The 137,559-nt window shown below is 44.4% G+C and overlaps 2 protein-coding genes and 1 long non-coding RNA gene across 5 annotated transcripts; 2 read left to right on the forward strand and 1 right to left on the reverse strand.

Moving 5' to 3' along the window:
- Nucleotides 1–33,316: 33,316 nt before the first annotated feature.
- LOC127015224 (D-beta-hydroxybutyrate dehydrogenase, mitochondrial-like) lies at nt 33,317–48,524 on the forward strand. Its single transcript, XM_050895024.1, has 4 exons — nt 33,317–33,647; nt 42,221–42,373; nt 45,177–45,307; nt 48,152–48,524. The coding sequence occupies exons 1-4, from the start codon at nt 33,317–33,319 to the stop codon at nt 48,497–48,499; spliced, it is 963 nt and encodes a 320-aa protein (XP_050750981.1). The 3' UTR covers nt 48,500–48,524.
- Nucleotides 48,525–63,248: 14,724 nt separating this feature from the next.
- ANKEF1 (ankyrin repeat and EF-hand domain containing 1) lies at nt 63,249–75,539 on the forward strand. The gene is made up of 9 exons (XM_050894796.1): nt 63,249–63,594; nt 64,049–64,248; nt 65,742–65,891; nt 66,644–66,767; nt 67,662–68,484; nt 71,332–71,558; nt 72,845–73,026; nt 74,222–74,365; nt 75,414–75,539. Exons 1-9 carry the CDS (start codon nt 63,249–63,251, stop codon nt 75,537–75,539), a joined length of 2,322 nt encoding a protein of 773 aa, XP_050750753.1.
- Nucleotides 75,540–82,639: 7,100 nt separating this feature from the next.
- Nucleotides 82,640–121,638, reverse strand: LOC127014761 (uncharacterized). Of its 3 annotated transcripts, XR_007766218.1 has the most exons (5): nt 121,467–121,638; nt 121,281–121,312; nt 92,023–92,125; nt 83,937–84,024; nt 82,640–83,419 (listed from the first exon to the last, which is right to left on the reverse strand). It is a non-coding gene; the product is annotated as an uncharacterized LOC127014761 (long non-coding RNA). The 3 variants fall into 3 exon arrangements; XR_007766220.1 differs by lacking the exons at nt 82,640–83,419; nt 83,937–84,024 and adding an exon at nt 88,609–88,850; XR_007766219.1 differs by lacking the exons at nt 82,640–83,419; nt 83,937–84,024 and adding an exon at nt 89,722–91,611.
- Nucleotides 121,639–137,559: the final 15,921 nt, after the last annotated feature.

Consider the following 137,559-nt stretch of genomic DNA (forward strand, 5'->3'; position numbering starts at 1 on the left):
TTTTGAAAAATGACCCCAGAGCAGAGGTGAAACGCAGCACGTTTTGCCTAGCTCTAAAGCTAATCCTCGCCATCTGTGACAGTTGTGCTTTGAGACCGTCAATCTTCCTTGCACCCAAACACAGAACTGCGCTTCCCCAAATTAATCAGTCTTGAAGTGCAGTAAGGAAATCCTCGAACGGGCATCACTGACATGTGAATGTTAAAATACCTGAGGGCCAGCAAAGGACGATTAAAGCCTGTCTCCCCAGCGGCACAGAGCTCCTCTGTCCTGCCTTTTAGGCTGACCTTAAGACTCCCATATTTAGAGGAGCGTGGAGGCTTTTCATGCTCAGTCAGTACACCTAGCAAGGAGGGGGTGCAAACTCATCTCTTGCAGAGCAAATGTTTTGGGTTGTTCCCTTTTTTGGCAGCAAAAGGACCATAGACTTTTTCTGGCCAAGACCGCAAGGATAGAGGAGGCTCAGGCTGCCAACTCGAAGCCTGGCAGGCATCACCCCACCAAGTTGCAGACAGAGGCTGGCCCTGCTCACGCCTCAAGCTGGTGAGACGCACACCAGCCTGGCCAGGGCCACCTGCTCCTGCTAACCAACTGGTGTCAAGGGCCAGTGCCTGCTCTCCGGCACGGCACGGCACGGCACCCAGACTGCGGCACCCATGCGTGCCCACAGCTACTCTCGCCCGAGCAGGCAGCCACCCAGCTTCGCCACGCGCTCTCCCTGCCAAGCCCACAGCAGGGCCAGGGCTGTGCCGCCCTCACCGACGGGGAGGGACCTCGTGTGCTTTCCTGGCTCAGAATACGCCTCCTACCCGGTCGGCACCAAGCATAGGCATTTGCAGTCACGGCTCTTGTGCCAGGAATAGCGATGGCACCCGCTTTCTGCTAAATAAGCTGTGCAGGTAATCCTCTTCTACCACAGACTGTCTGCAGGCCATGTCCTGGCCCGGTCTTCTGGCATGAAGGGCTTGAAGATTTTTAAAAGCACTTTGTGAGTAAGGTGAGCCCCCCAGTATGCACAGCCCCGCTGCCTCTCACTGCTTATGAACCACTTAAAGGCAAACTGGATGCTTGCATCCCTTTGTCCACTTCAAATAAAGCTCTGCATGTTTATACACATGCTGCGTGGGGTGCACAGGGAGGTGTGGGGTGCAGCTAGCAGCAACTCCATCCCAAAAGTGCCCAGAGCTGGATTGCTGTGATAGCACAGTGCTACCGATCCATGAGATGGGACCTGCACATTAGCACGGAGGACAAACAAGAAGGACCAGTAAAACGTGTGTGGGTCGTGCTGACAGCCTGTCTCATGCTCCCAGTACCTTTCCAGTTAAGAGTGGGGAATAAGCACAACACCTACCTGCAACACAACACACCCGGCAGCACACACCTTCTTGGGGGGACCCTTTACATTGATCCACATTAAAAATAAAAAGGAAAAAAAAGGAAGATACTATTTAAAGAGCAGGTTCTGACATTGAGGTTTTAGTGGTGATCAGCAGCACCTCAACCCTGACCAAGAAGGGAAAGGTCTTGCCTCCAACCTCAGTGGCTGCTTCAGAGAAAGCAGTAAGAGAGCTGGCAGCCGGGAAGCTGCAAGCTTATGTGGGAGCTTCCCTCCTGACCCACTGCTGGAGGTTAGCTGAGCCTTGACGCTGCAGCATTTACCTTTGCCAGTCTCATTCCTAAGTCTACCGGGCTCTTCCCAATTCTGCAGAGGCTACAGCTGTAGCATGGAGCCCTGCTGTGCTCTGCATGCAAAGGGCATTGCTGCAGTCAGGGATAAATACACCCCTTGCTGTGGCACTGCTCTGCCTGCCACTCTGCCGGCCTCAGAAATAGTGGGACCCTCCCTAAAATCTCTGTCCTCAATCAAAAAAGCTCTCTCTCTCGCACCCAGCTCATTTTCTCGTCTCTGACACGAATTAATTCCTCCTGGACTGACGCAGTCCTTACAGCCAGGCAGCACAATGCTCCTGGCGTGGCATGTTTTACAGCAGAACAAGAGCTGGTTGCACGGGGCAGGGTTCCCAGTTCTGTGCCCGCTTGGGTCCTTTCCCAGACTTACTGAGACTGCCTGCTTTACAGCAGTACCGAGAGTGGTAAATTTAAGAGTCGTAGCATGCCAAGCAGATACGGGGATTATTTCCACTCCGTGGCTTCCCAATGCCACGCACACACTACTTTGAGAAATCTCTTAAAAATGGCTGCTTCAAAATAGCCTGTATACATCACTGGCCCTAAGGATGACACATGATGAAATGCCTTTACAAAACGAATCCTTACATTTCAGCCTAGCGGAGCATCCAAGTGCACAGCAAAGCCAAGACAAACACAGCACTGCTCTCTCTTGAAAATGTACGTGGTTTGAAAATCTCCGTTGTTGCTCTATCCCAGAAAATGATTCATCCTCCCCGCGGGGTTTTGACTTGCCTCCACACGTTTCGCAACGCTGCCTGGCTTTATAACAGTGTGGTTGCACGCGGTGACTCCTAGCAGATTTCTCTGCTTGCTTGCGAGCGAGGAGGCGTCGGCGGCTAATCCTTCTAACGATGATTTTCCTCTTGCAGTATTTCTTCTTGCTGGCCATAGACTTACTACTCGCGATGACCCTTTCCTGCCTCTTTTATGTCTTTGTATGCATTTCCATTGCATTTTTGACCTGCTTCGTTATCATCTTCTCCTTTGGCATTGTGGAGAGGAACATTGATGTGAAAGGGAGAGCAATTGTAATTCTTGTGTCCAACAGCTCCATTGGGAGGATGTTTGCAAGGAACTTGGATAAAGCAGGTTTCAGGGTGTCTGCTGCGCACTGGCCTCCTCGAGAGGACGGGACAGCTACGGAAGAAGAGTGCTCTTCAAGCATGGAGGTAGCCCAGCTCCACATGACTGAAGATGAGTATCAGAAGACAATGAAAACCTTCATAGAAAGCCACTTATCCCTGAAAGGTAATTTTTAGGGCAAACTTGTGGATTGTGCCTACAGTAGAAATCAAAATGCACAAGATTGTGAGATTGTTGTAGTTCATCAGCAAATGAGGGAGGCAAGAATGCTTTAGGAAATGGGTTATAACACTCTAACTGCATTGTATTTTGTTGTGCAAAACAAAAATTTTGCTTTTTCCAGGGGAAAGAGCCTGCTCTGGTGGCTGTGAAAGGCCCCAGTAGACCCCAGTCCCTGGAGGAAGGCAAGGTAGGCCAAGGAATGAGGGGGAGAAGGTCCCACCAAGGCACAGAGGGCTGGACTCACCCTGGGGAGAAAACACAGGGATGAACAAGGGGGAGCAGAGACTCGGACAGTGACCTGAGATGAAGGAATGTGTCTGATTTTTAACCTCTTCTGGATTAAAAAAACTGAGGTCCCTCTTCGCTTCTTGCCTGCTGTGGGATTCATAAGAAACAGTCAGGTCAGAGCTTTGGCTGGCAGGTTGGGACTGTCTCTCTGAACCACACTGCCGTCATTTCTGCAGGGATATGGTACTGAAAGCAACCTGCAGAGCTCACCTGGGACAGCATGAGGCAAGTCTCCTACCGAGGGGATGGCTGTAAGCACTTCTGCTGGGCAATCTCCGTGGTTCTTTCTAGGTGCGAGATGAAGGGTGCCAATGGGCAGGCTGGCTAAGGCCCCGGCTGAATTAGCTCTGCTATCCAGGAGTCTCTGTCCTCGCAGCCATAGTTTTACACCTTTTGGGAGTGACAGAAAATTCAGCCTCAGCCATCAGGGCTGTAACCTCACTGCCCGCAGGGCTACGAGGTTACAAGAGAAGAGGCCAACCCTCTCCTCCACTGTGAACCTCCCTAAGGCACGTCTGAGCAGCAAAGCTCTCTCACTGCTTCCCCATACTGCCTCCTTCCTTCTCCAGCTTCTCCATCCGTCTCCTCCTTGCTCTTCTCCCTGTGGTCTCTCTGAGGCTTCCTTTGAGGTCTCCCCAGGGCAGCCTCTCTGCTTGCTCACACTGAGCTGAGATCTCAGAGAGCATCCACATCTCACCAGGACAAATAATGAGACCCTTTGCATTGCTGCCCAGCACTGAAAGTTTTCTTTGTACTCCCAGGCTCTGGAGAGGAAGGACATTTTGGAAGTCAGAGCATGCACCACAAAGCCTCCCCTACTGCAGACACCCTTCAGAGAGGCGGTAGGGAACCCTAGCCAATACCTGCTGCTAGCTGCAGCTATTCAGGACCCAATGGCACAGGTTATCTCACATTGCTTTTCTCCTCAGAAGCATCCAGCAGACCAGAAGTGCCTGCGGTCAGATCCTGTGCGACTCGGCATGGCCCAGGATACATCCTCCCACTCACTAGCAGCCTGCAGGCTCCAGGAATGGGTGCCATGCACGCCAGTGGAGGGTTTCAGACCAAACGCTCAGCTGCCTGCATAAGCATTTAGGCTAATTTACACTAGTAAAATTATTGTGGTAAAACTTGCCTGCGTGGACAAGGCCTAAAAGCTCACAAAGCTGAGTATCAGCATACTCCTGCTTTGGAAATGAACAATGGAGACTTTCTTAACCAGTAATACTCCGTGGGAGCTGGTGATTTCCGTGGGCCTGTGCTGTTTTAATTAAATGAGGATCTGGCCCAGTGATATCTGTCTTTTTTGCTTTTGAATACTTTCAACACTGTGCTAGTTAAGGGCTGTTGCAGGTCTTTTTTTTTTTTCTTTTTTTGACAGGGTACTCTACTGTAGGATCCATGAGGTTTTACATTTAGGATCTCCTGCATAGTATTCACATCACAGATGGGGATGTTAAAATGTATTTGCGAAGCGCCGACCCAATTGCATGGCAGATCAAAGCACTGGGGGCAGGGGGGAGGGAAGAAACCTGACCGTTTTCTTGGATTTCTTTGTTAACAGTTTCGAGTGAGTGCTGGTATTTATTCTGCAAGATTTGCTGTAATATTTTTGGCATGGGTTGGGTGAACATGAACACCCACCACCAGCTGACTGATAATAAAACCATTTAAACCAAATCAAAAGACTACATTGGTAGGTCCCCACATGCAACATGCAGTTTGGTCAGCAGGATCTGGACAAGGAGAGGAGAAGAGAGTTTGTGCTGTAGGGACAAGACATGGCAGAACCATTATACAACTTTCTCCATTTAAAAATTTCTCTTACACACTTTATGTGTATGCAATTTTTGGTTTCCAAAGAAAGGAACTTCTGTGCTAGTTTTTATGAATTTTCTTTAATAACTTGACCCCATAGGAAATTTTTACCATTATATCTTTGCTAGTGTAAGTAGAGAGACACTTGTTTGATATAAACACAGCTGTTGAAATGCATCCTAAATGCCTTTCAAAGTAACACAATGGAGACAGAACCCCGCAGTCACAGTTCCTTCTAGAAATAAAAGACTTATGACAACTAAAATCATCTGGATTTTATTCTAGTACAGGCCCAGAGACCCAAATTTTCAGGTAGGCTAACACCTTTATTCTGTAGTGGCAGTACAAATGAACAAGGTGCCATTAGGTCTAAAGAGATTGTAACACAAAGATAGAGAGAAATACAAGTCAGCCCCCTTCCAAACTCATAATATGTTTTGTGATAGCTTAAGTTCATTCATAAAAAGTCTTGGGTTGTTCTGGCTTTTAGCTTTTGGTGCCTTGAGATCAGATGTTTAAACTTGCTCTGTGACCAGGAGGTCAAAGAGATAGGGGGAAAAAGGGGAGAGAAGGAGTCTTAATTGCTCACCTCCAGTAGCTGAGCTTGTACTATCAAATACTGCAAGAGCTTTTGGCATCGTGTCCAAGTGCTCTGGGATCGAGCTGCTTGAGAAATTGCTGCACCGTGTTGCTCTTTGGGCACATTGCCTGGAAATGTTGGCAATTGCTTCATGATTTTCAGGATTGACTGCGGGGAGGGTGGGGCAGGGCAAGGAGGAAAAAATGTGGAGATGGGCAAGACCCAACAGACAGCAACCTGACCCAACTCAAGAAGAGTTCAGACCACCAGAGCGCTGGTCTGATCAATTGCTGTAGCCTCTGTTGCCACTGTACCTTGGGGTTCACCTAATCACACAGACAACAGGCACGGGGCTAAGTGAAATCAGTACCTACTGCGCCATGCCCAAAGACTGGCTGCCTCTGGCTTTGCCAAGAAGAGCAAGCCCCACAAAGCTGTCAAGTGACCTTGCCCTGCCAGCCTGCACAGAGTTCAGCTCCCTGAATTAAACTGCCAGGACAAGACAGAACGGAGAAACCACTGTTTCACATCTAGTCTCAGCCTTTCTCATGATTTAGAGATTATTCAAACTGTGTTTTTTCTTTAGCTGCACCCAAAACACTTCCAGTGTCTTGAGAGATCGTGTCTTCTCCTTTTGGTGTCTTTAATGTCCCTCAGGTCTTTCTGCACTCCAGGCTGAGCTCTGCTAAACTTTATAACATCTGTGGGTCTGTAGATCACCACTGAAGTGCATAGAGCAGCCATGATGGCAGAGCACTTGGGGGAACCTGCCACCCTTCCTTCCTACCCTCAGTCCAGGGACCAAAGTTGGTTTCCCACTACCCTGTCACACTTTTCTCCACTCTCTCCCACTCCTTGAAGTATTTAATACTGTGCTACCAACCATCACTCATCCCAGTTGTTTCCACCTACTTTCTCTTTCCTTGTTTTTCTTCCATTCCTCTGTAATGCCTCAGGTTTCTGCAGGGAAGATAATACTTGATGTGAGCAATGCCTCTGGCTGCACACCACAGCCTCCCCCTGTTCATTCAGATCTCTGCTGTGCTGAAGTTGCTTGCAAGAGTCCCGCTGATTTTCATAGGGTCAGGATTTCATTTCTTGTACCTGAATCTCAGCTAAGACATGACCACTGCTGGATTCTTTGGCACTTTATCAGCTTCCCTCTGTCCCTATCTGTTAAATAGGAAGGACAATACCTTTTTCACAAGCAGAGAGATAACTGATGCAAATTGATAACATTAGTTCCTAAATAATCTTAGGTCCCATATCTGAAAGACTCTTTCTCACCCTGCACTTCACCATGGTGTTTCAGACCAGTGGGAAGTGCTTGTTTCCAAACCTTGTTCTGAGGACTCCAAAGGGCCTGGAGAAAGCTCCCCGTACAGACAGCTCAACCAGTGGGAGATAATGGACTGTCATCCTCGACCATCTGTTCTCATCCTCATGATGCTGCTGGCAGAGTGGGTCTCATAACTTCTTCCTAAGTTAGTCCAGGCAAGATCACCTGGATCATTTGATCAATTTTAAACAGGTAGGTTTAGTTAATCCAGCTGGTTACTTTCTTCTGTACATCATGGGACACTCATGCAATCTCTTTTTTGAGCAGAGCTGTGAGGGCAGTAACACCAGCAGTGGCAAGTATAGCTAATCCTGGGCAAGGAAGGGTGTCCACAGCTGCAGTCGCTTGCTCAAGGCTGTGTACTGAGATGCTGGCAGAACTATACAGAGAACTGAAGTATCAAGGCTTCTAGCAGCCCCATGGCTTCTTGGACGGTCTCCACCTCTTCTAAAGGTCAAGCTGTTTTTGCAGTTCTGTTCTGCAGTAGGTAGCAGTGGTAGATGCTCTGCTGCTTTCACTTGCCTTGCACTTCTTCAGCATCCACCTACTTTGGGTAGTCATACAGTTTAGTCCATGGAGGCACTCTTGTGACAGAGATCCAGAAAGCGAGACCCTATGGTGCGCCTGAACAGGAGACAGAGAGACATGTGAACCGCTCCCTTGTGCGGTGGATGCACTGTAGAAATTCTTTTGCTTCCTAAGGATGTCAATGCGGTCGATCAAATTATTAGTGCGTGGCATAAGCAAGGAAGAGTCACAACAACCTGCCATTCCCACTCACTTCAGAGATGGATTGAACAGATGCGATAATCATTGAGTGCAATAAACTACAAGGAATTATGAATGAATAAAGCAAACGAAATCATATACTCATGCAATTTTAAAGAGTACTGCATTATTTAACTTCACTCAGCTACAACAGCTGCAGGCCACCTTGGATAAATCAGGCCATTTTCCAGGCTGCAAATGACCATGCTTGGAGTTATGAGTCAAATGATTAATTTTTGTAGCTATGCTTTTGTGCCTTTCATATGGGTTATCTAGAAGTCTTTGATAAACTGGCTTGCAACTATATTGCCTTCCTATCTCGTGGGGATTTATCAAAACTAGAGAAGCACTTTGATACAGCAGCCATCAGGGCTATGAAACAACCCAGACAGAGAAAACCGATCTCGTTCTGAAACTACAGGTTGGGAGTAGTTATTTATTTTAGGATGAAGGGAAGCTTCCTGTTCAAAGCTTCTTTTTTAAAATAAGAATCTATGCATCATCTATAGTTGATGTGCTTTTTTCTTTTTCCAGAAGAAGCTATGCATCAACACCTCTGGACATTTTATGGGAGGCCAGTTTTCACTTCCCTGAGTGCTTTTGTAATTCTCTTGTTTCAACAGACAACTTCCCTGCCAAGAGCCAAGCACCCTGGATGTACAGATAAAAACACATAATTAAAGAGTTACACAATACAGAAAAGCTGCAGCAACACTTCTTCTCCTTTGTCCCCGTTCCTTGCTCATCACCAGCGGGCAGAGCCCGTTCGGGTTCGAAACCTCCGTCCCCCACATCACATTGCTGCTGCCGACACTCTTGCCTGCTGCTGCTGGACTGAGGGGGAAGGCTGTGTGCTGGAAGGGGCTGGCACTTCAGATCCTGTGCAGAGTCCTCAGGACTCTGCATGATCAGGGTTTTTAATCCTGGCAGGGATCAGTCCGGTCAGCTAGCCTGACCTGTATTTTATAGGCCAGGGAACTTCATCAAGATTTCAAAAGAACAAACCAGGCAGCCACCCATGCGGAAATATGTGGGCAGGGAAGGTGGGAGCTGAGCTGTGAACAAGCGAGTTCGGTTTGTTGTAAAATGCAGCAGGTACCTGTAAGCCCCGCTGTGCACATCAGCACTTTGTTTATCTGTTTGTTGCTGGCTGGAGGATTTCTGTTTGCAAACCAAGATCTTTAAGCAATAATTAAAAATGCATATTGGTCTGCTGTATATTAAAAAGTGGGTTATTTTATTTGGATGCATTCAGAACATGTTGCCATGCTTACCACTAATACCAGCCGTGCGTATAATATTATGGAAAGAGGAGGTGAAAGAGCCATATGCTGCCACGACCTTTTTTAGCTTTCTTCCAAATCTTATGTTTGCAGACAACATGAACAGAAATGGATCGTTTCTCAAAAGGAAACCAAACAAAGCCCAGATAGTTGGATACTTATGTTATACTGGCTCCTAAATTCTGCCAGAAGCCTTCTTTAGCATCCTAAAGCAATACCCTCCTCACACTGCCCCCACTTAGCTCATATGCATTTTACTCCCATGGTGTAAGTTTCTCTTACAACAAACCCCAGACAAGAGTTTCATTTCCAAGCTTCATCAGTTGTTAAACCACACAACACTGAGGAGTATTTTTAGAGATCACCAGAAAGATATCTATATTTATGACATGTCATTCTTGAAACAATCAATCAACACATTTTCATGCAATTGCAGTGGTAGGATTAGAGATGCAAGGTAAAATAAAAACAAAAGTATCTGGGAAACTATTTATTTATCACTCATGCATGATGCTAAACTAATCTCTGATTCTGTAAGTCATTGAAAATATTCACAGAGGTAGCATAACCTTTACACTAATTTAAAAGTGTCCCAAACAAGAGCTTAACTTTGTACCAATTTAGAATTGTCTTTCATTAACCAGAGTTGGACAGCTTCCGACCAGACAAATATTTTTGAAAAATACCAGGATTAGAGCTCGAAGTGTTCTACAGATCTATTTCTCCCTTCGAAATAATGCAGTTTGTCAGAAAAAGTATTTGCAGCATGTGTGCACCTGTATTTTTTTACTCCACCCCTCACCTCAAGCCTTCAGGAAAATTTTCCAGAGGGCAGTTTTGACAGGGAAAGGGAACCAAGGGAAAGAAAAAATTTCTGCAACTCTGGCTTCCAATGTTACAGTGTTTGGAGACAGAAACCTTCTGAACAGTTCTAAGACATATGCTTAGAGACTTAATCTAAATTATGTAGTAAGACTGAACATGCATAAAATTTGAATACTTCTGTATATGATAATTAAATACTTCCTTGATACGTATAAATAAATTATCTATTTTATTACAGAACTTCTCAGTAGATTATTTACTTATTTTAAATCTACTCTCTTGAAATTTCCCATCCAACTGACAATAGCCCAGAAAGTTTTGATTTTTCTAGCCCCTGCAAATCTGTTGGTATTTGAACTGCCCTTTTACTGTAAAAGCCCAAGTGCCTGTCCTCCATTAGAGCCTTGTTTTCCTCACTCCCATTTTAAGCGGTCATCATTAAATTAATTGAGATGTCATCAATATAAAGCTAAAACTCCTTTCAGGTTACTTGCCTTCCACTCCTTCCCTCTGGCCACCTTTGCAGTTTCATATTTACATATATTAAAAATGCATTTTCTCTTTTTTCTTGCTACCCGAGACTCGCACAGAATCGGGAAAGCTTTTAGTCCTCTTCAGAGATTCAAATTTCCATCCTGCTTTCAATTTATGGAGACCACATTTTCCAATGAGTAAACACACCGATGGAAAATTCCCGAGCAGTTCCAATAACCATACATACAGTGTTGACTAATTTATCAGGTAGCAAACTGTAAAGAGAGGGACTGTGCCCTTCTTATCCATACATTCAAGAACAGCATACTTCAGTGTTATTTATGTAAGGTCCAGAAAATAAAAATACAGGCAGAAATATGAGAATAAATTACAGCCTTTAAAAAAAAAGTCTATAATACAACAGAAGCAAAGTCTGCAAATGTTTGGATGCCAGAAAGAGACGTGGCAAGAGGAAAGCTACTGTCATCCATCTGCTCTCTGCATCTCTCTTTAGACCTCTCTAGCAGATTTTTTTATTGATGCCACCAGCTCCAGGGCACAGGTCATGTCTGTCTGTGTCACTCATGTGGATTCACGCTGTGTGATGCAAAACAGGGCGATGCATTGACTCTGCAACTAAAACATGGGAGCAAGTAAAAGAAGACTTTAAGTCTTATTGTCATTTCTTAGAAGCAGAGAGGCAAAGTGCTAAAGCAGAGAGGACTGGAGACAAGGCGAGTCTTTCTGCCCACTCCCAGAGGGACGTGCCACAGACCATGGTTAGCCCAAGCGTAGTTACAATACATCTGGCACTGCACTTTATTAATCAGATATGACAAATGAGATATATGATAAATATCTGATATATGAGAATGACATAAGGAGTTAAGCCATGTGACAGACAGTTGGGTCCAGGATAGATGTGAATCAGAGGTTCAGTCCAAGTCACTTTTCTCTGGGACAGCATTACAGGTGTGAACAGACAGATAACAGGAGCCGAGCACCACCCACAGTGCCTTTGGTTACAGCTTTCAGATATCTTTACAGCTCTCGGCAAACATGGCACAGAGAAGGATGATTCTTGGCCAGAAAAATTCATCCAGAGCTTTCCTTGGGCTCTCCCTAGGGCAGTAAGGAGATACTTTCCTTAATACCCTATTCCAGCACTTTCCCTAAAGCAAGGCAGGTCTCTTCTTTCCTCGAGCAGGAAGTCACCGTCTCCTCAACCAGCAGCCACCCTTTCCCCTCTCCCTCACATGCACTGTCCGGAGACAACTTGGAGCAGCCACCAGGTTTAAAGGAAATATGGTCCCTTAAGTAGACACTGCATTTTTATGGGTCACAGCCCTTTGGCACCCTGTTTTGAAGCTAGGTAAGCAAAGAGATAAAAATCCCCTCTCTAAGATTATTCACTACACCACAGACAAACAGGCCCCAGTTCTGATTCATTTGCCCTACAGAGTAGAAAACTTTTAAACCTGAATTTGTCCCTGTATGATGTTTGGGTGCAATGGCTTACCATTACAAAGGAAATAAGTGCCTTAAAGAGAACAAGTCCCAGCCAGTGATTGTTTCTAATAAATGCCATTTGATTTTTCCTCAAGAGTATTTCTTGGAAAATACTTTGCTTGCTTTGCTTCTAAGAAAAGTAATTTGCTAATGTTTGCCTGATCATAAAATTGATTTGACCTTCTGCAAATAATCTGACATCACGGCGTGTTGCTGTGCCTTTTGAAGTGCACCAGGTTGTTGATACAGCAGGGCTTTCTCCTATTCGTTCTGTACAGCCTCTTTGTATAACTGATGGAAACGTTTCCAAAGGTTTCATAAAAATAACTTCAAGCAACTGATTAAAAAAAAAATTTTTTGAAATTCCAGTGGAATATGTAATAAGAAATTTCAATGGGCGCAGGGAGGAATAACAGTCTTTCAACCAGCTCTACTTCTAATGCTGTAAGTCTTGCCAACTATGGCCTCCCTCCTCCCCAGTGTGGATAGCTGCTATAGAGCTCGTTACATTCAGGTTTTTAGTTAGAATTAGTTGCAAGTGGCAATATTTCATCTGTACCTGTTATGTCTTCGGAGAAACATCATGATGTAATCCAAGAATGAGCTGTACGAGCTAACTTAGCTCATACCCTGTTAATTTGGCAGGCATGTATGGGCTGATGAAGAAGCCATCAATCCTGATGTGGGAAGAAGAGGAACCAGACACACGCAGGTTACCTGAGAGAAAAGCCTCTTATAAATGGAAGAAGGTTTTCAAGGCTCCAGGTAGGAACCACTTGTAGCAGTCAAGTACAATTGAATATATAGCATTTCTATGACAAGGTCTAGATGAGGGGGAAAAAGTCTTTAAAATGTTTTAGTCAGTAAGTTTTTTTCCTTAACATGGTTTTATAAACTTCAAAAACAAAGTTCTTGTTCGTGGCCACTCCTCACCAGAGTTGGTCATCGACAGCTTAAAACCTGTGTTCAAAGGTGTTAGCTAATATTCTGGAAAACTCTTGCTTTCCTAGGCTGAGCTTGTAATTAAGACTACCGGGGTAGTACAGAGCCAACATGTGCAGAATCAGCTCTGCAAAGCCCCCACTGTCCCAGGGACCACCTGAGGTCCCTCCTCCTGGCATGGAAAAAAATAAAACCCCACAGCTCCCATCAACAAAATACAATTCAGTAGCTGGCAGCACCGAGCCTTTATCAGACGGCAGAAATTCTCCTCCTGGTTAGCTCTTCACACAGATGCAACTGCTGCCTTAGCATTCACTGAAGGAGGTTTGTTGTCAGGGCTAGCTGTTTATAGGAAGGAAGACTTCCTGATTAGAAATAACCTGATAATTAAAGCGTGACTTTATTTATTTACATGTCATGTTCATTTATAGTTACTTATTTACATTATAAATTTGTTTGCCTTACAAGCAATATTATTTAGTTGCATGCTAAGTCTCCTCTGCAAGACTTGTCACCATTTGAAGGTGTTCCTCAGGCTTGTAAGAGCCTTGACACAGGAAGCAAACTCTGGCCTCGGGGAGGTGATGACTCTGGCTTCAGAGTCCCAGTATACTTTCCTTTCTTAGTAGAGAGAAGAATGACAAAAAAAGCTGTAAAAACAGGCAGCTAAGCTCTCCTTCATGAAATAGCAGAAAAAGTAGGTATCTTCTCCTCCTTTCCCACGTGATATGTATTAGATGTGGAGTATATCACAAAAGTAGATGGGTAAATAACCAAGAAATCTGCCACCTAACTCCCTGAATCACCAGCTCTACCTTTGCTCTCCACAAGCCCCTGCTCCAGATCCCAGACAGCTAGCACTGGGGGGATCCAGCGTTTGTGGCCACCCTGCTAACCACCCGCTGCTGGCTACCATTACTTAGTTTGCATTTGAGGGGTACAGTGCTCACTTGCACAGTGTGGAGGGAACTCAGCTTGTGAGCAGGCCCCTTCCCTACCCAAGCCCTCCTCCTGCTGTCCCCACAGTCCCTATGCAACGGGTGCTAGAGTAGGAGTGGGATGGGGGAGCAGTGCCTCTGGGTTGTTTGCTCTGGGAATCCAAAGCCCATAAAGGCTCTGCTGAAGATGCGCTTTTTTTTTTTTTTTGACAGATTAATCTTTTACATTGAATTAGTGGTTGAAACAGAGGCACTTTTCTGTTTGCAGCCCTCTGTGTTGCGGTCCTCTTTTGCCCACTGAACTGTGCCCTGACTTTCCTGAAGAAGAGAAGCCTGCAGCTCCTTGTGCCTCTGCTAAAGTCCAAAAACTGAGAGGTGAGACAGCATGCTCACGGCTCAGTTACGTGCACCTGACAGAGCTAACCAGCATCTCCTGCAACAGCAGCTCTTACCTCTGCTGGGACAAGGAAGGGTGACCCAGCCGGTAGGAAGAGGGCTGGGGAGGGCCAGGAAAGCAGCCCAGGAGCAGCCTCCTGCCCCCTCCAGCACTCTGCCACCTGAAGGACGCTGCCTTTCTGCACCAATGTGGCCCTGAGGAGTCCAGCCTCGGGCACAGCCACATGCAACCAGCTGCCTGAGGGGCGAAGACAAACCAAATTTGGCTTGTGTTCCCTTAACTGGTAAATGCTGTCGTATACTATCCTAAACAGCTGTAAAACCACAGCTGTCAACGCTGGTGCATGTTCACTTATATAGAAGTCTCATGTCATATCAAGTGATGTGACCCAAATGTGCATTAAATAACACAAATACTGACACAAAACCTTTTGCAGGGTCTGTCATTGGCTTCAGTGGTGGTCGTTTACCCAGACCTCAGTTCTGGGTGGCAAGCACTGCCACCAAAATCACTGGGAGAGCAAAGGGATGGGCTCTCCCAGCAAGAGGGCACAGGCAGTGCTTTACAGCCTGCTGCTATGCGAGCAAATCTTCCTCTGAGCTCTGCAGCCAGAGCTGCACTAGATTTAGATCGGTAGGAAACACAAGATCAGCCAGCTCAGTCTCCAACACTGAGGCAGAGCGTTAGCTGCTCTCCGGCATCTCGCTGGAATTTAAGAGGCATGGTAGTTGCTTTTAAAGGGCAAAACCAAAAATATCCTGTAGCTTGTTCGTTGCTGGATCATCTCTCCCCCATTGCTGCATTCTCACTGCTGCAGGCTGTGATGGCTCTTGAATTACATTTACTCGAGCACATGGCTAGGAGAACAACTGAAATGGCATATTCCCCAACAACCCTGTTCGAGACAAAGCACTCAGAGCCTGCTGTGATTCATTGATCCAGGCTTTAGGACAGGGGGAAAAAAAAAAAAAGGAGTGAGACAGCAAATGAGACGGATCTCCATGTGTCCCCCCTGGTTGGTCTAATCTTTTCTTGCTAAAGGGGAGAGGGTCCCTGGCTCTCCATCTAACACTACCTTCAGGTGTCTAGTTCTCATTAGCATCTTTGCTTTGACCTTTCTGAGTTTTGGATCAGGGCCATAAAGCATGCTGTAGATGCTATGTTGAACGTATAGGTGGATATAGTCTGTTCTCCCCACTGCAATGTGTTCACCAGCGGCTGCTGTAGCAGCAGTGATACAGTGCAGATATGATGAGGGAGGGAATCCAGTAAAATGGCAGTATGAATGAAGTCAGTTGAAATGACTGAACAGCACTGAAGAGATAAAATGCTCCTGATGTCTTTTGGCCAGGAGGGAAACCCACGGAGTGCTACACGTTAATACTGTTGTGCCACACAATGAAAAGATGCTACAGGAAGGAGCATAGCTGGGATCGAAAGTGACAAACTCCTGGCAGGGGAGGATTGAGTGGTGACTTCAATCACAAGATGATGAAAAACCGCAGATGAAGACAGAAACCACCTCCTGAACCATGAGACAGGTCTCCAACTCCCTTGCAAGTCCTATCTGTAAGGAAGAGAACACCAAGACACTGGAATTTTGGGTTGTACAGTACAATGCTGTACTGTACACACCGGGATATGCACAGAGAAAAAAAAACATCTGAGGTGAAAGGACATAAAGGAAGAACTCTGCTGGGAAGAAAAATGCTAGGGCTTGGTTTTCATTATCTAAAGCCACAACTCAGAACTGTCCGACTGATGATAAGAGATGTCACCCACCCAGGAAGCTCGATCCAGAGAGGAAAAGGAAAGCTTTCAAAACAGCTTCTATAAGACATTAAAGCAGCTTAATATCAAGCCAGACTGACAACAAATATTTTGTTTCCAGAACATCAAAGCATTGGGAGAGAACATGCTAAAGCAGAAAATTCCTGAATGAAAAGCTTGGGGTTTTAGTCTTTACATATTTGGCAAGTAACCCGTTACATGAATAATGCCAAACCCATATATTCTGCAGAATGTTCCAGGAAAGGTTTCCTTTAGCCAGAACCCCATTTTGAGCCAGAGTTGTCAACTCCCTCAGTGCATAATCCCATTCTGTGCACATAACCTTGTGCAATTTCAGCTGATAACCATTATTTTCTCCTCCAAACTATGGCATGGGACGTGTGTGGGCTGCTACATGGCTATTGCTTTTCCCTCCAAAGTGACCTTCCCTCAAAGGATGATGCCTGCTTGTATACACAGTAGTATTCATGGTCTGAAATTAGACACATTATGAGAGCAAAGCTCCTGAAGACTGCAGTGGAAGTTTTGCTTGCCCGAGGACTTGGGGATGGCCTACATTTGTTTATAAAGCTTTCCAGTCCATTGGGATACAGAGAACTACTGCATACGAGCATAAAATTATGACTGTGAGGCAATACCACCATGAGATAAATTATAACTGCACTTAAAAGTGTGTTTAACACAAATTAGCTATATCAAACTAACACTGAAGTTATAGACTGCCGAAGCTGACTAAGGGATCTGAATGCCCAGTTGCTTTTAATTTGAGTGGGAACGAGGGATTTGAATTCCTTAAACAGTCTTGAATGTTTCATCACTAATGTATAACCAAAAAAAAATTAAAGTAACTTGCTCTTAAAGCCTACAAACCTAGCCAAAACATTTTGCCAACATCTTTTGGGACACATCCCCCCAACCATACTGCCATTAAAATTAGAGAATTTCAGAAATCCCTGAAAATATTCCAAGTTTTGATGAAAATTTTCAGAAAAAACAATTCCAACAAATGTTCTTCAATAGATCACTTTGATCCATTTAATAAATATGTAATTGGGCTCTAAGTCTATTTAAAGAAAACAAACTTTAGCACCAAACTCTCTGTCCTACAACTCAGAACAGAAACAACCGATCACCCAAGACCTGTTCTTTCTCCCCGACCCCAACTGCAATACTTCCATTTTTTTAACCTTTTTAAGAAAGCACAGAATTGGACTTCAAATATAACAGTTGTGCCTGGGCAACACTGTAAAATTATTTCCTGACAGAACCAAAATGTTAGTGGCGATGGAGAAACAGAAGGAAGCTGGTTACATGAACACATCCTTTCACCATTTGAAAATATGTTAATAACGAATCTACGATCCAATACTATTCCTTCCTGGATGTCTGTATGCCTATCAAAAGATAGTAAGACAGCATCCCCCTGGGTTAAATACTCTTCAGCATTGTCATTCTCTTACTAGCAGTCTCTCTCCATTTTTGGGGGCACTTTTCTCTAGACTTTCCTCTCCTCAGGAGAGCTTAGCCACACAGACAGCTCCACTGCAGCCAGAACCCAGCGTGCAGGTACGATTCACCTCCACAGTGAATGCTGGGAGGTGTTTCAGACAGCCAGGGCCCCTGAGGTGAGAAATTTCCCTATATGTGTTTATTGTATTCTAGGAAAAACATTCAGGGGAGGAGAAAGAGGGAGGAGAGGGCAGGAAAGCAATATAATAATGATTAGTGTAATGGGATTTGCTATTCTTGTTAATAGTTTAATCAATATAAACATTTACTGAACCCTCTTATGTGCTTGCCACGATCAAGTCACTTTATATTTAGCTTAACACTCGTAACCCATGGTTAGCATCGTCTGCATCTCTACTACCCACTTACTTCTGCAAGAAAAAAAGCCAGGACTGGGATTTCCCATGCCTAAAAACCCAGCCATGCACAAGTGACCTCCTCAGCCACATGCTATGGTGTGTGTCCTGGTTGTGCTGGATACACCAGACACACGATATGGAGATGATGGGTCTCAGGATATGTGGGACTTGCTCTATATGAGCAAGTTAATTGCATAGGTGCCATGCTCCAAGGCACCACTTGCATCAGACTTACAAATGGAGCCACATATGCTTCTCATCTGCACTGGAGACGGCCCAACACTTCTAAAGCTTTGCAGATCACACACAGTTGAATCCTGCACTTCTCACACAGTCTTTCCTTGAAGGAATGACTTATTAGCAGCCCCTGCTTTGAGAGTTCATTAATTAGATATTGAAGATATGTAAAAGATATAAAAGCATACATATACGGAGGGACAAGGCACAACTGGTGGCAGGGTGGGACAGCACTAGTCCCACAGAGGTCACCATGGTGAGCTTGGTGGTGCCACAGTGGCTTTGCTGGGTTTTGCCCTGGAGCAGCTGTATTTGCTATTTCATACCATGGCATTTATGATATATTATTGGTATCATACCACAGGACATAGCATATGTTCTAAGGAGCCACAGGCCTTTCTTACAATCCTTATTCTTTAGCTTGATTTTAGGCAGAGAGAGAGAAAGATTGCTTTCATCTCTCTAAATAGATAGTGCTAAAAGCATGTAAAAACATCCTATTGGTGTATCAGTATAAAGCTAACTTAAAACTGGCTTTGAAATAAGCTGAGAGAATCTCCAAATTGACAACTACAAGGGCAGGGAAAAAAAAATCTACTAAAGGCAGATTTCCCTGCGGAACGGCCCTCCCCATTGCGGAGCTCGAAGGGAGGGGGGGCACTTTCCCCCATCCAAAAGCCTGTCCCCACGACCTCGCGACAGGGGAAGTTGTGCCATTTATAGATGCTAGTCTGTGAGCAGACATGCGTCGCTGTAACAGTGAATGCCACAGGCAGCATCTGTCCAAGGAGCCCAGATACCATGTTCCAGAACACAGGAACTCTGAAACGCGTAGTCGCAAGATTAGTTTGCTATAACGTGTCTAATTTATTCTGGCATTTCCTAGGGACAAAAAAAAAATAGCAAAAAACAGCTATGGGCAATGCTGTTGTGTCAGCTCTGAGAAGCATGAAAAGTACAACTGCAAGAAACATGTCTTTTGGGTGGGTGGGGTTTTTTTGCCCCCCTTTTTTTTTCTTAAGAAGAAATAACACACAACTTTCCATTGTGCCACTTGGATGCACTTTGCACTGCACGGTATCGCAGGTCAACTCACGCCCAAGGCAAAGCCTGAAATACCATTTCCCATTGGAGCTTCCAGATTGTCACCACACAAACATATTCAAACAGATGCAAATACTGATAACTCAGCAATACAGAAAAAGTTATATGCTTCTAATTGAATAAGAACAATCCTATCCTGCCTAGGGCCACACCAGAGCAACAAACCTCAAACACTGATCAAAACCTTAAATACCCACTGCTATGGCTGAATCTTGATATCTATCTATATCTATATATCTATCTTATATCATATCTATGATAGATAAATAAAGGAATGAAGCAAGAAGTAGCTGACTTAAAATGTCCTGGTAGATTTTAAAATCTCTTTTCTTAAAAATAAACAAGTGACTAGATGAAGAGAATTCCCGATTCCTGCAGGTAACAGGAATGGAGCTTTCAAAGAGAACACAATCACAATGATTACAGTATCACATGTGAAGTGAAACATCACGTACCGGTTTCCTACTTGCACATTTAATGGAGCTGTTATGTGCAGACAGCTGTAAGGAAGAAATTACCTTTGAGTAAAAATAAAAAGGGAGCTTGAGAATCCAGAAATTAACTACAGGGAGGGATAAAAAAAAAAAGCAAAACATTAAGCAGACTCTATGAAGAGGTGTAGATAAAAGGAAGAAGAGCCCAAATGCTAGCAACACTAATAGCATTCGGTGGACCATTAAATGCTGAAAATATCTGTATAGTCAACTTGTCTGCTGTATATAAGGCTGTCATCTTCTGCTGTTTGGAGAGCTGTAAGAAGCCTGCTCTGTATTACTCCCCTCTATCAGCCTCTGAAACCACCAGCATTTAGGGGCAGAGGCAAAGTGGGATGAAATCAACAACCTTTAGCTAACACACTAACAAGTGAGTTTCAAGTTATATATTGTGATTTATTAGTTGCTTTGTGCACTCTCCTACCCTGCTCTTCTCTGTGCTTACACATTTAATACTTCTCAGTGCCAAAGTGGAAAACCTCTGGATATCTATAGCTGTATTGCTGAGAAGACAAGATTCCCTTTCCATCAATAGCAGATTATTGGCACTGACTTAGTTAAATTAACCTGGATTTATGCTGGTAGATTAGTGTAAATTAACCCTAGCAGAACCAGAGGTCTAGAAGGGATTTCCAGAGGTCATTTAGTACATCCACCTGTGTAAGGGAGGACTTGCACAGGTCATTCCTGACACGCAGAGGTCTAGCTTATTTTCAGAGTGTCCGAGACCCACCTCTCCCAGGGAATCTGCTCCAGTCCTTCACACTCCCTTAGTATCAGATTAATTACTAAAAATAAAGTGCCCTAATTATCCCTTGAAGTAGTTTAGCCCACAGCTTCTTGTCTTAACTGCCAGGCTGAGGAAGACCAAATCATTCCCCTGGTCCTTTGCAGCTGCTGACAACGTTTTGGAAGAGATTTAGTCTCCCCCTCAGTCTCCCTCTCCTGAGCATGAAACCCCCTCAATCTTCCCTGGCAGATCAAGTCTTCTAGACCTTTGATCAGTCTTACTGCTTTCCTTTTCATACTCAACCGTTGTCCAGCTCAGTCTTGAAGTCTGCTGGCCAAAAGCAAACGCTGTGCTCCTGCTTGCTGGCACAGAGCTGACTGCAAGGATTATGGCACTTGCCATAGTGGCTACAGTCCTGCTCATACATTTGATGTGCCTTTTCTGCAACAGCATGGCATTGTTTATTCACGATCAGCTTGTGAGCCATCAAAATCTTTCATCCTTATTGATAAATCAACTACACACGTAGTTGTTGTTCCCCAACCTGTTATAACTACATAATAACCTATATTAAGAGTTTATTGCAATACATAAATCTATATTCAGCAGAGGGACGATGCACTGTCCCAGCTGAATGGCATGCTGGTTTTGTTTTTTTACCGCATCTCTACCTTGCAAAGATCATACTGAATTCTAATCCTGCCCAGTGTGCTCACAGCCTTTTCCAACGTGGTGTCAGCCGCAAATTTAAACTGCATACTCTGTCTTCCATCAGCCAGATCACATATGGAAACAAAAGACATGCACACAAAACAGCCCCCTCAGAACCTCCCGCAAAAACATCCTTCTATCAGTTTTCCAACCAGTTTTGCACCCAGGTATTTTCATCCATGCCATCCTTATAACAGTGCATGTGAAATAGCTCCAAAATTCAAACCAGTCTCAGGGTGTTGCCCTATTTTAGTGGGAAATTAGATTGGTTTGAATCTCTTGCATCTCAAAAAAAATCTACGCTGCCTGTTACTCATCTCCTCGTTTTCTTCTAGGTGCTCACAAATAGTTTGTTTGGTTATTTGTTCCAGTGTTTTTCCAGGAATCGAAGCTAAGCTGACAGGTCTATAATTCTAGACCTGCTTGTTAGCACCACTTTTGTACCGATGAGCTCAAACCTGCACACAGTACTCCTGGGCTCTGCTCCAACAGACCACTTTAGCACATATTTAATTGAAAGAGTGAGAGACATCTGTGGCTGTAGAGGGGATGAGTCACATGCTTAATGTTACGCATGTGCTTGGATGTTTTTCTAGTTCCTAAGAATGGCTACACTAAAAAAAAAAACCACCACACCAAAACCAAGCAAAACAAAGATGTGTTTTTATACAATGCTTATGACTTTAAGAATGCAAATGCCAACAAATATTAAACATTGATCTCCATGGATGAGTGAAAAGCAGGACTCATTCTCTGTTACCCTGTGATCATCTCCACTATGATGACTTCTTTTGCTATTGTGCTGCTTTATTACCTAGTTTTGTTAGACCTTTCTCAAATCTCCCTTATCTTAATACCTGTTACATTATGCCTCCAGCAAGTTTTTCAGCCTTATTAGTCCTTTCTTCTAGAGAGCTAATGAATTTATTAGATGTCACTTAGTCTGTCATGAACTGCTATTGACACCTCTCATACCAGCTTTCTGTGCGTTTCAAGTGTATCTGTATGCTTCTGAAGGACAGAGTACTGACAGCTCTGGAGAGCTAGACTAATCTCACTCCTAAGTTGACTCTGCCTAGATCAGTTCAAACCAACAAAGCTATTAAACACCACACTTCATCTCCCAACTTTAGGATTACCTGTAGCAATATCCCAGGACGAAGCAGCATATTGAAAATGGTCAAACATACGATGGGGTCAGCACACAACGGTGGGGCTCAACAGGAGTCCTCTGCTGCTCTCCATCCTCTCCTCCAACTTCAGGAAGCCTTTACTGATCTCCAAGTCAGGCATTTAGCTTAAACACAGCCCTGGATCTGACTGATGCTGCTTTATCAAATGAACGGTTTACACCTATTGAGTTGCCTGTGGGCTTGACTCTCCACACTGATAGTCACTCAACCCTACTCCATGGGACTGCCAGTCCAATGGCTAATTGCCATCTGAACAGATGAGCCCCAGCACCTAACTCCCCTCTATGCTTTGCTCTGCTCAGTTTCCCCTGTTTCTGTCACTGCTTGTTGCTTGCTTCTGAGCCCAGGATGGACGTGGCCAGTCAGGCTTTCTTCCATACCTCTTCTAGCTAATTCCTTCATTCTCTCCACACAAACCATTTCCCCAGACCAGTGAAGAGACCTCAAAGCACACTGCTTATCCCAGTCTAAATTTATCTTATGCGTACAGAATTGGGGAGGAATTCCAGCTACCAGAACTCTCTTGCAAGCTAATTATTCTTCAAAGAAGTTTTAGGCAGTCCCAGGGAGCATCTAACTATTGATTTTCTACTCTGTATAATTTCCCTGCAAAATGTAATCATTCTCCTCCTGTCTTGCACTGTCACTTGTCTCTCAGAACAACCTGGGAACAATAAAAGAATGGAATAGAGGGCATCAAGAAGGGCACTGCAAAAAAAAAAAAAAATCTCTGTACAAACACAGTCTGTAAAAGCAAACCCAAGAAATGTATGTAGACCTTGTTTAATATTCATCAGCCGGTGTACTGTATAACTGAAACCCAAATGTAACTGTTATAAAAATTCAGGCTAGAAGGAAATCAAATGGAGGCAGCATTCTAAGGACTCTGGCATTTCAGAGTTTCTCATTTCTGGATTTCTACCATAAATGTACCACAGAGGGAAATGTTATTGAATATATTGGTTGCTTACAAATGGCTACATTTGTATATAAATTCACCTCTTAAAAAAAAGAAAAAAGAAGTTGGCAGTAAGAGACTCCAAGGAACTGGCCTAGTATAAACCTTATTGCTAACACATGATTTTGTGGAACAACAAAATAAAAGTGGAATTGAGACCAGCAAATCTAAAAACCCTGTTGTGCAATATTAAATTGTTTTTTTTTTCTTTGGCTCCCTGCGCAACAAAGCGCTTGACGCATGATTAACTTCATGAACATTAAGAATGCCTTTTGACTTCAAAAAGTTAGCACCTTTAAATTTACCTGCATTCTGAATACTGAGTATTTAAGCAGATGCTGACTTCTATGGTGGTGCTTAATTCCTCTGTGTTTGCTATAAAATCCAACCTACTTAAGGACACCATCGAATAATTCTTTGACTCTGCCTAGTGAATATGCCTGGTGAGGGACAGGCAGTCTCTAGAGGGGCCAGAACCACTTTTATTACAATCACATGACACAGCGAGGAAGATAAGAGCTTGTTAGGAGAGAACAGAGAGAGCAGGTTGGGCATAGAGCGGTACCGCTTTGCCCACGTCCGTGCTGACAAAACTCTGTGGTGTAACTTAAAGCTGCTCCCTGAGTGTTTTTAATCAGGAGAGGGCTGCACAAAGCCAGTTCAAGAAGCTGCATTTGAGTTTCTGTTGACCTCTGCCAAGTCTCTGCTCTTCCCTTGTAGTATGGGCACAACAGAGTAAAGAACTGATTTTGATTTCTTCCATGTCTAGGATTAAAACCCTGCAGGACTAGGGACAAATGTTGGTTTTGAGGCTGTACTGCCCAAACTTGAGCCTGGTTTAATCAGGTTTTGCCAGCCCCTTTCCTTTAGATGTCAAATGACAGTTCAGGAGGGGAAATGAAATGCTTCGGAAAGTAGAACACACAATTACAGTTCATGGTAGGGTTTTTTTCTCATTGTCTTCAGAAATGTTCAAGTCCTTCCTATTTCCCTTAGGAAAATAAATGCTTATCAGAAGCTATTTAATGAAAGAAAGAACAAAGCTACTATCGACTTAAAGAAAAAGAGTAGCTGAGCAAATTTAGGTAAACTGTGTCCCCCTGCTGCTGCCAGGCAGAGAAGTTGGTGCTCAGAAGACAGCTTCTTTTGTATGTCAACACTTAGCTATGCATCCTGGCATTCATTATTTAACAGCCTCCATGTGACATATAGCTTTCAGAAACACGATATTCTTTAGCAACCCAGATAAGAACTCAGCTTCGAAACGTTCCCATTGCTAACTGAGCAATGGCTTCGATTCTCACTGATCTGAAACGCGACTGTGTGGACATCCCCATGCACTGTCAGAGCAACGCCAGTGGGCTCTGCTAGAAAAGAAGCTGGTTTCAGACGTAGAAACATCATCACAGAACTGAGATGTTCGGTGGCACATTGTCTGAATTCGAGTCAAATTCCTGTTCCCTGTTCTTGTGGCACCCTTGGAAATCTGCCAAAAATAAAAAACAAATGCCAGAGGAAGGGAGTGGCCAAAATCCACATGCAAAGTTTATCATGAAAACTTTAAATCCGAACTTTCAAATCCAAGTGCTCCCATGAGGAGCATTAAAAATGACCCAGTTTAGAGTGGCTCTGAGCAGCTGGAGTCCTGTCAGTAGGCCTTGAACATTCACTGCACTGCTCCAAAGCATCTCCCTTTCATTTGCGGGCCCATTCAAAAAGTGGGCATTTGCATGACGGCAAGAACAAAGCAGAAGGACCTAAGCAGAAGCCAGCATTTTAGGATTTAAAATACATCTATTTTCACTTTCCCAGCATTAAGAGCACTTTATTCTACACCTCTGGGCACCTGCATGCCAAGAGATGAGGGCAAGATGCACAGATGCTGCAAGCCAAAGGAGAAGATAAGCTGGGAAGAATCCAAGCTTCACCCAGGAGCAGAATGACATTTCAGTACATTATGCTTGCGAGGGTGCCAGTCCAAATGATCTCCTACACACTGCCTAGGCTGGAAAAATGAGCCCCCATATTTCTGTAATAGTGCAGTTACAAATTCTTATCAGTGATGCAACCGTTAGGAGGCAAAGATCCTGAGTCAGGAAAACCTCTCAGCTAAGGGGTATGGATAAACGCACAGCTTCTGAAAAATGGGTCCTGTATTTTCTCATAAAAGTAGGACTATATGAGGAGGCAGGGAAAAGGGGTTAGAAACTGCCCTGAAGAATAATATTTACATCCTGTTATCTACAAAGACCTGGTCCTGCCAACCACGTACTCCCCCTCTGAGCTCAGAAACTGGCCTTAAGTGCTGTCTCACTTACTGAAGGGCCAAGAAGGTAACCCCGTGCAGTTGCTCACAGATGGCATGCTTGACAGCACTGCTGGCAGCTGGAGACTGAACTATATCAGAGAAGCGAAGCCTTTTTTTCTGTGGGCTTTTACATTCGAGGAGGAAACCAGACCTATTGATTAATTCCTTCTGCATAATGTAAGTGAGGTTTTGGACCAGGTGCAGGTGGGTGCGTAGTAGCTGCTCTCTCTTGAATCATTCTCTGCGGGGCTCAAATTGCATCAGTGGGCTTAGCAGCAAATTTCAGTATCTCTGTTTCTTTTATTAAAAGCCCCTCCACTGTCTACAATACCCCTCCTTCTCTTGCATCCCTCCAACTCTACCATGGAGTTGACGTTTGACTTCTATTTTAAAAAATGCAAACCTTCCCATATTTCCAACCTCTGGGCTTTTCCTTTTTTTTTGGGGGGGGAAGGTATTAAGCTTGTCCTGCACATGGGGCAACTCAGACTTGTAAGTAAGGAAACCAGGCTTCTCTGTCACACTCTGTCTCTGATGTGCTCTGTGCCCTTAGGACACTTCTCCACTTCCTTACTCATCCTGGTGCCCTCACCACCAGCTGGCACACTGCTAAGGAGAGGCAAATGATGCTCAGTACAAAATTGGAAAGTAATTTCCATGGAGCTGTTTCTAGTAGAAATTGGTGTCTAGCATCCTCCAGCTCAGACCAGCTGGCAAATTATGTGCCACATTCCGGGTTGTCCTTGAACAATCGAGCACAAGGACAATAGGACCTTAAACCACCAGCCCTCTGATTTATGCCCTTAGCTAGCGAAGGATGACAGTAAAATTATCCACACCTTCACCTGTACCAGCATTGAGTCCTTAGGACACCATTTTGCAGGCTGACAGACCTAGGTGCTTATCCAGCAGACTGATGGCTGTGGCTGGTCATCACCTAAAAGCACAATCTGCCCTTCATGTGAATGTTACTTTAGAAAGGTGTAGCCATCTGGGGTTATTCAGTTGCTAGCCTCACCTCGGTCTTTCTCCAGGATGAACGAACACATGTCCTTCTGAAGCCTGTAAGTTGACGGCACCAAGGAGCAGAGAAGAGAGATACTGTTTTATGCTAAGTCAGAGAAAGAGCAGCACCCTCCTGTGCTCATGTGTATTTATTGCACTGCAAACTCAGAGCCCTTTTGCCGCTAATCAGCACAAAGTATTTTTTGGCCATCTGCCTCCTAGGTCTCTTTTGTTGCATCCCCCCTCCAGACTCTGTGTTTTCAGGGATGTAACGTTCCTGCTATACCTCTAAAACATCCTAGCTTGTCTGGTTTCTCTGTGGCATTTCCATGCTTCTCAGCATGTCTCACCTGCTTCCCACCCATCAGATCCTGCGGTGCAGGTGAGAGCTGGCACATCTGCACAGCATTATCCGAACGCTTAAATCTTGTGCAGAGTGTGCTGGCTGGGGCTGCGGAGCAGAGGCCACTTTTGCCTGCAGAGGGAAGGTGGCACATGCACAGGGTAATCCTCTTTTCCTGCAGGTATAAACAGGGCCCATTTTTCTACTGCACAGGCTGCCATCTCGTGGGCATCGTCTGGCACATGCATTTTTCTGGAAATGACAACTCCCAAGTGCAAATAACACAGTACTGTCAATATCCTGCTCTGCTGATCTAAGCAAACCGCAACTTTTCAGTTCCCTAGCTTTGGAAGATCATAGAGGAGCAGAGATGATGGACTTGTTCAGCTTGTAACATGATTGGTGGGATAGATTATCCATAAAAATAAGAGCTTTAACAGGCAAATCTATAGATGCCAGTGTGGAATACTAAGGTCAGAAACAGCAAGCTCAGCATAGTTCTTACACAAAAGCCAAAACCCCGCTGCCTGCGTCACCATATGAGCTCCAGGCTACTGCTGTTCTGTCATTCCATCAATACAGTGCAATCAGGCATCCAGAAGTAACACAAATCTTTGTATTGACTTCAGAAAGTTTTGGCTCCAGTTCAGATGTGAGACAATCAGAGCTAGCTTAAAAATTGCTAATAGACCCTGGTGCTTTCATAAGCGCCTTGTCCTTACAGGGGTAAGCTACGCCCTCAGAAAGGAGGGAAGGTCCTGATATTTTCTTACCGGCCTTTTAGGCTATAGCAACGTGAGTCAGATTTCACGTTTCTACCTCTTGCGTTGTAGGAAGTTGCAGTCAAATCAATGTAAATGTGTCCTCTGCTTCTTCAGGCACTTATTATACAATATTAATCAAAATTACTGAAAGTTAATTCTGGGCAGATTTGGAGTGGGATATTTAGGGCTTGGGTAAAATTCTTTTAAAATTCGCTAATGCTTATGCTGGATCAGTTTATCAACATTGAACTGATTTTGTATCTACTCTGACACCACTGGAATTTCCCAACAGTCTGACAGTGTAAGGGCTTTTCATCATATGGAGATGGTCAGGAAGAGCCACTGTGTTCAAACACACACTCTTTCTCAAACTGAATTAACTTTTAACCAGAGAGAAATCCTAATCTCATAATGTTGTGCCTCTTTTTCAGTAACCCTCAGGTTCAAAGCAGTTTACCTGATGAATCTAACTATGTCTGCACTGCGTGGCTAAGGTGAAAATATGTACTGGAGGAAACCACTGTGATTTCAGCACTTTCTAGCTCTGGTGACCAGGAAGAGAAAGAAACTTGATCTCCCCTCATCCTTATCCTCTACCTCCACTTGAAGCTCTCAATTTGCTACACTGTGGTAATCCTTCTGTGATAGAAATGGGTATTAGTCTGTGTGGAGAAGCAGTCTAAGCATTTTTACTCCCTTTGGGTCATTTTGCAGTAGCATTTTCAAGTCAGAATCATCCAACATTTGTCTTGCAAGTTAGAAATGAGACAAAATGGTGTTTAATTTTTTGTTTGTTTCTGGAATATAATAATTGGAAGGTATAGGGTGTCTTTTGACTTTCCACACTGCCCATGCACAAGGATACACCAGCTGAACCATGACATATCTGTCCCTGAGCCAGGGGTGTTCCAGTTTAAAAGGATCAGTCACTTCAGGTTAGAGGAGAAGGCGGATTTTCCTGCTTCTAAGAGAATTTCCCTCTTGTCTCCCTTTCTTTGTTTGCTACTACTCCAATACTGCCAGAAAGGACTTAATCTTAGGGACTTAATAAAATAACTTCTGACAAATGGAAGATTTCATCTCTGGAATAAACTGGACATTGTACACAGTGACAAGTATTTGAAAATATTTCACAGGTAGAGATAGATATTCCTGCCTTTCCCTTTAAAAGGAAGCCATCTCCCTTTTATGACACACTGAGCAATACACGTGGCATCCTAAATCTGTTTTGTCAACTGAGTCCAGGGTTTTTAAAAATATGCAATAAGATTTTAATACAGCTCATCACATTATACAGAACCAGACATCCCGCTTAGTCTTCAAAGACTTGATATTCCCCATGCACAGCCCACATGCAACTGCTCCTATCTAATTACATGCAATGATAACCTTCAATTGGCTCCCTTCCTTTGACACCACGGCAGAGTGTTCACTGGCTGAGTCCTGAACTAGGACGCACAGCTTGCCAGCTCTAAAAACTGCAAGCATTTCTGTTCAGAATGTCTTTGGCTGTCTAACTGCATCAAAAATACACTATTTTAATTTTCTTCCTGGAAAGCTAGTTTTCCCAGTCCTGAAATGCTTGCCTGCAGAAGCAGGTTCGATTTCAGCTTTTTGGATAGTTGCAGCAAGTAGTGTCAGCATTAGAAGGCAGGAATGTATTTTGCTAAACTCCTATCCAGATGGGCTGGTCAAGATGAGTTTCATGTTTCTTTCTGTTAGATAAGCATCAGTTTCACTGTACCAGTATCAAAAAGTCCCAGCTAAGGTCAGCAGCATGCTATGCTATTCACTGTACAATAGCAAGAGGCAAGCTAAATGGTCTGGGGTCTGAACCAACAAGACACAACGGATGGCAAAGAGAAGAGTTGCATTCATGGTGAATTGTGTGTAACGCAGCCAGCTCCTACGGGTCAGAAATCCTGATCCTGCACCCCAGAAATCGTGAAACTGGCTTCAAAAGGGTAAGAATGTTAAACAAAAGAGGGGTCTATGTTTATCATTTCCTAGGTTTGTTTGGTTATTTGGAGCTTTTAGGAGGCATTCTGTCACATTCTCAGCATTTTTCTGAAGCTTTGACAAAGAGACGCTTTGTACCAAAAGTGACTCCTGTGAAACCAAGGATGTCTCTGCAGTTACCTGAAGAGACATGAGAGTTTTATCGTTGCTTCAGAAAATAAAAATAATGACTTCCACACGTCCACACATCCACACGACGCTGAAGAGTTGAGGCTGTAAGAAAGACATCAAATATCGTTACTCCTCCTACCCACTACTGAGAGTGGGTACCACTGAGCATGACAGATGGAAAATTTTGAGACAGCTCCAATTTGCAATAAGACTGCCAGGAGGGGTAGCGGTATGAGGGGCTGACGGAACAGGAACAAGAGAATGGGTAAAAGAAACAGAGGTGAGTCGACACAAGAAGAGGCAAAAAGATAAGAAGGAGATTAAGGGCAGAGAAAAGCTACACTGCCCCCTCTCCTCCCTTGTATCTTGATTTCTACCAGAGCTATGCTGGACAAAGATCTGTGCATATTATTTAAATGTCCCATAGCAAGCTCTGCTCCCCACAGCTACTGACCCTCTGCTCAGGAGCTAGGTAAAAAGCAGATCTTTCTCCCCTGAAGTCAAGCTGGAAGTCCTGGGGCGTGCTGGAGGAGCACAGCCCATCCCAGCTCTCCTTTATCGTGGTCCTTTCCAGCCATTGCCTGAGAACAAACTGACAGTCCTTTAGAAATGCACTCTGTTTTGAGGGTAGGGACAACATGGCAACACTTCCCTGCTAAACAAAAAGGTGATAGCATCATTTTTTTGCATCTAATTTGCTTTGGAGCAATAACTAATAGAGTTAGTAAGATCTGAGCAGTACTTTTTTCCAAGACAAGCCTGATCTTAAATACCTTAAATCCATAGTTTGGCACTTTGGAAATGGCCTGATTTTCCAAGGTGTGGAAGAACTGCAGCCACTGTGGTCCTCGGGAATGCAGCACTTTTGAATATCTGCTTATCTAATGACCTAAGAAGAGATTGTGATGCCTCTGGAAAGCTTGTTCTTCAGTTTTTAACTGTAACAACTTGTTATTTCACACTGTGAAACATACTGGGTGACCTAGAGGAAAGGTTTAAATGTAAGTTTCACAGGTTGCTGTTCCCAGAAAGGCTCTGAGGAAGAGTGGAAGATCCCTGGGCATGTTTTAGGTGCAGACTTGTTCAGATCCTCATCAGTACCAGCCTCTAAGCATCTTCCATTTCCTGATCTACTTCCTCAAAATCCAGACCTTTGCTTAAACTTGCTACAGGTAAACCATAACTGATTTGAATTACATAAGAGGTAGAACAGATTAAGATAGAGATAAAAACTTAAGAGTTTTTAATTAAAATGAGTTCTAAGGATGAAAAAGGGATTTCAGAAACTAGAGAAAACATAGAGTCATAAACTCAATATGAATATTAACAAGCATGCATGTGTATGTGTGTGTGTACACATATATGTATGTATTTGAGTTAGGAACAGAATAATATAAACCAGACGAAAATCATTCCAACAAATAGAGAAATTCTACTGCAAATACTCTGCACTGTAGACCTAAGTGGCCTCATTTACTGGACTAGGTAGTCATGAAGTTGTTTCTAACTGTGAAGGATACAGTTCTAATCCATAATTTTCAGCCTAAATTATTCTGTTGCTCTGACAACATACTGCTCCTGTTCTCAGATGGGAGCGTGCCACATTTGCGCACCACATTTTTAATATCTTTTGAAGTTTATTTGGAATAGAGACAGCATAAGATTCAGAGGTTAGTGGGGTCACCTTTTATTCTTCAGGAGAATGGTTTTGTCACTGCCTGTGATCTTCGTGTTATTAATGGGACATGAAAGCTGAGAGAGTAGAGACTGGCAGACACAGAGGAGAGGTGGGTAGGAGGCATGGAGGAGGTGAATCTGGAATGCCTCCCTATCTTTTTATGCCAGAGGGAACCAGACAGGGAAGCTGGCTGGAGGACAGGCTGTTATCAACTCTCATGATTTTGAGGATTGCATAATATTTTTTAAATGTAAAGACAAAGCTTTGTGACTCATGTAGTTGCAGAAGACTGAGTGATCTTTTGAAGGCTAAAAAAGGGCAGCATCTCCTATGTGATGCAGCATGATCAAATAAATCCTACTGAGGACAAGTATCTGGATATCTTCTTTTGGGTTTAACCATTCCACTTCCTGCTTTGTCTCCCAGCAGCAAAGCATAACCTCCTTTTCCAAGCCACTTGAGGCTTTAAGTCCTATTATGCAATGCCTACAGGAGACCTGAGCAGTGCGGAAGAGAGAGCACCGAACAATTTAAAGCTAAAGTAAATCTAGACAGATGGGCAGCTGACAAGAGTAAAGACACATGAATGCCTCAGCCCATGGAAAAGAGATGTAAACAATAATTATTCCCTTTCTCCTTAGAATGTCATTCAAAACACTCTATATCAGTGCAAAGGGATCCCCACACAAACATGAAACACAGCTGATTGCAGGGACCAGTGCCATTTCTGGAGACTCATGGACAGCAGGGCACCACCAGTTCTGAAACCCCTCTGCCACAACCAGATACAGGGAGTATTTAAGACAAACTACTAAATGTGAACAGGGCTGACTGTGGACCTACAGTGATGCAGATTAGGCAAATATTTAAGACCATCCCTGTGCCTGTTAAGTCCTGCTGCTTCCTCTGCTGCTGTGTATATGTCAATGAATGACTCTGGCCCCTTTGTATTTTTCACAAGCCAACTTTAAATCGCAATTAATAAAGGCATCTGGTTCTTTCAACCATTTCATTTTACTCAGAGGAGGCAGATATGACATACTATCCCTTCCAATAGCTGCTTGGAGCTTCTCAGATGAAAGAAAGGGCAGAGAAAACACTGCCTAATCAAATTTCTCCTGTAATCTTAGCTGTCAGGGATCTTTGTTCAGCAATGTATAACTGTCATTTTAGCCTACAAGAAACAGACATTTTTGTCCACCATGGAATGTCTATAGGCACCCTTGATATAACATAGACCTGGGCCATAAAAAAACCACATCAATTTAATACTATAACATAGCATATAACAACTATAACATAATAATGCAGCTGTATTAGAAATCCCCATCTCACGGATCTAGAAATACTCATGATGCTTTCATTTCATGCCCCATGGCTAGTCTGTAGTGACAGGACCGTACGAAACCCAGTTAAGCAGAGAGGCTGAACTGTCCATGGTAACTTCAGCACTGGATTTCGGCACAACCCAGCTCCCTTTTGACCACACAGATCCATCTGACAGGCCATCGCACGATGCTTACAGCCTGCGCTATTCTTTTCGAAACAAACCACGAGAAGCATGGGGGGAAAGAGGTGTGTGTCCCCCCCCGGTGGGGAGAGACCCCTACCAAGCCCGGGGCTTCACCAGGATGCCCGCCTTCCTCCCCACCGCCGCCCGGAGGGGCCGGGGACCGGTCGGAGCCCGGCCCCAGGCCCCCCACAAGCCCGCGGGGGACCGCGGAGCGAGGGCGGTGCCTGCGGGCCGCCGCTGCTCCGGGGGAGGGGATGGCGAGCGGGCGGGCAGGGCGCTCCCCGCGGCCTCCCTCCCGCCCACACGGCGCGGCCGCGGCGCGGACAGCATGTGGGCCGCGGCCCCTCTCCTCCTCCTCCTGCTCCTGCTGCCGCTGCTGGCGCGGCTGTGGCGGCGCGGGGCGGCGCCGCTGGAGCCGGCCGGCCGGGCCGTGCTCATCACCGGCTGCGACAGCGGCTTCGGGCACCTGCTGGCGCTCCGCCTCCACCGCCTCGGCTTCACCGTCTTCGCCGGCTGCCTCTGCCCCGGCGGCGAGGGGGCGCGGCGGCTGCAGCGGGAGGCCGGCGCCGGCCGCCTGCGCGTCCTGCGGCTTGATGTCACCCGCGCCCGCGACGTGCTGGCCGCCAAGGAGCTGGTGCTCAGCCACCTGCCCGAGCGAGGTGAGGCGAGCGGGGCGGGGCGGCCGTTAGGACCGGCGGCGGCCGCGGGGGTGGCGGCGGCGATGCGAGCCCCGCTCTCGGCTACCGGCGGTTAGCGGCCCCCGCCAGCCGGAGCCCCGGGGAGCGCCCGCCCGCTCTCCCCGGCCCCATCCGCCGCCGCAGCTGCCGCGCGGCCTGGGCGAGGCGGCTGACGGGCAGGGTGAGGGGCGGGCAAGGGGCGGCGGGACCGGCGGGACACGGAGCCCCGAAAACGGCCCCTCGGTTCGCCCGGGGTTTGGAGGGGCTGCTGACAGGGAGCTGCCTGAGAGGGTCAGCTGGACTGTCACGGCTTGTGGCGAGGGAGCGCTGTCACTACTGGTGCCAACTGCAATTACCGCTATCAGTAATAACGACAATATTTTATATTAAGAATGCGTTGGTGCTTAGCTAAGCAGTACACAAACTGGGGCCTATCCACAGATGCCGACAGTGGAAAGTGGGTGCGCTTTTCAGTGCGCCATGGGTGAGAGTCACCTTGCTACCAGAAGAGGAAATCCCCGGGTGCGGGGGTCCCCAGGATCCCTCCCCTGGTATCCGACAGGAGGAAACGGCAGGGAAAGTGGAGAAGAACAGCTGTGCGCGCATTGGAGGCGGTGGGAAGGTGATGTATTTCTGGGCATGATTTGTGAAAGGGTGAATAAATAAGGGAAGTGCAGAGAGGGCAGCTGACGTGCCGAACCAGCTGCTTCTCGGTACCACTTGAGATTTGTCAAGCTAGTCCCTGGAAGGGTTGCTTAAAAGGAAACCTGTCAATTATGCACCCTACAGGGAGCATACACCCAGGGGAATGGACAGATCTTAGCTTGCAGCATAACTGCAGACAACCTAAATCCTGGGTTATCCCCGCAGAACACGTGACACAGCGCAGGTAATAGCACCACAGTTACCTCCTTTCCCACTTAGGCTGCAGGGCAAGAGTCACCCAGTGTAATACTGGGGGATACACTTGGCTCAGAGCAGGCTTACTCAGGCTCAGAAGTAAGATTCCCTCAGAATTACAAACAGTTCCTGCTCACACAGGGAATATAAGCGGAGAATAAAGCATGCAGAATGATAATGAAATGCAAGGCCTCTGCCTGCCTGGTTCATTAGCATGTTGGGAAGGGGATGAAACAAGAAGTGAAGTAAGAAAAAGCCTAGATGCCGCTCATTAAGTACATGTATTTATGGTTGATCTTGACCTTATCTGATTAAGAGGCAGAGCCTTCCCCTCTCAGGCTCTTTCCCAAGCTGCAGAGACAACGCAGATGACTCACAAAAGCCCTTCTAGGCTTGATGGGGACCGAGTCACCTGAAACTCTGGGTTACAGATAATTTATCCTGTAATTCTGGCAGCTTATGCAACGGTCGCGTTCATACTGTCGTGTAGACTCTTAAGTCCACAGTTCAGCACTAACTTGCTGGTCGTCCTTGCTGCTCATAGGCATGTGGACATGCCTTGAGATCAAGGGAAATCACACTAGAGACATCAGGGCTTGCTGGAGGGGCCAGGAAAGACACGTGAGCACAGCTGGTGTTGAAATGCACACAACATGTGCACAGTGGTTTTACTGGGTTGTCAGTCAGGCCTTTAGCCCCATAACACAGGGCTGGGCATGCACAGACAGAGGACACATTTTATGAAACCTTTTTCCATTGTTGGTCAGCTCTTCTGCTGCAGCATTTTGAGGGTAGTCTGCAAAGGCAGAAAAGAAAAAGTAATTTTATAGATCCAGATAGCACATACACCATTTGAGAAAACTCCCAATTATCAAGTAATCTTCCTCCTAAGTTTATTAAATAAAAAGGAGCAAAGGAGTTATTTTAATGTCTGAAGTTAATGGAGTAAATGCCACAAGTCTTCTTCATAATTTGTAAAATACAGAGGCATAAATATTTTTATCTCAAATGTAAAGAAACTGTGAGGATACTCTACTTACGTAGAGTATTTAAGCAAAAGACTTCAGTAGGAGTGTTCCTTCTTGGCATCTCTGAAAATAGATGTGGTGTTTTCTTTGGTATTTTAACTTTATAAAAACAGTTTCAATTTAACGATTCAACTGAAGGTTAGCTCTCATATTAACCAATTTATTTGTTAAAGATAGGACTTGTAATTTTTTTACATTTGGGTCAAAGATTGTTTTTAATTAAATTCTTTTTCATTAGGAAAGAGAATTCTGAACCATTTGTAATTGCATTTATGTTCTGAAAGTACCTAGAAGATGAGAAAAGTATGTGACTGCACAGAACATTTTATCTGCTACCCAAAGGTTCCCAAAGGGTGGGCAGTGGAGCACATGCCTCGATGTCCCACCAGTTAAGGAACTCCCCGTAGTGAAATCGTAGGACATTTTCCCAAGTGGATCACAGACAGCAGCATCCAGGGCCTACAGCAGAGGACTAACCAAACTGAAACTCAAGTACATGTCGGACATTTGTAATAAGGACAACAAAGAGCAGGTAGTGAGTCCAGTAAACTGTTTTAAAGAAGCATTGGCCAGATAAAAAATCTGCTTTTGGTTTTTGCACAAACAATTCAAACTGATGTAGGAATCCAGTGGATTGTGCTGAAAGGTCATAGTAGATCATAGATTATCTTACTGTGAAAACATCCACCTTTAAAATAGTTACTGGCAGTGTTCTGTATGTCATTTTTAGCTTGTAAGTACTGTTGGACAGTTCTGTGTCTGTCTGTCTCTCCCTCCCCCTCGCTCAGAAGAGGATAATTCTATTCAGCAACTCCCTGTAGAAATTGAGAAGAGTTATCTATCTCTGGGAATCACTAGGCGTTTGCTTAGGGATTGTTCCCTGTCTTCTCTTTTGCCATTTTTATTATAATCAGTTTCATTCAGGTACCAAAGATTTTAAGTACGTCACATCAGCATGCTGGACTTCTAAATTCAGATCACTAAAACACTCCTGTATCATTCCAAAAATAGTCACAAGGAAACCACTTCAGCAATCTCCAGGTTTAACGGTAAGTGTGCAAAGGCTATGGATTCCAAATTAAACCTCAGAAGATGTACAAAACAGAGAGAAAGCAGTTAAACAACGATTGCTTTTTGCATGCTGTGTTTAAATAGCCCAGAGTAAATCCTGGTAAAGATTAAATATTTATTCTTTACGATTACAGTTTCATCCTTTCCATGGACTGTGCATCTCGGACAAGTATAGCTTTTTGGCAGATATGCTGTCTTCCAAGTCATCTTAATCTGACTGATAAGCCAAAATTTTGTCCTTTATCTTAAATAAAGTAGTTTGTCTTGTACTTGATGAAAATACATGTTTTCTCGCATTTATTATGTCTCTATACACTATTTTCCTCCTTTCAAACTTGCAGAATGCTCTTGTTCTGCTTATATTTCCATAAAGCCTATTGATCCCGGTCAGCATCACATACTCTTGTTCTAGACCTGATATATGGACAAAATAAGAGAGTGTCTGTCTTGAAGAAAGAATCTACACTGAAGGGCTTTCCAGACAAGAAGCTAGCAATGAACAGAGGCTCAGAGAGCTCAAGTCCCTTCTGAATCTTGTTCTTTGGCAGATTTTAGTTGCTTCAAACCTAGACCCAAGTTGAAGAGGCCGCAGTTCTACACTGTAAAGCCTGTATGTTTTGCCTAGACACCCAATGAAAAGCCTAACCACCTAATTGTGGACTCCACTGGACGCAAGAGTTGCACTGTCCCACTGACTCAGTTCACTGCATGGAAAGGCATGAGAAATTCCTGGTTCTGGGGAGAATGAGTCCAAGAAACCTCGCTCAGCAGTTGCTGGTGGCAAGGGAAGTCATGGAGGAATACTCTGCTCTGGAATTTTCCTGGGCCCAGGATAAATAGACTTACAAAAGACTAAAAAATAAAAGACTTTCTGCTTTAAGTAGGCTATTCAGTATAAAATGTACAAAAAATGTATAAAATCTCAGGAATAAAACACAATACTCCCTACACCTTCTAGTTATGCCATAACCATGAGATAACTAACCCAAGCTCCACCTTGTCTTCTCTCTCTGTTATGCAAGAGTAGAAATCCAAACTACTGCTGACACACCTAGCTGGATATTCTGCCACTTCATCATTTGTTTCCTTGTAAATATTTGTTCTATTCTAGACTGTGAAATTATGTCAATCTGAAAAGGATGACAAATCAATTTCTATGGTATGTAGCTCATTCTCTAGAGCTAACTAACTGTTTCTCCATGAAAACCTGCTGGCTCTGATGCCTTTCTTTTTCTTTATTTGTTTTTACGGCTTGTGCACCCATTAAGATGACTTTCTAAAATATTTAGAGTCCTTTCTTGCTTAGAAAGAAGAAGCTTCTTGTACTTGCACATTAAAGCCAATATAAAGTAGACCGGGACTTTGGAGCATGTTGATTTGCGACTCTCTTAGGCTCTACAGCAAACCTCAGTATTTTTCTGATTTTCTTCTGTTTAAAACAGGAATTTCTCTTCCTTTCCTTGCCTGTTGTGAGTGGGTGACATGTAGCTAGCTGGAAGGGAGGGATATTAGTTTTAGTCCTACCTCCTACTCCAAGGTTATTAAGTACTCTCCTCCACTTAATTAAGATTTCCTATTCACAGAATCCACTCAGTAGGCCCATGGTACCATATTTTAGCCCAGACTTCCTATACAAATAGACACATCCTTGCAATGAAGACAACCCCAGCGTAATATTCCAAGCAAAGGATGGTGACTTACGAATGTACGTACCTAAAACTCAGGAGTCTCAGCTGGCCTGCTACAACGGACACCCTGCATTATCACAGACAGATTGGTTTGTTCCCTCTCTTCATTTTTCAGTAGGAATATGGCAAATCACACTCTCCTTCCTTTGGCTAATTCCCTTTAGTATTGGATTGGAATCTTTCAGGAAAGAGCCTGTGATTTTTGCATGGGCTCAGGTTTAGATGAGAAACTCCAAAGATCAGTGATACCAAGAATACATGTTCGAGTTTAGAAAATCTGGCCAAATTCAGATATTATCTGTGCGTAGGCACCTACATAGAAACGGTCTGATTTTCAAAAGGTTTGGCAAGCATACAGCTTGATTAACTTGAATAGGAAGAGGACTTTTAAGAGTTTCTGGAAAAACATCAGGCATCTTTTGGGCCTAAATAAGGACTTTGGATATGTGTCTTTTCATCAACATGTCTTGAGGTAGAAATTTTCTGGGAGGTTATGTGAGAGCTAGTGTTCTTCTCCTGAAAGCCTCACTAATCTTAAGTTAGGTTTCCTAAAGTGATTCTTTAGATCCCCAGCTATATCTTTTAATCTTTGTCCTCAGGATCCATTTTCCCAACACAGAGATCAGTGAAAATCTCTTTGACGTCCAGTTCTGCTTTCTGGTTTATTTATTCCCTGCCTGCTGTAGCATAGTCTAACACCCCTCTTCCTAAACTGTGCTGGGACTGAGTTCTGTTTTGACAGTCTGAGTAATTTTTCCCTTCCAGATCAAACATCAGCGGCTTTTTCCTAATGTGTCTGTGCATGGACACTCTGAGGAAATGTGATGTCTCTCTCCTTCAGCTGTTCGATTCTTACTTGTGTCTTGTCCTTCTAGATTTCCATCTAAGGACTATATTTCTCAGGTTACCTGAGCTGCATTTGTCCTAGCAAATATACAATATTTTGTATGCACGTTTATAGCATTAATTTTTACCACAAACATTTCAGGAAATGAAGACCAAAGCAGATTCAAGTACCCTGAGTAGCATAGCTGGGAAGGTTGTTTCTCAGGAGGTAGGAAATTTTCTGAAAAAGTGGCATAAGGAAAAAATGAACTGTTTGTTATTTGGGTACAATTTTGCAAATTGATTCAACTAAACAAAGTGGCAGGAAGATTTTTGCAAATACCAGAACATTTTCTGTTCGGGAATGCCAGAATGTTCTAAGAAACGATATGTTTCGCTTGAGGGCAAACAAAATGTTTTGAGCTGACCCTGAGCAAAATCTCTTTTTATGTTTTACTTAATCTTCTCTTCAGAAAAGTCTGTTTCAGTTTAACTTAAGTCGGTTTTTCTCCTCTTGACTTTTGATTTGGCCACTGCACAGGAAGAAGCAGCCATTATTCTGTGAACTCTGCCTGTTTATACATACAGGCTGGCCTCACCACTAACCACTTGGAGTCTTTGAACTGAATGAGGCAAACGGCTGGAGAGAAAACTTAAGCCTCGCAAGCTAAATTCTGTGTTTCACAGTTTAGAGAAAGAAGAAGAAAATCAATTGTCTAAAGTTTAATGGCTGTATTTCTGAAGCCGTAATGAATTCAGGGATATGTGGAACAAGTATTCTTGCTGTGCTGTGCAGGATGCTGTGGTAGAAGCAAAATTACTTTTTTTTTTTTTTAATTAGAAAAGGTAAAGCCGAGAAGATCAGGGAACAGCTTTTACAGTGATGCCAGGCTTTAGTTTGTGTTGTGTTGTAGTTAGGTTATGCAAAAATAAACCTGAGTACAGAGACCTCCAGCTTTAAGTAGAAACAGATGGGGTGTGCAGCTACTCGGTCCATCTGCAGATCAGATCACATGCAAGTACAAAAATATTGATAATTAGCTTTTACAGAGGACTCTCTAATCCATTGATCTTGAAGCATTTTACTGGGAGGTCAGTCCCATGGGACTAGTTCCATTTTAAGAAGGAGAAATAAAGCCACAGAATGATGGAAAGGCCTGGAACAACAGGGCAATGGCAAGGGGAAGAAGGAAGTCTAGGATGCCCAATTCCAGTGGCCAATTTTTTGGTCCATTTCCTCTCCTCTGTCTGCTAACATTTGGGGCAGTGGAAAAGAGGTGAGTACACAGGAAACTGCTGCTTTACTAGCACAGCAGTCAGTCTGTATCTAAAATTATAAGAGAGGTCCAGCGTCACAGACTGCTGTGTGACAGACTGCTGAATAATGATTTATTCTCTTTGGAGGACAGAGTTATCCAAGTTCTGTGTGGTAAATTCCTGATTTTGAGTGTTTTTCTCTGCAAATGAGACATTCACTGAAAGCACTTTGTTTCTTTCTCTGTTTAAACGCCAATTTCATCACGTAATACAAGTACTGTATATATGTTAGGAAAGCTTACAGAGGTCTGCTTTACAAACCAATTCAAAAAATTGTCTGTTTCAGCTTTAACTATTGTTGTGAATGAAATCCTGTATTAGCAGTTCTTGGCAGGGCTCTGGAAGGACCAAGATACCATGAAATCATCGCAGTAGCTTTGTCGGAGAAGATCAGAAAGAAAAGAGTTCAGCCCAAGGGTTTCTGCAGGACCTTCAGCAGGGTGACCAAAGGTTTCCTGAGAATATCTTTGCCACCACGGGTACAGGAGGCTACAGCTGGGTTGGCATCACACCCATGCCCCAGACTCTGTGCCCAGAGGAAGGAAAGGAGGTGCTGTTACCCACTCTGCCTCACCAGAAACCTAGGCTTGGAGATCCTGTAGAAGGCATGACAAAACAATCATTTGCCTCAGACACGTACAAGAATTCTTAAAAAAAAATGCATAAGCAAAATTGTCAAGGCTGGCAGAACCAGGCTGCAAACTTAGCTATTTCAGTCCAAGTCAGGCTACCCGATGTACTTCTTAGTTACACTGCTAGTCACCCTAGAAATACTCTCAGTCAGGATTTGAGGACAGAAAGAGAAATGTTGTTAAAAGCACTGTGTCACTCACTGCTTTACCGTGCATCTACAGATATGTGCTATGAAGGCAAGAACAAGTCAGCGTGGCTTAATCAGCATTTAGTCAGCATGTCAGCTCCAAACCGCGAGCACTCTACACTTCAACGAAAAAGCATTTCCAACAGTCGAGGTTATTAGCACTGCGCAGTGCTCACACAAAGCGTTCTGTGGCTTTGGGCTAAAGGGCTTGCACTTTCTGGCAGAGAGTTGTGTCAGAACAAGCTTTGCTGCCAATAAATTTCTGCTTGTAGACACTGGAATCTTACTGCGTTTCAGGGGGCTGGGCTCCTTAGCACCAAAACCCGTTGTTATGTGGGGAATAGAGTTGTCCAAGAGTACAAAATAAAAAAAAAATACTGTAGCCACTGACCTTACTTGGTTACTTTACCCAATGCTGCAGCCATGTACCTGATTCTGGCTGATTTCAGAAGGAATCAAAGCTCAAATCCTGGAAAAGGAGCCAAGACTTAGGCTCCTAAATTAGTCAGGCACTTTGAAAATATTACCCCTTAGCCTTTAGACTGCTTAATATAATTTTCACAAAGCTGCTCATAGCACACAGTGGGATTAAAGTAATTAAAATATCATGGTACACCACACTGGCAGTAAGATGTAGTCTCCCAGATCATGTTATTCATAAATAACTTAAGACAACTATAAAGTGAGTGATTATTAAATAGCACTGAGACTTACATAGTCCAGATAATGGCCACAATTACATTCCTTCATTAAACAAAACATGCCTACACTTATAAGTAGAAAAGGCAAAAAGATAACACAACTAAAAAGTTGTTTCCAAGGGTCCAAATCACTAGTGTTGTTTTGTCGCCTAATGGTGGTTGTTTTGCAGTGAAAGATGCTTGTTGAGACATTTCTCTTCCATAGGTTTCTGGGGGCTTGTCAACAATGCAGGAATATCAACATTTGGCGAGACAGGGTGGCTGTCTATGGAGAAATATGAAAAATTTGCAGATGTGAATCTCCTTGGGAGCATCAGGACAACCCTGGCATTTCTTCCCCTTCTAAGGAAATACAAGGGTAATGCTAATCCACTGTTATTTAGAGTTGTAGAATAATTAGCTTACTATAATCAGGGTAATGTAGCATCTATAAAAGAAGCCTTAATTGTCTCTCATTGAACTGAAATGACAGCCTCCTTCTGTGTGGCCTGAAAGAGCAACTTGATCCTGAAAAGAGGGTAAAGTCGTAAGGGGAAAAAATACTCTTAAAGATTCTGTCTTTACAATACATAGAAAACAGTATTTGCAAATAATGAATTATCTCTGTGTTTGACTCAAAAAAGGGAGAAAAAATGCTTACAGTATATCATTAAGCCCAGGCAAGACTTTGTAAGCACTGACAATCAGAAAACACAAAGATCCAATAAACTCCTGCTTAACTTTATTATTTAGGCTTTACTATTTTACTGTTTGGCAATTAGGAGAGGAAGGATGACCCTACAGAGGTGAACTAGAGACATCCACCTTCCAGTTCCAGGCCTAGCAAGATCCTCTCTATGACCTTGGGCGGGAAACTTCAAGTATGTGAAAGAGTGCCTTACAGAGATGCATGGGTATCGAATGGGATAAATGCATTTGCATGGACCTCCATACTCGTTGGCTTTATCCTTTCTTCTGAGAAGAAATGGTTCAAATAGCCCTCTACAGCATTGCAGCATGTCTCAATTGCTTTGCAGTTTGTTCTCTACCTGTGCTCACCTATATTTGAGAAACAAAGATACCCTTTTCCTTTCTCCTCCTTTTGCTTAGCTTGTCTATTTAAGTTGTAAGCTCTTTAAGGTGAGGATTTGTTCTGTGTGTATACAGCATCAAGCACAGTAAGGGCTAGGTTTCATCTGGAAGCCCCAGATGTCACTGTTAGACAAAATGTTGGTAAGATAAAAGCATCCCCTTTTTGGCTACTCTGCTTCTTTCTGCTTGGTTGCCTTCTGTTGATGATATTTTGATGCAAGAAGAAAGAAACTTTTAAATACTGCAAGCTGGATGTGTTTTTGTAAAAGAATGTGCTATTACATATACTCAGTGAGAAACAATGGATGTGTTATGTGGCCATTACACAGGGAGACATCACTTTTTTTCTGTGATGTCCTACTTACTGCTAAAACTCTGTGATGCTGATCCACCAGAGGCATTTGTCTGACTTCAGGAATTGCAAGGGGTTACTTTGAAGTGAAAGGGACTAATTGTGTGTATGAAATTAAGCACATGCATAAACTTTTAGAAGATTTGGGTCTGGATGGCTACACATACATAGTACCTTATCTCAAAAGAGCGCTCTGCATCTTACTCCTGGCTGTCAATGCTGCCTTGCCGCACTCCATTTTCAAGTCCCATCTATGTAGGAGAGGAGGCCAGGGCACTTCTAGGAAGAATCCTAGGTTTCCTATCTCCTTCCTTGTGGGAACAGCCAGGACAGCTAAAGCTCATGTTTTTGGGGGCAGCAAGCGGCCTCACCAAATGAAAAGCTTGAATTATGGATGTTAGACCATTCTCCTGGGAAAGCCGGGTTTCAATTACCTTAGGCAAAGAGAGAAGTTAAATGACGTGTCCCACATCCTGGGTGTGTGCCCCAAATCACTTAGGTACTGGATAAAGGAGGCAGGGGTCACCCTACCATCACTTAGCCAGTAGCTGTGTTCTGAAGGAAGGGGCTTACTGCCATTTTAGGATGAGCACCTGTTCCAACAAAAAAATCAAGATTATTAATACTTGTAAAGGGAGGTATTGCCCTCCAGCCTAGAGGAGTGGAGCAACATTTCCCCATAACTTCTCCAGATGGCCAGGCCAGCTATGTAGCATCTTGATCAGCAAGCTGGTAGTTGTTCTCCCATTATTGTATATAAGATTTATTCCAGATGCTGTGTAGGAAGGCACGGAACCTAATTCAGAATGACAGATTTCACTGCATTCCCATGATACCCTTTTGCTATCCCACAAGCCTATACCATTTGGTCAGATCTGGGGCCCAGATGTTATCTGCATCTGTGGCAGCAACAAGAGTGCAACTATGTTCTCTGTATTGTTAGCGATGAGGCCATCTTCTCTCTCACTTCTGGTATTTCTATATCCATATTTACACATTTCTTACGCTATGGTATGACTATGTGATAGAAGTTTACAAGTAAACAATAGAAATGAATGACAGCCCAGTGCCTCAAATCAGAAATCTCTGCTATTTAAGGCATGCCTGCACTTGGCAAGAGTTATAAAGGGGAAAAAAGCAGCACAGATCAGGGAAATCACAGCAGGGCAGTGTAAGGCTGCACGCATTTTGTCAAGTCACCTTTCTCTGGTGAAGCTTATCACTGTACAGTCTGATTTTGCCGTTATATGCGTAGTTGTAAGCCAGGTATCAGTGCAGAGACATCATTAGCGCAGAAAAAATGGTATTAGTAGTCATATATCCACCACAGGGAAAATCATCTGCTCCTCTCCTCTGCAGTTCTTCTATTACTAGTATAGTCTTTTATTACTATTTTTCAGTCTGAAGTTTTTAGGGGACTGCTTTGTTTCCATCTCTTTCATCGTGTCTTGGACTGAGAAGGAATAAGCAGCATGTTGGGAATGCGTTCTGCTTTATCTAGTCCAGCATCTGTCACTAGATGGAAGGAAGATTTTTGTGTGAAGTTCTCTGCTTAACAGAGCTGAGTGCACTTCTGTGCTGGGACTGCACACTTACACAGCCCAGCTTTGGCATACTATGTAGTAAAACAGCATCATGCTAAATACCACGTTATTAGCAGTTCAGAAGACTCAGGTAAATCAATTCTATGTTAAAGACTGAGAGTGAAGTTATGTTATTTGCACTGTTTTCTTTCCAGGACGCATTGTTTTCATGTCCAGCATTGTTGCCTATTTTTCTCTGGGAAATGGCATTTATTCTATGACCAAGGCAGCTATTGAAAAATTTTGTGATGCTCTAAGACTGGAAATGAAGAAGTTCAGTGTCCAGGTAAGTGATGTAACAAGTAGCTGCTGTGTGAAACTCCCTGCTATTTCTAACATTGATTTTCATATGAGAAAGAGAAAAGTTTCACTCCTGAAACTTCCTACAGAGCTGAAATGCATCTTTTTGTGGGGAAAGAAGCAAGCGACTTGCCCAAAGAATACCAGACAATGCCGTGGGGGTGGAAATTTTGGCCAAGGGAACAAGAACAAGCATATGCAAAATAATATCTAATTTTGTGCAAAGTAAGCTCCGTGCATCCAAATGACAAAGATAAAGATCAGAGCTGAATCCATGGGTGCAGCTTCCCCTTGGAAAGAGGTGGTTTCTCTGTGGCTAATCAGTCAGCTGGAAATCACCAAGAACAGCGGACCTGGGTGATGTTTGCAGTTCTGAGAAGCTGTGGGATAGCACGTCTTCTCTTTGTGCCAACACTGCAACTTCCACCCTTTCTCCACATCCTCTACAGTGGAGAAACTTTCTGAGACAGGCCTGCCTGAGCAGTGCCATGCTCTGTAAAGAGTTCGTAACAGCACCAAGTAACTGAAACTTTCTCTGGGGTGGCTGCGGGAGCAAAGAGCCCAGACGTTGAGTGCTGTGCAGCGAGAAGGAAGGCTTGTCACCTGCCTGAGGGGTTCTTTCTCTCTCTTCTCTCACAACATCAGTGCTTAAAAGCTCCTTCCTTTTTGTGGGAACAGCTACACTGCAAGAGGCAGTATCGTGCAGAGTAATTGTTTTTATTCTCTTAACCTAAGAGGCTCTAAGAGTGCTCTTAGTGCCCTGCCTAAGCAACACTGATAGTCAAACCTGAAGCTTAGATCACTAAGTAGCTTCACTAGGCTTTTTGCTTGGAGTCACTCCACTGCTGAAACACTCTCCTCAAACACCAGAAGTCTTCCCTAGAGGATTTACATTGGTGTACTCTTTACGTACACAGATTTACAGCGTTGTTCATAAGATTTGCGTTGGAAGAAATTACAGCTATGCATCTATTAACTACCCCCTCGGATAAATATAAAATGCTATAAAATGCAAGTGATTTTACACATCCTAATACCACACAGCATGATGAGGATTTCAACCGATTAGCTGAGGATAATCTCAAATGCATGGAAGAGCTTAGTTTAACAGGTTAGCTGCTCTGGTCGTTTTGGGATTTTTACGGTTCCCCCACCCCCAGAATAGCCCCAGCACACAATACAGTGAGCCAGGCTGACAAACATTTCCGGAATATCTATGAGAGTTATTTTTCTGTTTCTCACTGTATGCGAGACACTGGCTGGCATTTGCTTGAGAACCTTCCCTGCAGAGAGCCTGCAGAATACACGGTTCCTCTTCCCTGTGCTCCCCTCCCCTGCTCTGTCATTCCCTTTGTCCTTTCAGGAGAAAGTCGCCCAGAGGTGGCAAGGAACAGATGGAGCTATGGCTCTGTCCCACTGAACTCTGGCCAGGCAAGCTGGCTGCCTACAGATGACAAAGTATGTGTCTTCCATTAGAAAGGCTACAGAAAATCAAGGAAGGGAAAAAAAAGTATCATCTCTCCTCTCCTAGCCAACTCCAAAAAATGAAGTTTTCAAAACCCCCTTGTTTAAAATAAATGTGGGAAGTTTACTATTGGCATTAGTTTGGCTAATACTAAACACTTTTGAAAACAGCACCCAAAGGGAGGGCTCCCAAAGGTGCCCTGCGAGAAACCTATGTGAGGCAGCGTAAGATGCCCCTGGCTATGCATGGCTTCTCTCTGCTGGAGCTTACCTGCATCCCTTCCTGCTCCCCACATATAGCGCCTGCACCTCAAGCCCTCCGGTATGCAGCGCGCCGATTGCTGTGCAGGCCGAGAGGCAGGCACGTGCCGGTACTGACACACAAGTGGTAGCCTCTGGTAGATGGGCTGGGTGGCAGATTGGAGACATTAAGGTTTTATGTTACCACAGACTTTCCAGAGAACACCTGTCAGATCCTCAAGTCTCTTACACAGCTCAGCACCATTTTTCCTCACCTTGTGTTGTAGTCTTTAGAAATCAGGTCAGCTAAATGCCATGGAGTTTTTAATGTTGCATATCTACAAATAGTTTCAACGAGCCCACTACTAACTGAGGAAAAGCATGTGTACTGAGTGCTCAGCCTGCTCTGAAATTCCCCAGAAGCCTCAGCAGTTAGCAGAGCAGCAGCAACAACACATGCAAAGAAAACGGGCGGAGCAGCAAAGGATTTGTGTGCTTTCAATTTAAAATCTACACACACAGATATCTATGGAAATTTGCTAATGACTTCAGTGAGAGCTAGACCAGGGCCTTTGGTCCCTTCTGCACTTGGCTGACAAGACCTATTTTCCTTTTAATTACACCTACGTGGGGAAAACAGCACTTCTTTCCCCAGGACCTTCTAATTTTCTTTGACATCTCCTTTTGTCCCAAATTGGGGCAAAAAAATTACCAATTGCAAGATTTGCCACTGAGTGAAAAATCCAAAGTATTCCACTTTGGAGACATCAAAGTCATACTGAAATGCTTTGTCTCAGTATTGTCAAAACATTTATACCATTAAGCATTCTATAAAAATCAAAGATGCACTATTGCATTCTGTGAAGGTATGCTGAGTAGTCAAAACAAGAACATTAACATCAGAGTGAAATGAGGAAGTCAGAATAAAGCACCTCTGCAATCTTAAACGTTTCACGGGAATATATTTGATTTCAGTCAAGTTTTCAAGGTTAAAATTTCAACAAAGCAGCATTTTCTGGAAGAAATCTGTCTGCAGAAAGCTTTTGATCTGTTTTACTGACTATAGTATTTAATTGAATTCAGAATGACTGATTGCATCTTGATAAGTTTTACATCTTGCTTTTAGGTCTGTGTTATTCAGCCAGGAAATTATGCACGCTCTACAAAAATTCAGCCACCAGTCAGTGCCGAAGAGATTTGGAATGAACTCAGTGAAGAGGAAAAGGCAGTTTACAATAAGGAGTACGTTCAAGAGCGGGCAAACTTTTTCAACAGCATTCTTAGTGAAGGAAGCGCTAACGGCAATGAGGTTGTAGATGCTATGGTAGATGCTTTAACGTCTCCTGCACCCAAGGCACGTTACATGGTAGCGAAGCTGAAGGAAAAAGCACTGGTGTTTGTGTGTGCTTTATTCCCGACCGTTGTGATGGATTCCGTTTTGTCTTACGCTCTGAGTAAAGTAAAACTTGCATAGCCTACATTGGTACTGTTCAGTGACTCAGGCGGGCCAGTTTTTTAAAATGTGAAAGCCAGGGCTGAATCTAATGCCCCCAGAAACCAGTATAATGACACCAATTAACTGATACAAACTTTGGAGGGTCTCCCTAGTCAGAACTGTCACTTATTCATAGGGAAAAACATACAGGACCCCATGTAAAATTAATACATTTGTCTAGGTAACTTTATTTCTCCCATGCAGGAAAAAAAATATGGCCACTTATGCTGCTTTAGATATTGCCTAGAAAATTTAATGCAGCTTTTTCTAATGCAATACCAAGTTACTTGCGTTACAGACGTGATGGAGACAAAATGGAGCATATCCTACAGGGCAACCGCACACCTGAAATTATGACAGCAGAGATGAAAATACCTTATTTGTAGGAACCCGAGTAGTAATTTATTAGGGGTGATGGGAAGAGGTTAATGGAAAAGTTAGGAATGAGCAATAGACCTTGAAGTACTTTGAATGGAGTTAAGTGGCTGTAGAAAGTTAGGAAGTGTTGAATAATGAAGTTGTAATACAGAAACAGTGTCTTGGCTAACTACAGTTCAGTACTTTTTCAGGTGTTGTGGATAAATCTGTAACAAAGCCAATATGCCATGGACTTTGGAAAATAAGCAGTATATTCCATTTACAAATGAATATTCAATCCTAAATAAACTCTATATTTTATCTAATGTCTGGATTAATCAATGCGTTAACCTAAAGCATAGTCAGAGCACTAAACACCAAGGTAACAGACATCAGTATGCAGTAGCAACCTATAGCTTAGAAAGAACACATTCAGCCTGGAGCTCTGGTCTTGCTACTATTATAGGGAATAAAGTCTGATGAAAAAAATAGCTATTAACATGAACAGGAAAACTTTAGTAACATGTATCTATGAGACTAATTGAGCACAGTGGCTTCATTAGCAGTCTCCTGCTAACTGTTGTGGAAAAGATTGCTGGTTTACACGTACAGTTTTAAATTTTGGTTGGTTGTGGCATGGCACAAAATCTAAGAACTCTGGGACCAAAAGATCCCAGAACAGCTGAGATAAACTGTGGTGCCACTGGTAGATACAGGGCAACAGCATGGAGCATTAGCTTCCCCCGTGCCAGGTCTCTCATATCAAACTGAAAACTCTGCTGTAAGTTGACCTAGTTAACTTTTTGGTCTGAACAAGAAATTGCATTCTCTACCCGGGAAGTCTTTCCTAATATATTTAATTAATTACTGAGAAAAGTTACTGTATTGGGTTTGCGTGGCAAGGTTTTGGTAGCGGGGGGGCTACAGGGGTAGCTTCTGTGAGAAGCTGCTACAAGCTTCCCCTATGTCCAACAGAGGCAATGCCACCTGGCTGCAAGACAGACCTGCCACTGGCCAAGGCTGAGCTCATCAGCAAGAGCGGTAGCACCTCTGGGATAACATATTTAAGAAGGGGGGGAAAAAAATTGCGGAAGAACAGCGGAGAGAGGAGTGACAATATGCAAGAGAAACAACTCTGCAGACACCAAGGTCAGCGAAGAAGGAGGGGGAGGAGGTGCTCCAGGCGCTGGAGCAGATATCCACCTGCAGCCCATGGAGGACCCCACGCCGGAGCAGGTGGATGCCCAAAGGAGGCTGTGACCCTGTGGGAAGCCTGTGCTGGAGCAGGCTCCTGGCAGGACCTGTGGACCCCCGGAGAGAGGAGCCTACACTGGAGCAGTCTGTTCCTGAAGGACTGCACCCTGTGGAAGGGACCCACACTGGAGCAGTTCGTGAAGAACTGCAGCCCGTGGGAAGGACTCACATTGGAGAAGTTCATGAAGGACTGTCTCCTGTGGGAGGGACCCCACGTTGGAGCAGGGGAAGAGTGTGAGGAGGAGTCCTCCCCCTGAGGGGGAAGGAACAGCAGAAACAACACGTGATGAACTGACCACAACCCCCATTCCCCATCCCCCTGTGCCACTGATGGGGAGGAGGTAGAGAAAATTGGGAGTAAAGTTAAGCCTGGGAAGAAGGAAGGGGTAGGGGGAAGGTGTTTTTAAGATTTGGGTTTGTTCCTCGTTATCCTACTCTGATTTGACTGGTAATAAATTAAATGGATTTCCCCAAGTCAAGTCTGTTTTGCCCATGACGGTAATTGCTGAGTGCTCTCCCTGTCCTTATCTCGACCCATGAGCCTTTCATTATATTTTCTCTCCCCTGTCCAGCTGAGGAGGGGGAGTGATAGAGCAGCTTTGGTGGGGACCTGGTGTCCAGCCAGGGTCAACCCACCACAGTTACTCTCTCTTGTGGTGGGTAATTGGGCAGTCTGAATCAGGAACATAGGCAAGATGCGCAAACAGACTGACTGTTCCAGGTCCTCTCCTGATACACTCAGCAGGGGAACAGCCATCTCACCGCACCTATTTTAGACTGTGGCACATCTTACTTCTCTTCCCAAATGCTGGACCCATCCCTGGAGCTGGCATTGGCAAGAGGACAAGCCAGGGCTCGCACCTGTTCCACAGCCCGTCAACAGCAAGGTAATCAGATGATTATCATCCACTCTCCTCATTTAACCACAACTGAGCAAGGCCAAGCAAGGGAATAGGAGCAAGGCTTATTCCAACTGAACCAATTAATTTCTTGTATAGGAATTCCCCCTGCTTGACCTCAGGGATTTCAGCAGCCTTACATTGCTTTGGAAGAGTTGCTTTCATGCTGTTAGCCGTTCTTTGTGCAGATTACCCTTCCTTACAGTAAGTAGGCACTGAACTCAACAAGCAGCTTTGAAACCCAGATGTTTCTCCATCAGGCCCAGGATACATATGCTTCTCTCTGCCTCAGAGACAATGTCGCTTTCCATTAGATGGTCGCCCTTCTATTTGCATTTCTAAAAGCTACAGCAATAAGTTGTTGCTGAGAGCCAGGACCACCAAAGAGCTGCCTCCCAGATACCAATGACACAAAATACTTCCAACTGAAAATTCCTCCTTTATTTGCTGTGTATGTAGTGAAGCATGCGATCAATATTTCAGTAGCCTCATGTAACATCAGATGAGCAACACTCCAGAACATTTATTCCTTGGTCTTGAAAACTAAGAACTTGCAGTGTGTAGTATCTCACATGGGATACAGTGACAGGCGGATGAGAACAGACGGGACAAATGGAGGTAGTTTGTATTTTCATTGCTGTCTAACCTGTCAGCATGGAAGCTAACTGAAAAATACCTACAAAACTGTTATCTTTCATCTTCCCCCTCAGCTTTTTAATATTATGATCTGCATATAAAGAACTAATCAAGAGAAAGTCAGAGCTTCAGTTATTAGCAGGCCTGATGCACTCCCACTGAAAGTCATCTGGAATCCTCCCACTGAGTTATATGAGCTCCAAGGCACAGCATGGGACAAGTAAACCTAAAAAAAAGTAGCAGGAATGATTTCAGAGTCCCTGGGCTTAATAGGAAAGAGACCCTCATAAGAAGTGATAACGAAAGGGGTGCAGCACTCCCTCCTCCACAGGTCTCGTAGGATACAGAAGTTGCGGGACTAGTAACAGAAGCTTTTAGCGAACAAATATTGCTAACCCAGTCAGTGACAAACTCTGAGGACCCCCAGAGCTGTCAGCTCTTCAGCCAAACTCCTGCCCACCTATGAGTCACTGGAAAGCTCACCTGGCTGTAGGGATCCCAGCCCTCATCCTGGCCCACACGGTACTGGGGGAGCACATGCTGGGAAGTGCACAATTGCTGGACTGCCCCACCATCCCTTTTATTACTTTGTCACATCCTTGGGTGAGGAGTGCCTCCCTCTTACCCAGGAACCCTGAAATCACCTTTACCTCAAGTCAAGTTAAAGTGCAGACACATACAAGAAGCCTGTATTTACAACATCCAAAATAAGCAACAGTTACAGTGTTTTAGGAAAAACTTGGGTGACAAAAGAGAAAAAAAAATACTCTATTGACACTACTCTTAAATCTGAAATGCTCCTCTCCCAGTACCCAGCTAACCTGCTGCAGATGCTTTCCTGGGATTGTTTTTCTAAATAGTGTTCATCTCAGATTGCATTCAACAGAGAACTTCTTGGCAGAACACATTAGCTTTTATCACTACTCATCTTTTATAAGCCCTGCTGACAGTTTGGGAAAAATTTAATTTTTCCCTTGAAAACAACCACCACAAAAGAGACGCAGCTTTCCTCCCAAGTCTCTTCTCCAGGGACACCGTATCAGGGACTAACAAGGTGTGTAAGCAGACATGATACCACCATGGGTTATGGAGCACTCTACTAGCTGTATAAACGTACACATGGATTTTACAGAAGCTTGGTCAGGAGGTAAACTCCAGCCATTGTGGGGCTTTCTTACCAAGCACTTACATCAGTTATTTCATGGATTTTCTCTTCTATGTAAGGGCTTATTCCTAAGAGCGCATATTAATTGGCAGAAAGAATGAGCATTGTTTTTGACAGTAAGCAATTACAGAAAGAGTATAAAGAAGAGCAAAAAAGTTAAGCTAAATCAGTTCAGTAAGTTGTGCATTGATCTGAGTGATATTAATAGCTTCATACAGCGTCATCAAAAAAGACACAGAGCGGAGCCCATGAAATACACACGTAACACAAGGAGTAGCAGAGTAGTACTTCCAGCATAGTTTCTAGGTGGTTGTGCTGCTGCGTGAAACAAAGATCATCTCCAGAAGTTCATTGTTCCTTTCAGAAGGAGACTATTCCCCTAACTCGAGAGGGCGCAGTTTGAGAAACACCCCCATGACAACTCCCCAGCCCGGGCCACAGGCTGTTCCAGCAGGTAGAAGAACTGTACCTCTGTGATCGCGGTCAGTGTTGCTGTGGGCATCACCACCAGTTACACACACCCCCCCTGAGCAGCTGCAGCAGCACTTCACTCCCACCCCAGTGTTATGGATGGGCTAGGCAGAGAGTTTTATTGACACTTAGCAATATTAATACCCTGATTTGATCTCATCCTCCCTCAGTGTAACTCACAGCTAGCCGAAACAGTCCAGACAACCTTCAGAATTAGCCAAATGTGTAAGTTTGTGTCATTCTCCCAAGCTGGCAAATCTGAACAAGGAGATTTTGGGTGTAATGCACCATGCAGCACATTTTTTGCAGTAGCATCAGAATCCAGAGAGATGAGTAACAGGAATAATTACTTGCGCAGTAAAAGGCTTAAGTAAAAACCATGCAATCCCCAAGCACACCTTCCAGCTGAAGTCAGGCTATCATCTAGCCCAGCTCCCACTGATGTCAGCAGGACTCTAGTGCCAACCAGCACAAGAGTCCTTATGGTGCACAGCCTCCTTCCAGAGGTTGGCTGTGGGACCTTTGTAGCATCCTTGTGCTTTTACATCAACAGATAAAAACCACCACAATACAAAGACAGCAAGTGATACTGAGGATGACAGCTATATTATTCCACTTGTTCCGTACAGGGACTGTGCAGTCCTGTCAGTCTGGCACCTTCTGCTAGCACCAAACAAAACTTCACAGCCTTTATATTTCAAACACTTTGAAGGAGCTATTCAGCAGTGAAATCTTTTCATGTGTAATTAGACCATTTTGGAGCTGTAAAGTGAGCATATTGGTAATGGGGGCTTTACGTATCATGATGAAGCACGTATGTTATAGGAGCAATTGAGGTTAATGTTTAAGAGTGTGTAAAACAAGGGGAAAACATACATCCTCCTCAGTAATAAATGTTCTTTGGAATAGTCCTGGTTAGGATATGATTTACTACTGGTTATTTCATTATCAGATGCTGACACGGTGGGCAAAACCTATCTGCTATGGGCTCCACAGATTGCATTCATCCAGGAAATCATGAAGCCAGTGGAGCACCTCTGGGATTGTCCCAGGAGCAGACATTGCTCCTTCCTGACTGTGAGCTGCTAGAGATGTCCCTGTGTGGGAGGGGAGGGTGTATGCTTAGAGCATCCAGGACAGAGCAGCCTCAAGGCCACCCTAATTTATACCACGTCAAACCTCTGGACAGCACTGCCCTCAGATGAAGACTCAGGTGGTGCACAGACACCCTGGTCGGTACCAAACCATGCGACAACTGTCTCTCGATTTGTGCTGTCACGTGTTTCCCAGGTTCGGCTCCAGGAGCTGTAATCTCCAGCTACAAGGCTCTAGGGTATGTTCAAAGCCCTGGACAGTTTACACCTTTCTTTCCTTAGTGCAGTCAGTTACATTTTTAACACCACCATCCCACTTGTATTCCTGCATTAGCTTGGCACTCCTCCAAAACTGAGCTGTCAGCCAAAAAGAGCCCAACAGCTTGAGGCTTCAGACCTTGGAATAATTTTCTCTGGTGAGTTTTATTTATCTCTGAAGACAGGGAATACTGTAAGTTTCTCTAACAGGATCTTGATCCTATTTATTTTGGAGTTGCTGCAGTACCCTTATACCAGAGCAGCAACCAGCAAGGCAGAGATGCTCTGCTCTTGAAGACACAGTGCTTTGAAACATCCAGTATGATGCTCAGCTGTTGAAAAAGGATGTTTTGCATCTTGAATCATGAGTCCTCATTATCACTCTCAAAAAGCTCACAGAATGATGATCACTGTGAGATAATAAATCAAGCATAAAAATCTAAGTATCCCGCCCAAACACACATGCACTTATACACACATCCACACTTGGGGTGAAATACCAAGTACCCACACTTGTTATGGTCTGGTTCCAGAGTTTCCACAATTTCCAGAGTCAAGTCATGCAGGTGTTTCAGATGGGATCTTCACTTATTTTCATATTAGACTAAATTTCAAAATACATGTGCTAGCTTTTCTAATGTGCACTTAATGTGTGCTACGCTACAAAGTGAAAAAAGGAGAATTCACCTGGGCCTTAGGCCAAGACACATGTGCCTCTTTGTATGTGGCAATAGCAAAAGCAAAAAATCTTAAATATTACACAAGACAGGCAGGGAAACATCTTCTGCTGTGCCATGTCTGCAGCATCTATTTAGTGTGACCATGGAGAAAGAAGAGAAGGGCATGCACAATATATTTTCCAAAGAGGAAAGCAATCAGCCAAAGCAGAACAGTGCAAGACTAATAATCCAGCCAACTCACACTACAGAGTGCTAGCATGAAATAGCTACTGTACAAATGACAGTCCTTGCAGGGAAAATAATGAAATGCTTTACGCTAAAATGATGTTATCTGTTGCTGTGACTCACCACACAGTCCCACGCCTTGCATCACCCGCCTTTCCATGCTGTCGGACATGCATCCAGCTGTGCATCACCACTTCCCTGGCAAAAGATATTTCATGTCAAAAAACAACTTAGCCCTTGAACTTTCTAATGCTAGAGGTGTTTTGCAAATAATTCAACAGCCAGTCTTGGCTAGGTACAAGACAAACAGTCTCACTGCAGCAGCCAGCCATCATCCCATACACGATTACTGAGCCCAGCAGGAGCACCAATGGCCAGTTTGCAGCACTCGGAGGCTGAAATTAGACACTAAAGGAAATGGACAGAAAAGAGGCACAGAGAGCTTGGGAAGTCCCAGTGTTAGTGGCGTTTGCCTTCTAGAATGACATGCTTCAACTCACTTAAACAGTGTTGAGCGTTTTCCTCCATTTGTTGGCGCTAACGTGTTTTTTTTCTGTTAATAAATAGGTTTCTCCTTCCAGTCAGGTCTATGAGCAATTGTGTTTCAATTCAAGTCTAACATGCCTGAGTTATATTATAGTGTTACATAAACCCTCTGGGGATGGCTATGAAGTTGGGTTATACACAGATCTTGTAATTCCATTTTTGTGGCCAGCGATTCTAGTAAAATTTAGAGGTGAAACAACTATACTGCACTGCTTTCCATGGGAGGGAAAGGAGGTTTGGCAAGAAAGTAAGTCAACAGTAAGAAAAAGTCGAAGGCCATAACTCCTTCCCCGCGGCACCACAGAAGATAAGGACACTCAATACTTTTTCCCCCACGAAGGCAAGAGGCAACACGGGGAAGTCGGCGCACCCAGCGTTGCCGACACAGCCCTGTGACCCTCGGCACAGGCCAGGCTCCTGCACCCACTCAAGGGATGGCTATACCAAACCCGACGGCCGCTCTCTTCCTCCCCACCGACGCTCATCATCAACCTCCGCCCGTAAACCCGCGGCCTGGCCGTGTGCCCCGTCTCACCCCGCCATTCAGAGAGGGGCAAGGCGCTCGTCCGTACCTAACACCCCGCCGCTTCCCAGCCCGGCCGGGGCGCTGAGGGGAGCTGCCGCCTCACGGCTCTCTCCCCTCCCAACCGCCGGCCGCGCGACGCCGTTGCCAGGGCAGGCGCGCGGCAGCGCCTCGTTGCCAAGGAGGCGGCGGGCGGCAATGGCGGGAGCGGCGCGGGCCGGCGGGGCGACGCGGCGCTGAGGCGGGGAGGGTCCGGCCGCTGCCGCCGGGCTCTCGGGGGCCCGTGGTTCTTCAGGTGAGTGCCCGGTGAGGGGCGCGCCGGGGCTGCGGCCTGGCGGGCCCGGGACCGGTCGGCGGCCAGGGTAGGCAGCCGCAGGCCGCCGCCGCTGGGCCTGGTGGTGCGAGGGAGGCCGGGTGAGGTGAGGCGAGGCGAGGCGAGGCGGGACGCTGCCTCCCCCAGCTGCTTACGAGGGGTTGGGGTAGAGCCGGCGAGGTTGTGAAAGCGGAATCCAGCCTCTCAGCGCGCCTGGGCAAGAACCGCAAGTGTACGGCACTGCGTGGGATGCAGGCCCACCTAAGGGCCGGGGGGGGGGGGGGGGGGGGGGGGGGGGGGGGTACAGCAGGAGCGGCACCACAGAGCTGCTGTGCTTTAGATTTCTAAAAGAAATACTCCACGCTAGACATCAGCGCCTCCCTTATGCCTGGCGCCTCTCTGAGAGGAGGGTGGACCGGAAGTTACCTCAGTTTGTCTTTCTGCATGGTCAGACAAGCAAGTCCTTACCACATAAGTACAGTGTGGGTCAACGCCAGCTCTTCAACATATTCCCTTTCCAGCAGTTTCTCTCCCGTTAAAGGCAGTCTCCTCTACAGGCCACCCACTCCTCTAAGTCACAACCCAAGAAAAATCAACTAACACCAGATTTATCCCTTACCTGGCTTCTCCAGGGCCCTCAGCGCTTCAGGCTCTGAGGGAGTGGTTGCTCACCCTGTTCCTTGCTCCTGGGTGCAACAGCACCTTATCACCAACTCCCCAGCAGACCAGCGGCTTGCAGGGAGCCTGAGCTCTCCTCCTAGCTGAGGAGCAACCTCCTTTCAGCCCCTGTCCCCAGCAGGTGTTGCTCATACACCTGATTGCCAGGTGCTGGCTGGCCCTGAGGGCTGCCTGCTGCTGGCCACTTGGCCTCTATTACATTCCAGTTTGGATGAACGCTAAAGTGACTGGAAGCTGCAAGGCAAACTGAAGACAAAAGAATGCACATCTTTTGATTTAATCCAGCCATAACCTCGGGACTGTCTTTACACTGGTGAGGACTGGGCCCAGTTTCCCAGAGGGCTGTATTGGGCTAGACATCTCAACATGAGATTGAAACCTGCTCAGTTCATAGAAGGGCAGTCAGGAAGTGCCAGGGAAGTGACCATCACTCAGCACTAAGTTATGCCTCAGCCCAAGGCAAAGCATTTCTTGAGAATTAACACCAAGAAGGGCTCAAAGAGAAAACCCAGCATTATAGGCTATTCATTATACTGGAATTCAGTTTTAGGAGGATTTTGCTGCATCACTCCTATTAAACACTACTTTCAGCCAAAAATCCGGTGCAATTATTTGTATAAAGCTGTAAATATAGTGTGGCACTGTTACCATATTGGTTTCTTTTATACCAGCATATAGGGCTCATGCTTATCTCTATGGCCAGCATGCAAATGGATTAAATTTAGAAAGTGCTAAGCTATTTTCTCTCACTAAAGATAAAACACATGGAAATTTTGTTTACTGGTTTGTGAATAGTGATAATTAAAGGGACATTTTCAACTTGAAATGTGGAAACTGAAAAACGTTGGAAACTTTAAAAAAGGAGTCACAAGTGCTTCCAGCAGCAGTCAGGCACCAGGCTTCGACAGAGAGTTAGTGAGAGCGCTGGCCACCAGACCTTCCCTCTCTATCACAGCTTGGAAAGCTTTGTGAGAAAACAAGAATCTGATTAAAATTATTTTATTAATACTAGGTGTACCGGGAAAAGGATTAATCTGAATTTGAAATGAGTTCATGTGCTCAACCAAAATGATGATAGAAGCTGGCTCAATGAAGGTAGTGATTCTGTTGATGTTTGTCAACAGATAAAATTGTTGCTAAGCAGATGTTAGAAGCTTGGGATTTATGATTATAGCATGACTGTCTCAAAGCCACGTTAACAATACCTCATTTTCCATTAAAAGATCTGTTACAGGTTAAGTGATAAAAACTCTATGAAGTAGGTATTGTTGGTAGTATTTACTTAACGAAAATTTGCAGGATTCTGTAGTTATATTTTTATTATAGAAGCCTGTTTCACTTGCTTGTAACTTTACCTGACTCTGGGTAGAGTTTTCTATCCCACCTGTCTTACTTTGATTCTGTTACTGTAGAAACTTCTAATAAAACTTGATCCAGTCACTTTCAAGAAATACTGCAAAGAAATATTAACTGTCACAGTTAAAATGTTACAGTTGTTTTCATGTAAATTGTTGGTTCTTAATGCTTTGAAGCAAAGACTTTAAACTCGGTAGGATCTCACTGGTGGTTGAACTGAGATAACAACATACTTCACCATTGTGATAAAAATAATTTCACTTATGTTTACGGAAATAATTTTGTTATGGTGTGTGAAGCGTTAAAAGAATACCATGATAAGCACCTCAAAGGCACCAGAAAAAAACTGATCAGGCTGAATTGGGGCTAAAATTGTAATGGAGTGTAATACATTACCCTGTGAGCAAAAAGGAAAGTGCGCAGTAAGTGTAAGGTGTGCTGTCAATCTCATGTCCTGCATGATGCAAAGGTTGTAGGGAGTAAGTAATACCTAATCATGTAGTTAAAACGATCATTGGACATATATACAGGGACATTGCAAGAATATTGTGTGGTTTGGTGTTTTTCAGCCTTATTCTTTGGTGTCTGACACATACAGCACACGTCTGCCTTTCCCACCAGTGCTGCTGATTCTCCCGTTGCCTCTCAAAGCCGCTGCTGTTCCTGCGACAGCCTGTGCCACTTGCGCTCCTGCCCCTTTGCTGTGCCGCTGCTGTGGACGCTGGCAGGAACAGGAACATCAGTGATGGCAGGTGTTTACTTACAACTAGTAGTTGCTTGGGTGTGTAAGATGCACTTTAGGTTCAGACTCGCTTTGCAAGTGTGTCGTCTTACCCGCTGGAAAACACGGCATTCTGGGACGTGCTTATTCTGGATGCTTGTACTTCAGAGACTGAGTGTAATGTTTGTGCAAGAGGTAGCACTAGCACTGTTCTGAATCTCAAGTATGATCCATAAAATAAATCCAAATCCAAATCCATATGCATTGAATGTTATATCCATTTGTGCCTTCATCAAGTGTTACTAACAGATCTTTACCAACTGCAATGCTGCTCGTGTTCTGTAGCATTATTAACCTATTTCCATGGAGAATGTCGTTTCTTCAGTGTTTGCAGCTTCAGGGGGGAGAAAGAAGGGAAGACAAGGCAAGTTTTGATCCTAAATGAGTTCCTCAAAAAATGCTGTGTAAAATCCAGGTGCAAATAATGAATAACAGTGGGAAGAAAGGATCCAGTTTTTGGAAGTAAACCCAAGTTCCTTACTGCTGCAGGGTGGTAGGAAACGGAACAAGAGTATGAGAGAACATTTAAGCTTGTCAGCTCCATCTAAGTATCTTTAAAAACATTTCTTTTGCTGAAGTTCAGTGGTGTAAGTACTGTAAGAGCCTTCCCTGCAGTACCTTCTTGCTGCTCCTCGCCACAGCCCCTGCGGAGTTTACACCACTTCTTTCCCTGCGCTCAGAAGCCAGGAAAAACTTCCTGTATTGAGGACGTGCTCAGACATCACTTCCTAACATTTCAGGCTCTAAAAGCTAGACTCCACAGGGGACTCTAGTTTTCGCCTCTATCAGGGCATTACCCAGAAATAGTCTGTCGTGGTTTAAACCCAGCTGGTAACTAAGCACCACGCAGCCGCTCGCTCACTCCCCCCAACCAGTGGGATGGGGGAGAGAATTGAAAAAAAGTAAAACTCGTGGGTGGAGATAAAGGCAGTTTAATAGGACAGAAAGGAAGAAAATAATAGTAATAATAATAATAATAATAAACCAATTAGAATATACAAAACAAGTGATGCACAATGCAATTGCTCACCACTCGCCAACCAATGCCCAGTTAGTTCCTGGGCAGCGATCCACCCCTCCCGGCCAACTCCCCCCAGTTTATATACTGGGCATGATGTCATATGGTATGGAATACCTTTGGCCAGTTTGGGTCAGCTGTCCTGGCAGTGTCCCCTCCCAGCTTCTTGTGCCCCTCCAGCCTTCTTGCTGGCTGGGCATGAGAAGCTGAAAAATCCTTGACTTAGTATAAACACTACTTAGCAACAACTAAAAATATCAGTGTGTTATCAACATTGTTTTCCTACTAAATCCAAAACCTAACACTATACCAGCTACTAGGAAGAAAATTAACTCTATCCCAGCCGAAACCACCACATAGCCTTATTTCTCAACTCTAAAGTTTAGGACTAGAGTGCTGCTGTAATTGTAACCCCTGTCAGTAGAAAAAAAATCTCTGCATTTATTCCCTTTCACAGGACAATGTGCCACAAGAAGCACAACATGGTAGGGATGAGAATAAACAAGCCACAAGTGACAGATTTAAGTTATTGCTACTTAATGATTTAATCATGCAATGTAAGAATATACTTTGTCTATGATCAGAATGAGGGCTGTGTAAGACCAACACAGAAAAGAATTTAGCATTTAAGCAATGTCATATTTAAATGGAGAAAGCCCCCAAACTCTGGGAGCAGCTGACCTATTCTGATCAGATTTCATTGCGAAGAGAAAGTCTTTGCATTTTAGTGCCCACTTAAACACTTCTGCAAGTGAGCAGCTTCTAAGAATAATGCCATTCAAATAAAACATGGTATAGAGCTGGTCAAAACTGTTACAAGGACAAGCAGTTTTTCTAGCAAAAATGAACATTTTACAATATTTTTGCAACGCTCCATAGGCTAGAAAGGGCAGCTTTTAAGTGGCTCCAGGCATTGTATGGCCCTTCCCTACCTTTTCCTTACTCGTCTCCTGAAAGACCTCTGCTATTTTAACTCTGTTACAGGGGAGGAGCGATCAGCTGCAGTCAGATGTGTCAGATGGTGTAATGGGGTTGTTTTGCACATAGCGCTTGACTCAGGGCTGCAGGTATCTTTAGGCAGCACGGCCAGATGCACAGCGAAAGTGCTAAGTAGCTTGTTTAGCAGGGGAAAACACAAGAGGGACAGTTCTCAGAAATCTCTCAACAGTAAACTTGACCCCTGTCTCTGTTGTTCCAAAAATAGGCTGGCCACAGAACTTCAAAAGAAGTGAAAGACGGTAGTTACAGAAACGACAACTGGCATGTTGTACCTGTGGTACAAAAATTACCGCTCTCTATCCATTCCCAACATGATTAGCCTTCATTCACTTTTTTTCTACTTTTCCTGCAGTTTTCTCTCAGGCTTCCTTTCCAGAACGGGAGGTTTTGCCTCAAAAAGTCTGTTGGAATTGTGCATCCTTCTGCATCTCTCTCTTAAAACTCACCTTTTCTTGGACATCCAGAAAGCACCCAGCAGTAGCCAGGCAGATTGCTGAGTTGTCCCATTTACAGGCTATATTGCTAATAAAAAAACCCCACAAAAGCCAAGTATGCCCTAACAGGACGCTGTTCCTTCACATTTTTTTGTTGCATGTCTTGTAAGCGCACTGTCGTTTTTGGAGGACAGGCTGACCCAAGGCTTGCTGAAGCTGATAGGAAGCTTCCCATCCGCTTAAGCTGGCTTCAGAAATGGTCCTTATAATGTCTGACCCTTGCTTGGCCCTCCAGCCACAAGTGCTGAGACTAGCTAAAAGAGGCTAAAAAGCCTGAAAAAAAAAATCAGAATTGAGGCAAATGGAAAGCTGGTTTCCTGCGTTGCACTTTTCTCAAGAAGCACGTGTTGCATCACCTAGGGGAACCTTTTTCCAGGCCAGTGCCCCAATGTCTGCATCTTTTTTTCCCCAGGGGTTTTGCTGCAGAGAAATGCAGTTTACTCTTCTATGTACATAGCCCAGCAGGAAGTTCATGCGTCAGCTACCAAAAAAAAGAAGGTGCTCAGGTACTGATGAGTTGGTGCTAATATCAATTTTATGTTTCAGCAAGTGCAGAGGACACTGTGACTTGTGATTTTTTTTTTTCCCTTTGAAGTACTAAAATGGCAGATGATCAGCCTCCCCTTAGGCTTCCAATTATAACAGTTCCTTGAATGGAAAGCAGTTACCTTACAGTTTCTTAACTTAATTTTCATCTTGAATGAGACTTCTTCAGAGCAGTTTGAAGACTAGAAAGAACAATTTTGCAAGGTGCTACATGTGTTTATATAGTCTCTATGTATGCTGTATATACTAAATGAGAAATTCATTCAAAGCTTAGTGCTCTGTCAAGTTAAAGTGGATATTTTCATGCCTTGAACACAGTTTGATTCCTGTTCTTACTGGCATGTAATTATAATCTCATCTCTGAGTTTACATGTTTTCTTCTCTCCCCATGCAGAAATTACTTCCTTGCAAGAAGCTATTTTTTCTTATTCCAAGATGTTACCGGTAGATAACAGACTTGTAAACTTACAGATCTACAAACTTCTTCAGTGCGTTCACCAGAAAGACAAGAAGCAAATAGAAAAGCTGGTCCAGAATGGATTCCCAAATCTCATTAATTTCACAGAGCCTATGGAAGGATATAGTGCCCTTCATTTGGCCTGCATTAAAAATGACACCGACATGTGCAGCTTCTTGCTGGAACAGGGTGCTCATCCAGATGTCCAGGACAAAATGGGACGTACTTCAGCAATGAAGGCAGCTGAGCTAGGCCATGAGTTGGTTTTGGATTTATTAGCAAAAGCTAAAGCAGACATGACTGCTGTGGATAATGAAGGGAAAGGTAAGTAAAAGGAAACCTTATCAGACCAGAACTACCATAAAATGACCCCTTACTGTGTTACACACTTGCTACGTATGTTGTGTCCAATCTGTAGAGACGAACCGTGGTTGAGGGTAATCCTTACAGCTCAACAGAAGCTATTGGCCGTAAGAGCTTTGATGAAAATGAAAATAATTCCCCCTGAGCAGTCTAGGGCTTTAAATCATAGGTCCCTCAGTACGTAGCTGAAAGATAACTTGTGACTGAGAATCATGTTCCTCCCATATTAAATTCTGGTTTACTCCCCAAGTTCAAAGGCCCTAAACTAGAAGTCTTTTTTGCATGTATATACCCTAAGAGAATTTAATGGGTCTCTGTTGAAGGAGTTTTTCCGTTCAACTGTGAAGCTTACAGCCTAAGTAACCTTTCTAATAATTTAGTATTGCACCATAATCCCTGCTGGTTTTATTTGCAGGTGTTTTGTTTTACTGCATTTTACCTACAAGGCGGCACTACCATTGCATGCAGATTGCCTTGGATTATGGTGCAGATGTTAACAACTGTACTACTGATGGGAAGCCTGTATTTCTACAAGCCTGTGAGCAAGCTCATGATATTAAAGAAATATGTCTGAATTTCTTGGAAAGAGGAGCAAATCCCAATGCAAGAAACCCAGTATGAATATTTCTGTAATTAAGAACATATATACAGGAGTATAGAATAGTTACCAGACGACTAGAGTATATGACCTTAAACCCTCACATTAAAATAATAAAGCAGTGACAAGTGCTTAACTCTGTGGCCATGCCTATTCCCTTCTTCTGTATCACCCTTTTTGGCAGGAGCAGGGATTTAAGTCTTCTGCTTGAACCACGTATCCTGATTTAGATTTTTGTAGATTAGATTGCAAATATTTTACAAAAACAAAATGTAACTGGGCCAGCTCTTAGGAGTTGCAGGTCGCTGTACTTCAGTGGAGCAATGCTGATTTGTACTTTGCCTGGATGCGCGCTAAGGTTTTCAGGGTTGAAATAATGTACACTAAAACGTGAGTCCAGCATGAAAAATCTGATGGGGAATCAAGGCAGGGACGAGAGATAAGAAACTCTTTTCTCTCTTTTGTACATCTTAGTAATTTGTTTGTTTACTTCCTTAATTTAACAAAGTCCTGAAGGACTGAAGCTCTGTGCTGTTGATCAAGTCAAGGAGCTCAAGCTTTCCCTTAAAGCTACCCATGGCTTTTGCTTTGATCCTAGTTTTGCAGTATGCTTCCTAGCTTGTAGCTATAGCAAAACCAATGTTTGGACATCCTTATCCCATCCTGTCTTGCAACGTGTCTGCTTCATGCACTCAGCGTACCTGCAATATGAGAAACCTGCATTTTTTTTTGTAATATGATGGGCACATACCTGGTCACATAATGGGAATGGTTTGCTAGGCCCAGAGAAAGACAGATATCGGGGAAGAACGTATGGTTCAGTGGAACATGTCCACGGCTCGCTGCTCTCTTTACCCCTCTGTAGAGTGGGAAGTCAGATATTCTAAGTGTTGGTGTGGGCCAACATGTTAATAAGCAGGCGATCCCTAATCCAACATGCGCTCTGTTCTTGGGAAGGTCACCAGATCTACCAAAGTCAGCCATTATAAAGAAAATAGGTACTGCTAATCACAAACATACACTATTATCTAGAAAAAGACAGCACTAATATATTAGAATGTGAACTTTTCCTCTCAGACAGAACAATAGTGAAATTCCCCAGTTGCTCTGCCTTCCCCGTAGCACTCCTCCAGCCATAGCTCCTTATGATCTTTCATGATAGCGGTGGTATTTTGTGTTAAATTTTGTAAACATGCATGAGAGCATGCACACAGAATAAAGAATTCCTTAATTAAGGAACTGATTTTCATGGGGACTATTCAAGGGACTCAGGTTACTACTATACTTGAGTCGCTGGGATTTGACTACACATATTTTAGCAGCATTATGACTAGATTCTTAAAGTTTACCTACAAGTGTCTTTGAAACTATTAGACTTGTCTCCTGTTTTTGGTAATACCTAAAAAGGAGACCTTCAGTTTTATGCCACCTTGTAACAGTCAGATCATATTGTTCCAACCTGAATTAGCATACAAAACAAATTTCGAATTGTTTTCTTGCTACCTTGCAGGCTACAGGTCGCACAGCCTTAATGGAAGCAGCAAGAGAAGGTGTTCTCGAGCTGGTGCGTGATCTACTTGAGAGAGGAGTCGATGTTAACCTGTTTGACCTTGAAAGACACAGCGCTGCACATTTCGCAGCCAAAGGTGGCTTTTTTGAGGTATCGTCATTCGTGGTGTTAAAGCATTGCTGCAAAGCCAAACCTGGGGGGATTTTTTTGTTGTTGTTGGGGTGGTTTGTTTTTTTGGGGGGGTGAGGGAGTGTTTTCTGTTTTTTTTTAATTTTGAGTCCAGCATCTCAGCTGAGCAAAGCATAATAATCAGCAGTCAAGAACAGCTTCTTTTTAAGTATCAAAGGGAATCCAGCAGTGATAGAATCTCTCTCATAATTGCAGAGCCTTTTTTGCCAAGGTACGTCTGAGTGTGTGTGCTAGTGTGGCTGTCTGGTGTGAACAGCTCCATTGGAGAGCTTGCTTCTCTCAACGTGTAGCCTGTTGCAGCTGTGTAACATGGATGAAAAATTGCCCTTATAAGAAGGGCAGATGCAAACAGCTGCAGGTAGGCACTTTCTTCCTTATTGCCCGTATCATCTTCAAAGTATATAAAATTACGCAGTTTTGATTGTGCATGCAATGTCGGAGTTACTTTAAGACAGTGGCCTGCAGTAGGCTGGCAGGAGTGAAGATTGTCCTTGATGTCTACAGCTGAACAAGGTTTCTGTTTCCTGAGTTAAGTAAGCACAGTACTATAGAAAACTTGAACATTATGTGCACATTGATCAGCTAGGCGTGGGAGAGAAGTTCACTATGTAAACTGGGAATATATGATATTGCATTTATTTGTAAATCATTCTCACACTTGCCATCTTAAGAAACAGACAAGAGTTTTGGTGGTACTGTCTTTGTTTTTCTAGATTCTGAGGATTATTTCAGCTTATAATGGAGACTTGGGCCTGATTGCTATGAACGGTAACACACCACTTCATTACGCTGCGGAGGGAGGATTTGCAAATTGCTGCAAGTTTATAGGACAAAGAGGTAGACTAAAAATAAGTTACTTTGCAACTATCATGTATATTCTATTTCTGTGCTAAAGGAAAGATTTCATTTGGGCATCGATGAAGGATTTGACTCTCGGGTATCATGTGGCAAACGTAATTCTCATTAAGAAGTGCCTAACAGGCTATTATGACTTATTTCTACTCATGTGGCTGAGATAAAACATTTCTCAAAGAAAGCAGGAGAAACATCATGGATTTGTATAACTTAGAATTGGACGGTATTAAGTGGTTCTGGTTTTAGTTGTTTTGAGATGTATTGCATTGAAACTTCCAATAGAAAATTAATTTTTGGTTTGCTGATCATTTTGAAAAAAGATCTCTGTGTAGTCATGGGGAAAACTTCATGCCCATGGGTATTGAAGCATACCCAAAGCAGCTGTGATCATTTTCTAACTTAATCAGATGATCACAGCACTTCAAGCTTTGATTCAAGAGGACCATGCAAAATCCCACGTTCTGTTTTTGTGATTCAAACATTTAACTAGTGATCCATCACCAAATTGCAAGGTTGGGCTATAGAACATTGAGTGATATTTTAATCTTAGTTTGTTTCTTCTTAACCTTGCTCACCACTAAGTTAAAATGTAAAGTTTCCACTGAACTTCTGCATTTCTATACATATTTATGAACGGACAGATAAGTAGAGTATGGGTTGCCCAATGAATCTCCCTTTGGGAAACAAATACGGACATGTGGCTGACCTTCCAGTCTGGGATCAATGATGTGGTTCCATCTACTATTGCTATTTATAGTTAAGACAGTGTAAGATTGCAGACCTGTGGCAATTTGTTGCATGTATACTACAAGTCTCTTATATTACATAATTAGGAATTCCACTGCATTATCAGTGAAATTGTGTCCGTATTTTTAGGCTGTGATCCTACATGGACAAACTTGTTAAGAAAGACCCCAAGAGCCGTTGCCAAGGAAGGCGGTTTTAAAGCAGCAGCAGCAGAATTGCGTAAAATTGAAAATACTTTTATAAAACAGTCCAAGCCTGAGGCTAAGGAGGACAACCCCTGCTGGGCATTGAGGCTATACGACTGGTCCTTAGAGCACCAGGCTGCCCTCCGCAAGGCGTTTGAGGCCGTCGACCAAGGAGATGGGACGGTAGCTAAAGATGATTTTATATCAGTTATTCAGAAGCAGTGTGCCTTTGTGGACCTCGAACAAATACAAACTATTGCTGAAATGCATGAAGGATCTCACCCTGAGGGAATCAACACTGAAGAATTTTTAAAAGGCTCTAAATACCTGCAGAAAAGCTGTCTTATAACATCCTTTGGACCCAAAGGGAAGAAGGGGAAGAAAGGGAAGAAACGAAGAGGCAAAAGAGGCATCGCCATCCCCGTGCCGATTTGTGTTATTCCAAAGAGCGCATGTCCGCGTAGGGAAGATGGCTTCCCCGTGTACATGGTTGAGGCTATTCAGAACATTGCTGATAGCTACCATTTTAACCGAGACCACCCATCTGCCCATCCCGTGCACGATGACCGTGCCTGGTATATAGATGAGCCAAGGAAAATGTACATGAATATTAACTACCTTGTCAGAGCAGGAGACATTCTGTCTCTAGAGAAAGCATTTGAGGAGGGTGTGCCAGTAGACATAAAAGATAAATATTACAAAACACCTTTGATGGCTGCATGTGCAAGTGGGAACATAGATGTTGTGCAGTATCTTCTGGAAAAGGGGTAAGATAATTTCAGAGAGTTTTTTAAAATTGTTATTTTAGAAAGGCTTTCAAAAGCCAGTAAACATTTGGATGCAACAGACTATGGTTTGTTTTTTATTTACATAACGTTTAATATTAAAGTTAGTTCCATAAGTTCCTGAGTTACCAAGGGTTAGTTTATTATTTTTCACATTTTTAGTGACAGGGAAATAGAAAGACCCAAGAGGTAAGTTCCTCAGGTCTGAAATTTTTGGTGTCTGGGCTGCTGACAGTTTGGTCAGATGCAGAGTGCCTACAAATCCAGTCTATAGGAACTGCAGTTAGTTCATACCCACCTCTCAGACAGTGCATCCTCAAAACTGAGCTGTCAAAAGCAGATAAATGATTTTGGGGAAATTTGGCTCAAGTGACTTGCCTGAAATCATCAAGGCAACCCTGGACTTCCCTGTTCCACATGCCAGGGCCTTTGCATGCAAATGTTTTAAGGGGATAAGCCTTATAATCACTTTCCTTTGCAGCCTCAGCAGGCTGAGGCAGCAGGATTTACACCAGAAGCGCGTGCTGCTATTTAGTCTGTTCCTCACTTTAGAAGTGCTTCAGCAGTTTTGTAGCCTACAGACACACTTGTGAAAAATCTCAATGACAGCTTAAAAATGAAACCAATTTAAGAAAGATTCAGACATACTTGCGTAATAGCATAATCTCTTCTTTTTTATTGTCAGACTGCTGTAGTCCTACAGTCATTCACGTAAAAGCTTAAATGAACATTTTTCAAAGATACTTACATTAGCTTTGTTCTCTACCTATAGCTAGAATTCATTTTAACATTCATTTCTCAGAATAAGTGGCTGTAGTCATTGCTCCAGTTCCTGCAAAGACTTAACAGCACATGGATCTTTACACATCCTGGTAATTACACTGACATTGCTGGAGCATGTGGAAAGTTGTGTAAATGTGTATATTCAGGTCTTCCAAAGATGAGGGTGCAAAAGTTAGCAAAGTAATCTAGCAAATTAATCTCCACTGCTTTCATCAAACCTCACTAGACAGCACTGGAGTCACATCTCATCATAATTAACAGTTAGACCTGGAAATGTAATAACTTAGTTTAAAAAAATAGTACCAATTTTGAGATTTTTAAATTGACAGAAATCAGAAAATGGAGAGGAAAGTTTTCAGTACAGTGTTTAGCTTTGCATCTTTCAACAGCGTGGACTTTCAGATACTTCCAGTTCGGCATGGGAGTTCAAATACTTTTTACAGTGTAACCTTTTCAGTACGGTATCACAAATCCATGTTGAACAGACAACAAAACATTTATCCAGAGCTATAGAAAATGCTGAGGTTTAAACATAAATTGGTGGTATCTACTTTCTGTCTTGTTCCAGAAAGACTCAGAAGTAAATTAAATTTGGGCTAAAGGCAAATTCAATGCTTGATCGGGAGAAAATGCTGAAGAATTTTTAAGTCAGTGCTGTGTTGTCCCTGTTCCCTTCGATCGGTTTGTTTCTGATAGAATGAAGTTAGCAAAAAGGATTCAGGGGCAGACAGAGTATCAGTCCAGGCATGGAGGTTGGGTTGAGAGAGAAAGTGGAATAACTGGAACCGCTTATTTTAATGAGAAATATGAAGGAAATGAAAACTGCATACAAATAAACCATAACGGCTAAGCAACTGAAAGATAACAAAGGTAAAACTGGTAAGTCAGGGGAATTTACTGTGGTAAGATCTCACCAAAGGTAGAATTCTGAAAAAGATTAAAAATTTAAACAAAAGAAGAACAGATGAATCTGTTCTTTCGATCTAGAGTTAAATATTAACCATCTGACCTGAGGAGCAAAAAGCTATCCCTGGAAGCAGCTGCCTTCATAATTTTTCTTGCTTCTCCTTCCCTCCATGTTTTTTGGGAAGACATCAGCTCTTTGTGCCTAGAATAAATGGGACAGCGACCCTAATTCAGTTCAGGACATCTAGCCTGTCTTAAATACAATGCAAAGTAAATCACTCCGCTTGAGTACTGGGGAATCCCCTCATGAGGTTTGGACCCCTTCTGAACCCGCGCATGGCACACGTGGGAGATCACAGATCCAGGCATGGTCATGGACTGTGCTTTCTTCAAAGATATGGGGGAACCATATTTCTTCCCTTTTAACACCTTTAAGGGGCTCTAGCGGCTCTTGTTCCCCAAGCTTTGCTTTTGTATGACCCAAGGCAGCCAGTTGCTAAAGGGCTGATAATGCTTTTCCCCTCAGCTTCATCTGAAGGCAGCATATTGCCAATATCTCCCCCAAACTAGCCCTTGCATCCTCCAGAACATGCCGGTTTTAACCTGGGAGCAGAAACAGATCTAGTCCAGTGGCACAGTGGCTGAAAAAGTTTTAAATCCTCAGATTTTCTGAGATAGACCTTCTCCAACTCACTTGGAAATAGGAGAGTACGCAATTTTGCCATGTGTTTTAGAGCACCTGTTCTTGGCCCAGAAGCATTCTTTTTTCAATTCCTTATTCTGCTTTTTGCCATTCTCAGTGAAACTGGAGCACAAACACTAGCAGCGTTTCACAGGACTAAGCTGTTTGAATGCCTGTTTTTCTCTGTACCTGTGAAAACCTCCATGTAGAGGACACTGTGTTGGCTTAGAGGGGGATATGATCACCACCCAGGCACACTCTTACAATTAATATTCCATGACAAGCTATATATCAGATACTAAAATGGTTTCAGAGTAGCAGTAGCAATATGAAAATATTCATTTACATTGAATATGCCATTGCAGTGGGCCGTTAACATTGATTGTACTCAGAGCTGTGGATGTTACTGTATCTAGTAGCTAGCTTCATCCGCCACAACTTCTCTTATTCTTTTGTAGGGCTGATGTAAACGCAACAGACAATTTCATGTGGACTCCTCTCCATCACGCTTGCTATAACGGACACCTAGATATTGCTGAACTGATAGTGAAGGCTGGAGCAGCAGTGGATGCACCTGCAATAGGCAATGCAACCCCACTAATGAGAGCCATTGAGATCTGCAGGTTGGATATAGTCTGTTTTTTAATCAGTGAGGGTGCTGACATCCAAACGACAAACAGCAATGGTAAGTATCAATGTCTCCCCAAAAGGCCTGTTTCCTTCTGTGCATACATGTTTTATTAAAAAACCTAAGTTCTTGGCACACTTTGAGCAGTGTTCTGAATTTATGATTGCTATCAGGATCGGGATGAGGGTAAGAGTTAGGTTCAGTTAGTTTTCTGCAGTATGGAGTCACTATTCTAAGTAGTCAGCTTTCCTGGGTTTTATGCATCTAGAAAATAAAGCAACATGATTAATTACATGATTAAGGAGGCTATTGCTCCTCACAGGATATATACAGTGTTATAAATGGCTTTAATGAAAAAAATTCTAGCTAGTTATTAATATTATTTGATGGAAAATCAGATTTTAGTTGTGGCCAGTGTGTACACTGACACCCATTTAAATCACTTATTTTTATGCACAGGCAGCACTGGTTAAAAAGATTTCTTGCTGCTTAGCATGTAAATATTACTCCCTGAGAAAAAAAATACTTAACAGAAAAACAAATCTGAACTGATACTGAAGTGTTACCTCCTCACAGCAGATCCCTTATTCAGTATTATTTCCTCTATTTTTGGAGTAATTTAAACAGTTAACGTTTATCCCATTTTAAGCCCTTGTTCTAACATAGGAAGCAATATTGCCATATCATGAGACTTGCCTTCCCAAAATGCCTTATAGGTGAAACCATTCTTGTAGAAGGGATGTGTATTCTCCATTTCTGTTACCATGTGAAATTCCAGTTCACACGGCATTTAGTCTCGCAACTACTTTACAGCCACAGGGTCTCATCTCATAAGATCCAGGAGAGTTTTTCCTTTCTTAGGCACTGAAGGTGTTCAGCACTATTTAAACCACGGGGCTTTCCCTTGACTGCTTGCCAGCCGTAGAGCAAGCACTGGAAGAGGAAGATACCTACAATAACTTGGTCTACATTCCTAACCTTGTACTATGCTAGCCATCTCCTAGTGCTAAATGCTCTCAGCTCTCAAAGACCACAATTGCAACGTGCAGGACCAGTATATGAAGCTGCAAATGTCAGGACATTAAGAGCAAAGCAACCACTCCAAGAATTCCTGCAATATTTGGTTTCAAAGCTCGTTTCTGCAAGCCCTTATTTCTGCAAGCAGTGCTGATGACTGCCCGTCCTCACGCCAATGTCAGGCACGCTGCTGGCGCACTGAATGGTTAATAAAATAGAGGCCTAATTAAATTCAGTTGACTGTAGTGTCATTATCCAGTTGCAATAACAAGTGCCAAGGTTCATTTTCATGGTTTATACAGGTAGTTGTTTTTTTTTAAATACAGGAAAGAATGCTCTTGATATTGCTAAAGTATTTGCAGATTCTAGAATGATTGATCTGCTCCAAAATAAACTGGAAAATTTGCCAAAAGTACCAGAAAAAAAAGAAGCAGAGAAAGAAAAAGTTGTGAAGCCCAAGTCACCTTCTACACTGATGCCTGTAGAGGTACAAGCTGTGAAAAAAGAGGTATGAGAGATGGTAACAAAGGATTGATTTGCTAATAGTTAGTAGAGGGCTTCTTTCTTTCATTTATTTGCCACTGATGTCTCTCTAAAGCTATAAGTCAGGCAGTTTTGTTAAAGTGAGTATTTTCAGAAGCCAGTACTAATACTTGTTCATTGGTTGAAATTTTGGCTTGTTAATTAAATGAACTTCATGTCTTCCCCAGTCCCACTTAAGAATTATGTCCTATATCACTGACAGGCCACAGAAAAACATTTCCTCTTCTTCTCCCCCTCCTCCTGAAGTTTATGATCATCCAGCTCTGATGTTGTAAATACTGAACATCTGGTAACTGTCATTTCTTAAAGGGAGCACCTGTTACTTCACAGAATAAGACTATGGCCCTTCAAATTAGTAGAAAGGTCTTTTTATTCTGCTAATCCAACTCATTGAGGTGATATCAGGCTTGCTGACTTCTCATTTCCCAGCTTGTCTCACATCCTTCCTCTTCTACTGTTGGCCTTCGTGTTTCTCAAATCCCACGCTGATGTTTGGCTGTTGTACTTCTGAATGCCTTTCCTGCGCTCTCCCCCCGGGAGCCTTGAGTACCTTACCATTGCTCTAGTTCCCAAGCTGACATCAGTCTCTGCGACCACATCCTGGTTGTCTTATTGGGGATGAGATCTTCCTGATTTACCAGTGGTTCTTGTTAGTCAGACCCAGGATGCTATTTAGAGAGAAAATGCAATTGTATCTGCATTGCTGGAAGTGTCCTTCAGCAGTCCTGCCCTGGACGGTGTAGTAAATGTGTCTCAGTAGCCAAATGTTGGTTTCCCCCTTTCAAAAATGTTTGGAAAGTCAGGGATAGTGTACGACTTTCATAGGCAGGAGGACGACAACCTTAAGTGCTTATTTATTCATCACCCGGCACAACATGGGATCACCAGTGGTCCTAGGTGATTGTCTTGTGAGTCTTAAAGAGCAGTTAATGTTTTAGTGTCCAAGAAGAAGAGTCATCCTCTACCTTTTAAAAGGTTTCCACTCACAATTTTTGGTTATAAAAAAACCCCACCAGCTTTAATAAAAACAGATTGTGAATGGATTAAGAAGAATACACCCACGGTAAATAGATAGCAAAAGAAGTATCAGAAGATGCAGGATGTGTGCCTTGCTTCCGAATGCGATGTATTTGTATAACTGATAACTTCTTCTCTTTCAGCCTTCACAGATATCTCTGCCAGTTGTAGAAAAATCCATTCTTGAAAAGACAACGCATTCCCTTAAGGACAGTGTTATTTATCTGAACTCTTTGATAACCAGTGGTGCTACCAAGAAAGATGACATTGCATTCAAACCCAGAAAAGTACGTACAGTAGCAAAACGTGAGCACAGTTTCACGTTAATTTAAAGGTAGACATTGCTGTAGATCAAAATCCAGAACAGTCTGATGAAATGACTTCACAATTCGACTGGCTTATAGATGATGTGACACAGGCTAGAGAGATTGCCACAAAACAACAGTAAACTAATGAGTTCAGGTATGTGTGTATATGTATTATATACATACACATATTTATATAAAACAAATTATCATGGAAATCAAGCTCTTATCAGGTTTTAAAATAGGATTAAAGTGGACCTGCAGTAAAATCCAAATGCAACTACGTTCATGGTATGGATTTTTACATTCCTACACTTAAAGGATAGGAATCCTTGTGCATGGGACCAGCACCAACTTCCAACTTGCCCTCTCAATTAGTTATCACATGATTACTTATGTCAGTGACAGTTACTGAACTAAATGGATCACAGTACACTAAATATTTACTTCCTAGAGTTAGAATACTGGAAATATAATTTTTGTATCAGGGACTTGTTAATACTCATTCACAAATAACCAAGAAACAGAAAAAGATGATCACAAAGAAGTAATTTTTTAAAATATTTTTTTTTCTCCTTGAAAAGGAAAAGAATACCATTGCTGACTGAAAAGTTTTGTTTGGAGTTTGTTTACCGTTTCCTTAACCCTGATTTGTGCTAGTTTCTGCAATGGTCTCGGGGGAGTAAGGCCACATTGCCAGTGACTCTACAGCTAATTATTATTTTCTACTCTGAGGATCTTGGGCCTGAGTCAGTCCTTCTAAACAATTAGCTTTGGAACTTCTTTCCCACGTTATCCCTAATCTGAGCCCATGGCATGTTTAGATCGGAAGTGACAACAAGAGAATGCTCTGCTTATACATACACAAACTGTTGTGGTATCTTCCGCTGGGAGGCTGCACTAGTTTTCTTCTATGTCTCAGGATGGAAAGGAGTGCTAGAACATGGCTCTATTTGGCTAACAGTATCTTCTTAATGCTTCAGCTGCAGAAGTCATGTCCAAATTAACTACAAATACCTTTATTTTGTAGATGTGGGCCCCTGAAGCCGCAACAGAGGAGCTGGTAAGAAAGCAAGAATTGCTCCATGAACGCTTTACTCTTGATGGCCACGCAGAAAGCTTCACGACCCCCTTTAATAGAAAAGTTACAGAATAAGCACACCAGCTGGAAGAAGCTACTTCAGCACATATTTTGAGGGGACAAAGATCAAAAAGGCTACTCCTCTGTAAGGAAGGAATCATGCAGTGCTCGTAAATGTATCATCTCAGTTATGATAAAAAAAATCGTAGCAAGTTTTTCCTCTGTAGATTACATTGCTTACACACAATCTTTTGTTAAAAGCTTAGTCTGGAAAAAGGTTTATCTTCACGTGATTCTAAGTCTTGGAGCTGGCTCAGCGTACTTCATGGAATGGCCGCTGTTGTGACACACACATGTCCTTTGTCTTTGTAAAGGTATGGCTTTATGAAGCTATTTTTCACCCCAAGATAAAACTCCTTCCTGGCAGATGTAAGTGTTACCCTTTCTACTAAAAGGGTATTAAATATAAAGATACGAAGATTCGTGTGTTACGACCAGGCTGGGTCCTAAGATGAGTTCTGCTGAGGGACTCGGCGCCTCTTGAATTCTGTTGAGTATGCAAAATAGTTGGCAGCACAAAAGTGAGCCCAATTTGGAGCTTCAAAAAGGCAGCAACAGGTGATAAGTTTTGGGTAAGCACAGGCTGGAAATACTGGGAATGTTTAGCTTAGAAAAGAAGTGGGAGGGAATGCCATAAAATATATCTAAAGAAGCAAAAAGTGTGGAGAAATGAACTGAAACCTCCTATATATTCTTTCACGGGATACAAGAACATTCAGACTACAGAAAAAAGAGAAAGCAGCACACAGATGTTAAATACTCTACAACATGCAAATAGCCTGTGGAACCCTCTAGCCCAATTATCCTTGGAAACTTAAAAAAAAAAATATTTACATAGATCGTGAGAAGAGTCTAGTTAGCTAATGCATAAGGAATAAAATCCCTTGTATTTCAGGACCTCAGCTAATTACTATTGGCACATGATAGAGAAAGTTTCCTAGCAATGCAGTTCACTCCCCAATTGTCCACTGTGGTGATATGTGCGTCCGTTAGGAGAGAAGATGACACTGGCCTAGACAAACACTAAATTAAATCAGCTTCTGGTTTGATAGTACCCATTCTGTAGCATTTTTTTTTATGTTGTGAGACTTGAAGAGCTGTCTGGCTCAAGAGTACAGCTACTATTGAAAATTTGTTTTCAAACGTACCTTCTTTTTTCAACTGCAAGTCTTGAACTCCAGAATCTGAGCTTCAAACTGGGTTCTTTCCTTCTGGTTCATCATTTCTTGTAATAAGGACCAAGTTTTACCCTTGTTGATGTGTGTGATATAGCATTTCCATGCCTGGATTTGCCTAGGTCTGAAGAGAGCAGAGTGGAAGATTGTTGGGGGAAGCCTGCACGGTCACGTTCTTAAAGACACCACCACTGCCTGCATGATGCTGCATGCAGTGATCCCTTTTTAACTCTAGCTGCACATCCAAATGTAAATGTGATATTTAGTAGATAACCAAGACAAATGCAAAGCAAGTAGATATATCTAGTGAGATACTATTTTCCAATACCATTACTGAACATATTATTTGTATGAATGTGGTTGTGCACGAGTAGTTTATGACAAGTTGCTTACATCGAGAAAATATGCTGATGTGTCTAGCATTTTAATAGTTCCGTATAAAGAAAGACTTTACAGACAAGTGAGACACCATTTCAATATCAGCTGTCTTGGAATTCTTCATGTCAGCATATCATTTGCCTGTCAGCATAAAACTTCTGCTGGCTGCAGATGATTGTAAATAACAAAAGTAATAGTGTTAAAGTTAGTCGTAGAAGGCGGTGCAGGCAAGGAGCAGGGTGACCATGAACAGTTGTAAGTAAAACTGCATCTCTGAAAGAAGGAGAGGCATGGGGTCAATTTGCTGAACAGTAGCCATCAAAATAAAAATCAAGCAGCACGGTCAGAAACTCCTAACTCATCCTGGAAGGTAAAACTGCACTTCTTCTGGCAGAGTTATGTCACGGAGATTAGCTAGGAGAGTTCTCTGCTGTTAGAGCCAGTTGCTCAGCTCTCCTCTCTGGAAGTACCATGGAGTACTCCTCACTTGGGTAACTACTGCCGCATTTAAGATATGGACCGTTTTCTGCCGGCTGTGTTGATTAGGGTAACTGTAAGTGAATTGACAAGAACTTGAATGCAAAGGGAACAAGCTAACGTGGCCAGTAGAAGGGGCTGTCTCCTGCATCAGTTTGGATCACATTGTAGAATTAGGCTTGTTGGCGGGTAGCCTCTGAAAAGGTTTTTCGGAAAAGAGTGCGCTGAGAGGGGACCGTTTTCTGTTCCCATAGGAAATCCTTATGAGCATCATCCGTGTGCTTTTTCATCCCAGCCAGAATGGGCTGCAGACTCTCGCAGTCTTCACATGTTGTCCCACAAAAAGAGAGGGGGAAGAGTTGTGCCTCAGCTGTATGCAACGTGATGGCTGACTAGAAAGAAATATTTGTGCTCCTTTAACCTACTGGCTTCTGCGTAGCTCCCTGGTCTTCTCCGTAGCAGGCTGCCCAAAGAGTCGGCAGACTTGTCTCACAAGCTGCCACCCCATCTCTCATCCAGCCCTCAGCCTGCGACTGGCTTTCTGCCGGAGCACAGCGCAAAATGACAGAAGAGGCGAGACAAAGTGTCAGCACACACAACACAAGGTTAGCCGCTCAATTGCATGCAGTTGTGAAGACAGCTCATTTTGTGCAAGAGAAGAAACATTTACCAAACATACATGAGGGACATTATACATGACTATCTGTCCCAGGGATTTCTGTCCCCACCCCCAATTGTTTTCTCAGGCTAGCTTGGTTAGTGCTTTTTGCTGCTCTTATGGGGCTATAGTAGTGTTTAGGGCTTTCCAAGTCTGTCTCAGCATCAAGATCTTATCAACTGAGTGGCCTCAGGGCTGTCTGTTGAGGGTATCAAACAATAAATGGTGTCACTATTGTATGCCTGAGCCTTCCCTACAGGTCCTTTTAAAGAGGGAAAGGCAGCGATATTTGTATGTTTATTTACGTATTGAAAAAATAACTACCTTGTGACATTTTCAGAGAATTGAGTATAATAAGCACCTAACACTGACTTTAATGATGTTTTGATATCTAACACCCAATCAAAAAATCCAGTGCTCAGAAAATGTTTTTACATTAATAGTCAATTCATTCAGGTCCCAGTGGCATAGAGGCAGATACCAGAGCAAACTGAGGGGTTTGATGGAGTCAAGAAGCACCTTTCAAGACTGTCCTCCTCAAGTGTGGTGATGAGTATGTGTTTAGAGACTCCCCCGTTGTATACCAGAAGTGGAGTAGAAGAGTCTGTTGCATGAAGCAGCGATAGCAGTGTAGGAAGTTTTTAGGGATGTGAAAGCAGATGTCACAAGGGGAGTCAAGGGATAAAGCTCAGAGCTAAATGAACAGCAGAAGGAAGGGTATTGAGTAAAGAGCTGGGAGCAAGCTGTGAGGGAGGAAAGAGACTGTGCTAATGGACTGGTCATGGAAAAGCTGAGTGATGATTTGGTGGATGGTGTTAAAGTGTACCAAGTGATAATCAGAGAGAGAGACCTCTGTAATAGAGCGCAAAGCACCGCTCTCCCAAGTGAGAGTGCCTTCTGGAAGGCTGAATAAGTTGCATGTCAGAAAACGTACTGAGAACAAGGAAATTTGCAGGTGGGAGTTCAAACAGATTATGACTGTGACTCAATCTCTTGAGACAGGTAGCACAAGTGAAAAATAAATCAAATGGAGAAACCAATGCAGAAAAATTAAGCAGAGGGCAGCAGACTGAAAGGGAAAAAAAAAAAAAAACCTCTGCACATCTACACGACCTAAGACTAGATGAGTTGTATACTAGTTTTGGTTCACAATCAGGCTGTAATCTAACCTTAGTCACCCTTTGTGATTTGCCTTAGTCCTGGTTTCAGCTGGGATAGAGTCAATTTTCTTCCTAGTAGCTGGTACAGTGCTGTGTTTTGGATTTAGTGTGAGAATAATGTTGATAACACACTGATGTTTTAGTTGTTGCTAAGTAGCGCTTATCCCAAGCTAAGGACTTTTCAGTTTCCCATGCTCTGCCAGCAAGCAGGTGCGCAAGAAGCTGGGAGGGAGCAGAGCCAGGACAGCTGACCCAAACTAGCCAAAGGGATATTCCATACCATGGAACATCATGCCCAGTATATAAACTGGGGGGAGCTGGCTGAGAGGGGCAGATCGCTGCTGGGGTGTCGGTCAGCGGGTGGTGAGCAATTGCATTGTGCATCACTTGTCTTTTCTTGGGTTTTATTTCTTTTTTTATTTCTTTTTTTTTTGTGTTATATTCCTTTTCATTACTATTATTATATTTTACTTTAGTTATTAAACCATTCTCATCTCAACGCATGAGTTTTACTTCTTTTTTTTTTTGATTCTCCTCCCCATCCCACCAGGAGGGGGGAGGAGTGAGGGAGCAGCTGTATGATGCTTAGTTGCTGGCTGGGGTTAAACCGCGACAGCCTTTAAAGTTCAAGACACTTGTGAACTCTTCAATATTGTTTCAAACTAATGCGAGTACCTCAGGCTAGCTGCTGCTGCCACCCACAAGCGCTTCACGTACCACTCCATTGCAGAACATAGGCCATTACATTTCTCATCCCTACATTTCCAACATGTGCTATTTTAAGTTCGCTTGCAAAACATATGAAATTAGTTAGGGCTGGGTATTGCTGTTGTAGATACCATTGGCACACATTTATGTGCTCAAAACTCAGTTCTTTAACTCTGGAGTATTTTTCAAAGGCTCCTCATTATGTAGGAAGCCCCAGAGCTGAATAACAGACTCTAAATTCATCAGATACTACAGGACGTGATAGTAACCGTGCACCAAGAGACATTTGATGGAGAAGACCTCAGTGAATGATCGACTCCTTCGGGCCTATCTTGAACTGATTTTCTTTTTTGTTTTAAGAAAACCCTCACCATTGTGCTCCTTTCTTCTCACATAGGAGGACAGCTGGATTCACACACACCTAACTCCCCATTTCATCCATGCCCCCACCCCAGCAACCCACACATTTCGCCCCAAAATGCAAACGTGCACAATGTGTCCCTTTGTGCAGTTCCTCTGTCTCTGAGACTTCTCTAAGCCCCTATAGAGTTTCACCAGCTTGCCTCTGCTATCACTGTTAATCTAGGAGGAAGACATGGTCAGAGTTACCTTATGCTAAGCAAAAAGTACACCAAATCATCACTTCGATATGATGACAGCTTCAGTAAAGGCCACAAAATAAGATACACTTGACAAGAAGTCCTCTCACCTCTGTCCTCAGATTATCTTACGGGCTTCCTACATCCAGTACGTGTATTTTTTCCCAATTTACCATATGCTTCATGAAATACATATTTATGACTGAAATATAAGAACATACTTTTTCTCCCTATTTTTAATGCATTTACCATTCACAATTGGGGTTTTTTTGGAAGGCAAATTGCAACACAAATACTGTTCTAGTCACAGCGATCTATGCTCTTATGCTAATGCAAAACAGACGATACAAAGTGGAATGCTTGAGCTGCTGTAAGTGCAGTGGAGGTAATAAATATGGTTACAGCTTAGGACCTTTGAATGGCTCCCGAATAGCCCAGCTTATCAATTGTTTGAGACTGAACCCCAGGACATTTAGTTTAGCCTTACTACTGCTACAAATCCCTTGCCATAGCTCCAAGGAACATCTCATTTGTAATAACAAATCAGGGAGGAGTTCCAGCAAGAGGAATTGAGTTGGCTTTGAAGGGCTGGAGGAAGGAGGATTTCCTCATCCCCAAGTAAGGGCTCCACTTCCTCCCCCCTCAAAGGACTCGCCTGGGACAAGGCTAAGTCATGGTATGTTGTCATTATAAGCCTTAGAGACCCCCTGGAAGGAAAAGAAAAAAAAATACTAAAATAAAACAGAGTATTGCTGAGTGTGATCTTACTGAAAGGCTGGGGCGTAAGTCTTACTACAGCAGCGCTTGTACAACCCAACAGCTCTTCTCCTGTAGCACAGGGCTTGCAGGGAAATCCAACACTATGGAGCTGCTACGTCTGTCCAATTACTACAGCTTCTGACATGCTGCTTACAGGAGAAATAAAGTCCAGGTACCCAAAAGGAAAAGATGGGAGAACTGTAGAAAGACAGAGAGCAGACTATAAAACTGGGAACCTGCTAATTTTGTGCAATCCAGCTCCTGCCTGGTGACTAAAGAAGACGAAAGAAGCCTAGCACATCACAGAGAATTGCCATTGAGCTGTACAACCGTTACAGAGGGACAACCAGAAATGTTCACACGAGCCAAAAGGAGCTTCAAATTGCCTATTAATTCTGAACATCTGTCAGCAGTTATTACCTGATGGGCCAGAGTGACCTGGCATCTACTAAAGATAAAAAGAAGAAATCAAATATAACCATTACTTAAATAGCTAAGGAATCATTTCATCATGACTTTCGTCCCCTTGTGCCTTTTAGCCCCCCTTCACCATACCTTATTCCTCCTGGTAGGGCTCCCATCTCAGCTTGCTAGAGCTGCTTGTCCCTTTACTTCACCCACCATTTTCTCCTGTCCCAGCTGAGGGGATCGCATTGATGAAGGTGCATGGCCCTCCCTCTCCCTGCTGACTTGAATTGGCTGTTAATCGCCAGCCACTGGGGTTTTCCCTCACCAGCCTGATAGTTCAATGGGTTCTTATAGTCACTGTGTGACTCTTAAAGCTAACCTGGGTGAACGGATTTCCTCAGTAAACAAGGAATATCCATCTTCTGACAGTGAAACCTCTTTCTGTGTACTGAAAGGCACCATCCACATTTGAAACACTGATTTGCATCTTTTTAAAAACGAATTTGCTGAGGCCAGGCTCCTAACCTTGTGCAGTGTGCTTTTCGTGAACGACTGTGGGAGGGAACTTTTCCTGAATATAAAAAATATTCAGTGAAAATGAATTTCAGAGATGCATGTTGCTTTGCTTACAGAAACCAATTTTAAAATGAGCCTTGAGCATTCACAGCAAGATCTGCTGGGGGAAGATTGAAAAATGTTGAAATACTTTCCTCTTAAATAAAATTTTGATTAAGCTTGTAATCAAAACTTCAAAACTGACCATTTTCCTTCAAGCTCCAGATAGGGTTGTAAATAAAAACAGAAAAGAAAAGAAACTCCATCCTTAATGTCTCTGTTCTAACAGACTTTTCAGAATTGCCATTAATAGTTTTCACTAAAGTAAATAACAAAAAATCCGTGGGCTTCGGACAGTTCTGTTTACTTGACTCTATTTGCATGCTTATCCAGTCAGGGAAGACAAACGATTGCTCCTGACATGTCTGACCCATCACCATTGAACGCCTCAGTTGCAAAGCTGAATGTTAACTACTGACTGTTTACAGGGAGTGTTTGCAGCAGTCTCAGGTGCTTGGCAGAGGTCGGATCACTCCAAGCGATGACTGAGCCCTCGGCAGACGAGTGGGATTGTGTGTAATGCCATGCTGACGGGCTCTGTTGGTTTTGGTCCTGGTGCTAGCTGGGGAGCCTCGGTGTACCATTACACCACTTACATGTGCTGGAAGAGGTGTAAAGCAAGATCCTTGCTAGACTCCGAGATTTAAAAACCTGCCCCAAATCTTCAAAAAATTTTCTAAGATGTCAGTAAGCACCATTCAACCCCATGTGCCTCCCCGTCTAGCAGAGAAGGTCATTTATCTCACGTTCTGCACCTTGGGGCCTGGCTTGGTACCACGTGCAGAACATGCCTGAGAAAATCCCCAGCACCCCTGTCTTCAGTATATCTTCAGCCGCTGACATTTTCGGTCTGAAACTCAGCTGCAGCAAGAAACTGTGGTAAAGATGGTGCTGAGCCCACTTCTCGTATGGAGGTCTGTATCTAGGGGCTGCTTGTGAATCTTGCATTAAAGAGGGACTAGAAAAAAAAAAATCATGCAGGTAAGGATTTGCACCATGCCAGCATGCATTACAACCACATCTAAACACCCAACTTCCCTTCACACTTCAATGGGCTGCCCGTTCCCTCCCCACATAAAGTAAGTTCTTGTGTAATCAGGACCAGTGCAAAGGCCTCCTGGTGAGTGTGGGAGAAGGAGGAGGAAGGATGCTACCCTGGTATATACCATCACAGAGCAGCAAGGCAAGAAACACCCTGCTCCTTCCTTTTGTAGTAAAAAATGTCTTATAATTTTAAAAGGCTTATGCTACAGCAGTGGAGGCATCAGTACTTTCTCACTGGGTTTTCTGCCTGGGGTACTGACAACAGTCAGAAATTTGCCTGGAAGCAATAAACTAAGCCAAAAAAATAAAGCACAAGTGAAAGGCACAATTGAAAGTCACATCTGAACAGGCAAGACACCGTGCCAAAGCAGTCAGCAGCCCGGTGGATATTTTAGACACTTTAATCCTTCAAATATATGCCAAATATATACCTGCAAGTCCTCCGCAAACAGCTTTGCTTCAGTGAGAGGTTCACTCCAAAGAAAAGCACGTGTCGGTGCCTTCCTTCCGCTGGAGATTCTAACAATAACAAATTATAATTATTTAAGTTAATAGCAATAATTGCGATATAACACAAATAATTGGATCCCTAATAATCCCGTTTTGGGGAGCCATGGTCCAGCAAGTAGCTTTCCCCATCTGTAAAGCTGAATTACTTTATGAAGAAATCCCCCACGTTTTGTGGTAGCAGGCAGCTAGCAGAGCGGAACTGCGGGCAATCTCTACCCAGCCCCTTCATTTTGGTTTCTGGTAAAATTGGAGCGTTTTGCTGGGCGATGCCCCCAGAAAGCAATGCGCAGAGTCTGCTTCTCCGCAGCAGCCTGAGAAATGGGATGATGGTGATGTGCTTTGGCACTCACTGTTGCTACGGGTTTAACTCCGTGTGCTGGTTTTGGCTGGGATAGAGTTAGTTTTCTTCACGGTAGCTAGCATGGGGCCATGTTTTGGATTTGTGCTGGAAACAGTGTTGGTACTACAGGGATGTTTTCGTTATTGCTGAGCAGTGCTTACACAGAGTCAAGGCTTTTTCTGCTTCTCACGCCACCCCACCAGCGAGTAGGCTGGGGGTGCACAAGAAGTTGGGAGGGGACACAGCTGGGACAGCTGACCCAACTGCCCAAAGGGATATTCCATACCATATGATGTTATGCTCAGCATATAAAGCTGGGGGAAGAAGGAAGGGGGGGATGTTCGGAGTGATGGCGTTTGTCTTCCCAAGTAACCGTTACGTGTGATGGAGCCCTGCTTTCCTGGAGATGGCTGAACACCTGCCTGCCGATGGGAAGTGGTGAATGAGTTCCTCGTTTTCCTTTGCTTGCGTGGGCAGCTTTTGCTTTACCTGTTAAACTGTCTTTATCTCAACCCATGACTTTTCTGACTTTTACCCTTCTGATTCTCTTGCCCATCCCACCGGGGGGGAGTGAGCGAGCAGCTGCGTGGTGCTTAGTTGCCAGCTGGTGTTAAACCACGACATCCTGCTGTGAAAATTTGGCCCTCAGTTGCAAATTTGCCCAAGATCAATCTAAGGAGGCAACATAAAACTTCCAGGCACCGTCTCGGTCAGGCGTTTGCTGCTGATGTTAATCCCTGGGCGGGCAGGAGAGCACAGGGCCAGGGTTTGGCCGGAACCTGGTGTGTGAGCAGGTTCACACTGTCCCTTTGCTGGTTTTATAACCTGCAGGCTTTAATCATGGAGGGGAAGGCATGAAGAGAGTGAGGGGTGTGGAGAGAAAGCTGCTGGTGATGTTAGAGGCAGAAAGACAAGTCTGCTGGCATAAGGGAAGCAAAGGTCTGCTCCTGGGGGCTGGGGGCATGGCAGCAGCTGCAGGAGCAGGAGGGAAAGGGGCAGCTTGCTGACACACTGTGAATAAAAGTTGCTGTCAGGGAAAAGGTCCCTCCATGAAGCTTTTGCCTCGGCTGGGCAAGAGGGACCGAGCATTTTGCATGCTCTATTTTCTTCAGAGCCCAGAGCAAGACCTGGGGCTCAGATGTCATTCTGAACTGCTTTTCGCCTTCTTTGCAAATATTTAACTGCTGTATTTTCCTTCTGCCAGCTAGCTGACAGGAGTGAGATCCTGGTGCAAAGCGCAGGCCAGAAGGACAGAAATACATTTGCATTCCTTCAAAGTGTATTAGCAGTGCAGGGGCGAGCCCTCGCCGGCGCTTCTCAGCTGGCGAGGGACCGGGGGGACACGCACCCACCTCTGCCCCCACCTAGCACATGCAGGTTGCTCAGGTGAATATATAGGAGGAATATTTTTCTTCCCCTTTCTGGCCACTGCTGCAGGATTTTCAAAGCAATGTTTTCTTCCAATCTCTGCTGCCCTCTGCTGATGCAAAGCCAAGGCAGAGAAGAGAGCCCTTGTGATGAGCCAAAGCCTCAGGTTTTTTGCTGCAAAAGCTCACCCTCATCCTCATTAAAACACCAGCATAGTCACAGCCTGTAGTTTCCTCTTCTTTGTCCGCAACACAAACTCTGAGGCCATAGGGCATGTCACTCGGGGAAGGATTTCTTGTTTAATCACACCACAATGATTTAGGAGGAGTTAATTCATCCTCATTACCTCACATCAGGTAAATACTGGTTTAATCAATTTACAGACTTCAATATTAAAAAAAAAGTAAAAAAAGGGAAAAAAAAAAGGGTAAGATGAAGGTTAAAGGCTCTGGCTTGAAACTGTGTCCTTGCACTTAGGATTTTCCACTTGAATTTCTCCCTGCACCAGAATTCATTCTGGGAAACTTAGCCCTGACCCATCCACTGCTGCTTACAACCCCACATTTAGATCAGGCATCTGTTTCCCATCAGTAACCCAGGGAAGAGACTGCCTCTTGCAGGGGCTTAGCCAGACCCTGTGTGGGGCTCTGGGGGAATAGCGGAGGGGGGGATATTCTCCAATCCCTGCCTGAGGTGCTTTAGATAAGTTAAGACAAAAGCTGCATTTTTATTGAGATAAATGCCATGACAAGTGAGCAGGGATGGAGTCAGACTGCTGCATGTGTATAACGGGCGTCATTTTTTCCCAAGCTCCGCTGTTCCCATCACCTGCTGCAAAACAGATCTTTAAACCACACACAGACTGCTTCTCCTGCATGCGCAGAGACCAGTCCAGAGGAGACAAAACCCATTAGGCAGGCTCCTGGCTGAAGAGGCAGACCATGAGCCCAGTGTCGAACCTGCCTCTCCGGTGCCGCTCAGCATCATCCTGGGCAGCCTCCACAGCCCAGTGCTGCTCAGCAGGGCCCAGAGGGAAATGCTTCCCTAAAGCACCCGCCAGAGAGACGAAAATTGCCAGCAGGCTATTCCCGCGCCGATTACGCTTGGTCACGGGAGGGAGGCAATGTAGCCCTGTAGATAACATACCAACTCAGAAATCCAGACCCTTTTTTCTCTCCTGCATCTCTAGGAACAATCGCTTCATTCCTCGATGCTTGAATTTCTGCCTCCGTAAAGCGAGGGCGTCATTTCCACCGTAAAGCAGCTTGAGAGCTGTGGGTAACAAGATTTATGATTATTGAGGAGTTTAGTATAGCTTTTAGATCCTGCTCCATTGATTTTGCTTTGCAGACTCTGTGGCTCCTACCGCTATTACTGGTTAACTAACACCAGCCCTTCAGTAGCTTCTGGACATTGTGTTTCTGGAGGAGGACCCGGCACTCAGAGCTGCACAAAGAGAGGAGCATCAGCCATGATCACCAGAGAATTTAGTGTCTAAATTAGATCTTGAATATAAGCTTGTGTCTTTCTTTTTGTACTATCCCCTTGAACCGGTGCTTGCAACAAGTGAAAAAGACAACCACCAATGACATATTTAACTCATGCCATACTTAAGATGATGAAATATCCTTCTCTGATGAGCTCTGTGAAAAATAGTAGGTGATGGCAGCCCCTAAAGCAGGTCATTCCTCATGAGTCCTGTTGCTTGTATGACTTGTGGCCAGTTCAACACCCCTTGCTGAGCTCTGCTGCCCTGTGCTTCTCCGCTCTGTGGTCCCCAGGGCAGGGCTTATGGGTTGTGCAGTAGAGGGTTTCTCTGAGCTGAGGCAAGTTTTGATCCTTAAGGAGTTGTTTGAATAATCTGGGCTGCAAGGCAAACCTTGTTCAGGTTATGGTGTTTGGTTTTAGGTGAGGAGGTGGGTTAATAGCTGGTAAATACACCTTCTGACTCTGAGACTTTATTAGGTTGCATTACTTGGATAGCAACGAGCAATTTTTCCCCTTCAGTAAAATCTATACCATTTGGCTTAGTGGGATTAATAACAAATAACAAAAAAAAGCAAGCAAATTTGTCACAAGCAGATTGCCTGAACATCCTTTGTGTGCATGTGTTCTGAGCGTGTGAAGGACAAGAGCCTGAGTCACTGAAGAGAAAGGTCTCAGGAAGCCCAGATAAAACATCAAACTGCTCAGCAGCATTTCTGCTTTGTTTATGCAGTTGTCATTTGGCCACAGTCACAAAACCAAGTCTCCCTTCAAGCAGCCGAGCTGCCAGTTCACGTTCTGGTAAGAACCAGCACAACTTCAGGCTCAGCACTGCCTGTGCTTCACCTCCCTGGTCCCCCATATCTGAATTAAGCTGGTCAGGCTGGGAGGCAATGCTGCAGGATTCTCCATTTCCTAATCCCCGGCAAGCTACCCCCAAACGCATCATCCTACCCTACGGTTGCTTTTAAACCCAAATCAAATCCCAAACAGGAGCTCAGCGCTCCACTTCCAGACCCAAAAGCTGGGTTTTCATTCAAGCACATTTGTTTTACTCCGAATCCCATTCACAAAGCGACACTGGACAGACAGTGTCTGGAGACAGGAGACATCACGGCAGGAGGCATGAAAACATCCTCACTGTGATGGGAGTTTGTGTACACTGGAACATCTCAGCAGCAGTGCTAGGCCCTTTGCTCTTCAGGATGCAAAAAATCATCATTGAACTGCACTGACAGATTCTGCTTTTCATGTACTCGGAGAGAATGGTCAATTCTTAATAAGGTAATTAAAGTTCCTCTTTAATAAACCAGCACAAAACATTTTATGGCTCCCGGCTAGTGCCCAGTGTAACTGAAGTTCAGATAAACACATTGACAAAGAAACATCCATTTCATCTAATGTTTATTGACCAGATTTAAAAAGCAGTAGGCTGTTGCAGGAATTCTCCTGAGAGCTCGCTGCTGCTGCTTTGCTGGGGGATGTCTCCATGTTTTGGCTCACTCCGCTTTGCCAGCGTGCAGAGAGCACCTTTACAGCCTCCCGTCTCTCCAGCAAGAGATCAGAGCTTCTCTGGTTTTCCACCATCCACTTTCATCCCTTATTGCGACAGTGGCTGAAAGCTCAGTACAAGGCAGCCTGCCTTGAAACAAACAGAAAGGCTTGGCTTATCACCGCTGAAACACGATTCTCTGTGTTCCTTGTTAGGGTGCTGTGCTAATTAATATATCGGAAGGGGCTGTCGGGAGCGCGTGCTGATTTACTGCGAGCCCAGCAGAGAGGGGCTGGGTGGAAGTGTGATGCTGGAGCTGGTTTCTTTATTTAACTCCAGATTTCTTTGCCTCCCTACAGCAGCAGCTTTCTGCCTGCACTTTTCTAACACTCTCTGTCACAGCCCCAGGCATCACAACAACTTTGATTTCTTAAAGACAGACACGATTATATTTGTACTGAATTATTTTTACCCATAAATATCACAGATGTGAAGACAGTACAAGAAGTGAGAGAGTCTTAACAAAACCAACCCCCCACAGTCAGCCCTGGCATTTCAAGATGCTTGTGAAGAATCTGGAGATTTTGGGTCATCCAAAAGGCTGTTAAATTACATCCACAAGGATCTCTCTGAATTTCCTAGTGTAGCTGGATGGCAAAAGCACAGCAGCCTACTCCTGCTGTGATTTTTGCCGGAGAACAGACTTTCTCAGTTTCTGCTACCTGCTTTTATCCTTCCTTTGGCATTGCTTTATCCCTCATGCCCTCCTGCCTCATCACAACACCTGAAACCCATTGGGCCTGCCTTGTTTCACCTCTCTGCTGCATCCATCCCTCTCCCCCTCCTGGGCTGCAGCACCTCAATGCTGGCTTCCCATTCCCTTCCCTGGACAGGCACCGTTCTGGTTTTCTCCTCCGCTCTCAGCAATGTTTCCGCTACATCACTTCCAGTACCGTATGCTTCTCCCTCTTGCATCTGCTTCTTCCCCCCGTGGTTGTCGTCTTTTTTTGGCCCTCCTTTCGCTAAAACAGGCAGCCAGTTGGTATTCCCACACTGGAGGAAGAGCACTCAGTGCAGTTCTTGGGTACAGTTTCAAATTCCCATTGCTAACAGCCAGTCTCCTTCGGTTACCCAAAAGGGAGCTCAGCAGACAAGTTTTCAGCTGCCAGCTAGCAAGCATCCTCAGGAGTATTCTCTATTTCTGTCGATAGCTCCTCCATTGCTACCGCCACATACTGAGATCATATATGCTAGTATTTTTCCGTGGGAAAAGACAAATCAGCCAGAATCTTGTGACTTTCAAAAAGCAATCATTGATTATTTCACAGTTGCAACCAGGAATGTCTCGAGTAGACTTGTACTTGTGAACGCACCAGGGCGCACGCAAAGATTTGTCTCATTGGCAGGATTACAATTTGCATTTGTGCTGCCAAAATACAGATGCCACTGTTGGCCAGCTGAAAACATACCTGTAACTCTAACTCTTTAAATAATCCAGATGTGTGATTGACTGGTATTGCCCACTTCGTACATTGTAACAGGAGTCTGGTGGGTTCCCATCTTCAGATCAGACCAGCAGGATGTACCTGGAGGTTGTGTCAACACCAACCAACCCAAAGCAACCAATACCCTGGGCTGGTTTCAGGGAGCGCTGCCTGGGCTGGCCAACGCTCTGCTGGGGAGGTGAGGGCAGGTATCGAGGGACAGGCAGCACAAGAGACCCTTGTAGATACATTCCTACCAGCACTGTCACCTCCTTCCCCTCCCTGTATGCAGACAGCCTTGTACCCCATCCACACGCCCTGCCCCAAGGTTGCAGGACAGCCCTGGCCGCTCACCTCCAGCTTTGCAGAGACCTGCCCACAGCGCTCCGGTTGCAGCACTCAGCTGCTCTCCAGTGCTCGCTTTCTGCTTCACCATCTGCTTCTAAATATATTCTGTTAACATGTTATTTCGCAGGGGCTGTTGGTGCATGAAGGGAAGCAGGTTTAACAATTGCCACCACGCTGTATTTCTGAAAAGTCAAATACTACATACTGCATTTCCTTTGGTGAGTTTAAGTACTCTGACCTTTACAACTCCGCAAAGTGTTGGGAGGCAGGGAAGGGAAAGCATGGAGAGCAACAAAGCCACCCATCACTGCTTGTGCTGGTGCTACATCTATTTTGCCCTGGGCAGCTCCTCTCTCCTGCTCTGGGCTTAACCGTGCTCTGCAGACATGCTGGATGCACCATGCTCCAAGGCCAAACCCTGGGGCTGTACCCCCAGGGGTAGTGAAGAAATCAGTGCAGAAGGAGTGAGATAATCATGGTCTCCTACTTCCAAGGAAGCTCAATACTCCCTTCTTCGTGGGGGTGGTGGATCCCCAAGGTCCATGGTCCCCAGGGCCAGGCTAGCTCCATCACGGGGCTCAAAGCTGGCCAAATGTGGCCCCTCCTGCTCTCACCGGGTGGCATTGCCAAGATCTGTCTCCACTCTGTCCCCACCACGAGGGGACACACAGCTCTGGGAGCTCAAGGGATCCCCGTGGCCGGCACAGTGCAGGTGAGAAGCTGGGGTGGACATATCCCTTTGCCGTGTGGTACTGAGAAAGCAGAGTATGGCAAACTGCACGCAAGGACTTGGCAAGCCACAAAAGCACAGTAACTTTAGCTGGAAATTGCAACACTCCCTTCCAATGGAAAATACATGCCACGTGCATTAGAGTCCTGGATCTCCATATTCTTCTGTACTAACAGCCTTTCCAGTATGTGTTATAAAGTAAACGTTATCATAGATGAAGATGCATCTCTGCAAGCACCATCCATATGCCCGAGCTTCACCTCCCTTTAGCGAAGGTGTGATCCAAAGGATGACGAAGATAACAGACATCTCAAAACTGCCTGGGTTAGACCAGGCTCTGTTTGCCCAACTACACATCATAAAAAGGTAAAAAGAAAATCCATTCTCAAGATTGGCTGTAAACTGCCATATACATAAACTACATTTATATATATGTATGTAAGCTTTATACATATGTAAATTATATTTACATACATACATATGTTAAAGCCTTTGGTAGGATTGAATGATCCCTACAGGCTGAGCTATTTGAATTTCTCAAGATAAGACTTAGGCACCTAATTTTATTTGCTGCACTGGGGACATTAATCTAAGATATTTATATGAAAAAACCTCATATTTTTCAATAGCTGAAATTCTTAAGGCCTTAATCAGGCTAGAGGGATTTAGAAGCTAGATTGAGATCCGCATCACATAGGAAACAGAATTGCTTTTTTCTAGCTGCCTACAATAATGATTTTAAAAGGAAAGAAAATCCTACCATTTCAGCAGACTTCTCTTCTCCAAGTCCACACAAGACACGCTCCAGCAGCCAGGTGCCACCCTTCTGGTTTCCAAGAGCTCTGTAGCATTTCAAGGCATTACTGCAGAAAACAGATGTATTTTTATCGTAATCATTTTAACACCTTTGACATTGTTTTGTAACTACCTCGGATCCTGTTACGCTTCACAAAGCTGCGGAGAGAGATGAGGGCTGACAAGTCTAAATTTAAGGAGCAGAGGAGACCTGACTCACTTTCTGGCACTGCCACTGGCTCCCTGCATGAGCAGGTAAATCACCCAGTGTCTGTGCAACACCTCAGCCTCGCCCAGGAGCCCTTCTTGCTTCAGCCATGTGTTTCAGGAGAAATTTTCGGGATGAGAAAGTCGGTGGCATCCAGGCATGTCTCCGTGACACGCAGCATGGCACTGAGTCTGCACCCACCTTCTGTGGCCACGTGAGAGTCTATGGATGGTCAGGGCTAATAGAAGATCAGGATGGTAATGTGTTGTGCGGGCAGGCCAAGCCTAAATTTTATGCTTTGCTTTAGGCAACTGTTTCTAAATAATAATGAAAACTAACCCTTCAAAACAAACAAATGGCCTTTTCAACCAAAATTAAAAATCTAGTGGTATTTTTAGTTTCTGTTCCAAGTATTATGCATTTCTAATGGGAAACTAGGAAGGGGGGGAGATGATAAAGCTATGTGGGCTTTGATAAAAAATTGTATTTAATTTTCGAGAGATCTATATATTGTTTGGTGAGCTCTGAAAATGTGTTGCTATAGAAAATGGAAAGATTTTGATGATCGTATTTTGTAAAACAGAAACAAAACCCCAAAATTTAAAAGGCAGTGAGAAATCTAGAGAGAGGCCCTTCCTCTGGCCCTGCCCTCAGCTGGAACAATCCCCTGGCTGTCTTTAACCACCTCCAACTCTGTGCTGGCCCACAAGAGCTGTGGACCATCACTCCGCAAACAGCTGCAAACAGCCACAAAAGCCTCTGGGTTTTCCTCCGCAAAATGCCTCAGTGGCAGTGTTTGTATTTGACAAATTCTCTGCTTATGAGATCCACGTATTACGGTGTCTCTTTCTTATGCTACGAGCATTAATCAGAGAGGCCTTTCTGGAGGGAGGAAATTGATGGTGAATTGAGGATAACATCTGCAATGTGATTTTGCTGCTAATATTTCTGCACTGCGACTTCTGCCACACCTAATGTCAGCAGTGCTCCTTGGAGACAGTCTCCTCCAAAGCCATCTGCTTGTGCAGGTGATACCTCAGGTACCCAGGAGAAAATGAGCAGAAATCCGCTACCGTTCCCCTTCCCCCCATCCAACAACCCGGAGCCAATAAAGGCTAAGCCAAGCTAAGGAAATAAATATCATGCTGGAATACCAAAGCCCTCACTCCCCTGAAACAGAAGGTAAATATCTCCAGTATTTACAGTACCAAAGTTATATTGGAGAACGCTCCCACAGAGACACTGACTCAAAGGGAAGTGTTATTGGGGTTTCGGCTAGCACATGGATTTAAGTCCTAGCCGCAAAGCCTGCTGCCATCTCCTAAGGACAGGAGGGCCTGGACAGCAGGTCACACAGACCGCGGCCACCTGGATGAGAAGCAGCAGAGCATTTACTAAGACCTGGGGGAAAGAATAAAAGATAAAAATAAAAACACTCAGCCTCCATTTTGTCTTTAATATAACTAAGGACCAGGTTATAATTCAGGGGTACATGCCTGCTCCATTGACCCCATGTCTCTCTGGCTCATCACACTGCCAAATCCCTCACACTGTAATAGACCCAAGGCATGGGGCCTTGCCACCCCGGCACAGGGATTTCCCTGGGAACATCAGCAGCTTTGCTCCAGACATAGGGTGAAGTCTGGTTCGGATTCACACTTCCCTTGCTGCCGGGAGGCCAGGTCTGTCCCACGGCTTGGCTGAAAGTCGGACCTGGCAGCAGGAAAAATCTGAGGCTGAACAACTGATGCTACTGGAAACAAAGGGGAAGGCAAGGATTTGCTTCTCGCTAGCTACACCCTCAGTCCTCTGCTACCATGTTTTGCCGCTGCTTCAGACCCTCTGATGGCTTAAATCCCTGTGGACTACCATGGAGCTGCAGGCTCTCGCCGCAGCATCAGATCAGTATTTCCCAGTGTGCTCCTGACTCGGTCTCGAGATGCAGCACGTAGCAGACACAAGCTGGTGTGCCTGACTCTGCAAGCTGCTTTCCCTAGGAAGCTTTTCCTAAACTACGTGATTCCTGAATCCCTTCAAATAATCACGTTTCAGGAGGAAGGAGAGAAAAAGAAATGCCTTACGGGATTCACTTTGTTTCTGGGGAAATCAAAGACTGCAAGGCACCAACAAGATAAACATCCTTAGTGTTAGCACAGAGCGGCTACTTTGCATGTGGCACCCTTTCCAAAACACTGCTTATCCTCAGTGAATTGCACTGAGCAACGGAGGATGTGCAACCCCGTCCCAAGAGTCTAATTTCTCTCTCTCACAGAGAAAGCATCCTGCCCTCCCCAACGTCTCAGCCCTCTCTTTCACACTCTTACAATGTACCTGGATGTTTTCTGTTGCCTGTTTCACTGCAGTCCTCAAAAATCCTCCTTCCTCAGATTGACAGGCCTGTCATCCTCTAGGTAGAAATTGCCTGCTGTTGCCAGTACAATATCTGCACTTTCTGGATCTTGGCTTTGGAAGATGCACAGGGCAGTCTGAGTGGTGACCCAGGGGAGACCCCCACCAAAAACTGGGAGCAGCGGCAAACCCCAAACTCTGGTTGTAGCCCCAGTGCCCATGTCCGGAGCAGAAAGCCAGCCCTTCTCCATCCCATTTTGCCCTGGGTGATGCTGGCTGGGGGAACAGGGCTGCAGGGTGGCGGTGAAGTAGCACAGTGAGGGGAGGTCCTCAGGGCAGTTACCAGAGCAGCATTCCCACCAGCGTCAGTGGAGAAAGAAACGAAAAGTGTCTATTTACATTCTGATGTAAAAGCAAAACCTTCCTAGATTTAGAGCTTCTTGACTCATTTTCCCCCTCAGTCCCACTCCAGCGCTTTCAGCCTGTCTTTGAGAGCTGGAGTCCAGCTCATCCCATCTCCAATATCCCTCATTTTTTATGGCTTCTAATCATGTCCCAGCTACCAGTTCATCCCACATTGGATGAAAATCAACAGATCTCTTGATATACTCCCCCCCACTCTGCCTTGCCCTTCTGCTACTCAGCACATCTGGTCTGCAAAGGAGCCTTTTGAGTTTCCCCACCTGGTGAGAAAGCATTTGATTTGTGTCTTATTTTGCTGCAGAACTGAGTGTAGGTGTTTTCTCATTGCCAACCACCTCCTCAGCCCTCCCAAGGGGACACTCATGTCCCCTGAGCTCACTCTGTGCAGTGAATCCTCAGACACTACCGGCAGTCTGAGCATTTATCACTAATAACATGATTTCCTGGGAGTGGAGAGGGAAGGTAACCCAGACCACCATATGAATAAGCACAGATCTGAAATGATGAATCAGAAAAACACGTGCTCATTAAATACATCAGATCTCACGGTAACAACCTCCTTTAAAACAAAAAACCACTCTTGGAGTCTATGCTTGGCATTCCTCTCCATCCATGGAGAGCAGAAGAGCCTACAAGTGCTGACCAGGGCTGGATTCAGAGAAACTGTAGGATTTGTCCTAAAAGGGGCAGCTTTTATGGTCTTCAGTTATATTTTAGCCTACAGTATTTTGGCCCAGAGCTGGCTGCCCACCAACACTGCTGTAGTGTCTGAACGCGAGCTCCCTTTCCCAGGCTGCACGCATGCATCTTGCAGATGGAGATGCTGAGGGGGATAGCAGCTGCAGCAAAAGCAGAAAGGTTGCACTGCTTGAAACTCATTTGACTTACCAAAAACTAACCAAAAGCAGCCAGACTGTGGCTAAAAAAGTTCATCTCCCTTGCACTTCCATAAGTATAACAGTTAATAGCTGTATTTGATTTTTTTTTAATTGCTCCCAATCTGAAACTTCACTTTCCAAATTCCAGCCCAGACAGAACTTCCACTGCTGAGTTATGAACCCTGAAATTGGACAACGAGACATACGTGACTGCAATAGAAACGACGGCACTGCCTTGACTCAAAAGGGACAAGATCACAGCTTATAAATATCTTCAAGGTGACAGTCCATGAGAAGGCTGGGAATTATTCATAATTTTAACAGATAGTTGGAGAGAGAGCATTCACTTACAGGTAGTAAGGAGGGAAAATATCTATAGCTGGGGGAAGTTCTTGGTAGGAAAGTTGTAAAGCTGGGAAGAGCTCAGCAATGAGGGAAACTCATTGCTAGCAGTGCTCTGCCCAGCCCAGGTACGGCCCCGCACCGCTGGGCCTGTTTCCCCTCACTCAGCTGATATAAAGGATGTCCGTGGGCGATGAGGTCGGATCCCTCATGGCCCCACCACAGCTCAGAGTTATAACCCAACAGGGCTAAAGCACAAAAGAAGAGCAGGCCACAACCTGCCGAAGTGTTGGCACAAATACCATTAACTTTGTTCAGCTTCTGACAAAAGGTACCCAATACATGTGACCAGTAAGAGTTCACTGTTTCTCCTCCATATAGTGAAAAGCATCTCCAGCCATTTCCAGCACATGAAGAAACTGAAGGTGCTGGAGACTGAAGGTGCATGTCTGCTGCTAATTTATTAAATCAGTCAAGTAAACAGCATCCCAAGTCAATCTGCCATTGCCTTTGCAGGCTGATGTAAGAATACAGAAATAAGAGGACTGACTTTGGGGTGAGGGTTATCACACATTTCCTTGATAAGCTCCGCAACGTCTCACTGCTGCCATTGGACATTACGACCTATGCAAATCTTCTGCAACGTATTTGTCTTCGGTGCATGCTCGCACATAAACGCGTGACCCACACTTACACGTCTTGCATAAGTTGCAGAATGCTGGTGCCTCCCAGCCTCTAGGAAAACATTATAAAAGATCACATTTTCTTTTAGTGACTTAACAGGTTCCTCGTATTTCTCTGCAGCTTTTCCAGCTTACAGCTGCAACACAACAGCCTCCGGGCCCAGTCCAAATCTACGATTTCCTTCAAAATTTTCCACGGCAATGCTTCACGCTGTCAGTTTATGTCTGCATCCCCATCATGATGCAATAAGCAGGAGGGAACGGCTGGGGCAATATTTCTAGCCGCCCTCGGCTTTCCAAGCAGCTTCGAGACTGCTTATTTCACTACTGCTTCAATGTTTCTCTCCTGTTTGAGAGTCTCAGCACACGATGCTCTACTTTGGCTAATTAATTTTTAAAGAAGCTGTGTATATTAATGCAAATTCTATTAGTGATGCCTCTTGGCAGCCCATGTATTAAACACAATGCCAGTAGCATGACAACACTTGACAGTCTCCACAGTGGTAAATTACATATATTATTATTTTATGCCCCTTTTAATGCTTTTAAGACACATCCTTAAAATAAGCCAGAATTGTTAGTATGCTTGTACTAAAGCACAAAAATATTCCTTCTTAATTTAGCAAAGCGTATGTTCCTATTAGAGCTACAGATACCAGATAAAGACTGGCACACACCATGTGTGGTGTGAAATGGTGTAGCTGTGTTGCCTTCAGTGGGATTGCAGAGACTGATATCAACGGAGGCTCTGACTCGCTATTTCTTTACAGCCATAACTTGATATCACATTGGATTATCATCAAGGGGCAATCACAACATTCAATAGCAAGCCCAACTACTCTGCAAACTGTTTTGGCGATAGAAGTTCATAAATCTCTGCTCATGTACCGGCCACTAGAGAGGGACAAAGGGAGATACTTTGCAAGTGCAAATCACTGCTTGGGAGAGTTTATAGCGCAAAGTTTAGTGGCAGTACTGTCTGCATTAGATTCAGCCTTTTCATGTTAAAGGAGAAAAATCTGCTGACAAGTTATATTCCACAGTAAATAAATTGTGCTGACTGCTCAAGATCCAGCAGGAGTTGGACACAGGAAGGGCACTGTGCAAGATCCAAGCATAGATGCTCAGAAGCATGAGGTATTACAGAGAGAAAAGAAAACTAAACAGGGCTAGAGCATAAACAAAGGGTATATTTTCAGGGCCACCTTTGTGGGACCAGAAGGACTGAAAGCCTGGGACGGACAAGCAGCAAGAGGCGAAAGGAAAGGAAGGGGGAGAAGAAGCAGTCTTGGAACAGACAGGCACACAGCTGGTCCCAGAGGGATCAGATACGAAAGACCCTTTAACCTGCAAGATCACATTAGATCCTGGAGTGGAAACAGAGGCCGGCAAAAATCACCCTGTAGCCACAAAACTCATTGGTAAAGACTCTCTGCCCTCGCGTGCCTGGCCCAGGTATTTGATAGTTTACTGCTCTGGTAGTCCATAAAAGCAAGTAAAGCTAGTCAAAAGGTCTCAGCCCCCTGTGGGTGTTAAATGCAATGCCATACAATGAGACTTACCGATTTCTAGTTCCCTCCCACCCTTCCTTTTTTTTTTTTTTTTTTTTTTTAAAGACACACACAGAGAAGACATGGAAACCTAGCAGTTAAGCTCTCAGAAGCTGGAATGCGCCAGAAGCAAGGCTGCACAGGTAACCTTAACTCAGCCCTCTTAACATAATAACAAAACCTTGAGTTGTACAGTTGCACCCTTGTCTTAGTCGCGGCTCCCTGCTTCACTTCACTGTGCAGGAGCAGCAACATAGCGAGAGCTGATGTTTTGTTCCAGCAAATGCTGTTTGCCATCTCCTACCTTTGACTTGGTAACCTTAGCATCCTTCAAATAAAAGGGGCAGATCCACTGATAAGGTCAAGCTGCTCTCTGCCCCTGAGGTATTTACTGCTGCTCAGATGAGTTCACCTGGGTAGACTGCATAGCAGAAGGGAAAAAGGGCCAGCTGACAAAACCTAGTCAAAAGATATTGAGTGCCCTTGCGAAAATAATTTGTGACTGGATAGCATTTTGCCTGTGTCAGGAGCCAGCAAGGTAAAATAGGTCAGCCTAGCTTTATGGCTAAGTCCTGCTACAGATGGAACCTTCTGAAGTTGCTGCTGCCTGCAGACATCTTGGTTTTTGCACATAATATTTTTGCTTCCCTCCACAGCGCGTCAGCTATGACGAATAATGTTTGCAAACACCACGATGCGCCAGCTAGTGCACGTACACTGTGCCACCATGGAGGCAGCTGATTTTGCAGCGGGCAAGCTGCTAGTAATTCTGAACTTCTGCCCATCTTCACCTGCACTTTCTCCATCCCCTTCTTCACTGAGAAAGTAAACCAAAACACATCCTTTGACATGCGGTTACACAGCAACATGGCATGCCCTTCTCATGTTGACTCTCAGAAGATGAGCACCAAGAGGCCTAGTCACTGCTTGGTGGATCACATCCTTGAAAAGCCCTAATATTGCCTGTAAGTCATGCCAGTGACTCCTCTCATATGAGCTACTTAAGAGGTACTGTGCATCTGTTGGAGTAAGTCTAACACAGCACCACCAGCGCTGCAGTGATGTTGGAAGAGGCCCATGGCCTCAGGCAGCTGTCTGTGCTCCCCTTAAGGGTCTGAAAAGACCCTTATTTCCATCAACTAAAGACTCAAAGTAGTTTGGGGGTAAGTGGCAGCTAAGGAAAGGGTACGGAAGGTGCAGGGGAACCAGTCATCACTTAGGGCTTGTGAATGGCTCTCCCAATTTCTTTAACCCTCAGTTCCCCATTTGATAAATGCAGATATTTTGTTTCAGGTCAGATGTCTTGTTCAACCCAAAACAGCTTTTCTCAAGTCCTCCCTCATCCATGCCTTCATTCATCCAGAAAACAGAAGGAAGGGAGGGGAAAAAAATGCATTGGCACAGCACTGCCTCGGACTACCATATGCTACTCTGAATCTCCTCTCTTGTCCTCTGAATAACCAATTTCTGTTCTCTGCTCTCACATGCGGTGATCAAAATACCAGAGGAAAGTATCCATACTTTTCTCAGCCTTAACATTGATTCAAAAACCAGCACCCTGGCCTTCCCTCACCCTGCCAGTTTTGAAGCAGACCACGTTTCTTTCCCCACTCACCGAGATTTGATTGGTGATGAGAGAGACTTTGGCAAAACATCCTATTCTGAAGCACACAGCACATGAGATATCAATGGCAATCATCCCATCCATAATGTCAGAACCTAAAGAGAGATTTAGTCCTATGATATTTGAAGATTTCACAAGAACAAGTTTCCTTTTTTAATTCAACTTTGGGATTTCCTGTAACTGAAATAACGATCTTCAACTTATCTTTTCCTGTTGGAAGGAAAGTTTTGCTGTACAAAACATACAGCAATGCCTCAAAGTAGTTCTTACCTACCTCCTAGGAACAAAAGGTCACCACAAGAAAAAGCTCAGAAAGCAGAACTTGCATGTTGCAAGGATCAAACGTAGGTCAAGCCTGGCCTCCTTTGAATTTTTTCCTCTGCACTGAACAAAGAGGTTAATTCCACCCCAGGCCAGACCACTCTGGGAGGGAGAGTGGCTCTCCTCCACCTCTAGGCTCCTTCCTAGGCTGCAGTTCAAACCAGTTCCAAGAACCTGCAGTCAGCAGTGTAACATGAGCATTAAAAAGATCTCAGCCTAAACTGTTTGGCTTTTCCTCATCTGAGGGAGTGTTGCCTTTTTTTTTTTTTTTTATAAGATGCAGGGTAGATTTATCCTAGATAATAGTACTGCCATTCTCATACATTAACTGGAGCTGACTGGGACACCAGACCTCCGATTGCAGCCCAAACATTACGCTGCAAGATGCTGCAGGTATCGATTCCTGATGGGTCCTAACAAAGCCGGCTCTAACATCAGTTCAGTGAACTTGCCTTCTACAGACTTTGCTCCGTTCCTGTGATGAACCAAGCTTTTGACACTGCAGCAATAGACTTTAGGGACTCATTAAAGGCAACTTCTGTATCTCCATACAGAGAGAGATTAAGGCTTTAGCAGCTGCAGCCAGGAACACTTGCCAACAGCTCATTCACAAAGACCAAGAAGTAGGGGGAAAGCATCCATCAGCGTTGAAGTAAGCTGGTGTCAGCTCTGGCTTGCTAAAAAGCAAGTGAGCCTTGAAGCCCTGAAAATGGTGTATGGGGGAGAGGTTTCAAAAGGTCTGATCCAATCCTCCAGTCTCTGAAAGGATCTTGTACAAAGAGAGCACAGCAAACTGCAGCTCCAATGGTGCAGGGGAAAGCAATTTGTTCTTTAGCAGAAGGCAGAAAAAGAGAAGAAGGTTCCTGTGAAATACTGGAGGGGGAGGAAAAGAACTTAAGACTTCAACAAACCTAGCTTTAAATCCCAAGAGAGTTACAGGAAACTGCTTAGAAACGAAAGCAAAGGAAAAAGCAACTTTCCTGGATGCCAGCTGTGACTTCAGGGCAGGACTCCTCATGATTTTCCAGGAAGGAGAGGATTTTGCCCAGGGGGGACAGATCTAAGGACAAACCAAGCCAGCTTAATGTGAAAGCTCACCCTGCCATTGGTTACATCTTGCAGGTGTCTAACATCCTCTGTGCAGTTAACCTTGGTGCCAAGTCACTCCAGGAGGATGAGCCTGTTGCTGCCAGCATTATCATCAGCAGGTGTGAAGGTCTCCACACACCACATTCACCACCAGAGATGATACAAGAGGCAGAAAGAGGAAGCAACTTATTCTTCAGGTCAAAACTTGAGTGTGTTAAGGCGAGATTATCTCCTAACTTGTAAGGTGAGCAAATTTGGAACAGGACTCACTGAAAACCAAGTGAAGTTTGGGCAGTCTGTATCACCAAGTTATTTTTCAAGGTGCCATCCCCTCACACCCCGTTTCACATACTTCAGCAGGTTGTGTTGGCATGTGTCTGCCATGGGGCACCAGCCATCCTGCAAGGCCACTGCCTTTCCCTGCTCCTCTTGCACTCACTTCTTGGTGGCTCACACACTGAATATGAACCATGGACAACGGTAGCTCAATACAACAGCAGAACCATTCACTCTCAAAGTGCTAATGGCCAGACAGGGAAAACCCATTACCATTAGACCCCCTCCCTCCAGTTGCTTTGAATTTAATGCATCAAAGAAGATGAGGCAAGTTTCCTCATTCTGCCAGTGCCCTCTTTGCTCAGTCCTCACGGAACCTTCCTGAGTGTCTGTCAGCAGACTAGGAAATGTTTCTTGAAGTGCAGCTTACAGACTGCTGCACAAAAATAGTTTTATTTGCTCACAGTGCCAGGGATGCGGCATTACGGATGCTTTCAAGTCACTCGAAGTATAGTACGACTACAATACGAGCTACTGGAGCAGAAAGCCTGAAAGGGTGAAGGGAGACAAAGGAAAAAATATTTTTCAGGCTGTCTTTAATGCTATAAGCTTTGCTTTTTTTGTTTGCTAATGTGACACAGTAACCTGCTTGGGAGTGCAGAGTAACAAATGGTTCCTGCTTGGATCACTTTATTAATGAAGTATTGATAAAGCCAAAATTAAAACTGCATTTGTAATGCCCAAATAATAAATGCTACTTTTCATTTGTAGAGCAACCTTAAGCTCAAAGATCTTTCATGACTTAGTCACTTGCAAAATGGCTTTTGAGGAAGGTTCTGGATACTCTGTGAAACCCCAGAAGATCACGAATTAGGGCTGCCTACATCACAAAATTATGCTCATCAACTGAGTCAGCACTGGAACAAGATTAGCATTAACAAGACTTGATAGACAATAACAAGACAAATTTAAGGTACCGCAAAAAGTTTATTACAATGCAGATGTACTATGCAACGGTTGCCGCTAGAAAAATTACTACAGTGTGTAGTTAACAGCTAATTTTCAAAAACATGTTTTGCAGCAACTTTGAACACTCAAATGAAAAGTGGGTGTTGCAAAGTGAAAGGGTTCTGAGCCAAATTTTGTTCTCAGCTAGATGTGATGTTATTGCAGCTCCTAATGAGATTGGGTCTTATAGCTGAGAATCAGAGCAGTAGCATGCAATTATTTATTTTTTTAAGCTGAAATAATGTTGATTCAGAGCTTGGTGGAGGAGTCTAGTTATATAAAGAGTTCTACAAATTTATTTTTTTTACACCTGTATCTTTGCAGCTGCCAAGCTTTCATAAACTAAAACTCAGAGGTCAAATTCAGCAGTACCTCCTTCCCTAAGCGACCCACTGCATCGTTCCCTCCCGCACTTGCTATCCAGCCTCCTTTCTCCAAAGCTGTTCTGTGCTTTGGTAGCATTTTCCTTCAATTTAAGCCATATCCTACATGGCCACTGAGAATCAGTTCCCCAGACTTCCCCTGGCAGAGCTAAATATGTTGGTGCTATAGGAAAAACAGCACCATATGGCAGTTGTTTGATCTCTAAGCAGAAGCTACAGTTTTTTGAAAACTGATGAGCTCCACCTGTCTAGAAAGTTTCCTTTCCCTCCCAGACACTGCAAACTTGTTTGTGCATTGCGCATGTCCCCAGCATCCAGGACAAGGAAACTTTGGAGATTTGTTCTAAACTGTCACCAATTCCTGACACATTACCCTGAAACTGCAGTGTCACTATTGTCTTGAAAGACGATCAGAGATTGAATTTTCCCTACCAGGTACATTACCAGTCTTTCATACTCAGCCATCAGTAGCTGATGGGATTTTCCTGTCCGTTTCCCAGGGTATTGACCCCAACTGCAGCCCCTATATTTGCACATAACCTCATGTGCATATATAGATAACATGGCTCAACATCCAGTTACTTGAGCCTGACATATTAACAGTCTGCTTTTAAGAGCCTCTGACATTATCTTGGACTAATTCTGCAGGCCAGTAATTCTTGTTCAGTGTATTTATGACATTTATATCTACATTAAAATCGCTTAAGGACATAAAAAGGGTTCAGCCTTTCATGGGACACACCAAAGCGTTCACTCTGACCTGCTGCACCATGCCAACAGGAGACCAACTGACACCTAGTTTGGTATGCTCTGTGCATAGTGCCATGAGGTGGACTGGATGCATCTATAGCAAAAAAAGGACCAAAAAAAAGAGGCATGAGGCAAGGGAGAGTAAGCATGATTTCCCTGTGCAAGATGCTGGCTCTGCTTTCTTTCTTCATGCTGTGCAACTATTTGCTAAAGGAAATAATTTCACTAAGATGCTCCGCTTCCTTTGTGAAATTACTCTTTAAATGCTGATTCTCCATCTGGTGCACAACTCCAGATTTTAAGATATTTAGGGACCTAGCTCCCAACAATTTCAAATAGATGTCTGGCATGTTTTAAAAATTAAATTCCTCTGTCTTTACATGTAACAATATATGAGTTTAACCCTTGATTTTTAGGCTGGGGGAAAAGCATTATAAGAGTAATCTGAAGGTGATTTAAGAAAACAGACTTGACCTTGAAACAAGATGCAAACCTTGATGTGAAAGGGAGGTTATTGACTACATCTATGTCACACACATGACTAACAACCACATGTTACACCGAAGAGTTTACTGGTTTGTAATAGGCTCTCAAGTGTGAAAGCAAGCAAAAGTTAGTTTCCTCACACATGCTTCAGTAAAGGGCTTACTTTAGATAAACTCACTTGCCACTAGCATCTGGCTGCCAGGAAGCTTGGCAGGGAGCCCTACAAGAGGTGCCTACTTCCACACCATCTAACCAATGCCTGCTTTATTGAGTGGAAATGGAAAATAGCCTCAGTAAGGAATTTTTTCTTATAGGAAACTGCCTGTCAAAGCTCCAGAGACACAGCTATCATGTCATGGGGATCAGGCACAGCACCACGAGGGTAGGGTAGAAAGAGCTATACAAATGCATAGGCAGCACTCTGTGATCCTCATCGAGGCTCCTAGACCTCCACCACTTGTCATCACCTTCACTTCAGTCCCCTGAAAAGTCTGCAAGTCACAGATTAGAAAGATGCCTTTACAATAAATAGTCCCCTTGATAAGGATGAGCTGCTGGCTACTTGCACATTTTCTCCTTGTTAACTTGAAAGTATTGCACCTTTGCTATAGGAACTCTAAGAGTTTAATTTTTCTAGATTGTTAATTTTTAAAATTGACCTTTTTTTATCCATACATTTTCACACTCACACCATACTTATATACACATTCACATTTTTATAGAATCCGTCAGATTCTATAATTTGAAGAAAGTTGTTTTAAAGTCACTCTAAAAAGGAAACACTTCTCGAGCCATCTATCCATAAAGTGCTTTCACTATCATGAGTCTATCCACTGAGGACTCCAAGGGAGACCAAACCCAAAATGAATAGCTATCCTAAAAAACCTTTTGAGATATAAGCAATAATTGAAGACCAGCCTGTAAGAATCTTTCAGGGCTAGAAAGAACTGCTGTATGACTTATTTGAAATGTGAGCCAGTCTCCCAATAGGTGAAGGTCCCAAACAGCTTTCTTGGTTTTTAAATAAAGCCTAAACTCAGACATCATGGCAAAGATACTTAATACATTTAACACAAGACATGCAACAAATCACTTTAAGTCAGTCATATATTCTACTTTTCTGTCACCATGGGATCTTCCAGAAAATTGGAATCTTGCTGCAAAACCTTGCTTAGTCTTTCATTTCTCATTGCAGTTCCAACAAATTGCCATGGAGCTAATATGTGACTGTCATAAATTCTCTGTTGAAGTCAAGGGCATCACACCAACTCAAAGCAACTGTAATTCAAGCCCATCTTTCACCCTCTGTGTTTAAAAATTAAGGTTCAGCACACTGCCAAGTTTTCTTCTTAGATACACAAAGGTGTAAAAAGTTTGTCTCAAGCAACAATTAGCTCTTCCATTCACCCTGTGATCTGTTCATTCAGAAGCCAAATGATGACTGTCCTCCTTCATATTACACAAGATTCATGCTCTCTCTCATATCTCAGAATAGCAGTCTGTAGCAGACTGAAGAACCACTTAAAATGATGTATTCATTATTCATTTCCAGGGTTCATTAAATAAGAATCTTTCATATTTGTTTTCTTTGTAGCTTTGTATTTTTGCCACAACTCGGTGCAAACAAGCTAACTGCTGGGTCTCAGTGGAGAAGATCAAGGATGCCAATTACTTCAACATACAGCTTGTGTTCTGCTGGAGTTTACAGAACAGAGTGTTTCTGCTCCTGAAAGCCCCACAAAACACCCAGTGTAAGCAGCAGTCACTGCCTGCAGTTCACATCAGCAGACTGTTTGGGAAGGACTCTGTGACAGCCCTCACCAGGGCTTTGGCAAGAGTGGAGCATAACCCAGCTTTTCCCCTTGAAAACAGGCATTCAGGGAAGAAAACAAGCAGCAGGCAAAGGCCCTGCTTCCCTAAGGATGGAAGCCAATACTCCGCCCCAGGGGAAACCAATCCCAGAGAGTACAACTTCCATCACAAGCACCAGGAAGAGGATGTCTTCTTCCTGAAGACAAGGTTGCAGTAGAGAACTGATTGATGGAGAAATCCTGGTGAGGAAGAACCACTGCCATGGGGAAGAGCCAACAGAGACCTAGGTTAAAACTGTATCCCTATTTTGGTTGATTTTCAGTCAGAAAGAGATCCTTGATCTTTTCCTCATTCCCACTTCCTTCACAAGACAGTTGTGTTTCTCCTGGCCTTCCCTGGTTCACAAAATTAATCTCCCCTACACTGGCATTTGATGCAGGACCAGGAAGTTTCCAACCAAACTGAAGCCTGTTGACCACTGCATGAGCTGCTTTTATGCTGCTGTCCACAGAGTCCTTTATATAGCCATTGCAGCTGCTCCCTTGGACCCTGGGGGAGGAATAAGCAGCATTGGTGGAGTGACAGACTACCACGGTTGTTTCGCCGAAGCTCAGACTGCTATTAAACTACTACATCCTCAGATGATAAACTTAGGTTATGTCAAGCAGTAGAGATTCACAGCTGGCAGCAGGACAGTGCTGCAGGAAAAGCAGCCTTGACTTTGACAGGGTGGAAGAGGAGGGAGAGAGGGCTGAGGCTCTGGTGAACCATACTGTGCTGCTGGCCTCAAAACACTCACACATGTCAGTGCCTCTGTGGCCTTTGATGTCTGCCAGGATTAGCTCCTTCCTGAGAAAGTGCTGCACTTTGGAGAGAATAAGAAAAGCCCTAAGGACAGGTAGCAATCCTTTGGGGCCTCTCCCAGAAATGCCACACCTCTCTCCATATCTGCTGTCTAAGGCAAGCTCTTTCTCCCCCTCCAGCTGTCCTCCTCCAGCTGCACTTATTTTCCTCAGCACTAGGAAAAAAAAAATGAATCAAATGCCTGCTGCTGAACACTGCGCTGGAGCAAAAGAAAGACAGTGCAAAGGAGCACTGGCACATGTGCCAAGCTAGGGCTGCTGCAAATTGATGCTGCCACATGCAATGTGTTGATTCCAGTGCTGTGTGGATTTCCTGTCCATAGCAGCACGAGCTCTGCCGATAGGTATCTTGTTTTTCTGGTTAGTGCGGCTTTAAATGTTTTCCTTCTTAACGTGGTTGCTCAGAATGAGGCAGTTGAAAGGAAACACAGAGGTCCTGGATGTATCGATTCAGACAAGTTATTTCGTTAGCAGGGTACATCAATCCTCTCATCAGCTGCCTCCCACCTCCCTCATTTTCCTTCCCCCACATGACATCCCCTGTTGTTTAGGCACTAATGAAGATAACAAAATAGTTATAGGACTCTGGGGATCACTTATCAGAAATTCTGTATCTATTTTGAAGGCCCATTTCATTCACAGATGTAAGGATTTCTCTCCTAAGGATACTCCTCAGTAACTAATTCACTTGAGAGAAGGGATGCAATTCAGGTGAAAAGAAATCTCTTTGCTGAATTACTACAAAGAAAGAGATGATCAATATTTACCTGCATACTTTCTCACCACCCTACAGGACAGCTGCTCCAACACATGGGAAGAGATGAGTAAGGGTGCAAAAGAAGGAAAAAATACTATATCCGCTCCCACCTCCTTTACAGGGCAAATACAACTATTAAAAAGGCAAAAAAGAAAGACTGTTAGGTAAGTGCGCTTGTAGCCTGGTGTTTTCACCTGCCACACTCATGATTTACCTGTGCCCAGGTGAGCAGTAAGGGGCACTGCTGAGCTTCACCCTCAAACCATCACTTGGAGCAGGATGAGGTTGCTTTTGGTAAGGCATCTTGTAGCCCACTTAAGGAATTTGTTATCAGAGTAGCCTTTGGTACTCTGCTTTTTATAGGAGAGTCACAGACCCTCAGAATTTGGATAAACTTCAGAATAGGAGACAGCAGTTACCTTCACATACGTATACCAACACTTTGCGATCCTCTACCAAACTAGACCCAAGAACAGATTTAGCCAACTTGAAGGTTTAAACCTCCAAGTTAGTTGGAAAGCTCAGCCTCACTGGCCTGTCGTGCCCAGGGATTTGGGTTGCCTCAGGTCCAGACTAGCTCCAGCTTTATCAATCTTGTCCTCTGAAAGGGACAAATGTCAAATCTTGATACTATCACTCTGCTGGTAGCCAAGACTGGCTTTGGTCTGCCAGATGATCTGGCCTGTAAGTTAAGATCTGGCTCAGCAAAAGGAGACTAGGTCAGTTCATCTAACCTGTATGTGAGCAAATACAGAGCCCTGGTACCCTACACAGCACAGGGGCTTTCAACATTGCTTCTGACAGACAAGGAGCCAATCCACCAAGTCCCGTCCCCCAGAGGGCACAATATAACCCACCTCCAATGCCACCTATACAGCTCCTTTTGAGCCAGCAGAGAAACTATCCTAGCATCTTCATTCTTCTTGTTCAGTAGGACACCAATATTGTATATAGTTGTAATATGGGAGTGTTCTGTAAAGGAAACAAGTGTTGAAGGAAGTTGGTAATGGGACTGGGATCTTTGACCTGTGACAACACTTCAATCTGTCCAAGGTCATTGATGTCCATTCAGTAATTGAGGAAATTATCTGAAGATAATTGAGAGGAAAGACATTCTCACCACAGAAACATTCATTACCAACCTTGGCTGCCTCCTTGGCTGTCTATGGGAGAGGCCAAATACTAAATGGATGTAGGAAGAGAACTCTTCTCACTTTATGGATTGAGAAGAATAAGGATAAGACATGTTGGCAGAGTATGATGACAAAGGAACCAACATCACAGCCCTTCCGCAAGAGAGATTATTCCCTTCCCAGGCATCTTTTCCCAGTCTGTCTATATACCATCCCTCATCAATACTCTGTGTGCTTTGGAACACCTTCTGAAGGATTAAAGGACTTCTCTTGCTCTAAGAGGGAACAAAGCAATGGGCTTTTTCAAACCATACTGCTTTTGAGGACTCTGCAAGTGAAGTAATCTGTGTGATCTGCTCTACTGAACCACAGGAAACAGACACCTCTGTTAGCTAGACTGAGAGCACTTCAGAGATGAACATAAGCAAATAGAAAACTGCCAAAAATAGGGGTCAGAAATAGGTGCTGTCAGGATGGATTTTCCCCAGAAAATAAGCTAAACAATAATGCTGCCCCAACACCAGTTAGTAACTGCCAGTGGGTTTTCCTAAAAGCTCTTTTAAACTCTATTTCCAGCAGATCTTTACACAAACCTGTTGTGGGTACAAGGAGAGCATGAAGCGCTTTTTTTCCCTTTGCATCACCCTCCTACAGCTGGTGTGGGATTACAGCTAAGAGCTGCAGAGCCCTTAAAAAAGGGACAGAAGACAAATATAAATGCAGCATCCCATGTAGTCTACTATAGCCAGCCCAACCAATGCAGTTGGGTTTGCACACAGCAAGCAGCCACCTGCCCCTCATTAAAAGCCTTGCTGTCGCCCACTCTTCCTGGGAAAGCTAGCTGTCACCATTGCAAAGAACTGACATTATAAGCTGGTGCCAGTACTGGTGCTTTTCCCTTCCTGCCTAAATAAATAACGAGAGCAGTCTCCTTCATACTAGATTGAAACCTGCAATTAAGAATTCATTCAGGGTCAGCTCTCTAATTGGCTTCTCCCAGGGGAAGGGGAGACTCAGCAACATGTTGCATACACTAAGAACCAAAGAGGACTCCAGAAAAATGATGCTGTAGGAAGAGTCATTTGGGTCCTTTCCTGTTGGGGTGGGAAATGCAAGGGAAGAGAAAGAGGAAGAATATATGGTCTACCATCAGAAGAAGATATCTTAAAGATTTTTCACCTAATATTGACTGGTTTAGCTTTTTGAAATTGTTGTCTTTTCCTCTGAATACTTGAAAGACTTTATAAAAATAGGCTTTCTGAAGCAGCCAGCTGCTGCCTGCCATCTCCCCCACACCTATACAAAAGCAATACAGAGAGTGGGCTAAGTTACTGCAGTATCTTTCCTTGTTTTGGTTTTTTTTTTTGTTTTATTTTTAGCTCTCTGTCTTCCTCTAGTTCTCAGAACAACTCCTGCACACCCCTGTCATTTCAGACTCATTTCCCCCAGTGGATTTCAGATTCTTGTGATATTTCAAGTATCCCTAGATGAAAATGTCAGGACAGATTATTTTTCTTGATCTCAGGACCCCTTTTTTTTTTTATTTATTTTCATGAGGTTTCTGAAAGGTACTTTCTTCTGAACAAAATGACAAGGACAGCAGGGCCACATTGTACACACAGTCCTATTTCTTCTGACCAGAGTTTTGATGCTGGTTAGGCCATGCTGCTACAGCGCCAGTTACACTAAAGTCAATCCCTTCCCTCAGCAAGAGTCAACAAACCAGTCTTGGACCATGCGCTCCAAGAACGGCAAACAATGCACGGGGACTTCTTCCATCAGATAAATTATGCCTTGCAAGTGAAGAGAGGATAATTGGGCAAGTTAAGATTTTGTTTAGTTCATTTCCACCTAGGATTTTTACCTTATTATCTACTGTTGATATCATTGCTCATCAGACCACCCTTGTATCTTATGAAGAAGTCCGCATGTTCCCTGCAGCAGGCTTCAAGATATTTTCAATCTAACATTCCTAGTTGGTTTGGACTCACAGAAGAGCAAACTACACCACCTGAAAACAAGAAACCAGCCACCAAGCAATCTCTGGTCTTGTAACCATCACTGTTCTGTCTCACACTTTTGACTGAAGCACTGTAGGAAACATGCTATAGGCTCTATCAAACACCATGCATCAAAGCCTTCTGCATGAAAAGACAACAGCAGTACCCACAAGTGCCAGGCTATGCAATATTTTGCTCTTTAACCATACTGTGTCTCACAGTAGAGGAGCAGCTGTAACAACTCACCGCAAATACATCCTTGTGATTCCCTCCAGCCTCCCACCAAGGTGGGCCAAGACCATTATCCTACAACTTCTCCTTTGCAAGGGGTACACTGCAACCTCTGCCCAAGCAGGACAGGCCCCATCACTGTGTGGCCTGATAGGGCAGCTCAGCCAACTCCTCTCTTACTGGCTTCTCCGTCTCAAAAGTTCATTAAACTGGTGGAAGATGAAGGCTCAGTTTAATCCCGGGTTGCACTAGAAATAAGTAGCTGGTCCAGATGGCAAATAAACCCCTCATGGGTTACTGCCTTCCTCTAGAGGCCAAAGCAGTGATTTTTACCTACTTTTTAATGTACCACTGTATCACCAAGCAAAGCTAACAGCCATTTTTCCTAGCTGATCTCTGCCTCCAGCTTTGAGGAATAACATCTGAGTACTCCCCCATCTCCTGAAGTCTTTCCCTCCGTGCATTCATCCTTGGCGTTTTTTCTTTAGATCTGAAGATGATTCTACAATACCACAATACATTTTTTTGCTTGACTTCTGATGAAGGCTGAGCAAACAAAATTGAGTGTGTTCCCGCTTCACCTGTTCTCTCCCCCTCGCCCCAGATTTTCCTGTACAAAAATAACCATTGAGGTGAACATTCAGCTTCACACTCAGAGAAACTAGATGATACTGTCACAAACATGACTAGCTCTCCTCACCCAAAATTTCACTTAACATTTCACCTTTTATGACACTTTTGTTCTCCACCTTGCTTTACCCTGCCTAATGTCTTGGGATATCCTTAAGAGCCCTTACCTTTCACTGCACAAAATGGAAACTGAACAAGCAGAGGAACTAGCTCAGCCCTTTTAAAAATTAAAGGCAAAATAATTGCTGTGGCTACTGAATCATAACCAGCAGTCCTGGGAGAACAAAATTGGGAATTTCGCAGTACATAGGTGGATTCCCCAGAACAGAGCTCTGAATTTCACTTGCACACAATGATCAGATATGTCACCTTCCAGCCTGTGCAGCATGATGAAAGCAAAGACTTTAGGTCTCGAGAGAAATCTAATCCCCACTTCTCAGACAACAAAAGGTAATTCACAGGTAAACAGATTTACCTGCAAAACTTATTGCAGCAGAACAGGAATATCATGATCTCCTTCCCCCCATTTCCTCACAGCTTCCACAGAGAATCATAGAATCTGTTAGGTTGGAAAAGACTTTTAAGATCGAGTCCAACTGTAAACCTAACACTGGCAAGTCCACCACTAAACCATGTCCCTAAGCACCACATCTACACGTCTTTTAAATACCTCCAGGGATGGTGACTCAGTCACTTCCCTGGGAAGCCTGTACCAATACTTGACAACCCTTTTGGTGAAGAAATTTTTCCTGATGTCCAATCTAAACCTCCCCTGGCACAACTTGAGGCCATTTCCTCTTGTCCTGTCACTTGTTACTTGGGAGAGGAGATCGACACCCACCTCACTACAACCTCCTTTCAGGTAGTTTAGCAAGCGATAAGGTCTCCCCTGAGCCTCCTTTTCTCCAGGCTAAACAACTCCAGTTCCCTCAGCTGCTCCTCATAAGACTAGTTCTCTAGACCCTTCACCAGCTTCGTTGCCCTTCTTTGGACACACTCCAGCACTTCAATGTCTTTCTTGTAGTCAGGGGCTGATGAAAGTAGTTTTGAACCTGATCTTGACCTGATGCACTGCCACAGGAAGGGAGCCATCAGAAGGAGAATTTGCACTTTGTTGGCTTCCATAGCATTGAGAATTCAGGGTTTCATTGACATTGACTACTGGTACCTAAGTAGGCTCATGTGAACAATGCCAGACCTAACAATGAAAAATATTTTAAGATTAGAAAAGAAAGTTACATTAATGAATCACAGGCTGTCCTGCCAAACCAGGTTCCTGCAAGTAGTTTGAGAACTGTGAATGAAACTCATGCCTTTGAGTATGGGCTTTTCCTACATAAAAAGCTTGCCTAGTTTGGATATTGTTTTTCCTTCCTTTCCCTCATCTAAAACAAGCTATTGATACTTCACTTGCACATACATATCTACAGAGAGCCAAAACTCAATGATCCATGTAACACCGAAGTTAACAACAAAACTGATAATGACTCTTGGACCAGACCTCCAAGTCTGCACATTGGCTCAGAGTTGCCAGAGCAAAGGTCTGGCACTCCAGAGGTTCAGGTCCTGAAGCCATTGGCTCAGTCTTCCTTAAACCTGACATTTTGGGTTCAATGGCCATTGTTAGTTTCCCCAATGTTTCTGACCACTTTCCAAAGGACTCCTCAGATGTTTATCATGTGAACTAGTGTCCACCACAAAACTTCTTCTAACATGAGGAGGTTTTGCTATTTGAAGTCTATTCTTATGTGCAGTTGCATTTTGCATAGAAGACACAGCTTGCAATGAGATGCTAGGAGCCTATGGGATACTGGGTGAGCATCTTTACCCAATGGGCTTCCCAGTTTCTGGTTTGTTTGCATAGCCATTTAGCAGTGCAATGACTACACTGTTCTACCAAGTGTTCCTATGACAGAACACTCTCTATACAGTCTGTATACAACAGCATATGTACACAGGAAAGCTATGCTGTACCACACTGGTGGCAGTCTAGCCTAATATGCTGTTCTGGTTTCAGCTGGGATAGAGTTAATTTTCTTCCTAGTAGCTGGTATAGTGTTATGTTTTGGATTTAGTAGGAAAATAATGTTGATAACACACTGATGTTTTTAGTTGTTGCTTAGTAGTGTTTATGCTAAGTCAAGGATTTTTCAGCTTCTCGTGCCCCGCCAGCAAGAAGGCTGGAGGGGCACAAGAAGCTGGGAGGGGACACAGCCAGGACAGCTGACCCAAACTGGCCAAAGGAATATTCCATAACATATGACATCATGCCCAGTATATAAACCAGGGGGAGTTGGCCAGGAGGGGCAGATCGCTGCTCAGAAACTAACTGGGCATCGTTTGGCAAGTGGTGAGAAACTGCATTGTGCATCACTTTTGTATATTCTAGTTCTTTTAGTATTGTTATTGTCATACTATTATCATTATTTTTCCTTCCCTTCTGTTCTGTTAAACTGTCTTTATCTCAACCCATGAGGGTGGTTTTTTTTTTTTTCCAATTCTCTCTTCCATCCCATTGGGTGGGGGGAGTGAGCAAGCGGCTGCGTGGTGCTTAGTTGCCAGCTAGGGTTAAACCACTACATATGCCAAGTAGGAACTGTAATGAGGAGACACAGTGAACTGGTTTATGTTCCCAATCATCTCCCCAATTAGGCAGTTACAAGACTATCTCTAGGAAAAAAAAAAATCAAGATCAGGAAACAATTTCTTCCTCAGAGAGGCTGAGTTATGACTTGAAGCACATCAGTTTAAATACCTCCCAGGTCCCTTGGGTTGGAAATAACAACCATTACCTTGTACAGCCTTGGAATTCTCAGCATACAGAGAAAGTCTACTGAAAGCAGAAAAGTATAGACTAGAAATGGTTATTTTCTACTGCCTTTTGCCAGTATCACCTATTTTAACCTGCAAACTCATTGGGGCATGGAGTATCTCAGTCATTATATTTGCATATGGCACAAGAGCAGCTGTGCTTAGTCTTGCTTTAGGCACTACTGTCATGTTAATTATTTATAATGGCAGTGTTATATTCAAATTATGATACACCCACTCCTCCCAAAAGCCCCAGTGCTACCCCTCTTGGAAAGTGCTATATACCAGGAAAGAAAAATATAGGATTCCTATAGAGTATTTAAAAAAATCAACTTATAAAACTCATGGCCTGCTGAATGCTCCTGCATTGAAATAGAGGGACAACTGCTTCACACACTGTTTTTTGTTACTCTTCAGATGCTGTCCCATAAGCACTTACTGTTGCAAAACTACAGTTTAGCTCTATAGGATGGTTTGCAACAAAAAAACCTCTGCTGGAAGCCTCTCATTCTTCCCTGCATTCTGATTTTTAGTGCAGGCAGGTGGAGCTGAAGGCTCCAGCCAGCACACAGCGTTTTGCTGGCTAGGGATGCAGCAGTCTGCACAGTGATTTCTCAGAGTGTGCAGAGAGGGTTGCTAACAGATTGGTTTTGAAAGATCTTTAATACAACCAAAAGGATAGAATTCATTTACCCAGAAAAGATAGAAGAGACCTTTTCCAATAATATCAATAAAATCTCTTTCAATCTCTACCCCCCAAATCCCCACTGCAAATTTAGCAGTGATTTATTATTAGCTGGCTGAGATGAGCAATTAAAATAGAACATTAGAAGATACTTAGGTGAATTCAGCACCTTGTGTGGATACGTGGCAATAAATCTGTTCTCTGGCAGTGTGTGGGAGAATTCCTCCCTACTGTGGATTCATACCCAGTATCAGGCAAGGCTTCGCTAGCTTATTGCCAAATAAGCAGTGGGACTGGTGCATAGGATGGCAGCAGTCCCAATCTCTATGCGGGAAGAAAACAGTGCCAGTGCTAATTCTTCATACAGGTAAACTAGAGGCATCTCCTTTTCTACAAGGAAATGTCATGCCAGATATTAATACACACAGGCTGCTTCTCCCTTAGCAGCCTATGCTATGTTGTTTTCTGTTTGTTATGGGGAAGATAAAACCAGCAAATTGTACAGAGCTTTGGCCCTCCACTCCAACAAGACTGATCAATATCACCAAGCAGATCAATTTAGAGTGTCAAGTTCCAATACCTTTGCTCACACCCAGAAGTTTCTCCAGCTTTTAATATGAATAAGGCTGTACAAGGAACGATGACCTATGCAATAAAGTAGTAACAGTTGGACTTTTTGGATAGCCTCTGTGCCAACAGAAGAGGGCAAAGCCATGCTGCCCTATCCATGCAGGGTCACATCCTGGCTCCTATCGGAAGCACAGTTATGTGGGGAGTAGGGAAAGAAATGGAGAAGCCAAGAAAAATTCCTGGGAGGAGCCCACAAACCTAATCAGGCAGAAAGCCTAGCATATGATCCAGCTCCCCCGACACAGGTAGGGCAGCTCCTTCTCTGGCAAGCTCTGTACTTCTGCAATCTTTGGTCCATTTTCTGCCCCCTGTGGCTGGAGCTGTAAGTGCTGGAAGCACAGCTTTTAAATAGCTGAAAGCTAGAAAGCAAACAGTGTGCTCCAAAGGGATCATTTTTAATTTCTTTGAGTACTGTGTATTTGGGGCTGGACTCCCAATGAATTCAAATAGCTGAGGTTACTAATAAGCCCAGTGCTGCTAAAAATCTCCCAAATGAATGATTCCTGCCTTGCAAGGACCTTGGCTCCAGCGCAAAGCTATTTCTGCCTTAGCATGATCGATTCTGCAAATCGGCTGTTTTTTTTGTGCAGAAGATCTCAGATCAGCTGAAGGGTATGTTCTGCAGAGAGACTCCAGTGCTGAGACAGAAAGCAATGCACGTAGCAAGGCATCAGGGCCATGTGCCAGGTGACTCACAGGAACAAGGGGACACTCAGAAACCAAATAAAAGAGCTTAACTACTCTGTCTGGACCTTCCCCGCGGACCTTTCATACTCAACAAAGGCTCACTGCCTCTGAAGGGTCCTGCCCGCTGGGAACAAGAGCAGCTCAGCTCCCTGCTGCAGCACAACAGCCACGATCCTGCTGGCCCCAGGGGCTCTGCACTACATTGGGGCATGGCTGGAGAGGCAGGAGGAGCATCCTGGCATAAGAGTGGAGAAAGACAAGCTGCAACGAGGCTATTTTCACATCCAGACTCTTCTTGCAGGAAAGCAGAGATGTGACTTTGGGCACTGCTTAGCTGAATGTCTCACCTGCTTTGGAGACAGGCAGAAGCTTCTCCTGTTCTCCTCCTTGAACTATTACAAACAAGATCAGATATAAATCTCATCACATCTCAATCTTGTCTGCATGGGTGCTGTGTGATTTAAACCCCCCCAGGAATAAATCATTCCCACAAACGACTCAGGTGTCTACTTTGGATCCCCTGATGGGTAAGTGCTCACAAAGTTTGGGGTAAGGACAAGACAAAAGCCAACACTGAAGCACATCAGGTACTGAGTGACAGTCCCATGATGGCTTGTAGACAGTGCTGAGAAGTGGAGGTAGTATTAGCACTCCAGGGTTAAGCTCCTGCGCAGACAACACCCCCCACTGCCCAACCACTGTGCCATTGCAAAGACCAAAACAATTTGTTTCTCATTAGGTGTCCTTTTACTATCAGACAGACCTCACAGCTCCAACTTACAGTTGCTTGTTCAGGGCTCTCTTCAATCCCTATTCTTCATCTCTTCCTGCCTTTTCTTAAGTGCTCCCCTCCACACCAAATCTCACCCTCAGCCGATATGTTGAGCAGACAAGTCAGACAGCAGCAGAGAGGCAGTCTATCACCCAGCAGCTAAGAGTGAGCATAGACATTAAACCCTTCATTTTTGGCCTTCCTTTAGGAGTAGAAAAAATAACTGGTCAACAGACATACTGCAAAGGCTTAACCTCCATCCTCCAGATGTAGGAAGAGTCAAATAGCAAACCATAAATGTAGATCATGATCAGGTCAGGTGTGGGAAAGATGCTCTGCAGCTCGCTGTGCCTTGGAGGTGCTCCAAGGCCCACACCACTCCTCTCACCTCCCAGGTGACCAGCAGCAAAGGGCCACAGTCCCTTTGCTAAGCAAGCTACCACAGAGGGGATATCAGCTCGATTTACCTTGCACCTTTTCTTCCACCAAGACTCACATTGCCTGCAGAGAGGCACATGAGGAGTCCCCATCTTCTCTACTCAGCTGCCAAGAAAGTAACACCCTAGCTCCTAGCAGAGCAGTCCCCAGCCCACAGAATCCCTTGAGCCCAGAACAGCAAGAAAAGTGCCAGAGGCAACAGCCTGTTTTGATCTCCCTGTTATCTGGATCATCCTGGTTATGAGGAACATACTAGTCATAAGCCATGGTTTAGGAACCATTGCTTCAGCTGTAGTAGCAACACTAAAGTAACAAGGCAAATATATAATTGAAACACATTATTATTTCTTTTGTCACCTTTTAAGTCCATCCCTTTGCTTTGTAAAGGTGCTGGAAGATGAGTGAGGAAGCTTAAGTCTCTAGACATCTTTCACAAGCATTTTTGACACAAGTCAGACAGAAATGCCACAGGCCTGCTCCAAGGCCAACAGCAAGAGAGACAGCACTGCTGTAGGCACTGATGGGAGCTGGGAAGGCAGCTGAACCTGATAAGGGCTGTAATGGGCTTAACAGGAGTCACATGGTAGGCACCATGTTCACCTGGGGGTGTTCATTTGTGGTCTGTGCAGGCTCCAAGAGACTCCTCTTAATAAAGGGTCTCTTTTTTGGTGAAAGAGCTGTAGTCTGACTTGTGGGTAGTTGCTCAGATAGTCTTCAAGTAATGAGGATTTTCCTGCTTAGGAAACAATCTCTAAGGAACTATTCTTAAGTGATCCAACAGCAATCCCTATTATCCCTCAGTCCAAAGCTGTCCACAGACCTGCGTTGAAGTCCACAGGAAAACTCCTTTGGATTTTGGATCAGGCCTCCACTTTCTCCAGTCCTTTCTTTTTGTTTTCTTACACTGCAAGAGCACACCTCTATCAGGCAACATGAAAGCTTTCTCCTCAGCATGCTAAACACACCCAAGCCTGACCTTTAACACTGCCTGCCAAGCCAGGACTGGGCTTCACAGTAGTGCAGGCTGTCAAGCACTACGACACTCAAGTGTTTGGTACTTGCATGAAAAACAGATGAGGCAGTAAGCTGACATCCTCAGATTCAGCTTCATATTATTCATATAGCTCATGTGAGAGCAAGGCTTACTAATTACTCAAAAGGAGTCCATATTGTGTGTATTTTAGAAACAGGCAGGTCAAAGAACAGTCCTTAAAACACCTTAAAAACACCAGGGGCATGAATTAGGTTGAGAGAAGTAGAGTTTTCCTCAGCTGAGCTCTGGTTCCTCAAAATATTTTGCATGTTTATTAGTTTTTCAGGAGAGGAGAGGAAAAAATATTTCACATTCAGAAGTTGGGGAGTTCTTGACAGATTAACTTCCCTCACTTGCAATTTTCAGCAAGTTTCTCCATTTAAAAAAAAAAAATCAATTATTTGCAGAACACTAAGAGGGAAGAGGGGAAATTGAAATAACTCTCAGGAAGTTTCCAGGACAGTTTTCACTCCCATTTAAGAGATATATTAAGACATTGACCCATAAATCCACAGAGATAGTCTTCCTGTTAGACTGATGATGCATAAGAGTCCTTTTTGCCTCAAACCAGGCTGAGGAATACTGCCAGGAGTGATTTTAAATGTACTGCAAGGTATATGGAAGCTGAGGAACACAAGGGTTAACACCTTAGGCTAAATATCTGGCTGGTCTATCTTAAAACTCAGTCCTTCTATTGTATAGAGTAAACCTGGCCTCCTTTGAGTCACCTGAATTATTCCAGATGCACATCCACTTGATGGAAAGTTGATATCATGGCCCAGAGGAGCACTTGCCATTTCCTCTTGAGTAGGTTCCCTGTCTGATGTAGTCGCCTTTTGGGCAGAGATTAAACAGACACATCAGGCTTTCCCAAGAGCCCTTAGTGACAGAAACAAGTGTCCAAAAGGATCAGCAAGCTTACATCTTCCCTTCACCTAACAAACAGAAACCTCCTCTCCAGGCAGTTGCCCTGTTGACTTTCCAGGCTCTCCTTAGAGAGGTAAATTACAAATGCAGTCTGTCAGTAAGTCCCACTGGGCTGAGCCCTGGGCAGGTATATAGTAAACAATAGACGAGGACGAAAATATTTACAACCTTAATGGGTGGTGGTGGGGGGAAGCAACAGGAACAGAGGCTGAGATGGATTCACCCCCAATTTAAATAGGGGAAGAGAAACATGTAGCTGCATCAGTGCAGCATGTTCTGTAAAACGCTATCAAGGACTGTGCCAGCCAGTGCTCACAGGGAGGCTGACACTTTTGTACCTCAGCCCAGAGCACTAATTTTCAAAGTGGAAGTGACTTTTTCCAGAATGGTACAGCTGTTCAATAGCCAGGCCAGGAGCAAAACCCAGGTCCCTGCCCTTCTTCTAGAGCTTGGTCTTTTCCACCACTCTGCACAGCAAATAGCAAGAGAATTTGCCAAGGAGAAAGAACCATTTCTTGCACAGGACAATGAAGATTGGAGCAAGAGGAGTTACCTGGAAGTCACAACTGAGTATGTACAATAAGCTTGTTCTGATGGGCAGTGAACACTTGTGGGCTCTATAAGGAACAGTAAACCAGCCTGCCTGACATATATAACAGAGCTAATTAATCTGGAGTAACAGCTGATGGTGAGCAGTACAGTCCTAGGATCTGTAAACCCTGGATCTCAAAAAAAAAAAAAGGTTATGCCTATCTGTCAAAACCATCACCCTCAGCTTTTGAATCTCCTAACCCTGGAAGTTCTCTAATACTACACTTGGAGCCAGACTCCAACTCTCTCCTCAGAGCAGGACTCAGTTTAACATCAATTTTTTCACTGAAAGCAGCAGATAATGGCTGAGATAGCCCTGACACAGCAAGGCCTCAGGGGCAAAAGAATCCCTGGGACTGTGCCTACATTAAAAAAAGCACAGGCTTGTGTGCTTAGCTGGACTGCACATCTCTCATGGTTTAGCCTAACTGAGGATGATCTAAAGTCCTGTTGTGTGGCAAACAGCTCCCAGATAAGGACTGTTAATACACGAGGAAGTCTTTCCTTTTTCTGGATCATTTCTATGGGTGCCTGAGATTATTGCAAATTATTGCATCAACACTGAATCACTCCCTCCTTTGCATATCTAAGTACAACCCATCCACTTTGCAAAACGTTGTCATTCCATTGAACCAAAAAATATAAAAAGGAGAGAAAAAAAACATCCAACAACCTTACTTTAAACTTCCCAAGTCACTTAGCCTCAACTTGAATTTTAACTACACAATCAGACAGCAGCACTAGCTGTTACATCAGGGGTTTGGAAGCAAAGGGAAAGGAGGAGGTGAAGCAAGCCCAGGAGACAGCCAAGAGGAAAGCATCTTTAAAGCTCCCCTGAATTGGTGACACTTACCTGTTTGTTCTGTTTTATGCCTCTGGGTTTCTCTGAAATGGAGAAGAGCAATTATGAAGTGACCCACTTTCCTCCCGTTTAGTGTAAGGAGGAAACAGGGGGAAGGGGAAGAAGGGGAGGAGAGAGAGAGTTGCAGAAGGATAATATCAAAGGGGATAGAGAAGGAAAAAAAAAAAACCAACTTACAGAAGGTAGGAGGGTAAACTGCAATGACCCAGTTTAAAGGAAGAGCAGGAACTAGACCTACTAACAGTCAACACCTTCCCACACACTCTAAGGAAAGGAAACAGCAAGGGAGAGGAACAAACTCGGTGCTCACAGCACTTCTTGTGCTACAAACTCATTCCTCCAGAACAAAGTTTGTGCAGAGGAAGCTCCACAGCAAAAGAGACTGCCTCTCCCATCAGCCCTTTTACCTGTGTAAGGGAGGGGCGGAGCAGCAGAAGGCATCCTGGTCGGGATGGAGCAAATCAGGGCCAGGTGCTAAAAATTCAGGTCAGAAGAGCTCAGCGAGTTTGCACTAGCTTAGGCTCCCTCACAGGTGAGGGGTGGGAGCCACATCGAGACCCCAGGGAAATGGCTGATCGTTCTCCTTGTAAAAGACCCAACAAGTGGTATCACGTGTGCTAATGTCAGAGGAGATCACTCGACCTGATGGCATGATCTGACATGGCAGCTCTAGCCTTCATACTGGTTTGGGCCGGCATCTTCAGATCTTCATCTCCTGTGGCTTTCACCATTTGCTATGACAACTGATGGCCCTGAACTGATAACTCTGTAGGGGAGCCCAAGAGCTGCCTGTCTTCTAGACAGAAACCAATATCTGGGAGGAGAAGGGGTGTTCTGGTTTGCTTTACATTTTGGTCTTTTGCTTCAGGATTCGTGAGGTTTCTATTTCCTTCCTTAAATCATATTTGCCTCACTCGGTATAATCAGGCGCAACTCGAATGAAGTTAGTAATCCTGCATCACTTCACACCATTCAAAAATGGTGAGATAAATAATGTAATAAATACATGTATTATGTGGGTGGCAATTATAACCATAAAGGAAGGAATAGCTATACCCTCATCTCCAGGTGGATTATTAAAAATCAGAGCCAGCTTCTTGAACTCATCACAGCTCCACCGATTTCAAAGCCTGTGAACAGAGAGAATTGCACTTCTCAGTTCTGAAAGTCTGCTCACAGTTTTAAATAGCCTGTGTTTCCTGTAAACCGGCAATATCCCCCAAAAGCATAACCTCATTCTAAGCATGGATTAAACCAGCACATTAATTTGCACTCACTTAAAGCTTAGTGGTCAAACAGAGTATATGGCCAAAATTATATAAGGAACTGCAAACATATTACATTGTGTGCTAACATATTGGTGTGCGCTGCTGTGTTTTTGTGCTCACAGAAAAGTTAGGCAAAAGAAACTGAAGTGGAGACTGCAGCACCAAACAACGGTCGATTTTACTGAGTACACTGTAAAATTTAACAGTGATGGGACACTAAAGAAGCCTTAAAAGGACAAATTTGAAGATGCATTTTTCAAACTCTTATCCCACATCTTCGTTGTTGGTGTTTCTACAGGCAGAAAATGCCCATGACGCTCCTTCGCGGAGCACTGTGTGTGCACGAGGCACCGACTCACTGCGGCTGGCAGGAGCTCAGGGGTTTCTGCTCCAGCCGCCTCTTCGGTCGCAGTGGAGCTAGCTGAGTTTTGAGAGTCTGGCTCTGCAGCCCATGGCCTGAGGCAGTGTGAGCTGGGCTCCAAGGGCCTGGCATCTCCCTCCTTTTCCCAGGCTTGAACGTAACTCCTAGTTGGCAACAGCTTTACCCAAATAGGCTTTACCCAGCCGGTGCCAGCAGTGCCCAGAAATGCAGCTGAAGGCGCATTGGGTATTTTGCGATCAAACAGAAATGCCTGATGCCTTTAGGTGCCTTTAGGTGCCTTTAGGTTTGCACAGCAGCCAGAAGGAGTTTTACCTGTGGTTTGGTGTTCACGCCTCTCAGTTCAGCCTGCATCCTGCTTGGTGGGACTTCTGTCCTTTCTTCAATTCAGCTTTTAGGCAAGTTTTTTAAATGGTTCCCAAGTTAAGGTCACATGCGCAGGAAGAGAATTCAAATCTGATGATGGTTTATTTTATTAAAGCAGAGATTGTTTTCAATGAAAAATGGAGTTTAACCCTTACCTGCTATCTCTGTCACAGGCACACAGACATACGTGTGTCTATATCCCCTTTCCTCCATAAAATACAGACCAAACGGTCCTATTCCTCCTTCCTCTGTGTCCAATACCTTTGTGACTCTCTCTGTGCCTAGTGGGACTTGTGCAGAGCCTTCTTCTCATGGCAGTTGAGCTTGGCCTAAAACTCCCATTGGCAAGGCTCCTGGAGACCTCAGACCAGTCACACCTCCGCGCCAGATTATAATCTCTAGAGATTTGATTATGTTGTGACTACTTCTCCTTTACACATCGGATAATAGATGTTAAAGTCTGGCATTGCTGGAAATGACACAGTCAAACCGGACTGCGTAGCTGTGGGAAGGCACCCACCAAGCAAGGTGGGGTCAGCAGTGGAGACCCAGATTCACTGAATATTTAAGTCCTAGTTGCTCTTTAAGCAGCTGGTTGGGAATCAGGTACCAAAACACCTTTGGGGATCTGGCTCCGCACATCTAAGAGAGTAATCAGGAAATCGATGGGGACTCATCTCTGAGGGTTTATGTTAAAATCGTATTTTAAATCTCTCTATTTTTGAACATAAGCCTCAGAGGAATCTTGGCTTGGCTTGAATTGGAGCACCCTATCATAGACAGGTCCTTAAAAAAGCCCACAGCTTAACTGTGTATCTAGAGATCCTGAAAATGCAGGGAAAAAATGAAACTTAGGCCTAGCTATTCCCTCAAATTTAATCAGAAGCAGCCTGGGGCACATCGATGCGAGTGCCGCTGATGGTCAAAATTCAGTAGTTACATAAACAGCAGTGAATGACACAAAATAATTAGGAGTTCGGCATAAAGGGCTCAATCCTCAAATTGTTCTGATTGCACAGCCCTTAACAGACTGGGGCATGCCTTGACATCTAAACCTGGGAAAATGCAGAAATCAGAGAGGCTGTGAAATGTTCAGTGCCAAAGCAGGTACGTTTTTCCTCTCTCTTTTTTGCTCTCTCTGCCCTAGTTCAATTTATTTCCCAGCCACATACTTGAGGCATAGATGAGCAGCACTTGGATAAACAAGGTATTTCCCTCTCTGCTAAAAAAAATATATGGAAATATCTGAGGAAGGTGGAGGGAATCGAGGCGGTCTTTGTGTTAGAACCAACTCCAGGAAAGCCCAGGAATTAACATCCAGTACCTGGTGGCACTGCTCAGCATTTTGGTGTTTCGCTCGCTTAGCTGCCTCACAGCCCAGCTTTGCAGCATGCAGGCGTGCGTGTTGGAGGCTGAAGGTGATTCTGTGAGCAGCCAGAAAGCTTCCACTGCCCGCGATCAGACCTCGAATCGTGGACAAAACAAGGGCTGTCGTTTCCTCCCTGCCAACCTGCTGCAGGCTCTGCCTGCTCTGCCCTTCGCCGGCTCCTGGTCGGTAATGTGGGAACCCACATCATGCCACGCTCATACAGGAAAGCATGTTCCCTGTTTCATTATTCATGGGCTGTGCCCACAGGTACTGGTTGTTCAGCTTGCTGAGTATTTGCCTGAATAATTAGGAGGAAGCTGAATCATTCTTAGACCAAGTTCTGGTTTTCTCTCTCCTCCTACTTCATTTTTAGGCTTCACTTCTCACAGCTCTCCTGTACACAGTGTGAAATGAGGGTTTAAATACTATCAGATAGAGTCAATAAACTCCCCATGTGCTTTTCTTTTAAAAAAAAGCGTCCTCAAAAGATGTTAGAGAATCAGCTAAAATTGATTAGTAGCACTTATTGCGACAGAAATCCTAGTGCTGCGGTGCAAAAGGCTGCCCCCCTCTGCATCTCCCGGGATAGAGGCTTCTGCATTCCTGAACAACACAGAATATATCCCTTCCCTTGTTCATTTTAAGCATAACTGTAGGAAAGGTAGTTGTTCCTACTAAGCTTAACGGGCAATGTTCGTGATCTATTTAATGAATCTGCCCTATGTTGTTTTATTAAAATACGTGATTTCTGCTGCAGCAGAGCTTGAAAATGAATCTTAAACTGAAGCTATTTTTCTCACTGGAAACCTATCTTTCATCCCTCTCCCACTCCCTCCTGTCTCTCTCTTTCTTTTACCATCCCTTATCCCTCTTTCCCTAAGTTATGCTGCATTTTACTTCGCCTTCACTGCATTTTCCTCCCTGACTTCTGATACGAGGAGCCAAATTCATCCCTGCTGGTATCCAATGGACTGAAATTCTTCTCAAAGGCGTTATTGGGCTGAATCCAAACCCAGCCAGCATTTTGCAGTGCTGGTGGCTTAGTCAAAACAACAGTTTATAATTTCTCTTTTGCTTCCCTTATCTACCGTTAATATGAATTATTAATAAGTACTAGTATTGCTCTCTTGAAAATCATACTTCATTTCAAAACCACCTATCAGACAAGCTGTCTGACTGAAAATTTCTTTTTAACTTTCCCCGTGTGCTAGGAACTTGCAAAGCACAATGCTTGTGCACGGACAGCCTGGATTTCAGACCAAGGCTCACTCTGGGATTCCTCTTGCCATCTGCAGTGCATACCGAACTGAAGTGCTGGGTACTATTAACCCATGCATGAGCTGGCCAGAAAAGGTTTGCTTTCCCAAACTGCCATGTATGATGCTAAATCTGTTTCCTAATCAGGTTGCTGTTCCAGATCCCTCACCTGGGGGCGGGGGAATGTCTGCACAGTGTTAATCTTATACTGTTAGTCTGTATTTACAGCCCTTAAACCTGACAGGTTCTCTCCTTCCCTGCGGTTTTCATGTGCACAGCTCATTAGATACTCTAATGCAGCAGGGAGCCCCTCTTGCCTGAGAATTCCTTTGTCGTATATTTAGCAAACTTTTGACTGCTTCCTTCCAAATGAGACTGAAGGACATATTTTCGTAGGAGAGGGTGAGAATCGCAAAGCACGATCTACAGTCACGTTTTTCTGTGGGGAACTACAGAGCAGGGGAGGAGGAATCACCCGCAGTTCTCTCTCCTTCTCCCCCGCGCCTTCCCTCCCCTCCCCTTCCCTCCCCCACCCCCATACAACCATAACACGGGAGGAACGCGCTCCAAAATACAGCTGCATAGCCTTCCCTCTCTTCCGGTTTTCCTTGCCATGGCAAAAGGGGAAAAAAAAAAAATACGATGAGGATAGAAATATCGCTAATTTGGGACTGATGTTTTGACTCTGTGTCATCTGCAGACTATTTAGAAAAGCCTGTACGTGTGGTGTCAGAGTTAAACATAGCCATTACTCGGTTATTGCTCACAAGAGAGGCTCAGACAGGGAAAAGGGAGGCATCGCCACTTGTCTGTAGGTCTGGATGGTTCCATAAATGAACGTACGAAGGCTTGTGAAATGAAAAGGAAGGGATGACTGAGGTTACGAAAGAGAGCGTCGCACTTCAGATGCAATCCTCATCCTTCATTAAAATCCCCATTAAGAGACAAATTTTACAAATATACAACGTTTTGTATGAAATGAAAGGATTTCCTCCCCATTAGAAATCACACTGGAGACAGCTCCATTTGCTCCAAATTAGGTGCGCTCTGAATGAATATTTTAATTAATCCATGATAAATAAGCCAGGCTCTTTCCTGGAACAGAGTTATCGTTTTCCTCCTCAGCAGCAGTGGGATGTGCTCACTCTGCTGTGTGTATGCGTGTACGTGCCCAGGCTTTTGTTTGTTTTTTATTTCTCCCTCTCTTTTGAACCCGTCTCTCAAATGATCAGTTACAACACATGTCCTTAACCGTGGATTTCCTTGTGTTTGGCTGCTCTTACTCAGGAGGGGGAGGAGAGGGGGAATAATCAGATTAACACACCCAGACCCCTGGCAGGATGTTCCGAGAAATAAAAAGAGGGAGAGAAGGAAGAATTCACACATAAAAATAGAAGCCCACGTAGATTGGCCATATATGGAGTACCGGGGACTTCAGAGGGATACCCTCTTCGGACCACCCCTTTGGCGGAGGAAATCGCTGCTGCAGGAGGCCCCCTTCTCCCCTCCCCAGGCGGTTCACCCGCAGCCACGCTCAGCCCCCAGCCCCGGCCCCGGCCCGCCGGCGCTGCGCCCCGCACCGCACCGCTCCGTGCCGAGGGAGGCCGCGGAGGGGCAGTTGCGGAGAGGCGGCGGGGCCGCCTCGCCGGCGGTGCGCGATGCGCGGAGCGGTGCAGCGGCGGCGATGACTCAAGCCCGCCTGGCCCGCTCTGCCCCCCCTCCCGCTCCCGCCTCCCCCCCCCCCCCGCCGGGGAGGGCTATTAAAAGCTGCTGACGTAGGAGCGGACGGCCATCTTTGATGAGGGCACGGCTCCCGGTCCATTGAAGAAGGAGACCCGGGGAGGTCAGCAGCGGCTGTCCTTGCCTCCCAGCTGCGGCACCGACCCACCGACCCCGCAGCCGCGGCCCGGCGTAGCGCTCCATAAGCCGAGGTAAGGGTGGGAGACCACCGCGGGGATCGGCTGCGCAGGGGGAAAGGGGCAGTATTAACGAAAATGAAATGAAAAAAAGGCTATATTTAAAGAGGGACCCGTTCGGCTTTTTGTCTCCAGCCTCTGGGCTGCTACGGGGATGGAGGAAGGCAGAGCGAGGGGTGTAATTTCGCCGCCAGCCTCATCGCCGGCTGGACCCCGGGGAGGGAGCCGGGCTCTGCCTCTCCGCCGTGCCAGGCTCGCTTGCGGGCGGCAGGAGGCCGGAGGAGAAGGGAAGCCCTGGGGAGGTCGGAGAGGAAGGGGAACCAACGCCATTCCCCCCGGAGCGGGAAGAAGGGTCTGCGGCAGCTCTGCCCTGCTCGGCCGGGCTGGGCTGCTGCCGCCCGGGGCACTGCAGCGCTCTTCCCGCGCCGCGCCGCGCCGCACCGCGCCGGGCTGCGGCGGCGCTTCAGCACCGCGGACAGAGCGTGTGTGTGTGGCGGGGGGGGGGGGGGGAGTCAGCACCGCGGACAGCGGCCGGGCCCCTCCACTCCGCGGGCAGCGCTCGGCGTTTCAGCACCGCGGAGAGACAAGGCGGGGAGGGGTTCAGCACCGCGGAGAGCGCCGCGGAGCTCCCTGCGCGGCCGCGGATGCCTGCGCGGAGCTCCCTGCGCGGCCGCGGATGCCGGCGCGGCGCCCTCCCGCTGGCCGCGCCGCGGAGGCGGGCGTGCTGCAGCGCCCTGCGGCTCCGCGCCTCCCCCCCCCCCCCCCCCCGCCCCCCGGGCTGCCCTCCCCGGCGAGCCCCCGCCGTGGTGCACGGGAAGCGCCTTCCCCCATTGGATAGGCGGCGGTGCTCGCTCGTTTCAGGACAGGACCGCGGGCAGAAAACAGTTGTGGTTGTACGCGGTCCCCCGGCAGCTCAGAATGCGGAGAGGGAGAAATTAAAAAAAAAAAAAAAAAAAAAAAAAAGGGTGGGGGGGGAAAGGCGAATAGCTTCAGTTCCTGAAATTAATCTGCGTTTAACACTTTGGTCTCTCTCCCTGCCTTTTCGCGGGTGGAGAGGTATTTGTGTAAGGGAAACGGCGGGTTACGTAACGCCCAGCCCACGGGGTCCCTCCGGGGCCGGGCATTGCCCGCGGGGACCAGCAGCAGCCCCCCGGGGCTTCCCCGCGCCCGCGGAGGCTCCGCGCTCCGGGCCCTCGGCGCCCATCTCTTTGCGCCGAGCAGCGCCGCTGCCCCTCCGGCGTCTCGGGCACAGCGTGCCGCGGGCTCCGGTGCCTCTGTGCGCCCGGGGGCTGGGGGAGGTCCCCAAGCCGTGAGATGGGGGGGGGGGGGGCTGAGCTCTGTCCCGTCCAGTCCCGTCCCGTCCCTTCGCCCCCCCTCCCCGCCCTCCGCGGCCGCGCTGCGGAGCGGTGCGGAGCCCGCCGCCTTATGTAACGCGCCGCCCGGGCTGCCCCGTCACGACCGGGCTGGTGCAGGGGGTGGCGGCAAAGCCGCACCGCATGCCTGGCCCCGGCTCCCCCCGTCCCTGGCGGTCGTCTCCCCGTCGTTCTTTCCGCTCCCCGGCACCCCAATCTCCCCAAAGCCCTCGGTGCGGCTCATTGCCGGCGAAGTTGGTAACTTCGCTGCTTTCTGCGGGGCAAATAAACAAGGGGAGAAGGGGGGATCGGGCTGCGCGTCCAGACACTGCGCTGCGTAGCTGCGTCAAATCAGGGCCGCGGGATCTGCCAGATTTACGTGCTTGGCTTGAATAATTGCTGCTGGTTTCGTTCCCAGCTGAAAAGGGGGGGGAAGGGGGGGCTGGTCTGCGGCGCAGCCCGGGGGTGGCGGAGCAGCCCCACAACCCATACCTGGCTGCTGCTAGCCCTGGCCGCAGCATCTGCAAGGACATGCCTGTCCCACACCCCCCACCCCGTCCTAGCTCTGGGCATGCATGGAACAACTCTCCCATCAACCGTCGCAACATGAGGACGGTGGGTGGCAAGGGAAGGGATGGGGCCATCTGGGAGATGAGTGCTCCAGAGGGTACAGCTGGGGGAGCGACTCTTTCCTGGGCCCCCATCTCCCTGCATGTCCCTGCATCATGGGCAAAGACGCCAAGCTAGGAAAAAGCAGCAGTGGTTTTCTGTTGCTTCTGTGTAGCGCAGAAGGGGTCAGCCAGGAGGTGACCACTGAAGAGTTTGATACCTAGGACGAGTGCCAAAAAGACAACAGAGGTGACCAAACCAAAGGTGCGGGCAGGCCTGATTTGCAAAAGCGAGAGCTTGAGGCTGCCTCTGAAGTCAAGAGGAGTTGCAGAAACTCAGCATGTTACCAAACAAAATGCAGCTAAATGGCAACCCCCAAGTAAACACAGCTTAACTTTCTTTCTACAACTAACTAGAAAATTAGAGTGGCATTTCCAAGAGCACTCAGGACCAGGCTCTGTGTCCATTGAACTCATGGGAGCAGTGAAAGAAAGAACAGCAGAATCCAGTCAGTACCGAACCCTCAAAATACATCTAAATGAGATGCAGCTCCAATTTGCAGATTTATTGCACTGGAGGAGGGAGCTGCTTTTCAGGTCAATGGAAAGCTTTTCATTTGCCTCCGTGTGCTTTAGGTATAGCAACAAATAGCAAGATTAAAGTGCTAAGGCAAGTAAAGCATGGTATCTGCCTAATGCTTGCACTGCTTTAACTGAGTAAGGTAACGAAACAAAATGCTTTCCTGTCAGTATGAACGACTTCAGCAATTTTTATGCCTATGTGTCACAAGGCTACAGCTTCTGCATATGTAGCTACCCTTGGGGGAAAATGGAAAGTATATGGCACAGTGTAGGGCTCACTTTGTTAATGATTTCTTCTCTCAGGAATGTAGGGAAGCCTAGGAAGAGAAGAAACTGGTTTACCTTTGCCTTGGCTTGTCACACAACTACTCTTTTTCTGGTACTTTTTCCCAGATCTCTGTCATAACTCTTTATAATATAAGCACAGTACTTTCATCTGTACGTATTTACACACACACACATACTCATTTCAGAGATTTCTAGAGTTATAAGCTCAGTAAAACCACAATAAATGTAGACTGACTTTGCAGCCTTCATTGGAAGACTGCATTTTTCTGTCTGTGAAGTTTCATCTACCACTACCAATGCAGTCACCTCTGGGCTGGGCGAGTGCCAGGCAATCTGTAACAATAGACTTGTTCAAGCGTTTTAGAGCGTCTAACAGAGAGAAGAATAATGCGTTGCTTGAGAGCTGCAGCAGGATGCAGATCTCGGGCAGATCACGATTACCTCTAGGAAGCTGGACTTCGGAGCGGGCACCAGGGCTCACATATCTACTCGGAGTGCTGGATATAGTTTGTCAAAGGCCATCAGTTGTCAAAGAATAGTTTATTTCTTTTTAGCTCATTATTTTTGAGCCTTAAATGAGATCTTTGCCCTTAGCTTCAATAAACTCTGGCTTTCTTCCCTACTGACCTTGCAGATTTAGCTTGCTGTATTGTATTGCAATGAGCACTTCTCCAAAACACACCAGTTGTATTTCTAGTTCTTGTCTATCACCTCTTTGTTACTCCTTCCACAAATACTTAGATACACACTCCTACCAGCAAAATCTGCCTCTCATCAGATCATAGTTTTCAATATGCTGTCCCACATCCCACTGAATTTTCTAGGAATTTCCTTTCCACCAAGCACAAAGACAAGTCAACTTCATAGGCTCAAAATTGTTTTTTCCTGCTTTATGATGGCCCTACGGCTGACGTTGCGAGACTCACAAGTAGATTCAAATGGCCTAGAGGAAGTGTTTGAACCACTTGCCCTGTTATTTTAGAAAGAAATTTAGCTTTGCCTTTACATCTTTCATTGTGTTCACTTGCTATTTCCTCATCACTTACCTCATCTTCATGCTCACCTACAACCCTCTTTTGACTACCGCTAAAGAGCACCGTGATAAAACAAACATAAACTTGGGCAAAGTATTAGGACCCTGACGTGAAGGGAGATGAGTGTGGACTTCTGATTTTGATTATTCCAAGGAGTCTAATCCAAAGTCAGTTGAAATCAAGGAAAACACTTCCACTGGTGAGGTAGACTTTGCATGAGGCTCTGAATAAGCTCACCAGTCAGGCTGTATGGTGCTAGAGGTGAATGCAGGGTATGGAAAGCTTTCCGTTCCCAGCAATGGGTGCGTATTGATCAGCCCTGGAGCCCAAGAGGAAACCCCACACATCATTTTGTGGGACTTGTAACAAAGAGAACATTTAGCAGTTTAGGTTTTTCAAAGGGAAACCAGTGCTGCATACATGTCCCCTCTGAAATATACTGCCAGACTGTAATTCTAAAGAGAATTCAATCATTGCATTATAACCTTTTTCTTTTCTTTTCTTTTCTTTTCTTTTAATAATGAGAGATATGGTATCTTATCTTATGCACTGGAGAAAGCTGAATTCTAATACAAACACAGGGAGGAGAAGAAGGAAATACTAAGTAATTAATCATGGCTGTTCCTGGCCTTTGAAAGCTGAAAGTTAATGCTGACCAATCTGTGTTCTGTCTGGCTATTTAAAAGAAAAAGATTTTTTAGTATTTTTTTTTTTTCAGAGCTAACAATGCTCTATTTCGCTTTTGAAATGGGATTTAACTTACTATTGGGCCGCATTGTCAATTGGTATGAATTAGCATAACTGAGTGCTGTGCTACACTACAGGCTGGTGAGCTCCCGAGCTGGGGCTCATCATTCATGTTTTAAAACAGAAATGGGTATACTTGCTGAAGGAGCAGGTTTTTCTATGAAGAGAAGTAACTTGAAATGCCGTTCCCCCAAACCCTATTTTTTACCAGCCTGGTTTCATTGTGGCAGATTCTCACAGACAAGGTTCACACAGTTAGTCTGCCTCAGAAATGGTGACAGTAAGCAATGATGAAGCAAGGGAGGAGGAATACTGCACGTTATGGCTGTATTTCAGGTTGGGTTCTGCTGCACTCTGCTGGTACGTAACACCAGCAGAACTTTTTGTATGGTGTAAAACCCAGGACACAGCTGAGTTTTTCCTAGAGGCACATTTGTGTGCAGAAGAAGTCAGAACTGTATAAATGGATGTGGAACAAAATGAAACCTGCACTTCCAGGCGCAGTTTGATTTCACAGACTGCACTTCCGAGCAGTAGCCATTCATTTTTCTTCCAATTTGGGAAGTAGCAGGAAGTTTTCCTGCATTCCAATAAATACACAGGAAAATTATGCTTTTTCCACCAAGTTTTTTAAGGCAATATTTTTAATATTTGACTACTCAGACATATTATTGGTAGAGTAGAAGTATAAAAGAACAAAGGTAAAGTCAAGTCTCACTGTATACGTTTCTAAAACAGAAAGAGGGGAACTGTTCTTATACATTTTTACTATAATTATAGTTTTCTTTGTGCTTTTAATACGACAAAAGTTATTGTGCCAGAGTTTACTGGTAGAATCCATAAGCAAAATGATAGTTATCAATCATAGCCTGTGTCAGTGCTAACAACTAAAATTTATATCCTAGACATTACAAAAGGATGCTTCATGTAGGTAATTTTTGAAATTAATGCAAGATTTGCTATTTCTTACTCAAAACCTACCAATTAACAGGGAGGTGCACATACAAAGGCACTGCAGAGTGCTTGGTAGGGCACGTTTGTAATTTTACATTGATTGCTTCCATCTCCCACATTTTCTCAGTAGCATATCCTTACTAAAAATCCCAGGCAGCAAATCTCCAAAGGCTTTCACAGTCACTAGTCTGTTGAAGAGACTGGAAGACTAGTGTGAAGTGGGTTGAAAACTAAAGGCTCCGGTCACATCACAGCTATGGTGTTTGTCATGATGTATTTATTTCTTATAATTACTCTCCACCCGAAGGAGAGGAATTCTGTTTCTGGGTTGCAATACAGTTGTACCAGAAGAAGTAATTTATTTTTTTCTTTTGTATAAACCAGTTATTGGGAAGATGTGCCAACCATTCCTTTGGTTCCTTCCCCCCTCCTGGAAATTATAGCTCACAGTGGAACTGTGCAGATGCCAATTCTTTGATCTGCCCTACAGAGGTAAATATATTTCCTCCAGCTACTCTAAAAAATGTCACGAAACAAAAGTATACTTCTTCAGAAGAGCTGATCTGTCAAAATAGTGTTACAATTCACTGATTTTTTTTTTAAACAGGAACAGAAGTCTTCCATGCATATTTAAGCATCTTTTAAAAGAAAAGGTACTAAAATTAGCTTCACCATGCTTTAGATGCAAATTAAAATTTTCTTTCTCCCCTCTGCGTCAGTATTTTTTTGGTTCAGTCTGGTCTTCATTCACATCCTTAGACACCTCACCATTTACCTCAAAAGGATTCAGACAAGCTTGCATTTCTGCAGGCATCAGGGAATTGCTGTTTGATTCAGCCGAGCGCTGCTCCTGCCTGGTACGCCTCTGCACCATGTACGCACACATGGACACACACCTCTCTGAGCTCAGGGTCGCCTGTGCTGAACAGCGCTGACCCCGTAGGTGACTGACATTGTTAGGAGAGAAATTTCTGTTCTCTATTTATTAGGCACAGACATCTCTTAGGAATAATTTGTTCTTGCGGAAAGCTGTAAGAAAGCTATTGCAATTTATTGGAGTAGAGATGTTCAGTAACAGTCAGTTTAGCTTCAGATATTGTGGTTTAGTGATTAAAGCACAGGGGCTGCACCCAGACTATCTGGATTCAGGTGCAAGTATCACACACTAAATAAATGTGATCTCTGTCAAGTGCCTCAATTACCTCCATCTATAGAAGAAATAACTGAGATTAAAACAACTTTTATTTTGCATTCCTCAGCTTCAGATGCAGGACAAGTATCCTGTACTTTTGGAAAGATATTTTTATGTATATTAGGGCATAGCAGTCTCCACTGCCTGGGGTTGGTGACCTAAAAATTGGTACCCCTAAAATGCAACAATCTCCCAACATAGGTGATTATCATTTACTTAGCATTCAAGGGGGTGTTACACATGATTGTCCCCTTCAGGTTTGTAAAAGCCTTGGCTGGAAGGTGCCATATGAACCCAGATTATTAGTATTGCATTCACAATAGCAAGAGAAGAAAGCAAACTCAGACCAGAAGGTAGATGAAACATTTACTCATTTGATCGTGCTCTCATGGCCAGGCATAACACAAGACAACGAGTTTTCCAGAGCCGTGAGTTTTGCCAGAGCCACATTAAGCTGCAGGGGGAAAGCAGGACTGAGCCCTCTCTCTTCAACAGCACCCATTCCAAACCGATAACACGACAGCTGAATATACAACCTGGATACGTTTTGTGAATATTTGAGTATTTCAGCCAAACATTTGCTTTTCCAGAGAGTATTCACCTAAGTGACACTCAAGTATGTGAAAAGCCCTCAAGAAACAAACTAAGGTATGCGAACCCAATTAAATTGGAATTCACTGCTGACTTCTAACAGCCGTTCTCCCCAGAGAAGCATTTGTTTTATTTGCTCAGCTGTATGGAGACATGTATTGGTTGCCTAGCCTTTTGAACGATTTCCTACAGGTTTTTTGCCATTAAAAACATGTTCTTGGGATATGGTACCCGTTTTTGTAATTCCTGAAAATCTATGTCTTTTATTATACCAACAAGAGGAGCAAGAGACAGGAAGGCCAACAGCAGCAAAGGGTTTTAAGATGGCGCTTGATGAATTCATAAAGGGGATTGTATGATGTAACTGTTGGTAGTCACAAGAGACTAGACTTGATAAGGCAGCAAGTCTCTTCAAGTCTGATTTTCCTAAGAGGTTTTTCTTATTTAAAAAAAGAAAAGAGAGGAGAAAAAAAAGGCCTGGATGGCTCTCTGCTGTGGTGGAGGCCTGTCAGTTTAGTTCATTTTAGAGATGAGCACGTCAAGAAAGAGGCAGTGGAAAAAACCCTCGAGGCGCCAGGAACGCACTAAGTATAATTGAAAATGCTCTAGACCACTTCTGTAACACAACAGTAGGGCCATCTGCAGGCCTCAAATTTTCAATATTAGCAAGGCATTTTTAAATCATTGCATCATCTAGGTCCCTTTTTCTTAATTAACTGTTCTAAATAGTTATAATAGCTGTACAAAATAGCTGCTTCTGGAGCAACTTTTAGGCTCTGAACATCATTTTCTAAGCCTGGTAAACAAGACCTGGTGTGCATTTCTAACAGGTTGATAAATAAGAACGCAAGAGAGCTGCAGATATCACAAAAAAGGTGTTAGCTACTGTAGTACCCCAATTCCCAGATTAGTGCCCAGGACACTTAATGTTACAGTATTAAGCAGGCTGATAGATGGTAGCATGTGACAGAAGAGCCTAACAGCACCTCTCGTCCTCTGGAGGCCTCAGTAGGTATGCTGCCTTTTTGTTTCTTGGAGTTTGGGGTCTCCTCCTAGTCCCACCTCACCTTACCCAGCCTCAGCTTTCTGCTCTCCTCATATTCCCCAACTGCTCTGAGGGAAACCACCCTCCCAAGAGAGGGAGATGCAAGGAAAGACTCCTTTCAGCCCCATTCAGGACAGGGGTCTCGATGTGCTGGTATGGACAGAGAAGGCATTACATGCAACGGGCCACCCGGAACACAAAGGGACAAATGGGGAAAGAGTAGGAAGACAGGAACACAGTGCAGGTGGAGATGAAGAGCTAACTCTTAGCTCCTGGCTACATAAGCACTCTCAGCTACAAGGATCCCAGTGCTTCCCTCTCTTTTGACTGGTTCATTAAGAGGCCAGAAGAGGTTACCCATCAGCGAGCTGAACCCCCTGTAAAACAGAACATCCCACAGGCTATAGGGCTCCTCTGTATTAACTGCTTATCAGTTACAATTATCCAGACTTGATTTCAAAAATTGCCCACGGTGGAGAATGTGACAATATATGGTTTTTAATTGAACAGTGAAATCCAATAAATTTTTTATTGTGGATGCAATCATTTATCTGCAAAGTTATTAAACTGCTACTTAGACTGACGAGCAGCTCTGCTGCTGCCTTACTGTGATTTTCCCATGGTTACTCCTATTCCTTTATGGAGTAACACTTGCTTTCTTCTCTAACATTCATATTCTTGAGAGCTCCATTCTTTCCCAGTCAGGATCCCATTATACTTCTGTTCCTTCCTTGCCCCAAGAAAGCCTTTTCTTGCACTTAGGACATTACTCACAAAGCTTTTAAAAGATTCCCCAGCCTGGCAGGTGAAGAGATAAGACACTGATCCAATGGCCAGGACATACTCTGTGATGCTGGAGATTAGACCTTCAAGCACAGAATGTGAGACTCCAGAGCTGTTTACAGATTTCAGTTTCTTTACCTTCTTTTTGTGGTCTAGCCTGCTTTTGTGGTGACATTTCCAAGAAATGTATTGTACACTCAGCTGTTCTCCAGACAAAGAGCTCTTCCATTCACACCTGCAGCCAGAATCTATTTCTCAAAACAATCTACTTCCCGTGTAAAGTCAGAGACTCTTCAAAATTTATCCAGGCTTTCCACTATTGTCAAACATGGTAGGCCAAATCCTGGGCTTAGAAGAGTTACTTGTATCTTAACCAAACAATGATCCACTGTACCAATAAGGCTGAAGAAGTAGACAAGAATAAAAAAGAGAAGAAAATAACTAGGGGAATGAAAAACAAAACAAAACCCAAACAAACACAAAAAAAGACAAAAGCCAGGCAGACTAAAATAAGAGAAAGGACAGGATGGACTTTTTGA

This window comes from Gymnogyps californianus, chromosome 3 (genome assembly GCF_018139145.2).
Source record: "Gymnogyps californianus isolate 813 chromosome 3, ASM1813914v2, whole genome shotgun sequence".
NCBI classification, from domain to species: Eukaryota; Metazoa; Chordata; class Aves; order Accipitriformes; family Cathartidae; genus Gymnogyps; species Gymnogyps californianus.

Bases quoted from the DNA above. Each gene is read 5' to 3' on its own strand.
- LOC127015224 (XM_050895024.1), top strand. From the start codon at position 33,317: ATGTGGGCCGCGGCCCCTCTCCTCCTCCTCCTGCTCCTGCTGCCGCTG. The intron at 33,648-42,220 runs GTGAGGCGAGCG...TCTCTTCCATAG, and splicing joins CAGCCACCTGCCCGAGCGAG to GTTTCTGGGGGCTTGTCAAC. The intron at 42,374-45,176 runs GTAATGCTAATC...TTTTCTTTCCAG, and splicing joins CCTTCTAAGGAAATACAAGG to GACGCATTGTTTTCATGTCC.
- ANKEF1 (XM_050894796.1), top strand. From the start codon at position 63,249: ATGTTACCGGTAGATAACAGACTTGTAAACTTACAGATCTACAAACTT. The intron at 63,595-64,048 runs GTAAGTAAAAGG...TTTTATTTGCAG, and splicing joins TGTGGATAATGAAGGGAAAG to GTGTTTTGTTTTACTGCATT. The intron at 68,485-71,331 runs GTAAGATAATTT...ATTCTTTTGTAG, and splicing joins CAGTATCTTCTGGAAAAGGG to GGCTGATGTAAACGCAACAG.